We start from the raw sequence: 144,179 nt of genomic DNA, 5'->3' as shown, positions 1-144,179 counted from the left end.
TCTTGACACCTTCATACAAGTGAGCCAACAACTTTTCCAAACCATGGCTCAATCTAACCAACACATTCTACAATCCGTTAATAATTTAAACCAACAATTAGCCCAAGAGAAAGCCCAACCAAAAGCGTGTTTCGGGCCAAGCGATACCCAACCTTAGAGCAAGCAAACACAGCCTTTGAGGTAAACGGTAATACTAGTACAGAAACTACATCCGTAGGTTAGCTAAATGCCATCACCACTCTCCATTCTGGAAGAGTGGTTGATAACAAAGTAACTATGCCTATAGTTACCCCATCAAGATACTCCTACACCGGATATCGAACTAGATACCGAAATAGAAACCGAAGAACCTACCTTTGTAGAGGTACCGGTTAAACCACAACCTAAGAAAAACAGAAAGCCAAGGTTACACATCAAGTCGAGCCATACGCTAAATATAGAAGCGAAACCACCGTTCCCTCAGAAATTAGCCATGCTAACCGGGGATACTAACTTTTGAGGAGATTAGGAACGTTTTCAAAAATCTAACGGTAAACCTTCCTTTTCTCGAAGCTATAAAAGCTACCTAACCACGCTAAGTTTTTAAGGAGTTGTGCACTACTAGGCGTAAGACCAACATACCTAAAGGCGCCTTTCTAAGCTGAGCGGTTCCCAACTTTATCCGAAAATAATGGAATTGTTAAGTACAAGGACCCCGGTCGCCCCTCTTGCATACAATGCACCTTAGGAGATTCTCACACGACGATCGCATTTACTAGACACGGGGGCTAGTGTTAACTTACTCGTTTTATTTGTATAAACAAATAGGTCTAGAGGAGATGCAACCTACTAAAATGACATTGCAATTAGCTAATCGGTTTATTAAGTATCCTAAGGGTGTGGTTGAAAAACGTCTTGGTTAAAGTCCAAAATTTTACTACCCGGCCGACCCGTTATCCTCGACCACGAAGTCACTAACGACTCTGTACCTATCATTTTAGGGCGTCCCTTCTTGGCTACGCCAACGCTTCATAAACTGCCGGGATGGTTCGATGTCCTTGTCCTTTGGCCATCTTTTCGTTGAGGTAAATGTTTTCAAAATGAGGACCAAGATATCGATTCATCTACAAATGGCGAGGTTAGCATGATCAAGAGCTTAGCTCAAGATTACTTCAAAAACATGTTTAGGAGAAACAGTTAACAAATTCCTTTCCCGAAATTCGACTTTTAACAATGACTCCACGGTAGTAGGCGAAATTGAAGAAGAATTCCTACAACTCTTTTGCACCGCTTCTTTTTACCGCCGTTGAGTCCCCCTTGCCAACAACCATTCATCCCTTGATGCTATGACGGAAGATGAATTTTTCAATCTCTATCCCGGTGATCCTTTTGACCCACCTATTGAGGAATGTCTTGCATATATCAAGATTTCGATAATATGGACTTGAGAGCTCTAATGAGAATCATTCACCTTCCATCACCAATATTCCCCACCCTCCACCTTTTCAAAGGAACCTCGAGTTTGCTTTCGATCCTTTAGTTTCTCCGCGGCTTCATGATTTTTTAAATCCACCTAGTAAACAAATACTTCCCAAGGATAAACCACTTGGCACCTTCATTTTCAGACTTGAGGATGGTCCCTAACTACACCATGAATGAGTTTTGTGCTAAACCCACATCCTCATTTTTCCATGCTTTTTCTCTAAAACTTATCCCAATCCACCATATCTTCCACAACCATTCACTTTTCCACACTTATTCACTAGGACACCCCTCTCGTTCAAAGATGAAACATAAAGGTGCATGCTCGGTTATGTTATAGGTCTATCCGACTTCGCTTTCATTCCACTAGGCTGCGTCGTAGGAAATCTTGGTGCTTGATTGTGTTTGGATATGTTTTCTATGATATTTATTTATGGAACGATCCACAACTATTTCAGTTGTTGATATATAATAAACTGCATATTCATACATATATTTAGATAAAGTCTCGAGTATCTGACTATAAACGACTCAATTTTTGTGTTTGGTGCATTTCCTTTCATTTCCATATATTGGTGAATGCACCATTCAGGTAACCTTGCCCTCCCTATGGAGTGTGTGGTTGTAAGTACCGGATCCTAAGTCCACGGTTTACATAATTCACGTTTTCCACTCTTGCATGTTTTCTTGGTTTTTGAGTCATGTTTATCTATGGTGTGAATTATGTCTTTACTGCTTATTGTTTTCCTTTATATTAAACCTAATTCATAAAAAGTAAAAAAGTTTAAAGCTATAAAAATAGTAATCTAGCAAGTCTCGGGAATCTGACCTTAAAAGACCCACGTTTTAAAACAAATTTTTACAAACCTGTTTTCAAAAATTTGTTTAGGGGTGGGGTGTTGGTTTTTCCATTCTTGGTCACTCAAATTCCTATCCTTACCCCCCCCCACCTCAAAAAAAAAAAAAAAAAAAACCCCGAGGCGACTGCTTCAAGTGGGAGCTTGGCGCTGGCTACGACTTCAAGTAGACCAGAAAATTTCCAGTTTTCTGCGGGTTGTCCCCGGGTCATTTGCAGCTGTTCCAGAGCGTAGTTTCAAGATGACATCTCCTACAATAATACCGGAACAGTCTTTCGAAGATCTGTTCCCAAGCACTACTTATGGTGCTTGGACTCGCGAGGTGATCAAACACGTAGGCTGGGAACCGCTTATGGTTCTTGCTAGCATTTGTTCTTGGACTTGCCATGCCTACTGAAATACAAGACCCATGATGTTATTGGGTAGATAATATGCATGTCTGGGAGATAAGGTAAGTTTTTAATTCCATTTAGTGTCTGCTTATGTCCCAAGCAATTTAAGCCTGTTAACCCCATAATGGGTGGAATTCTTATAGAGTTGCGTCAGTTTTTATATTAGTATGTTTTAACCTTGTTTTGCAGATGTTCCAGAATTTCACGCGTTTCCATGGTACTTTTCTACCCTCTTTATTTAAATGCTTTGAGGACAAAACATGCTTCTTGTTTGGGGGTGGGCATAGAAACACGTGTAATTAAGGCATCTGTTAAGATATAGATATGTATAATATGCACTTGTTTTCTAGTTAAAATTTCATAAATTCAAAAATATAAATAAATAAGTTATGCTATACACTTAGGAATATTGGTATTGTTTTCTTTCTATGCTCTTAACAATCTAGAAGTCTCACGAAGCTTTTTGCATTAGAATAATTTTTAGAAACTTAGGTTAATATGTAGGTAATAATCTTTGCATCTATCTATAAATATATTACATGAGTATCTATGATTGTTATGATAAGTTTCTGGAAATCTAGGCTAGAGTACTTATTCTACAAATCCCGTGAGAATATAGCCTAAAGCCTTATAAGAGTGAAACATTTGAGAAAGGACACAAGGGAGAAGTAAAATCCGGATAGAGAAATCACACGTCCACTTGTTTGATCACTAAACCATATCCTAAGTGAGAATTTAGGCCCTCTTTGGATCGATATAGCCAGAAATTCAAACCTATGAATTATTTTCCGCTAGTCGCCCCTCGAGCCTTTCTTTAGCCTTTCATAAACCACAAATCCTTTACCCTGTTACAAAAAAAAAAACAAAAAAAAAAAAAAATCAACCTACCCAATTTAGAATAAGTCTGAGAATAGAATGAGGAAGAAAGAAGAAAAGAAAAACCTATGTAAACAAATATTAGTTAGTTGCTTCAGAAATAAAGAAAAGAAGTTTCCATCCAAAGAAAAGAAAAATTAAAATAGAAATAAAATAAAAACTCCAAAAAAATAGAATAAAAGGAGTCAAAAGCCAAAGAAAAAAAATATATGGCTAAGGATGGAAACAAAGTGTAGAAGCAAAAGTAAATAACAAGGTTTTCTCTAGTTACATAATATGAAGACTCTTTTATCTCAGACTTGTCCATTTTGAATATCCATTTCCTTCCTTCTTAAACCATCTCCTAATCCCCGAAACACCTAATAAAGACCTCTAGCTCAATTAGGAATAGGTTAGTGTGATAGTAAGTGGCAGATGTGTTTGATCGACTCCGGCTTCCTTGTGTGTCATTGAGATTGTAAGGTAAAGTGTGCCCATCGCAAGACTAGAGTAAATAAACTCGAGTGGAAAAATCGAGTGTTGTATCTTGACTATTATTGTGAGAACCTACTTAAGGACGCTTATTCGAAGTTTTTAAACAGACTGCTATTGCATTTCATAGTAGTACTCATTGTATATATGTTTATTGTAGATGATTGATTATTATGCATATATTAGGTTAGGTTTTTAACTTGGTTATTCTTGTTCATAGCTAGTGAGAGGAATAGTTAATTTAGAGCATGGATAAGGAAACAATAGTTTTATTTCTTAGTCATTGTAGTATAGATGAAGTTTGTGAGTACCTTCACTGGAAAACTCTCACGAGGCTATAACTCGTCCATTAGGGAATTCCTAGTGGTTTAAGGCCTTGTTGCATATGGTCAATGCAATCGCGACTCAAATAAACGAGAGTAGTTAGAACTCCATTTTTGGTCACTTATTCTAATTTCTCATCTTTGCTTGAGGACAAGCAAAATGCTGTTTGGGGGTGGTTTGATAAGAGCCCAAAACTGTAGTTTTAACCCTGTAATAGTCATACTTTTAGACCAATTATGTGAGTATTAATTAAGAGTTAACACCGACACGTGTTTTTTATGCATTTCGGGCTTCAAAGTCCATTATGTGCAGAAATGTGCCACTTTAGCGAGATAAAGGAGCAAAGGTCGGTTACTAAGGAGTTCCATGACTAAAGGCCAAGATTCAAGAAGACAAAGCCTTTCTAAAGCCCGATCAAAAGTTGAAAAGTCGACGCGGGCAGAAACAACACACAAGTTAGCAGAACTTCCGAAGGCCGTATCTTTGGACTCAGACCTCGGAATGGGGCCTACCTTATGTCAAAACGACCGGCTCAGAAAGATCTTTCCAATGGTCTAAGCCTTGATCCAATCAGAGGAGCAGAAGTGGATAAAAAGTCTGTTGAAGCCAACTGCAGCTGAAGAGGCCTTTTTAGACTGAAAGAATTGGGTTTTGGGCCTGATTCTCTGGCCCAAAACATGGCTCCAAGCCCATGCACGATTTTTGGATCTGAAAGTATAAAAACAAAAGCTTAGCTCTTTGTTAATGGTAGATATTTAGACCTAGATTATAATTAGATTAGTTAGCCTCCATTAATGAGTTTTAGAACTTAGTTTTAGAATTTCATTTTCTTGTTTTAGATTAATTTCTTGAATCATTGAATATCGTTCATTAGATAAATAAAATAGTGATTATTCTTGTAATTTCGATTTTTGTCATTTCAATTTATAGATCTAATTTTAATTCTTGTTGATTATCATTTCGTAGTTTAAGTAGATTGAAACATTGTTAGTTAAATTAGTTAAGTTAGAATTTTAATATGATGTGTAGTTATAATTCAATGGGAAATGATGGGTTGATGACTCAAGGCTAAAACCTCCATTAGAGGGGTTGATGAAGCTTTGATGAAAACTTAGTGGTATAGTGTAGAAGCATTATAGAATCTATTCCACTCTAGAAGGTCGTGATTCGCCATGAGAATGGGTGGACGACCTCACATGCTAGTTAGTATTTGGTAGAAATGCCATGAACGCTAGGAATTAGAACTCGAAATTCTTGCCGTAAGAACGTAAGAATCGAGATACAAGAACCTATGCTAGGTTATTAAGTTGGATTTGAGGTGGATTCAATTCCCCTATAATCCTTTATCTAGATTAAAAAACAATCATATTTCCATAGCATTCGTAGTTTAAATTCAACATAATCAATTTCATATTGTATCGTAGTATAACACCTTTCGTAAATCTCTCATTAGACTTAAGACCGATTAATTAGATTAGAAAACATTACATGCTAGAGAACTAGGAGTGGAACGAATTTGTTACTCCACTCTATTTCGATAGAATTGAGAGTAGAAACTTTGATAAATTAGGCTCATAAGAAAGTTTTAGTTTTACTTGCGTTTGTAAGTTTAATCGCTTTATTTCGTAGGTAAAACTATTATTTTTACGTTTATCATGTTGCTTTCTATAGAAGGAAAAATCCGTTCTATCTTGGGAGATAGTTTCCCATTCAACCTTGAAGCACCGTGAGGGGAAAAATCCGTCTTAAGGACATATGGAATCTTCACTAGGCTCGGATTGAAATTTTCGTACTTGGTACATAAGAAAGAGAGGTTTGTACTATTGTATTAATTGGTAAAGTGTAAGTATAATTGGGTTGTGGTTCCTAACAACTTAAGACATATTTCTTCTTTGAATTAATTTTGGCTATACTTATTGTTTAGTTCAAATGCACTAACAATTTTGAAGCGGGTTTCGTTCTCACTTTATTGGTAGTGTTAGCGAAAAAAGATTGTAATGTGGTAGAAAATTTTCTCACTGTAGATACTGGATTTGACGCATGTTAAAGTAACACACGGAAAGGTATTGGTCCAAAAATCAGGTATGTTTTATTGAATTGGGACCTTGTGCATATGTTTAACAAAAACACGTACATACAGTACTTCACCTTTGTGAGTTGGTTTCTTGTGTGTTTCCTTCAAAGGGTTTATTCCCTTAAGGTTATGTATGTTTGCATTAGACAGTTACATTGGCCATTGGGCTGTTTTTCTTGGATGTTAGTCAAAAGGCCACAATGAACCGTTGCAACCATTTAAAGGTTGGAAAGTTAATTTTACAAGTGGCAGTTAGGATTGCATGCACACATAAAGCCAATAGATGACATGTGATTAATATATATGAGTTTGACATGTTGACTCACACGGAGAATTGTTAGTTCTCGCAAGTTTGAGTGACTTTCAAAACAAATAGTTTCTATAGGTAAGAACCAATATTCAAAGGATTTGTACGTTCACTACATTGTCTTGTTCCTCGAATTCATATGTTCAGTAACATATATATGCATATTGAGAACGATAAATTGGTTTGAAGAGTTTTACAAGTTGGTAATAACCATTTGGAAGAGAGACGGAGCAACTTTTTAATGTGGTTATTTGGATCAGACTTGATCTTGAAATGAAACGATAGTTGGTTTAAATGACACTACTACAAGGTAGTTTCAATGCTTATCTTTTACCGAAGTTGTTCCATCCTTTCGATCTCTCTCAAACATAAACAATTCACATATTAGTTTGTGAGTGTATCTTCTTTGGCATTGTCAACCAAACGTTAGTTTTTGAACTAGAAGAACCAATAGTTTCAATGAGGAAACAAGAAGACAATATATCATGTGTCGAAGACAAAAGAGAAAGTTGTTGTGGATATTTCTCTTGCTAAACCCATTAGTTCGTTGAATACTATGATCATTTTGGTACCCAATAAAGACCTTATGTTCGTAGAAGTGAAACTCAACAACTACGGGTGTATACTAACAATGTTTGATACTGGTTCTACTCATTCGTTAATCTCAGAGTATGTACCCGAGCATATTGGATTGAAACTCGTAGAATGTAATCGCTATATGAGAGGCTTGAACCAAAAAGCCAAACCAGTGAAAGGACTCGCTTTGGAGGTTGACATTAAGATGAACAACTGGCGAGGAATGGTGAACCTTTCGGTATCTCAATTAGACATGTTTCAAATCATTTTTGGAATGAACTTCTTGACTGCAAACAAGGTGGTGGTAATGCCACACTTGTGGGCGGTTATGATTCAAGATTCCCAGAATCCTTGCTTCATTCCAGCAATTAGGAATGGCAGGTGCTAAAATGATTCTAAAGTATTATATTGTTTGTAAGATGTATGTGTTTAGTCTTGCAACATAAGAGTGTGTAAATAAAGAAGATTGCACAAGATATTGTTATGTCAGTATACTTGTAAGCAAAAATGAGGTCTCAGAAGTGTTTAAACACTATATGAATGATGTGTTACATTCTTTAACAAGACGTTTCACTTGCAAAACATACATCTAAATGGTTTTTCCAATTTATTGACTTTGTCATGAGAAATTGGAAAATGTGGGGGATTATGTATCTCCTTGAATTAATCAATTCAAAATTGGAAATTTGTTGAAGCATTACTCAAAAGATATCAAATGTGGTATTTTACTCTATGAGAGATGCATAAATTTCAAGGAAATCCTCAAAGCAAGCGTGCATAGCAAGGTCCAGTTGGACAAGGCTGGAGAAGAAGCTAAATGACTTCGAAATTTCTTCGAGGATATTCCAATCTGAGCTAAACTTGTGCTAGCAGTGTGTGTTCATTATGATATATAGCAAATCTGCTATTGGTAAAGCATATAGTAGCATGTATAACGGGAAGTCTCGACACATATGTCGTAGACATAACACCGTTAGACAATTGCTCTCAAATGGAGTTATCTCAATCGACTATGTAAGGTCTAAAGATAACATTGTGGATCCGCTTACAAAAGGTTTAATAAGATAGCAAGTGGAACGATTATCCAGGGGAATGAGCTTGAAGCCTTCGAGATAATCAACCAAGAGTCCTCATAATGGAAAAACCAACCTAGTTGACTGGAGATCCCAAGATCTAGGTTCAAAAGGCCAACTGAATTATGTATGTGACTCAGTTAGCATTGGAGAGTAATACTATACTCTAACCCATTCCAATGATAAGACAGTGCATATCTGCCACGACAACCAAGATAAGTTACACTTTTTATGATTTACTATATATTGGAAAGTTATGTTAGTTATCCAAGTGGAGTATTGTAGGATACTCTTTATAAAAATCACCTATGTAAGTGTGAAGTGGGGCCGCTTCTATGAGAATTTTAAGACAAATGTCTCAAAAACACTCTCTGAAACAAAGAAGTGTTCGAGGCCAAAATGAACACAAACGTGAGAACCAACTGTGTTCGAGAAGGTATTACGTGAAGATAATTGTCTAGGTTTATACAAATGGCTGACAGTTCAAGGACATTAATTGAAGTCTACTAATTGTCAAATTAAATCTGATCGTCTTTCACTAAGGCAAGTTCAAGGCCTCACATGCTACTTGACCTGATATGGTAACTTTTCATTTGAAATAGAACATATATCCGATGTTTATGATAGAAGACGTCAAATCTTCATTCATGTGGGGGATTGTTAGAAAAATGGATGTGCAATTGAAAGTTCAAAGTGTAGTGAACACATGGAACTTGGATTTGCACAAATCCATTGAGAAATGAATGGGTAATTTGTCTCCCAAGTTACCCCACTTGAGATGAAATAGGTTTCACTTGAAACAGTACGTAAATAGAGAAAAAACTTTTCAAAATAGTGCAATGATTCGAAATGTTGCATTATGTTGAAAAGGTGCGACCTTTGGAAAAAGGCAACGGTTCGGAACGTTGCTTTATGCCAAAAAGTTGCGTCCTTTTGAAAAGTCAATATGTTGTTTCGAAAAGACACTGTGTTGGTTGTGTTGGTTCGAACAGCATCGTTTGTCTTTGTTTCGAAAAGGCACCACTCTCATATAAATATCGAACGTTTTTGCATGAAGAGAGATCACTAGAAAAACCTCTCTTTTCCTCTCTATTCTTAGTCAAAACATACATTGGGTTCGCTGATTCTTTAGAATTAAAGTGATGCTTTCCGTAGAATAAAAAATTCGTTCTATCTTAGGAGACGGTTTCCCATTCAACCTTGAAGCACCATGAAGGGGAAAATCTGTCTTAAGGACATAGTGAATCTTCACTAGGCTCGGATTGAAATTTTCGTACTTAGTACATAAGAGAGAAATGTTTGTACTATTGTGGTAATTGGTAAAGTGTAAATGTCTTAAAAGCACTCTCTGAAACCAAGAAGTGTTCAAGGCCAAAATGAATACAAATGTGAGAACCAATTGTGTTCGAGAAGGTACTATGTGAAGATGATTGTCTAGGTTTATACAAATGGCTGACAGTTCAAGGACATTAATTGAAGTCTACTAATCATCCAATTAAATCCGATTGTCTTTCACTAAAGCAAGTTCAAGGCCTCCCATGCTACTTGACCTGATGTGGTAACTTTTCATTTGAAATAGAACATATATCTGATATTTATGATAGAAGAAGCCAAATCTTCATTCATGTGAGGGATTGTTAGAAAAATGGATGTGCAATTGAAAGTTCAAAGTATAGTGAACACATGGAACTTGGATTTGCACAAATCCATTGAGAAATGAATGAGTAATTTGTCTCCTAAGTTACCCTACTTGAGATGAAATAGGTTTCACTTAAAACAGTATGTAAAGAGAGAAAAACCTTTTCGAAATAGTGCAACAGTTCGAAACGTTGCATTATGCCGAAAAGGTGTGACCTTTGGAAATAGGTAATGGTTCGAAACGTTGTTTTATGCCAAAAAGGTGCGTCCTTTTGAAAAGTAACTATGTTGGTTCGAAAAGACACTGTGTTGGTTCGAACAGTCACTGTGTTGTTTCGAAAAGGCACCACTCTCATATAAATATCGAACATTTTTGCATGAAGAGAGATATTTGGAAAAACCTCTCTTCTCTTCTCTGTTCTTAGTCAAAACGCAACGTTGCGTTCGTTGATTCTTTGGAATTGAAGTTTTGTTTTCCATAGAAAGAAAAATTTATTCTATCTTGGGAGACAGTTTCCCATTCAACCTTGAAGCACCGTGAGGGGAAAATATGTCTTAAAGACATAGCGAATCTTCACTAGGCTCGGATTGAAATTTTCGTACTTGGTACATAAGAGATAAAGGTTTGTACTATTGTGGTAATTGGTAAAGTATAAGTATAATTGGGTTGTGGTTCCTAACACTCAGTTTTATAGGAATGGAGACCAAAGTCCATTTTATAGGAATGAAGGAGATGACCATAGGAGAAGATGAATATTTAGAAGTTACACGTGAGAAAGGTGTTGTGTTCTTATTTGGTCCTGATGTTTCGACCCCCACCTACGTGGTAAACGTCCATTAGTAGGAGTCTCCACTTTATTCGTTGAATCAATAGGGCTAAGACCCAATTTGTAATACCATGCATGGATTGATGTACAGGCCCATTAACTCATGCGTCTAGGGCTGAACCCTAGCCACATGGCTTGCTACTTATGTACATTAATTTATGACCAGATTCATTTCTTATCAAAGAGATAATTATCAGTTGAGAGTTATATTCAATTATAATTACTTGAGATACAAGAAGTCTCTACTCTACCTATATAAATACCAAACTATTTTTCATACATAACTACATTCTTGAGACTTGATCCCATTAATAATTTGGGTACGTAGGCAACCGAAAGGTATAGTCTCATCATTCTCTCGATCACCATCACTTTTCTCACTACTTATAGACGTTATTCATCTCTTTCGTCACCACTTAGTGTTTTGATCATATTTGGTCAAAACATAATTGGCGCCGTCTGCGGTTCTTATTCAAAACCCTCAATCACGTTCTGCAAAATGACTCATACTCAAAGAGCTCAAGGTCCCGATGTAATTACTGACGATCATCACGAACATGATGTTCAAGGTCAACTTGGCGATAACGGACTAACCCTCCTACTCCTTTTCCACCACAGGTTGCACGCGACCCTACTGCCGTTCCACCAATTTGCCAAATTATTCAGCGTGAGGTTATTGTCTCTGACGATTCTCCATCCTCTAATGTGGATAATGTAAGTCATATGTCTCGCGAAGCACTTCTTAAAAAGTTCAAGAGTGTCTGCAAATAGAACAACTACTACAGACGTTGTCTGAAACGACCTACTCCACCCTCAGATGATGTTGTATCTGTCACACCACAACGTAAGACACGCCAACAACATAACAGTGTGTGGGATCATTTAAGTGGTGAGGATGAGATTCACGATATTCGCAACAGCCATCAACGAGTTCCAAGTAATGGGCTCAGAATTCTCCAACCTCCACCGAGAAACAACCAACCCCCTGGTCACGTTCTCAGTAGGCAAGGTAATGCTACTAACCGTCCGACTGCACCCCAAGGTCCTATGGATTATCGGCCAGTCCCAAGGAATTTGGGTGACGAATAGAATAATGGTCGCACTCATGATCGAAACCATCAATTTCGAGAAATACCTCAGCGACACGATTCTTATCATTCCGAAGGATATTGTACTAAAGTCACACCATACCGTCCACAATCATCTCAACACAGTCACGATGAATCTTCATCATTTTCTTCTCGTTCCGTTCGTTCCCATAGGTGTTATCGCGACTATGATTACGAGCCAGCAGATGTGGATCTGATGACTCCTCAACGTGTCAAAGAAATGATTAAAAAATCTCTTTTGGATAGCGATCCTTTTGGATCGACACTAGAGAATTTGGCAGTTGAAGATGGTATTTTGGATAAATTTTCTCTCACCGTCCAATGGACTATTCATAACAAAAATTTCAAACAACCAGAGTTTGATCAATATGATGATGTTGAGGGTTGCCCTATGCTTCATGTGATTAATTTCACAAAAAAATTGGTTTTATCGGGGAGGTGATGATGAAAACATTATTTGTTGAAATGCAAACTTCCAAAAGCCCATTTTATGGATAATTAAAAGGGACTTAAACAAGTCCTTTTTCATTATGGTTTACAAAGAAAAGATATTATCTCAACTGAAAATCTATTTGTCGGTTCAAGTCGGCCAAAAACCAAAAAACCAATCATCTTCTTAAATGCCATGGTCAAACTTATCAACTATGTCGAACACATTGAAGTAAGCAAACACCCAAACGTTTTCATCATAATCTAAAAACGCCCAAATGGTGTCCGAAGTTCTTTTCAACATCAAGCAACAACGTGATGAAACTATATTTCTATCTTCGAATACATCATTAACAAATATAGTTTTGTCTTCTCAATTCCTCGAAATTTCTTAGAGATCCCAATAATGACATCAATATGGATGTAAAAGCAATGTAAATGGAACTGAGATTTCGTGAAGCAATCCGATCTAATGGTGCTCTGTTTTTAAAAAGCTATTTTGTTTGATAAAGACGGTTGTACAACTCTCTTGTTTTGGACATTCCATCTTCGACGCGTCGATTATAAAGTTCAACAATTTATCAATGTTGAGGATCTGACGTTTGCATGTCGAACTTCTCGTGATAACGATAATAAAGAAAAGGATTTCAACGATCGAGAAACAAAACGTAAAAAGAATCCGACTTTTGATCAATAGCAACCCCCTAGTTCGAAGCCTCAGATGAGAAAGAAAACTCCACGAAAAAGCAAGACCGAAAGCCTTTTATCTGATTTTTGAATTAACTCCGCTTTTAATACTAAATATAGAGAATTACCCCGACGATCGGTTTTTACGACAAAATCAAAAATAAAAGTATGCTCACTCTTACTAACCCGAGATTCGGCGAGCAACCGGGCATGGTGAAAAAGCAATTTTAAAACAACTCACGATAAATCGTTATAGTGCAAATTTCATAATGATTATGGTCATGAGACTGAGAATTGTCGGTCTTTGAGGGGAAGAATTGAAAAGCTTGTGCAGAATGGGAAACTTGATCAATATATGCAGAAAAAAGTGACAACTCAAGCTTTAACTGTAACATAACACAATATCATTATGGTTGGACATGTTGTCATTGATTCATTGTCCAATACTCAGTGGAAAAATGTTCGTCGTTCTAAAGTCAAATATCTTTCTAATTTTTACAAAGTCAACGGGATTAATTTCGTGGAAGGTTTTCGCACGGAGACTATTGAAGACGAACCATTGTGTTTCACTGACCAAAACCTAATGGGAGTGTATGTTCCTCATTATGATGCTATCGTGATAACTGTGTATATCAGCTGTATGCGTGTACAATATATAATGATCGACACTGGTAGTTCAGCTAGCATCATGTTTTCTGGGTGTTATCGTAGTATTATTTTTATTAATAACTTGGTCACCCTTGAAAATGCGCCTATCGTTGGTTTTGATGGTACCGCTACTCATTGCGTTGGAAAGGTTTCTCTCCTTGTCACTCTTATGAAGAAGGAAGTCAATATTGATTTCCTATTGATGGATTGTAAATCCCTTTACAATGTCATCCTTGGTCGCGATTGAATTCATTATATGGAAGTTGTCGCCTCAACATATCATCAAGCAATCAAGTTCCCATTCAATAGTAAAGTCTGTAAAGTGTGCAGCGATCAACTTGCATCTCTAATTTGCGATGACAATGTTCTCAATGATTAGAAGAAGTCCGAAGTTATTGGGTGAACTATTCTTAGTTCTGGTTCCAACGCTGTCAAATAGCAATTACAGCATCCGAGACCTCCAGTTTACTCTGCCAATAGAAATGTTGAAGGACCCCCGACAGTCGATCCACTTTTAGAAGTTCAAATTGACCAACTCCCTGAAGAGATTACTTTTATTTCGGCCAAACTTCCAGAAGCGGAGAGACAAGAGCTTATTTTGTTATTAAGGAAGAATAGTCATGTTTTTTCTTGGCAAATAGAGCAAATGCCCAGTATAGATCCTTCTGTGGCTTATCATAAACTCGACATTGATCCCAATGCTAGGTCGGTTAGACAAAAGTCCCGAAGGATGGCCCCCGATAGAAAGATGAAGGTGAAAGAAGAAATCGACCGTTTCTTGTCTGTTAATTTTATAAGGCCCGTGACTTTATCCAGCATGGCTGTCAAATGTAGTCACAGTGCCTAAAAAGAACGGCAAATTACGTGTTTGTATCGATTTCACAAATCTCAATAAAGCATGTCCGATTCATCCGTATCCGTTGCCTTGTATATCTGAAATGGTCGATGCCACATCTAGTTTTCAGCGTTTGTCTTTTTTGGATACTTATTCTGGTTATCATCAGATTTCATTATTCATTAAAGACCAAAAATTCACTGCATTCATTACAGACCAAGGAATTTATTGTTACCAGGTAATATCTTTCGGTCTGAAAAACACTGGAGCCACATATCAAAAGCTAGTCAACACCATTTTTTCTGATCTACTTGGAAAGACAGTCGAAGCATACATCGACGACATGGTTGTAAAGTCTACAGAAGCACCTGATCATCTTACTGATTTGCAAGCTATTTGTGACAGACTCTCCAATGTCAACATGCGTTTGAATCTGGCTAAGTGTTCTTTCAGTTTGTCGTCTGGTAAATTCTTAGGATACATGATGACTAGACGCGGAATTGAAGCAAATCCGGATCAGATTCGATCTATCCTTGAAATGCCTTCTCAGATGTCAAAGAAAGAGATTCAACGACTTACAAGATGCTTAGCTGCCCTAAATCGCTTTATCTATCAGTATTCTGATCGATGTCGTCTTTTTTTCCAAACATTGAAGGACGCATCAATTTGGACGGAGGACTGTGAACTTGCATTTCATCATTTGAAAGTGTACTTAGTCCAACCTCTAGTTCTCGCCAGTCCAGCAACAGGGTAGCCTATCGGTCTGTATTTAGCCGCTACGATCATGCCGTAAGCGCCATCTTATTTGTCGACTGTGACGATGGTCGTCCTATATTCTTACAACGACTGAAACAAGGTATACTCGAGTGGAGAAAATTGCATTGGCCTTGGTTCATGCTGCCTAACGTCTTAAACCTTATTTCCAGGGACGAGTTGTCAAAGTTTATACCGAATATCCACTACGAAAGCTTTTTCACAATGCCCATGAATGAAGTCGCCTCGCAGAATGGGAAAGTTACCTTAGTGCTTATAACATTGTTTTGGAAACTCGCCCAGCTAAGAAAGGACAAGCTTTGGCTTCGCTAATGGCCGATTTTCCTATTGATGATATTCCTATGTCTGGCGCATTACTGGACGAAGAAAATGTCGGCGACAACACACCATTACCTCTTGGGGGTGATGACTTGCGACACTTATCAGATGTATCTGTTGATTGTTGGATTGTTTAGACTAATGATTCACATAATGAGTCTAGCTCCGGTATTGGGTGTGTAATCTTGCAGCCGAATGAAGAAAAAATTGAAAAGTCAGTGCGTTTGGGTTTTGATGCTTCAAATAATGAGGCCGAGTACGAAGCTGTTATTTGCGGCTTGCGCACTGCTCTTCACCTAGCGGCGACTAAGTTACGATTATTCACAAATTTTAAGTTAGTCGTTAGCCAGTTTGGAGGATCGTATGCGGCTCGTGACAAGAGAATGACAGCTTATTTGGACTTAATTCATCGGATTGCTCGAAATTTTGAATCTATCAGTATTGTGCAGCGTCCGCATTATGATGTGCGACATGCTGATTCTTTCACATATTTATCCACGACAGTTAAATCAGATGAGCCTCACCAGATTACCATTGAATTTCAAAAGGAGCTGAGTATCAATGCTTCGGTTATGCCTCATTCTATGAGCTCGTGTGAGGTGAGTTATAGGTGAGTTATAGGAATGGGGTCCTGTAGCGGGGCGATAGGGTGCGAGATAACTTAAGCTAATTCAATGCTTCGGTACTCCTCTAGTTTGCCGCTTTTAGCTAAAACCAAATTTAGACAAAAAAACTTATCCTCTTCTTCTTCAATATACCTTCCTCTTAAGGTAAAACCCTCCACTGCTTAACAGTGAGAGTTCTGGAAGGCGGGTAAAACCAAAGCTTTTGGGTCAAATCCTTCGCTGATCACAGTGTGAGTTCCAAAAGCGTGATATTGGCACTTCTTCTCTGCTTCCTCTTTTCTTAGGTTCTATTGCCTATCAGGTGAAATCCCACATTGATATACAGTGCGTATTCTGAGAAGGCATACAACCATGGACCTATACGAATTTGAGAAAAACAATCAGATGTCGACAACCTCGATGTTGCATCATAATTTGTCAACTCTCTCGAGAAAGTCTTGTATTTGCTTCAAGCGAGAGAATACGCGAAGTTTCTTACGCGGATGCAAAAGCTCCATATTAGGCAACCGGTGGAATTTCAGGAACTACCAACCCCTATGAAAAGATGGGGGATTACCCAGAATCACTATCCCAGAGAAGGCTCATGAAAAAGGCTTGACATTTTGTAAGCATTGTTTAGTGGGAAGGATAGATTTGAAAAAAGTGTCGCTGGAGAGAGTGAGAGTCATTGCATCTCAAATTTGGAATCCATCAGGAGATTGGTTGATCACACCCATTGGGAAAGGTTTTTTGTTTATCCGATTTTCGAATGCAGAGGATCAAAACAGAGTTTGGGCGAAAGGATCGTGGGACTTTGACAAAATGCCTATGAGAATCAGCCAATGGACTACAAACTTCAATCCCGACAGCCAAAAGCAGTCTCATGGTTTGGTTTGGATTAGATTGCCTAGACTTGGTCAGGAATACTGGGAGCCGGAGACTTTGATGTCCATTGCTCGGGGAGTGGGGTATCCTATGCAAATTGATGAAAAAACCCTCAACAGAGAGTATGGATACTATGCCAATATATTGGTTGATGTGGACCTATCCGAACCGCTGCCGGATCAAATTTATGTAAGGACGAAGTTTACCAACTTCTGGCAAACTGTCGAGGTGGGCAAACTACCAAAAATGTGCACACATTGCAAAGTTGTGGGACATTTGGTAACTGAATGCCGGAGGCTTAGAAATGATATGAGGCACAATAAAAACAATGGAAACAAGGATAAGGAGGGAGTAGTGGACGTCGATCCCAATACATTGGAACCGGTGGGGGAAAAAAGACGAAGAAGACATGGAAGGAACAAGACCATCTGGAGAGCCCGCAAAGCAAGGGGAGTCGGTGGAAAGTGAAAAGCACGGACAAGCCCAAAGAAGTGCAAACGAAAAACCGGTTCGAGGGGCTTGACGTGGATGAGATACACACGGTGGAGGACAATGATCAGATTGTGGCTTCCTAGGAGGACACCACAGCGGGGAAATATACGGAGAATAACATGGGGATAGTAGTGGTGCTATCCACCGCAGAGAAGCTTTTACAGCCAGACAATATAGTTTCGTGGAGAGGCTATCGGTTGAAGCGGTGAGAAGGAGCATTTTACCTCTTGAAGAGGGCAACACCACATCGTTAGGTGATGTAGAGGAGTGAACGAAAGCAGTCCACAGCAGTGAATCTCTACCTAGAGGGGCCCCCGAAAGTACCACTCTTCTCAAGGCATGACGGGATTTCTTGTCGAGGGTGTGAAAGTGATTTCAGGCTGTGGCGATGTCAATGGATGGGAATGAACAGGCGGGATGTAGAAGCGAGATACCAGTTGAGGATGTGCTAGTTCACCTAACATCAGGTGAGAAGACCGATAAGGAAAGGACTGAAAAGAGGCTCTTCCGGGAAGAGTCCCGTGTGGTAAGAGGGTGGAAAGCATGGCAGCTATTGGGGCTAAGGTACTGCATGGCGGCTTTCGCTTTTGTCGAAAGTAGGGAGGATGCCCGCATCGCCCCAAAGATAAAGAGCCACCATCTATCTTAGCTCCCATTTTTCGCACAAATTTGGACGAGGTTCGCCGGATTACAAGTGGTGAACACCAAGGCTATGGGTGAGAGCTGGCGGCGTCGGCCGGCACATGGCCCTACCTCCAACATAGTGTCTAACTTCACCCATGAAGAGGGCGTTGAGGCAAATTCTTTTCCGGAGGATAGGGTGGTAAAATGGAGCTACCGAGCCGTCTCAAAGAGTGGCCAACTTAATGACTTTCGGCCAGGAAGAGCGAAAAGCGGATGAGGGTGCGCGAATGGCGCCGGATTTGACTTCAGAATCATCGACATCGACGGGACATGTTGAGAATACATCCTTGGGAGACGGAAACATATCCAAATTAATAGATGAGGCAAATTCACCGTTGAGATCAGTTAACTGGGCTGACCTAGTGGATGATGAGAATGAAGAGTCTGGGGAAGAGCCATGGCGCATTTACAAGAAAAAAAAAAGTATAAGCCGAAATGGATGTTGCAGGAGTACTCTCCTCCATCCACTAAGGCGAGGAAAAATAGCTCTGCATAATCAATGACTAACGCCCCTATTCGGAATGTTCATGAATGAGAAGAACTTCTCCTAAGTTATACTTAGAAGAAATTATCTAAGTATAAGCGGACTTGCTTGGTTTGGCGAGCCTCTTATAGCTCCCATCGTTACTCCTTCATGGCTGATTAACGGGGGATCTGATAATAATTTTCGCGATAACCACTTTCGGAGAGCAAAATAGGAAATATCTGGGTTTTTTGGAAGAATGACATGGCAGTGAATGTGGTAGTCATTAATGATCAGCATATAACTGTAAATATGAATCAGCACTTCATTTCCTTTGTGCATGCCAAATGCTTCTATATACAAAGACGAGCCTTATGGGAAGATCTTGGGGTTGTGGGCGCACTAAACACTCCCTGGCTTGTAATTGGCGACTTCAACTCCATTACCACAAGATCTGAGAAGAAAGGTGGAAGGTATCCGAACCAAAGAGCAATGAATGAGTTCGTGGATTTCATTAACAATAATGCCCTTTTGGACACTGCTACTCTGGGGCATAGCTTCTCCTGGTGCAATAGGCAAATAGGGAAGAAGCGGATTCTGGCAAAGCTAGACAGAGCACTTGTAAGCAACAGCTGGCTGATAGAGAATCCTAACTGGAGATGCAAGATATTGCAACGCAAGTTCTCTGACCACTCTCCAGTAATGGGCTGGTGTCACAAAAACACTAAGCCGGAAAATGTGCCTTTTCGGTTTAGAAAGATCTGGCTTGAGCACAATCAGTTTATGAATTTGGTAAAGTTAAGCTGGTGTGAGCCAATGCGTGATGGTCCAATTCGTCTTGTGATGCGCAAGCTCAAAAGACTCAAGCGGTACTCTAAAGGCCGGCATAAAGCAACATCTTGGGGCACTAGAGATAAAATTGCGCAGCAAACAAATCCCTCAAAGACATCCAAAACAGCAAGAGCAGGAGGCCTTTGATGTCCGGTGCACTTACAAGAAATGGAAACAGAGAAACTCATCTCAAACCTCATGAACACGGAAGCCACTATGTGGAAACAAAGAGCAAGCATAAAAGAGGAGCTTGAAGGGGATAGAAACTCGGCTTATTTCCGGGCTAAAGCACTAACGGCAGGCCAAATATTTTATTGAGGAGATCAAGACAAATTTTTAAGGTACTATTTTGCACCCACCAAGGTCCGATCAAGGAATACATGGTGCAAGCCTACAAAGCCAAGTTTGAGGCCATTCCAAAGACAAATGAAACCAAGAGCTTCAACCTCATTCCACAGTGATTCTGAGACACCGGCAAAGTAAAAATGAAATGCTAATAGCCATACCGAGAAGGTTAGAAATAACAGACACAGTCATGGGTATGGATCCACAAAGCTCCCCAGGGCCGGATGGCTTTCAAGGCATGTTCTTCCAGAATTGTTGGAGCATAATGAGCACTGACGTTTGTCGAGACATTATGTCTTTCTTCACTGACCACATCATCCCGCAAGGAATGAACGCAAATTTTCTGGTGCTGATTCCGAAGTGCCCAAACGCCCGGGAGATTGGTCAGTATAGGCCTCTCTGTTTATGTAACTTCCTTTTTAAGATTGTTACTAAAATTTTGGCTAACCGACTAACCTCTTTTGTCACGAACATCATCTGTTGTGAGCAACATGGTTTTTTGAAGGGGAGAACAGGAAGTACGGCAATTGCGATGGCCTCAGAACTCATTAATGATATGCATATAAAAAGAAGGGGTGGGAACGCAGTCATCAAATTGGACATATCCCAAGCATTTGATTCTCTAAGCTGGGATTTCCTGCTTATGGTGCTGGAGAGTTTTGGATTCTGGCCGAAGTTCCGCGAAATGATCAAGGCCATTCTCAGCAGCGCAAAGATCTCTATTTTGATAAACGGTGGACCATGTGGATATTTTGGCACTGGCAGAGGCCTTCGGCAAGGAGACCCACTATCCCCGATTCTATTTGCTATTGGAGGAGGATGCTCTGAGCCGAAGCGTAGTGAGACTGCAATCTTCAGGCAAAACCATCCCTATGGCTTTTGTAGGGAATACATTTTCTCCATCACATCTTCTGTTTGCGAACGACATCATCCTATTTGCAAATGGAAGTCTAAAAGGACTCAGATTCTTGAGAAATTGCCTAAATGACTACCAACTAGCGGCTGGATAGCTCATAAACAAAGAAAAAAGTAAGTTGTTCCTCGGAAGCATGACAGGCACCAAAAGAAGAAAGGTGGAAGCAATTTTTGACATGAAGGAAGGCTCCTTGCCTGAAGTATACCTGGGGGTACCGTTATTCAAAGGTCGTGTCACACAATCTAGCATGCAAATTCTAGTTGACAAGATCAAAAAGAGAGCAAGTGGATGGGCATGAAAGTTACTTTCATTTCAGGGGAGAGTGGTCCTTGCACAATCTATCTTGAAACAAAGATACCAGTGTACAACATGGGGATCTACAAATGGCCGAGACAAAGCATAAAGGAAGGGGAAAAAGCCATCAGAAACTTCATCTGGTCTGGAAACCTAGCAGTAAGAAAGACTATCACGCTAAAATGGGCGAAAGTGTGTAAGCCAAAGGCAGAAGGGGGACTAGGCTTAAGACCCCTGAAGGAGTTGAACCTTGCATTGCTCATGAAACTGGCATGGCATATGATCACGACGGACAACCGCTGGTCGCAGATATGGTGCGTAAATACAAACCGGCGGACGGAAGGTGGCTGGCTAGCCACAAATGCTCCTCCATTTGGAAAGGGCTGAAATGGGCGTTGGAAGAAATGAAAGGGCATATGGGCTGGTCTATTGGATCGGGTAGCTCTCTAGACGTCTGGAGAGATGATTGGGCTAGTCCAAACTCGACAATAGCCCTGCATCCACAATTCGACTGGAGCAATCATTCCTCAAAAGTTCGAGATTTGATAGTGAACAATCAATGGAGCTTTCCAGATAGTTTGATCAATGTGTTCGCACTGCTAGGGATAGATCTCAACTCGCTGCTGCCACCAAGTACTGGGATGGAGGATAGTAGAATTTGGAAACCGGATAAGGAAGGCATATTCTCGGTGACCTCAGCCTTCGACACCATCGAGAGAAAGGGCACCGTTGTTTGGTGGGGTACTATCATTTGGAGCAGATTATGTGCATCCCGGGACAAATTTGGAATAGCTTGGAAAATACTGTAAAGAATCATCCCGACTGATGATAAGGTGAAGAGTAAATGCATTCCGCTGGTCTCCAGGTGTGAGGGATGCAAAGAAGAGGAAGAGAGTTACGACCATTTGTTATGGAGTCGCCCCATCACTCAAGCACTCGGGAATGGATTCTTCGTTATTCCATTTGAATCCGATAATAGCAAAGCAGGAGAGATAGACATAAAGGGTCTTTTTAAAGCAAAAAGACTTGCAAGTCCATTGATCAGAGAGTTGTGGACTGCGGCAGTTCTAAGCATGTTAGTAGCCATTTAGAAGATGAGAAATTGCCAAAGATACAATGATGCAGATTCATTTCGGGACACATAAAGAACAGGTTAGGAAGGGCATTCAAGTCATCAAGGCCTGCTCGTTCTATGAGCTACATGTACAACATCTGCCGAACTTGCTATTCTACACTCATTAGACATCGAATGCAAGCCAAAGCCATTCAGTGCAGTTTAACAGGTCAGTTGGTACCCGCCGGAACAACCGGAACAAGGAGAAATTAAAATCAATTGTGATGGATGTTCACCGGAAATCCGGGAAGAGGAGGCTACCTGGTTTAACATTCGTGAGATTACCAATCCAACTTTCGGGCATTCAGCACAAGGTCTCGGGTGGTCACCAATTATGAAGCGTAAAGCATTGCGATTGTATTAGCAGCAGAGATAGCCATCAAGCATGGGCGGAGGGTAATATGGATAGAAACCGACTCCCAATCGGTTGCCCAATCTTTTGCAAATGATCACATTCCATGGAAACCGAAGACTAGATGGGAAAGAGCCACTCATAACTTGATATCCTACAGAGGATAACACATAGTTGGAGAGAAGCTAACTTTAGTGTCTTTTCGGCAAACAAAGCATGGGGTGACTTTGGATTTTGATGCATCGGAATGGAGTGCATCACGTCCATCTTTTGTGCCCAAAATCGAGAGCCCTGATCAGGTGTACTTTAGATTTAGCTAGAGTATGTTCACTCTTTTTGCAATATGGTGGGATCCTTTTCTGTAACTGGTTAATGTTGACTCATCATGTAACCTTATATTAATATTAATATATTCACATTTTGCCCAAAAAAAAAGCTGAGTATCAATCTATCCATCGGGGACTTGCAAGATATGTACATCACTCAGAGTTGTTTTTTCGTTCAGACATTTTCTGACGAATCACATCATGCCAATTTGATATCTCCTATGTTGACTCGGAAGCGCAAGCATGATCTTGATAATCAAGCTGTCGTTGCAAAGAAAACACTTGATCTACAACCTAGGGGTGGGAATTTGGCCCTAACGACCCTAACCCGGCCCTGACCGACCCGACCCTAATCCCTATAAAGCCCTTACAACTAAAGCCCTCATAGAGTTTAGGGCAGGGCCAACCCGGCCCTAATGCCTTCTAAGGCAGGGTCAGGGCTAAGGTTCTGAAACATAGGCCCGACCCTAACTAAGCCCTAGTTATAATTTTACTATAAAATACACAACTAAAACTATCCAACTCCTTTGTTACATATTTTCAATTAAAATAACACTGTCCTTTGTAATTTATCACTTACCGTATGGGTGCTTCTAATAACTTGTCTTATATCATAAAAACTTGTAAACCTAATTGTTTCTATCTCACAACTCACGCATACACCTCACAACTCCCCGCCTAACCTAGTCGCCAAGAACAATAATGAGCACCGGGCACTAGCCTTTAATGAAAAATAGGTTGACGTCCAAGAAAACTCATTCCATACTCTTATTTGTCTTTTTGTGTTCTTCAATGTTAAATGTAATTTTGGTGAGATTTGAGTACAAGAAATAACGGATTTATGTCAGTGAAAGCTCATTCCAAAATGTGTCTTGTGCATTTTAACTGTAATTTTGAAATATAAATATGAGTCTCTATGTAATTCAGTTTATTAGATTGTGGATATGCATTTTAAATTGTTGGACTTATCAAGAATTATTACTAGATTGGTTGTTATTCAAATTTCAAAGTGGTGGGACTTTGAGTTTGCAAATGGTTTAAATACAGAAATATGCAACGTACTTAGGTCCTATTAATACTTGTATCAACATAGAATTTTTTTTCACAAACGATACAATGTACTATGCCCGATTTCACAAAAATAGCAATCTGTTAGGTTCCGTCAGTTAAGTGATGATGTGTCATTGTTTTTTCATTTTCGTTTTATTTGTATTTTCCACTTGGCATGCCACATCAGCATTTTCTACCAACTCAGCATTGCCAACTCAGCACTGCCAACTCAGCATTTTTTGTTTTTTTTAAGTGACTGAAAAATAAATTAATAATTTTTTTTGAATTAATAAATATATAAAAAAGAATAAAATAATATTTATATAATAATAATAATAAAATAATTATATAAAAAATAAAGAAATATATAAATAAAATATTATTTTATTTATTATATATATTTGAAAATTATCAAAAAACTATAAATAATAATAAAAAAAGATTATAATATAAAAATATATATATAAATAAAGAAATATATATAAATAATATATAATTTTATTTATTATATATATTTGAAAATTAAAAAAAAACTATAAATTATAAAAAAAAAAAAAATATTATAATATAAAATTATATATAAATAAAGAAATATATAAATATTAATTTATATATTTCTTTATTTTTATAATTTAAAAAAATTATATAATATATAAAAAGATTATAATATAAAAAAAAATATTAATATATAATAAAAAATATTATTTATATATTTCTTTATTTATATTATAATATTTTTTATAATTTATAGTTTTTTATAATTTTCAAATATATATAATAAATAAAATTATATATTATTTATATATATTTTTTATATATATTTTTTTATATTTTTTTTATTATTATTTATAGTTTTTTGATAATTTTCAAATATATATATTTATATATTTCTTTATTTTTTATATAATTATTTTATTATTATTATATATTTATTAATTTATTCTTTTTTATATATTTATTAATTCAAAAAATTATTAATTAATTTTTTTTAGTCACTAAAAAAAAAAAAAAATTTTGGTGCGGAAGTTGGTAGAAAATGCTGATGTGGCATGCCAAGTGGAAAATACAAATAAAACAAAAATGAAAAAACAATGACACATCATCACTTAACTGACGGAACCTAACAGATTGCTATTTTTGTGAAATCGGGCATAGTACATTGTATCGTTTGTGAAAAAAAATTCTATGTTGATACAAGTGTTAATAGGACCTAAGTACGTTGCATATTTCTGTATTTATACCTTTGCAAATCTTTGAATTTTTTTTGTAATATAAATGAGTTTTAAAACTGATGCAGTAAAAAGAAGAAAATATATAGGCCCGGCCCGACCCGGCCCTAAACTATTAAAGAGGGCTTAGGGTAGGGTTAGGGCTTGAAATTTAGACTTATGACCCGGCCCTAATAATTGAAAGGCTTTAAATATTTAGGGCCGGGCTAGCCCGACCCGCCCCATTGCCCACCCCTACTACAACCTATGCTATCAGATGACCCCACTGATCTTGTCAATGATATTGTCTCGGTCCATACCGACGATGATCATGAAGTTGACAATGCTCCAGAAGTTCCTGATGTAGAGCTAAGTTTTCCGCTTACGCCTTGTGACGAGGATGATTGGCGTCTTCCTTATATCACATATATATTTACATGATCACATCTTGCCTCTCGATCATAAAGTGGATGATCGTGTCAAACGCGAGCTTGGAAATATTGTCTCATCTCGACTTCGTACGGTCTTTTGCAACTTTATCGCAAAGGCACAAGTCTTAACCCAATGCTTCATTGTCTCAGCAGAGCAGAAGGTTTACTCGTCCTCACAAAAATTCATTTAGGCCTATGTGGGAACCACTCCCAGGGGCAAAGTCTCGCTCATAGAGTAATGACACAAGGGTACTGGTGGCCATACATGCAGAAAGATGCTAAGCGTTTGTCTGAGACGTGTGTTCCTTGTCAGAAATATGCTAATATGGGAACACTTCCAGCGATGGAACTTCATCCAATCTTGAGCCCTTGGCCATTTGCAAAATGGTGTCTTGACATTGTCAGTCCACTTCTGAAAGCTCCTAGCAGTGTTCATTTCTTACTTGTCGCAACTGATTATTTTACCAAGTGGGCTGAAGCTGTGCCCTTAGCCCAGATCCATGCTTCAGATGTTAAAAAGTTCTTATGGCGTGACATTGTTTGTTGCTTCGATATTCCAATATCATTGACTTTCGACAATGGCAAATAATTTGACGCTGACGAAATTCGACAATTTTATTCTGACTTGAAGATTAGTCATAATTTCTCGGCACCGTACCATCCGCAAGCTAATGGACAAGCTGAAGCTACTAACAAATCCATTCTTGCAATGCTCAAGTGGCGACTTCAACAGGCCAAAGGAAATTGGGTTAAGGAACTTCTCGCGGTTATGTGGGCTTATCGAACCACGCCTGAGCATTCAACAGGATTTTCTCCATTTAATCTTGCTTATGGTACGGAAGTGGTCTTGCCTACAGAGTTGATGACTCCAACCACACGAACTTTTGCCATGGAATTGGAGTCGAATGATCAAGCATTTGCTCAAGCCAAAGCTTTGATAGATGAGACGAGAGATGTCGGTTTGCAACAATTAATTTGTTATCAGGCTGATATGAAATGAAAATATGATCAGAAATTTTGACTTAAAATGTTTGAAAAAGATAACTGGGTGCTCTGTCGAAAGACGAGGTTGATAGATTCCGATAAATATGGAGAAAACTGGACGGGTCCATACATCATTGATCGCCCCGCCACCAAAGGATCTTATTTTCTCCGAGATTTAGATGGGACTGTTCTCGATAAGCCGTGGAATGCGTTTCATCTGCGCAAGTTCTATAAGTAGATTTTAGTTGTTGTTTTCCCGTTATCTATATATATATATATATATATATATATATATATATAACTATATATATATGTAGTTTGTTTATAGTTCAGTCGTTTATTTTCCGTTATTATCTTTGCACTTTTTAAGACTCAGTCATCAATAAAGATTTAGTTCTTTCACTTCAGTTCCAATGGTATTATTATGGTTCTAGCGAACCTTGTTATCGCTACAACAAAATCTGATGAAGTTACCATGTTTAGCTTCGTCAGTCTAAGTTTGAACGCTTTTACGCTCGCTTAGTTCGTTACTATCGCTACGACAAATCTGACGAAGTTACCGTGTTTAGCTTCGTTAGTCTAAGTTTGAACGCTTTTACGCTCACTTAGTTTGTTATTATCACTACGACAAACTCTGACGACGTTACCACGTTTAGCTTCGTCTGTCTAAGTTTGAACGATTTTACGCTCGCTTAGTTCGTTACTATCGCTACCACAAAATCTGACGAAGTTACCACGTTTAGCTTCATCAGTCTAAGTTTGAATGCTTTTATGCTCACTTAGTTCGTTACTATCACTACGACAAATCTGAAGAAGTTATCACGTTTAACTTCGCCAGTCTAAGTTTGAACGTTTTTACGCTCGCTTAGTTCGTTACTATCGCTACGACAAGCTCTGACGACGTTACCACGTTTAGCTTCGTCAGTCTAAGTTTGAACGCTTTTTTGCTCGCTTAGTCCGTTACTATCACTAAGACAAACTCTGACTAAGTTACCACGTATAGTTTCGTCAGTATAAGTTTGAACATTTTTACGCTCGCTTAGTCTAATTTTGCCAAGTTAAGTTAGCATTAGGGGCATTTTCTATTTCGTTTCATCTATATAACTCAACAACATTGTCAATTTTCCACAGGTATGTTATCTGACATTACAACGATATTCAATTGCCAACACATACTTTATTTTTATTTTCATCAAACGACGTTTTAGCTTGATGGTATTACATTCACACAATTACATAGTCATTGGTACTTCATTATTTTTTCTAAGGCATTGTGCCGATCTTTCTACGAGAAATTTTTCGAGCGAAAATTATTGACAGCTTCATTATTTTTTCTAAGGCATTGTGCCGATCTGTCTCCGAGAAATTTTCCAAGTGATTTTTTTTGACATTTTCATTATTTTTTCTAAGGCATTGAGGCGATTTTTCCAAGCGAATCTTTCTGAGCGAATTGAAACTTTCCTCCAGTTTCATTATTTTTTCTAAGGCATTGAGCTGATCTTTCTCAACGAAACTTCTGTCGGCTTCTTTAATTCTTCTACGACATTAATTGACACATTTCTACACGAAACTTATCTCCGTCGACTCTCTGTGAATTTATTTTTCTCGTAAAACCGTCGTTTCTCCGTGCGGTAAAAATTCGCATTACGTCAAATTTCTGAGCGAAAATTATCTTCACTTTCTTTATTTCTTCTAAGGCATTGAGATTATGTGGAGCGAAACTTTTCTTCGCAGCCTTTTCGTGAATTTCTTTCATTCATCATACCGTCGTTTCTACCTGCGACAATATGAATAAACTTTTCGTCAGTCTTTCAGACTTAACCAAAATTTTAAGATAACTGCTAAAAAATATTAACATACCTGTTTCATACTGTCAAAATTCATTAACACTGCTCTATCATATTCTCCGTGTTTTTGTCACACTTTCGATATTTTTCAAGCCCCTCCATTGTGCACTGCACATTATCTTTATCCCATTTTCTTTGGATAGTCGGCCCCACATTCTCCCAAAATGTCTCGCTCGTTTCATTGTTCTTTCTTTCTTAACGCGATTCTAGATTTTCTTTTTGCTCGGACAAATTCTTTTCGTCATTTTTTTCTTTTTCTAAGTTTCTGCCAATATCCTTGGTACTTGGCTTGGTCCCTGGCGATACATTCGCTTTGTCTTCCATACTTGCGCATCTCTACTTCATCTACCAATTTCTTTGGATTAATGTTGGGAACAAGCTTAATTACCATACAAACACAAAAATAAAATTCAACAGTCAACTTACCATTAACAAACTTTGTGGTTTTCCTCCGTGAGTGGTATTACCCCTGACAGTATTTGTCAATGGTTATTGGATTCTTTGCTCTTGCACTTTTCTTTGCCGTTTGTTTTCTCTCACCACAAGTGTGTTTTTCGTCATGTCATCTTCTGCAAGCATCAATGTTTCATCCGCATTCCAGTTATTCTTTTCCTATAGATATCGCATATCAATGGCAATACAGTCAGCTCCAATTCTATAGACTTTTTGTTTTCTTACAGATTCCTTTAACTTCACTTTGTTTTCTGTTATAACGGTTATTGACCTTATTCAATGACTTTAGCTTTTCTTGTTTTGTTTTTATTCTCTTTGATCCGTAGTTTACACTTTGGTCAGCAGTACTTTTTTCTAGTGTGTTGTTCCATCGTTGAATGGCCTTATTAACTTCTTATAATTAAATAGCGCCAACACCAATTACTTTTTCTGTGTTCACGTCGATTTTGATTCCCACTATACTATCAATCTAACAAAACAGAGCTGTTTTCTGACTCGCGGCTGGGATTCATTTTGAGGGGTATAAATCGAGGGTCGATAATGCGCCACAGTATGAGAGTGGTTAGACACAGAATGAGAGAGGTTAGAAATTAATTAATTAGCTGTCTTAATTGTGAAAAGGGAAAAGAATCGGCAAACCCTTCGTTCTCACTCTCAGAGGTTTTAGACTAAAATTAAATGAGAAAAAAAAAATAGAAACCTCAAAACCATTCGTTTCTCCAAAGTTATTCCCGTCTCTTTTACTCTACCCTCACACTTCTTCTTCATGTGATTTTTGAGAGATCCTTGACAGTCCATCTATTGCCTACAAATGTCAGGATTCACTGTTGCGTGACACCAAATCCACTATGCTCAAAGGCAAAAGCGAAGCAACAATACAGCAAGGGATTCCACCTGCTTTTAGTCTCTATACAAATAGAGTTACAACATGTGAGTGCAAAGAGATGTGTATAATTAAAAAGGTTGGTTGCTATTATTTTTCCCCGCAAATTACTTAGGTGTTTTCTTTTGCCATAGATTGATTGGAGTCATCTCAAAGCATCGTCCTCTAATCTGTGTGTCACTTTTGGAAATCACCGATTTTGATTGGAGTCAAAAGAAGATCAGGAAAAGCAGAAACAAGGTAGGCATAAATCAAACCCAAATCGTGAATAAATTCATAATTGCAAGAACACAACTGCTTATTATATTTGTGATATATATGATTTTCTCGATTTTGTTATCAATAAATATGTCTACTAAAAAAGTAATGGCAGTTATCTTTTCTTCCATTTACACTTTTAGGGATACGTACATATACTTCTAAAAACGATTTCAGAGTTGGAATAAATGATTTACTGGTGGCAAAGGATACTTCTAAAAACGTATACTTCTAAATGGTTTACTGGTGGCAAAGGATAAATGGTATAGTTAGTTGGATACACCCCTTTCTAAATTTGTTCATTTTTTTTTATGAAGTTGATGATTGACTGAGGTTATTGTGTATTTATATGTGAAGTGTTGAGAAGGAATGGTAAAGTAGGATGCATTTTTTTTTTTTTTTAAGCATTTTGTTAGTTGGTCAAGTATCGAACTTCCTCGAGTTGGAATAAGCTAAGATAAATGATTAATACATTCACAAAATATTTAACGTATCATTTTTAGTCGTCTTTTCTTTTCTTTTTTCTTCAAGATTGTTCTTCATTACCTCTCTTTTAAAAACTCTGTGCAGTTTTTTGGAGTTAACCACCGTTGAAAGTGGCATTTTTTGGTAACATTTGGGTTCTTCTTTTTTGGTCAAACTCATGTGTGCATATGATGTTGTCGTTTATACAAATGAAAATTAATTGGAAAGTATTTCTCAGCCCAATAGACTCAATGTAATTTAATTGTTATATTTCTTTGAACTGTGTTTCCAAGGTTTCCCAAGAAGGAAGAAGATAGGTTGATTTTATGAGCAAATAATTCACTGTGGAGGGGTGCTGCTGGTGTGTATGTTCTTTACGCGATACTATGACTAATGTTATTCATTGCCAACATATTTGTTATAGTTTTAGTACTCATAGTGATGCATATTTTAACTAATATTTTGAGTGTGTATTGCCACTAGAAATATATCACACCAGTCTAGACACACCTTTTGATAACAACTTAAGGTCAATGTTGCCGCTCTTCTTTGATAGATTAATTTTATTGATTAAGGATTTAAGGTTAAATGCTAAAATTAAGTTTACTGTTTTCTAATATGTGAAGCTTAGACGTTCAATCTTAATGTTGTTCATATACTTATTAACATGACTTAGTACCATATATTTGAAGTATTAAATCCGTATGCACATTAAAGAAAGAGTTCCTTGATTAAGAGTTGAACCTTGAAGACCTTTCCTTGATTAAGAGTTGAACCTTCAAGACCTACCTAATCTGCCAGATTTTGAAAATGTCCAAATCCTACAGAGGCAATAGCTAGACGCTATTATCCTGACTAACTGGACTTTGAATATGTGCTTTAAGCTAATTCAATTTAGAATGTTAATTTACAATTAACCTAGGTGCCTAGCTTATGATACATTTCCCGGTATAGGTTTCAAAGTAGATCCTCTAAATAGCATTCAGGTGAACTTTTGTGACCTAACACTATAGGTCACATCAATTAGTATTTTATATCAACGTAACAAAACAGCTCGGTTTATGACTCGCGTCTAGGATTCAATTTGAGGGGGTATTGATAAATGTAAAATGAATAGTTTACCTACGAAATGAACGATGAATTCTCAACGTAAGTAAACTAAACTATTTTGATGCTATCTTGTTTATCAAAGAATTCTACTCTCAGGTCTATCGAAATAGAATGGAGTACGAAGTTCGTTCCACTCCTAGTGCTCTAGCATGGATGTTTTCTAATCTAACTAGTCGTTTTTAAGTCTATGAGAGTTTTACGAAGGGAATTATACTACGATGCAACTACCCACAAGATGCAACTAGTCGGTTATCAGAATACTAAGGGAATGCTACTTTGATTCTATGATAAGGAGTTAGAGGGGGATTGATTCCACCTTAACTCAACTTAATCCACTAACCACGAATCGTCAGAATCCGAATGAATCGCTTCAAGAGAACAATTGGTTATTCCTAATCCCTAATTATACATGGAATTTCTACCAATCATAACTAGCATGTGAACAATTAAACCCATTCTCATGGTGAACTAATCATTTCTAGAGTGGAATAGAAAATAATTAATTTAATTCTACGATAATCGGACTCAAGCTTTCATCAAGGCTTCACAACCCCTCTAATGGAGGTTTAGCCTTGAATCATTCCAAGAATCATTTCCATTTATATTAAAACTAAACATAATATAAAGCATTGAAATTTATTTAATTAAACAATAATGAAATCTAATTTAATGACTAAATTGAACTAAGGACATGAATTGAAATTAGATCTAGAATTGGAATTGACAAAATCAAAATGGATAAAGAATACTACTTTATTGATCTAATCAAATGAAGAACAAGATTCAAAGGTTTAATCTAATAAGGAATTTGAAACTAATTAAAGAAAACAATTAAATCTAGATCTAGAAGCTATTTTAATGGATACTTTCTATTCTAAGCTATCTACCCTAATTCTCTACTATTTAATCTACCATTAACAAAGACTTAAGCTTTTGTTCTTATACATTCAGATCCAAAATTCGTGCATGGGCTTGGAGTTGTGGTTTGGGGAGAATCGGGCCCAAAACCCAATTTTTCAAATCCAAAAGGCCTCTTCAGTGTAGTTGACTTCCACAGACTTTTCGTCCACTTCTGCTCCTCTGATTGGGTCAAGGCTTGGACCATTACAAAGCTCTTTCCGAGCCGGTCGTTTTGACATAAGGTATGCCCAATTCGGAGGTCCGAGTCCAAAGATACGGTTTTCGAAGTTTCTTTGACTTTTGCTCCTCGTATCTCGCTAAAGTGGTACATTTCTCGCGCACATAATGGACTTTGAAGCTGAAATGCATAAAACGCTGCGTAATCAGTGTTAACTCTTACGTATTATTCACATAATTGGTCTAACAAGATGATTATTAAGGGGTTAAAACTACAGTTTTGGGCTCTTATCAAACCACCCCCAAACAAACATTTTGCTTGTCCTCAAGCAAATATGAGAAATTAGAATAAGTGACCAAAAATGGAGTTCTAACTACTCGTTTTATTTGAGCGCGATTGCATTGACCATATGCAACAAGGCCTTAAACCACTAGGAATTCCCTAGTGGACGAAGTTATAGCCTCGTGAGAGTTTTCCGTTGAAGGTACTCACAAACTTCATCTATACTACAACGACTAAGAAAATAAAACTATTGTTTCCTTATTCATGCTCAACTATCTATACATCTCTCTAGCAATTACATAAGAATAACCAGTCAAAACCCTAAGTTAATATATGCATAATAATCAATCATCTACAATACACATATATACAATGAGTAGTACTATCAAATGTTTAGCGGTGGTTGTTTCGAGAACTCTCGAATAAGCGTCCTTAAGTAGGTTCTCACAATAATAGTCAAGAAACAACACTCTGATTTTTCACTCAAGTTTCGTTACTCCAGAGTACAGTGGGCACACTTTACCTTACAATCTCCATGACAACAAGGAAGCCGGGGTCAATCAAACACATCTGCCACTTACTATCACACTAACCTATTCCTAATCGAGCTAGAGGTCTTTATTAGGTGTTACGGGATTAGGAGATGGTTTAAGAAGGAAGGAAATGGATATTCAAAAGGACAAGTCCGAGATAATAGAGTCTTCAGATATGTAACTTAGAGAAAACCTTGTTATTTTCTTTTTGCTTCTACACTTTGTTTCCATCCCATTATTATTATTATTATTATTTTTTTTTTTTTTTTCTTTCCTTGGCTTTTGACTCCTTTTTATTCTATTTTTTTTTTTGGAGTTTTTATTTTATTTCTATTTTTCTTTTTTTTGGATGGAAACTTCTTTTCTTTATTTTTCAAGCAAGTAACAATTTTTGTTTACACTGTGTTTTTCTCTTCTTCTTTCTTCACTTATTCTATTCTCGGACTTATTCTAAATTGGGTAGGTTGATTTATTCTTTTTTTTTTTTTTTTTTTTTGTTTTTGTTTTGTAACAGGGTAAAGGAATTGTGGTGTATGGAAGGAAAAAGAAAAGGCTCGTGAGTGGTGACTAGCGGAAAATAATTCATAGGTTTGAATTTTCGGCTATATCGATCCAAAGAAATGCCTAAATTCTCACTTAGGATATGGTTTAGTGATCAAGCAAGTGGACGGTGATTTTCTATCCGGATTTTACTTCTCCCTTGTGTCATTTCTCAAAAGCTTCATATAAGGCTTTAGGCTATATTCTCACAGGATTTGTAGAATAAGTACTCTAGCCTAGATTTCGTAAACTTATTGCTAACAATCATAGATACTCATGTAATATATTTATAGATAGATGCAAAGATTATTACCTACGATTAACCTAAGTTTCTAACAATTATTACGATGCAACAACTATGTGAGACTTCTAGATTGTTAAGAGCATGGAGAAAGAAAACAATACCAATATTCCTAAGTGTATAGCATAAACTTATTTATTTATATTTTTAAATTTTTGAAATTTTAACTAGAAAACAAATGCATATTATATATATCTATATCCTAACAGATGTCTTAATTACACGCGGATTCTATGCCCCCAAACAAGAAGCATGCTTTGTCCTCAAAGCATTGTAAATAAAGAGGGTAGGAAAAATACCATTGAAGCGTGGAAATTCGGAAACATCTGAAAAAAACAATGTTAGAACGTACTAATATAGGAAATAAAACCGACCTTAACTCTATAAGAGTTCCACCCATTATGGGGTTAACTTAATTAAATTGCTTGGGACATAAGCAGACACTAACAGAAACTAAAACTTACCTCCACTCCCGTTGTTATTCGTCATCTTCGTCATCCTCTACTTCTATAAAGAAGTGAGGTTCCTTCGCGTCTTGCCATGCTATGATAATTTGCCAGGCTTCACGCCATTTATCATCTATGGTTGCTAACCTATTAAGTGCCACTTGGTCTGATGGGGTGTAGGGTGCAACCTGGTGAGGTTGTATCCGCCACCCATGCCAAGTCATTGCACGGAAAGATCGAATAATACTATTGGTGGGTCGCACCGTGTCTACCTTAATCCAATCCGTGAAAGCGTGTACAAAAACAGAAAGAAACATAGCATAATATTGAAATTAAAACAGGCATAAGAAGGTACTTATGCCTCATGGTATAGGCTCGTGCTAAACTAGACATCAAAGTTCGGGAAGGTCATAGAATCGCGCCCATTGGCTAAAGCAAGGAAAACGCCTGCAAGTGGCGCCATTCACGTAAGAAAACGCCATTCCCCTAAAATGTTTAGCATAATCCAAAACATAACAGTTCCTATGTTCATGGGAGGCTACCGCGGCAACGTTATAGTCCCCTTGGTCCTCAATACGAAAAATGCCCCGCCCCATAAGCCTCGTGCAAAGACTCATAAGTGTAGACATGCATATTATCGACCTAATAGCACCATGGGTCTTGTATCTCGGCGGGCATAGCAAGTCCAAGAACAAATGCTAGCAAGAACCCGTAATCTCCATTGGTTCATCGTCAATGTTGATGGAGAACACTTGTTCTCCGTCCGGTCTCTCAAAGAAAATGCAGTTATTATAAAAATAAGATGCAAGTCTTTGGAGAATAAAGTTCACCCGGTCTTACCATAAGAGGTTCCAGCCAACATATGTGATCACCTCACAAAACCAAGCACCGTAAGTAGTGCTTTGGAACAAATCTTCGAAAGACTGTTCGGTATCAATATGGAGATGTCATCTCAAAATTACGCTTTGGAATAGCTGCGAATGATCCGGATACTACTAAAACTGGAAAATTTCTGGTCCAGGAGAAGTCGGCTGGCGGGCAACTTTAGCTCTTTGTATTTTTGATTTCCAGTAACTTAGCTGGTCGCTGATTGACTTGAAGGCGCCGGGCTCGACCAAATTTTTCCGACAGAATTTTAGGCGCTTGGCCGCTTCAACTAGAAGCGCCGCCCGAAGGATGCGATTTTGTGAAAATGGAGGCGAAAACGGGAATCGCGGGTGTGAAGGGTGAGTGATGGAGTTTAGGTGTAGTGTGAGTTGTGAGGATAGATTGTATCAAGTTTATATAGGTTTAAAGTTGCTAGAATGGATCGGAAAGTTGCCAAAACTAATTACGGCAGGTTCCGAAATCCTAAAATTTCCAAACTCGAAAAAACGGAAACAACTCATCTCCCCGGATTCTAATTCAAACCCAAGATCTCTTATTTGGATTTTATGACTGAATGTACCTATTTAATCTAGATTTCATCCTACAATGATTCTCAATCACAGATATGCCTAAACTACCATATTTTCACCTTACTCCATGAGAAATTCTAACAATGTAGGGTTTTTTATAAAAATACAAACTTTGACATAATCAAACCACCCCCAAACAAGTTGGGAAGGTGGGGTCAATATGAAACAAGCACACAAACTGAAAATAACCCCTTATATTAAAAAAAAAATTCATTCGAGGTCCTTTCACTTTACAAAATTCAAATTACGAGAATAAAAATTACATTACAATAAAAACAACAAAAATAAATAAAACAACAACTTATAAAACAAAAATAACTACCACTATCACTCCTCATCCTCTCTAAACACCTCGCCCGGTGGCGGAGGGAGCCTGAACTCGATTGGTGGCTCCTGGGCTCCAGAAGGTCCAGCAGCAGTCGTCCTTCGTCGACGACGCTCATGTCTCGTAGCTGTGTCCTCGGAGGGAGAGTCTGTATGAGGTGGGAAGCGTGCTAGCATATCTACTCTAAACTGGCTACTCGGGCTTCCAGCGCCATTGCTCCCATCTCTCATCCTCTCTCTCAACCGGACTTGTTGGACACACTCCCTATAGATACGCGGGTTCTTTGTGGGGTAATGTAAATCCTCCGAGGCCGGAGTTGCCTTCATCTTCAACATGATCTTAGTAATAAGCGAGGGAGAGGTGCCAAAGACCTTCCCCCCGATCATGCTTTCAAGAAAACTCCGGGATACAGAAATCGCATTTCGCTCCCCGAGTACCCATAACATCGCGATGGAGGCAGGTCGGACCGATGTCACCGACCTTGACCTTCCCTAGGACATTCCGACCAATCCACCGGGTCAGAATTTGGTTGGTCCTCGTGGGACGGGCGCACACAATGGGAGTTTGGATTGTAACTCCCATTGATGACAGTAACGCCCATCAACGGCTCTACCCCGTCAAACTGGGGCTCCTGTAGAGTGGCCTCCAGATGGATTCTAGGCGGAATGCCTAGAATCTCAGCCAACAGTCCCGTAGTCAACTCCCTTCTCTTCTTCCTTACCATCACAAAAATCCTACTCTCCTCCAACTCCCTGGTGTTGTAGAACCGTCGGACCAAGTCTTCGTGGTAGAAGTCTTCGGTCGAGTACCACAGACTACTCCAGTCTCTACTAGCCATTTCGTCACCGTAAAATGGCTTGAAATGGTCCGGAGTGAAAAACCCGCCTCCGGTATGATTCGTTGAGCCATTTAGAGTTTGATTACGGTTTGGGGTTTTAGAGGGGTGTGGTAGTTGTGGGTTTAACTTGACCGACCCTAAAAGAAAAGTGGTGGTGGTGGAGTGGTGGCGGCGCAGCAACAAATTTTGAAATTTTGGTCGGTTTTTGTTGGGTTAAATTGGTGGAGTTTGTTTTGATTGGTGTTTGAAGTCGATTTGGGGTTGGGATTTGATTTTTGGCGTGGGTTTATGGTATTTCTTTTTAATTTTGATTTTTCTAGGTTTGGAGGTGGTTTGATGGCGGTGGAAGATGGAAAAGATGAACTGTTGCGTGAGAATGTAAGAGCTTGGCCGCTCTCCATGGGGGCTGGTATGAAGTTGGGCTCAAGCCCAAAATCGAAATTTTCGATTTTTCGATTTTTCGCTTAATTTCAAATCAAAATTCCCGCCGTTACATGTCCGATTTTTTTGCGAATGATATATGGAAATGATCAGGAGAGAATTTCCTATCCAATGATCCATAAAACACTCTATTCCGACTTCGGATGACATACGAGATAGTGGAAAACGCCTCGAAGTCGTGCATGGCGTAAGTTATGCGAACTAATGAAATCTAAATGAATAGATCATGTCAATCCGAATCGTAATACAATAAAACGGCCTAAGCAACTCTAATGGGACATAAAACATTTTAGTATTTGAAACACAACACCCCACCCCCAAACAAATTTTTACTTGAAGCTTAGAAAATTTGTTTTTAGCAAATGGGTCTTTTAAAGTCGATTTCGAGACTTCATAGATTACTATGTTTATTTTATTTTTTTATTTTTTATTTTAGTTTTAGAAGGAAAAACAATAAGCAATAAAGATATAATTCACACCATAGAGAAACATGACTCAAAAATCCGAGAAAACATGCAAGAGTGGAAAAACGTGAACTATGTGAACCGTGGACTTAGGATCCGGTACTTACAGCCACACACTCCATAGGGAGGGCCCGGTTACCTTAATGGTGCACTCACCAATATATTGGAATGAAAGGAATTGCACCAACACAGAAATTTGAGTCGTTTATAGTCAGATACTCAAGACTTTATCTAAAACATATGTATGAACATGCAGTTGATCATATATCAACAACCGAAATAGTTGTGGATCATTCCATAAATAAATATCAGAGGAAACATATCCAAACACAATGAAACACCAAGATTTCCTACGACACAGCCTAGTGGAATCCAAACGAAGTCGGATAACCCTATTGTGTAACCTATCATGCACCTTCTTTTTCATTTTTGAATGAGTGGGTGTACTAGTAAATAAGTGTGGAAAAGTGAATGGTTGTGAAGGATATGGTGGATATGGATAAGTTTTAGAAAGGCAGCTTGTACACAATGAGGATGTGGTTTTAGCATCGAACTCATTCATTGTGTGTGTAGGGACTGTCTCAATTCTGAAAATGAAGGTGTCAAATAGGTTGTCCTTCTGAAGTATCCGTTTGCTAGGAGGATTTAAAAAATTATGAAGCACAGAAGAAACAAAGGATAGCGAGTGCAAACTCGAGATTCCTTTGAAAGGGTGGAAGGAGGGGAATCGAGGTGGATGTTGTGCAAGTTAGTTCTTGATAGGGTGAAATTTCACCTACTCAAAAAAACTCATCAACTTCCTCATCTAGATTGGTCATATCCACATTACTATGGTAGTCCTCTACATCTTTGAGAAAGTCATCTATCCCGTCCTCATCAATAATATGTGTATCGACTAGTGTAGGAATGGAAATATTGGAGTCCGACTTTCCAAAGGAAAGAATTTTGGGCATATGACTATCGGGAACGCGTGTTGTTGAAATAATCTCGAGCAAAGCTCGATCATGCTAACCTGTCCATCCATAGGCGAATCGGTAATCGTGTCCTTGTTTTAAAAACATTGACTTCAACAAACAAGATGGCCAAAAGACATGGACATTGAACCATCATGGCAATTAATGAGCGCATTGGCGGTTGCAAGAAAGGGCGCCCTAAAATAATCGGATGAGTCGTTAGCGACTTCGTATCGAGGACTACAAAATCAGTAGGATAGTAGAAATCGAACTTTTACCAACACATTTTCGACTACACCCTTAGGATACTTAATAGACCCGATCGACTAATTGCAACGCCATTTTAGTGGGTTGCATCTTGTCTAGACCTATTTGTCTATACAAATAAAATGGGAGTAAGTTAACACTAGCCCCCGTGTCTAATAACGCCGGTGGTCGATAGGAATCTCCTAAGGTGCATCAATGATAGGGATCGACCGAGGTGGTCCTTGTACTTAACAATTCCATTATGTTAGGATAAGGTTGGGAATTGTTTCGTTAAAAAGCGTCTTTTGGTATATTTGTCTTACGCCTAGTAGTACACAATTCCTTAAGAAACTTAGCATGGTGTGGTAGCTTTTTATAGCTTCGAGGAAAGGAAGGTTTATAGTTAGATTCTTGAAAACGCCCCTAATCTCCTCGTAAGTTGTATCTCTAGTTAACATGGCTAATTTTTGTGGAAACGGTGGTTTTATGTCTATATTTAGCAATGGTATCACCGGATGTTTAACCGTGGCTTTATGTTTCTTAGGTTGGTGTTGAATGGCTGGTACCTCTACGGTGGTAGGCTCTTCAGTTTCTATTTCGGGTATCTAGTAAAAAGAGCAGGTGTAGGGGACTCTTGGTGGGGTAACTATAGGCATAGTTACCTTGTTATCAACCACTCTGCCCGAGCGGAGAGTGGTGATGGCATTTATCTCACCTACATTTTCATATTCATTACTAGTATTATCGGTTACCTCAAAGGCTGTGTTTGTTGTTTTAGGATTAGGTATTGCGTTACTGAAACACACCTTTGGGTTGGGCTTTATCTTGAGCCAACTGTTGGGTTAAATTATTAACGGATTGTAGAAAGCCGTTGGTTAGATTGAGCCATAGTTTGGAAAAGTTTTGGCTCACTTGTATGAAGGTGTCAAGCCCGATCCGGTTGTGTGGGTGTAGTAGTCACAGGTGGTGGACCGAACTATTTCCCGTGAATTATTTATGGGTGGATTTTGATAGTTATTATTTACCAAGGAACGATACCTCTATTAGCATTATAATTATTATAATTACCTTGACCTTGTGCTTGACCTTGTCGAGGTTGCACTTGGTTGTTATAATTATTAAAATTACCCTGACCCTGTCCTTGTCGTAGTGGGGCTTGGTTAAAGCTTTGCGTAGGCCTAACATATTGATTATTGTACCCTTGAGGTGTGACGTTTTGGTTATTCCGCCCACCGAAGTTGGGATTTTGTCTCCAAGGGGCGTTAGGTTCACTATTAATGGAACAAGCCTGTTCATAGGCTATAGGACAGTGGGAATCGGGATGCTCAGGACTCCAACAGAAACTACATGGACTTGAATTTACATTCATAACGGGGATTGGCTTTTGTTGTACAGATATGGCATCTACCTTTTTAGTGAGGGATTCAATTAGAGTTTTAAGCCTCGGGATCTGATTTAACCTCAAACATACTTGGTAGTCTTAAGCGTGGAAGAAGAACTAGCGAGCGGGGATATCATCACTACCCCCAGTTGTTATTTCGCTTTAGTTTGATCCTCTAAAAATTTATAAGCCTCAGAGGCTCCTTTACTTAAGAAACTACCCCATTCATTATGTCAAGGACTTCCTTATGGTGATGTTGAAGTCCTTTGAAAAGGCAACTAACTAACGCGTGTCTTTTGCTAAGTTATGGTGTGGACACTCTATAAGCAGATCGGTGAAACGATTCCAAGCCTCACGAAAATGATTCATGAGGATTTTTTGTCGAAAGAAATGAATCTTGGAAAGCATCTCATCCGTCTTTTAGGGGTGGGTAAAATGTTTCATAAAAAATTTGAACAAGTTTAGCCCACGAGTCCACGTAATTAGCGCTTTGGGCAGTTAACCAAGACGCCGCCTTTATCGGCTAAGGTGAAAGGGAATACCCTTAATTTAATTTGTTCGAACCAACCGTAGGATGGTGGAATGTTGTTAGGACTTGTTCAATCCTACGACGATGTGTTGGTAAGGTTTTTCATGGTCTAAACCATGAAACACGTAACAAATTAAAAATATTTGGAGGATTCTGAAAATCCCGGTCCGCTAGAACGATGCAAGATTTGGGGCTATCGCCAAGGCTTTGTAGAAGTCCGAGAGAGGAGTCTCTCTTTCTTCCCCCATTATATCAGGTGGTATGTGTGATATAGTAGCTAGAGGTGTAGTTTGTGGTATACTAGATAGACTTGTTTGTTGATGTTGTTGTGTATTTACGTTAGGTGTTTTGTTCGCCGGACCTTAATCTCATGCAAGGCTAAGTCGAGCTTAACTAAACATGCAACACTCCAAACAATTCGATGTACTAGTATAAACCTCTAACGAGGAGATGCGAGGTGTGGAAGAAAGGAATACCGATTGCGTCCTTGCTTCGCTTATGAATAGCGTCTTGTGTACGCGTGTTCAGTGTATATAAGGCTGAGTCCAATGGCTCTCTATCCCTTTAAAAGTAGTGTTAAAGTCAATAAAGTAGAGCTAAAGTCAATAAAGTAGAGCTAAAATAGAGCTAAAGTAGAGCTAAAGTCAATAAAGTAGAGCTAAAGTCAACATATTTCACTCTCTATCTCTATTTTACTCTCTATTAAGTCGAGCTTAACTAAACATGCAACACTCCAAACAATTCTGATGTACTAGTATAAACCTCTAACAGGAGATGCGAGGTGTGGAAGAAAGGAATACCTGATTGCGTCCTTGCTTCGCTTATGAATAGCGTCTTGTGTACGCGTGTTCAGTGTATATAAGGCTGAGTCCAATGGCTCTCTATCCCTTTAAAAGTAGTGTTAAAGTCAATAAAGTAGAGCTAAAGTCAATAAAGTAGAGCTAAAATAGAGCTAAAAGTAGAGGCTAAAAGTCAATAAATAGAGCTAAAGTCTAGCATATTTTACTCTCATCTATTTTTTGCTCTAAAAATAGATATGAGAGTAAAATATGTTGACTTTAGAAGGAACTTTATTGACTTTAGCCTACTTTTTATTGACTTTAACACTACTTTTAAAGGGATAGAGAGCCATTGGACTCAGCCTAAGAGAATAAAACTCAAAAAAACTTGTTCAAGTTCAAGCAAACTGTGGAACCGGAAATTTAAGCTGGCGCTTATCTTATCTTAGCGCTCTATGTAAATTTGAAAGTCCAAGTAACTTAGCGGGTGGTCTCTTTTGCGCTGGCGCTTCGATTGTATTGATCAAATTCCAAGAACATAGCGCTGGTCGGGTTGATTGATTATTTTTCTCAATGAATTTTTCCAAAACTCAAGCGGCAACCACAAAAGTATGAATCAAACAAGGGTGGGTGGGTGAAATGGGACTTAAAAATTACTAATTCTATTATGAAAACAATGCTAAAGTGCAACTAAGATGGCAGCGGCGCCATTTGATAAATGTAAAATGACGTAGTTTACCTACGAAATGAACGATGAATTCAATCCGTAAGTAAACTAAACTTATACTTTTACGTGCTTGAATTATCAAAGATTTCTACTCTCAATCCTATGAGATATAGTGGAGTAGATAAGTTCGTTCCACTCCTAGTGCTCTAGCATGGATGTTTTCTAATCTAACTAGTCGTTTCTAATCCGTAATCTAACAAGATAACTATAAAATGAGTAGTTTACCTACGAAATGAACTATTAATTCACAACGTAAGTAAACTAAACTTGTCCTTTTACGAGTCTATTATCAAAGCTTCTACTCTCAATGCGAATTGCACTAAATGGAGTCTGAAGTTCGTTTCCACTCCTAGTTCCCTAGCATGGATTGTTTTCTAAGTCTAACTAGTCGGCTTAAGTCAATGAGAGCTTTTACGAAATATTATACTACGATACTTAATTAAGATGATTACTAGAAATGAACTACAAATGCTATGGAAATACTATTGTTTGACTCTAGATAAGGAATTAGAGGGGAATTGAATCCACCTCGAATCTAACTTAATGACCTAGCATAGATTGTGGTATCTCGATTCTTACGTTTTCACGGCAAGAATTCCGAGTCTAATCCCTAGTGTTCATGGCATTTCTACCAAGTACTAACTAGCATGTGAGAGGTCGCCCACCCATTTCATCATAAACGCCGACCTTCTAGAGTGGAATAGATGCTACAACGCGTTTCTATACTAAACAACTAAGGTTTCATCAAGGCTTCATCAACCCCTCTAATGGAGGTTTAGCCTTGAGTCATCAATCTAACATTTACCATTGAATCTAAACTAGACATAATGTGAGAAATTGAGAATTACTTAATTTAGCAATAATGAATCTAATTTAATGGCTGGAATAAAACAATGACAAGAATTGTAATGCTTTGATACCCGGCAGCGGGGAGTTTGATAAATGTAAAATGAATAGTTTACCTACGAAATGAACGATGAATTCTCAACGTAAGTAAACTAAACTATTTTGATGCTATCTTGTTTATCAAAGAATTCTACTCTCAGGTCTATCGAAATAGAATGGAGTACGAAGTTCGTTCCACTCCTAGTGCTCTAGCATGGATGTTTTCTAATCTAACTAGTCGTTTTTAAGTCTATGAGAGTTTTACGAAGGGAATTATACTACGATGCAACTACCCACAAGATGCAACTAGTCGGTTATCAGAATACTAAGGGAATGCTACTTTGATTCTATGATAAGGAGTTAGAGGGGGATTGATTCCACCTTAACTCAACTTAATCCACTAACGATTTAATCGTCAGTAATCCGAATTGAAGCTCTTGAGAAACAATTGGTTATTCCTAATCCCTAATTATACATGGAATTTCTACCAATCATAACTAGCATGTGAACAATTAAACCCATTCTCATGGTGAACTAATCATTTCTAGAGTGGAATAAAAAATACGGCGACTCTACGATAATCGGACTCAAGCTTTCATCAAGGCTTCACAACCCCTCTAATGGAGGTTTAGCCTTGAATCATTCATAATCATTTCCATTTATATTAAAACTAAACATAATATAAAGCATTGAAATTTATTTAATTAAACAATAATGAAATCTAATTTAATGACTAAATTGAACTAAGGACATGAATTGAAATTAGATCTAGAATGGAATTGACAAAATCGAAATGGATAAAGAATACTACTTTATTGATCTAATCAAATGAAGAACAAGATTCAAAGGTTTAATCTAATAAAGGGATTTGAAACTAATTAAAGAAAACAATTAAATCTAGATCTAGAAGCTATTTTAATGGATACTTTCTATTCTAAGCTATCTACCCTAATTCTCTACTATTTAATCTACCATTAACAAAGACTTAAGCTTTTGTTCTTATACATTCAGATCCAAAATTCGTGCATGGGCTTGGAGCCAGGGTTTGGGCGAGAGAATGGGGCCCAAAACCCAATTCTTCGATCCAAAAGGCCTCTTCAGCTGCAGTTGACTTCCACAGACTTTTCGTCCACTTCTCCTCCTCTGATTGGGTCAAGGCTTGGACCATTACAAAGCTCTTTCGAGGCCGGTCGTTTTGACATAAGGTATGCCCAATTCAGGTCCGAGTCCAAAGATACGGTTTTGGAAGTTCTCACGACTTTTTGCTCCTCTGTATCTCGCTAAAGTGGTACATTTACGCACATAATGGACTTTGAAGCCCTGAAATGCATAAAACGCAGAATCAGTGTTAACTCTTACTTATTATTCACATAATTGGTCTAACAGTATGATTATTAAGGGGTTAAAACTACAGTTTTGGGCTCTTATCAGGTATAAATTGAGGGTTACCATGCTGCCACGTTGGATTATGAATTAATTAAATGTCTTAATTGTGAAAACCCTTTGTGTGCAAACCCTTGGTTATTTCCCAGTCTTAATTATGGAAACCGAACAAAGATAAATCTTTTGGTCTTCACAATCAATGAATTGGAAATAAAATAAACCCCCGTTCCCTTCAAACCCTTTAAGAGTAAAGTTAGGGTTATAAGCAGTCATTTGTCTTTTTCTTCTTCTTCTTCACCAATGGCTTCTGAAGAAGAAGCTGCCGCAGCTACTTCACTTCCTGCTAAGAATACTCCCACAGTGTAAGCTTTTTTCTTTTTCTTTTTCTTATACTGTGATGTTCAATGTTATTGCTAACGTTAGATGTATCTAATAATTGTAGCAAGAATAACATTTTACCATAACTCTAGCATATACGATAAAGTAAAATGATTCTCATACATTATATGCAGATTTGACAAAATTATGAGGAAAGAGTTTCCTGCTAATGTGGTATCGTTTCAATTTTCTTCTCGACACACTTTCTTACTAAAGATTTCTGCCTGTGTATGGTAATTGTGCATAACGCTTTCATAAGAGCACTGTGGTTTCGACTTCTCCCATGCTTCAAATATTTTTCACGGCTCTCATTTGCAATGAACATGCCACTGTAGATATAAGATAACTGTGAATAAAGTTTTATCCTCATAAGACCACCGGACGTTACAAGTTAACAAGACTTAAGGGGAATTTGAGTTTATCTGAATAATGTTGTTCTTTTTAAATTGTTGATTTCTTAATGAAATTCCTCATAACATATTCTTACATGTTTCTTTTTCAGTATTAGAGTTTGAAAAATGTTATTATCCATGATAGATGATTTGTGTATGACGCACCCTTTACTATATTATATATTCCTCCTATGCTTAATGACCCGACTTAAGTTGTATATATATATTCCTTTGATAATTTTGGTGGAACTAATATATGTGTAAAATGCCCACCCTCTTTCTTTATGGTATAACTAGCATTTTTATTGTCATTTGCTTTCTTGATCGATTTTCTTCCAACAGATCTTTGCATTCAATAATATAAATCCCCAAGCTCCCACTCATATCCTAATTATTCCGAAAGTTAGGGATGCCGACTTAACAAAACAACTCACTTTCCTGACTCGCGTCTGGGATTCAATTTCAGGGGGTATAAATCAAGGGTTACAATAGTGCCACCAAAGCGTGTGAGTTGGATTAGAAATTAAATGGGATATTAATCACGGAATATTAATCGTGAAAACCTTTATTAGAAGAAACCCTTTCGTTTGCTCTCCCAACCCATCAGTTCTCAATTTCTCATCGAAACGAAGAAGAAACCAATATGTTCTTCTTTCGCCTCTTACTTCTTCTTCCTTCATTACAGCGTGACTGCGATTAGAAATGAAAAACCATTTAACAAAAAATGTTCTCTTTTCTTCTCTCTCACGCCTCCAAGATAACCCAATTCTTCACCAAATTGAACACCGGTATCTTTAGTTTTTCTTCCAAAATAAACAGAAAAAGCTTGCGCGCCCCAAATTCATACAGATAAGTTATCTTCAAAATGTTTTTTGCGTTTACAAATCATTGTTGTTTATAACACAAACTTCAATTTTGACTATACATTTTTCTGTTTTTTCAGTTCTTCATTCATTTTTTTGTTTTTTCAGTTCCTTTGGCTTTTCCTTGCTGTCCAGACGCACGCTACCTCAATTAGTCGCAGGAAGGGTTTTGGCTGACATTTATCTCTTCAAGGTGTGTGTTATACATAAGTTAATAATCTCTTTAAATGTGTTTTGATTATTTTTCACCTAAAAGTCTATTTTGTCATATATTTTAATACCAAAAGTCTAAATTGATTGAGATATTCTTAATCTAATCGAATGTGATAAATGTTTTGTTGAAAGAATTCTTGAAGAAAGTAAAAAATTCCAAGTCTGCCAAAGGCCTCACTAAAATTTGTGTTCTCACCTGTTTTTCCCTGACAAAAATATATCTGTCTTAAGAGGATTGTGACGAGTGCCACGATGACAGCCGTGGGTTGGATTAGAAATTAATTAGATTCTTAATTGTTAAAAAACCCTTTGTGTCTCCAAACTTGGTTTTTAAAAGCTTCTCCTTTCCACCTTTACAGGTCTTACTCCACTTCCACAACTCCTAATCTAATATAACAAGGGAGCTCAGTTTTGCACTCAACAACTGGGATTCCATCCTGCGGTGGGCTGAGTGGTGGCTAGGATTGCCTCGAATGCGGTGTGAGCTAGATTAGGGATTAATTTGAGAAATCAATTGTCGCATTACAGTCTCTCTTTCTTTCATCTTCCATTCTTAAATGTTAAACCCTTCGTGTCCAAACCTTTCGTTTTCTCCAATGCGCCACACAGTGTGAGAGAGATTATAAATTAATTAAATTCTTAATTGTGAAAATACATGAGCAAACCCGGTTGTTCTGACTCTCTCCCTATTAGAAATTAATCATTTTTATTTTCTTTTTTGTTGTTGGAATATATAAACAATGGCAACTAGACACTGATTTTAATAGAAGGCCGGTTTGCAAGCTCACTATTAAGGTTAGTTCATCTGTTATATTTGGAGAAATTACACAGTTTTTTTTTGTTTCTGACTCAAATAGAGGTTCCACTTCGAATGCAATTTTAGATATTTGAGTTGACCGATCGAGTGGAGAGTAACTGCAGTTTTCAATTTTCATTTTCAGATTAAATGCATACACTGGAAACCCAATGCTATCACACTCTCCGATTCGATGGGATCCATTTATAAAGGTACAAATATATATCTTCCAGTTTCTCCTTGCTCTTCTTTGTGCTGGAATATCAATTCTGACTTATCTTGGTTGTTGTACTCAATAGAATATCAAACCATGCATATTTTTTGTTTTAAGAGATGCCAGAGAAGAGTAAGTGCCTTCATATATTTACCCAATAGTTTTCTTTTTATTCTTCAATATTAACCATGTAATTGTCTTTGTAATATGTGTTTGTGGTTAGAATAATTCATTGACTTCGAGGAAAGGTTATCTACTGCTTTCACCGCAATGTGTGGTGTTTGTGTGGTAGTGTGATAGGTCTAATTTCATATATACTTTTTTCTAATAAATGCAGGTTCCGATGGAAGCGACAATAAAAAGTTTTGATGTACAAGTCAGTCCTAAAATGATTGGTGAGATACTCATTGAGTGCATACATGCATTGTATTTGTCAAGTATTGTTAGATTTTTGAAATCTTTAGTACTTACTAATACAAATGATGTGAACTACAAATGATGTGAACTGGATAAGTAGAAATAACGTTAGAATGTTTAGCTCATACGATATCAGATTTCTTTTGATACTTTATTCATCAATTTTTTTTTCGTTTGCAAATTTGCGTATTGTGTGAACATGATATATTATGGGTAAGCTTAAGTTTGTGGCAACTTCTTCTTTTGTCCTGAAATGTTAGAACTAAAAGATTTATTAGGGTATGCTCAACAAGGATTATAGAGTCCCATGGCATAACAGTTTTCATCCAGGAGATTGAGCTTTATTTGAACCAAAAAAGGGTTGATATAGGATTTCCCATTGTTCTAACTTTAGGGAGTTGCCACAATAGTTAAATGGAAATAAGGAAAAAAACATAAAAGAGCAAAAGGATGTAGTAATTCATTGCGCTAGAGTGCGAGGACAAGTTCGAGTTTAAAGGGTGAATGAATCTCAGGTTTGCTATTATGTTCTATTATTGGTGATCAAATACAGTTTTCTTAATGCATCCTCACTACGTCGATTTTTCCTTCTTACAGGTGGGTAGGAGACTCTGCAAGCAAAGAAGCGACAACAAGTTCGAGTTGAGATTGTTATTGGACATGAAGTATGTGTACATAATCTTTTCCAAGATTGTGCCTAAAAACTAAAAGATACATTTTCTCCCCTCATAAAAACTCATTTACGTGTTGTCAAGCTATCATTGAGTATTTATTATCTACTTCTCTCATTTGCAGTCGAATGTAGGAATTCATGGGGTCAAGAATGCGCAAGAAAATTTAAACTCAAATGGTGGATAAAATTGAGGTACACACTTATTTTTATGGGGAATGTTTGTGTATTGCAATGCTATCACATCTTAATATTTATATTGAGCTAAACAAAGATAAAATTGGAAGTAGTAGGGTGTAAACTGTGACAGACTTTTTTGGCCTTAATATAGAGTACTAAAATATTTACTAGGAATTGTTCAATTCGGTTTTGGAAAGGCGATGGCTAATTGTATTGAATTCAGATATTTGAAAAGATGAATGGTCATTATGTTAATTTCCGGGAATTGCGTGTTTTGTGATTCAAGTATCTGTATAAATTGGATGATATAGTCTTTAGGGAGTCAGCCTGTAGAAACAGCTTGAAACTGTTGTTACTTGCTATAGTTAGTGTTATTTTCTTTGTAAGGTGAGATCAGAGTTTGCCCACCATTCAGTTGTATTTCAGGGTATTTTCTTCCTAAATGATATTTGTAAACCTCAAATGTGTTCATATTGGAGCTTTTGGATCTTGATGTGTATTTGTCCATTTTCAAGGGGATGGTTGCAGTGGAATCTTAGTTACCACATTGTAGGTAATGTGATCATTTATTTGTAGGTTGGGTAATTTTTCTGATAGAGTTTGGTCCTTGGACGACCTTTCTGAACCTTCGATGTTTTTAGCTATAAAAGAATAGGCTTCCCTGTTGCACGTTGAATGTGAGGTCATGAAGATGAATCTGTAGGTTGCATCTCTTCTTAAAGTGTTTCTCTATACACCTTTGGTTTGACTTTGGTCTAAACTGATGAATGACGTCCTTACTATTTATCGAAATGGACCTGATGCAGCTAATAGCGTGGAAGGTTGAATTATAGGAATGGTTATATATAGTCAGATGTGGTGGCTAACGTGTTAAGTTCTGAGTAGTGCTATTGGATTAGATTAACATAAGACATGTTTGTTATATAAATTTACTAGCTTCACAGCACTAGAAGCATGATTTCCTTCATTTTGTTTCTTTCATCATTATTGAATTTAAAAGATTACTCACTTCATTGTACAAATACTTCATGCAAATATAGTTGTTCAATATATTTACCATTTTTATACATGTACATGAAAATAACGCTTTGCCGCCATTTCATCCTACTGCCACTAAACCTTTACTTATCGCTTTCTCAGCAGATGCTACTTTGCCAAAACACCATAATATGGCACGATTTCAAGCATCGAGTCTTACCACATCACTTTGGGAGAGGCAGCCAGCGTCCATGCATGTATTTATATGTAATTATTTGTGTTTTTAGACCGACCAATTCATAACATGCTATGTGCGTCGAGCAACAAATTCTAGAGATTGAGGAGGTATTGAGCATAAGTGATCAGTTTAGATGAAATTAGTAGGGTGAGATGTTAGTAAAAGTGACGATGATTTCCCTTGAATGTCAGAGAGATCAACTTAAACATCCAAAATATTGACAAGGAAATGGTGGTAAAAGAGATTTTGAGACATTGGAACCATAGTTTGTTGTTGTGGTTGTTTTGGCTCTACACTACTACACGCATACAAGAATTGTAAAGGATCTGGAAGTGGCTGTAAACTAATGGCTGCGGCAAAGTCAAAAGGTCGGTTGGGCTTTGTGAGCGAGATGTCTTAATGTAAATAAGAAGATGACTTATATTTATTTGTTTAGTTCACTGAAAGTTAACCATTAAAAGTACCCTAAAAAAAAAATTGTAGATGAGTTTTTATTTTTCTTTGGAACTCAAACAACGTGGAAGTGTTTTCAATATACTGAAGTGTGTTGATAGTTCCATTTTGAGACCTATCGTAATTTGATAGATGTGTTTGCATTCTTCAAAGCCTAACAAGACGTATGGAAGCAGTCACTGCAAGTACTTTAGAGTCCCATAGCAAGAAACACGTCTTTTTCTATCACCTAGAAGAAACTGGAATAGCTAAATTTGATTGTTATTCTTGCTTCAATTTTGGGTTGTTTGTAATAATCAGAGTGCATATATCTAAACTTTGACTATACATTTGATGGATCAATGGCAATAAATTTTTTACGCTTTTATAACTGACCGTATGTGATAAGTGGAAACGTGGTACCTAGCAAAAAAAAAGTGCCAAGGTGGCGTGGCGACTTCTAATTACTTTGTGCTGCAAAAAAAAAAAAACACACACACACACACACACACAACATATACAACTTTCCCTATTTGAAATATTGAAATGTTATACATTATTTACCTACTTCCAAATGCTTTCGCTGAATTATTGATAAATTTTGTAAAAGTAAATTAATCTATATTATGGAGTAAGTGTTGTTTTTTAGTGCATTACATTTTCCAAATTGCCTACATTATAAATTTTATTTTCCATTACAAATATTGCATGTGTAATTTCAAGTTACACGCAAAAAAAAATGAGCGTATTAACACCAACATAGTCAACCCTTTAACTAATCACCATACGTACGCTAACCTTACTCGAAATGCACATTTACAATTATATTATATATAACACATATCACAACATCTATATTATTGCAAATTATAATATAACATCACATTAACTACATGAAATCCAGGCACTAGGTAGTCAACTTAACAAAACAGCTCGCTTTCCTGGGATTTGATTTCAGCAAGTATAAATCGAGGGTTGCCATTCTGCCACGTGGATTAGGAATAATTAAAAGTATTAATTGTTAAAACCCTTCGGAATGCAAACCCCTTGGTTTTCACTTTCGGGCTCTCTCTCTCGAATCTAAACTCTTCATCTCCTGAGATGATCTAAACTCAACCCTCTCTAAGCCCATTATGTTCCCACCGCTCTCAACCCAAGTGCAGTCTCCCTCTCATCTCTCATGCTCTCTAAACTCTCTGACGCAGCTCTCAAACTTCTCATGTTTCTCTCTAGCTTCGCGGTTGGTCTAATTTCACAGGTATTAATGCTTCTTAAGTTTCTTCTTCTTCTTCCTCAAATTGTCTTTTATCATATTTAAACTAGGGATTTCTCAATTTTTCTAATCTTTTCACAATTCAAGTGGTGCAAAACAGATAACATATATTCTTTCAAATTACCAATCAACAAAAGTGAAGGTATGATTCTCCAATATTCGATAAGAACTTCATTGCTTCTATGTCCATTGCATTCATTGATTCAGTTCAACTATTTGGTGTTTGGCACAATGTTAATAAGGTTAGCAGAAGAAAAAATAAATAAACTACTTTGAAAACGAATTGGCTAGATTTTTTTATTTTTATTCGACTACTTGATTATATTACTTGAGATTGTGCGACCACTGATTAGTTTGTTTTTATAGCTCAACTTGCGGTTGCACTATTTTTGTTGGATGGGCTATTGCTTCATAGTTTTCAACTCTTCTAATGGAGTGCTTTTGAAGTTAGTATTTCTCTTTAATCTTCTCATTCTTTGACAGTAGAATGTTGGATTGGTGTTTCTCTGTATTCTGTATGTGTAACTTAGTTGGTCAAGAACTAATTAGACACTCAACCCTATTGAATTGTCTTAGAAGCTGAAATTTGATGGATGGAATCAAAGTGTAGTATTATATGTATATTATTTTCTTTTTGGTCATTTTTCAGATTTTTTTTTCCTGCTTGACTGCTTTATTTTGTGCAAAAAATAGCTTTATGGTTATTTGTGGGATTATAAAGCTTTGCATACGTTCACATACTGAAACATTGAAACTTTTGCTAGCATAATGCTTGGTGCAATGATGTTGTGTGTAGAAAATGCTCTATATGACTTCTTGATTGAGTATATTTCTTACTGTTTAGTGGATATAATGCCCTTATTTGATTCTTGAAGTTTAATTCCAGCTCCCCTTTCGCTCATGAAATAATTTACATTGCTTGGTGAATCATTTCTATTACAGCGAATTACCAAACGCCTATAGCTCAATCAAATATCAGACACCCACTTCGGCCTTTCTTCTTTTCCATATATTGTTTCTAATAGTTCAATTAAACAAAAAAAAGCCTTTTCGTTTCTAATTGCCGTCTCACAATTAGAAAAATAACTCTTTGCTTCTCCGCCTTCTCCAAACTGTTTCTTCCACTGTATATTCTTTCTCATGCCTCAAAGATTCAAGTTGTTGTCTTATTCACTTAAGCCTGCGCCACGATAGTTCCTCACTTTCTGATCTTATATTTGTTTTTTCCTATCTCAGATCGGTTAGATTACCCTACTCCAACTAAGAAGCTTTCACGAAATCAAAGATTTGTACACTCTTTTTTAAGTCTGTAGGAAATTGATTAACCACCTTCTTAACTATGAACTATGGTAAACTCATTGATTTATTCTATTTGTAGCTATAGTTTCTCCCTATAGATTTTATGAGGATTCATTTATACCAATACCATCAATTACTATTTCAAAAAAAAAAAAATGGAAGCAATTCGTGTCACAGCACACATACGTAGTGATTCATTTTTTTTATTCTTTCAGTTTGTTGATCATGTCGCTTCCTTCAACGTGCTTCTCTATTTCAAATTTGGGTTAACCTCAAGTACTTTTAATTAAACAAAAAAAAACCTTTTCGTTTCTAATTGCCGTCTCACGATTAGAAAAATAACTCTTCGCTTCTTCGCCTTCTCCAAACTGCTTCTTCCACTGTATATTCTTTCTCATGCCTCAAAGATTCAAGTTGTTGTCTTCTTCACTTAAGCCTACGCCACGATAGTTCTTCATAAATAGTGCCGCCTGGTAAGCAATCTCCACTTTCTGATCTTATATTTGTTTTTTCCTATCTCAGACCGGTTAGACTACCCTACAGTACTCCAACTGAGAAGCTTTCGCAAAATCAAAGGTTTGTACACTCTTTCTTTAGTCTGTAGGAAATCGATTAACCACCTTCTTAACTATGAACTATGGTAAACTCATTGATTTATTCTATTTGTAGCTATCATTCTCCCTACAGATTTTATAAGGATTCATTTATACCAATACCATCAATTACTATTTCAGAAAAAAAAAAAAAAAAAATTGGAAGCAATTCGTGTCACAGCACACATACGTAGTGATAATATGCCTACAATTGATTCTTTCAATTTGTTGATCATGTTGCTTCTTTCAGCGTGCTTCTCCATTTATAGTCATTCTACAACATTTGATAAGAGATGTAAAGGCTTTGTGGTTGGACGTCTTATCTTTCTTTCTTTCTTTTATTATTATTATTATTTTTATAATTAAATTTTATTTGACAATGAACACAACTCCTGACTTGCGGCAAGGATTCGTTTTCAGGGGTATAAATCGAGGGTCACAATTGCCTCCACGTGAGATTAGGGCTATAAATCAAATTCTTAAATGTGAAAACCCTTCGTATCCAAATCTTTTGTTCTCCGAGATTAGAATTTAATTGTGAAAAGCTTCACAACCTTTTGGGTTCTCCTTCCACCTCTCAGTGCTTCGACCATCTCAGGTATATACCATAACTCCTCTCTCCGATCCCCATATCGCTACTTCTTTCTCAGGTAATCTCCATCTCTCTCTGCGCTTTCAATTATATTCTCATGGCATCATTTTTTTTTACCATAATCTAAAGATTGAGATATTGAGATGTTTTTAACTGTTTAAATTAATATATTTTCATTCATCATTTCAGTGCAAATGATGTTTTCAAATAGGAATTTTTTCAGGAGTTTCTCTATTTTGTATTGTTTTCTATGAGTTTTATTGCATATTGTTATTAAACAGGTCATTGGCGCACTCTCTACCTTTCTTTCTCACATTGCACTCAGGTACTCTCTCTCTCTCTCTCTATTTCACTATACTTTTTGTACTTCAAGCATGGCTTCTACGTATTGCAAGCAGATCTTACCAATGCTTTATTAAGTATTTCAAATTTTGTCCTATAGACCTAGATCCTTGAACAACTCACTTGCTCTTTGGCCAGAAAGGTCAATTAGACGCGTTAACAATCCAATGTCCTCGGTGAGGTTTTGCTCAGAGTCTCATTTGCTCTTGCAGGAACTCCAAAGGGTAGAGAATGAAAATCCCTTGGGCAACAATGGTGAGCTTCTGTTTTGCCATAAATATGTAAAATTCTACACGTTCTATGCTAATGTTTTGTAACAATGAGTCTCTATGTAAAACGTAGTTTTTGCTATATCAGGTCAACCATCAACAGAGCGACCGACACCTCAGATGCCAGAGAAAAGCGTTTTGGCGTTGTTCTTGAGATACTGCAGAGGTTAGTATTTATGAACATAAATCCTTGATTAATGAAACTCAAGGTAATACTTGGGCATAGCTCGCTCATGAGAGTATTATTCGCTTCTTGGATTCTTTTTGGGAAAGACACGTGAGATCTTCATTTGCACCAGTTGATCCTGTAGAGGTTTGTACTTGATTTATTTTCCCCCAATGTCAAAGTTCAATAATATTTATAGCGGACTTCTTGCTTTGGAAGGTTGAGGGATACTATGAGATTATTAAAGAGCCAATGGATTTCATGACTATGAAAGAAAAAAACAGAGCAAGGAGCTTACAAATCTCTTAGAATCAGTGTCTTAGTAGTCCACTCGGTGTGGTTAACATAAATTCCAAGATCTTTACCCTATGCCTCGATTATTAGTCGAATCCTGTGATATCTAATTAGTGAAACATGACTCAGTTTCCATATTTGAGTTTATGGGAGCATAGTTGGACTGTGATTGATTAATTATTTGAATACTTATAGCATGACGTTTTCTTGATATTTGAGAATGCGATGCTTTTCAATGCTCAAAACACCATCTTTTCTTCAAATCATCAGTGCTTGCTTTACTATTTAGTCTCAACAGTTCTTAGTCATTTTTGACAGAGAATGTTGCCTAAAATACCTGCTTACCTTTATTACGAAAACATGTGATGAGTTTTTCAGGCTCAAGCTATAGACGAACTGGTTAAGCAGGTGGTTCGAACCCTCAGAACGAAGCCTGGAAACCTTGAGCACGAATTCTTGATGAAAAAAAGACATGGCAGAAAGCCCAAATTTGAAACCAGAAGTTTAAATTCTACATTGCAACCTGAGCTTAATACAGTAGGTAGACTGAGTAGAATGACTTCCAATGTCGCATCAAACGGTAAGCCACATTCTTGATATGGTGATTCAAATTTCATCCATGCATATGCTTAAAATTTATCCACGCAACACTTCAAGTACGTCTTATATACTGTTTACTAACTCAAAGTTATATTTGTATAGAAGACTTGCTGCTAAAATTTTGGCACAACGTACTTTTTTTTGTCACTCTATGACTATCAACATCTGCCCTTAGTAGACTCCTAGAGAAAAAGTATGCATAGTAATTAGTATGTAGGGTGCAAGTTGAACCATCCAACTGATATTATATCAAATGTAAAAATACCTTTTTTGTTTTTATGTAATCAATATAATATACTAAAATGCCGTTAGATTTGTTATATAAATTTGACCATGGGATTTTCTATTCTCTATTCTTTTCCTTTACTTTTTTCCAGGAACTAGAGAAGGACAACCGCTTCAAGGCTGTGCCTTTTAAATCTTTCCTAAATGAAACCGAGTCATTAAATTCAAAGGAAGCCACTTGCTCCAAATCTATTGTGCATGTAAGTCTTCTTTATCACTGTGAAAAAAATTTAGTTCCTAAAAGTTTATGGTGATTACATTCTTGAGACTCTACAGATTGACAGAGGAAGGATGGGCGGCTATGGATACAAGGAGAGCCTGCTACAGTTTGTGGAAAGTCTGGGTCTGACAGCTAACAAGGTTGCTCAGCAGAAAATTCAGGAATGTATAATTCCACCCCCTAACACTGACTTTCAAGCAACACATCACAAGGTCATACACCCTCAACCTACAACAGATTTGAACTTTCTGGGTGATGATGGGCAGTTGGAATCTGACGACGGATGCCAACAAGCCCGATGCTCAGGTATCGCATGCAAAGTTAGCTTCTTAGGCAAGGCCTCTGGAATTGAGTGCTTCCTCCGCGAGAGAAGATCACATCTCTGGATCAACTTCGCCTTTTCTAGCTACAAGAACATCGAAGTTCCAGCCAAGGTCTCAAGCTCTTCTATTCAGGGCCAAGAGCTATGGAGTCGCTTTTGGCTCGCGGGCAAGTAGCTCTATTCAAGAAAGGAGACCAACCAGCTCTATCCAGGTACCCTGACCCCTTTGGTTGCTTATAGGTTGAGAGTGGTCCCTCTATTTGAAACCGTCAAGGACTTGAGAGGAGCTGGTTCATGATCGAAAGTTGTTAGCAATTGATTGTTATCGGGGAGCACATCATAAAAACCACAATGGACAACAAGAGGTAACGCGATCATAAATAAATGGGATAATTTTGTCTAGGCCATATGAAACTTCAGAAACTCCACCGGGTTATTGTGGGACAGGTAATGGTTGGGTACTCGGATTGGAAAAGATGTTGACCACTTCACTGCAGCGTGGGAACTGTACAAAGCCCAAGAGAACGTTGTGGCTACCTGCAATGAGTATGGCATCAAAGTAACACTATTCCATGGGCGGGGAGGAAGTATTAGACGTGGTGGTGGACCCACGTATCTTGCCATTCAGTCCCAACCACCTGGTTCTGTAATGGTAGGTCCATCATGCGGTTCGTTTAACTTGGATACTACTAGATAATTCTTTTGCTAGCTAACGTTCAGTAATAATTCTTTTGCTAGCTAGATAATCCTCCCTAGAGAAGAAAATTGGTGTAACCTTATGGAAGAAATTTCCAAATTCAGTTGCAACAATTATCGGAGTATTGTATATGACAACCCAGACTTTCTTACCTACTTTAACTAGGGTTACGCCACAAGCCGAGCTTGGTTTCCTCAACATAGGAAGCGCATCAAAGACGAAGCAAGAATTCAACAGAATCGACATCTTCGTGCAATACCATGGGTATTTGCATGGACACGACAAGATTTGTTCTCCCCCGCTTGGTTTGGTGTTGGGCCGGCCTAAAGGGTGCATGCGAGCAGGGATATACCGAAGATTTGCAAGCAATGTACAAAGAATGGCCATTCTTCCAGTCCACTATAGATCTCATAGAGATGGTACTTGGAAAAAGTGACATCCCTATATCCAGGCATTACGATGAAGTGCAAGTTGTACACGATTTCTACTGCTGTCAAACTTTACACGATTTGTAGATAAAACTGCTTGACCAAGTAACTTATATTTTGTTGCATTTGTTCCCGATCCTTGATGGCTATGCTACTAGCAATATAGGCATAGTTAATAAATTGATATGTGTTACACCTTTGACTACTACTTAGTGCATATATTGTTTTCATCTAACAGTCTAAAATGATGCATTTATTGCGTATGTTTAGGAGTCGTCTATTTTTATTTTGGTGGTTGCTGGTTGCTGGTTCTGACTTCGGTACTTTGGTACTTTGGCATACTATTATCAAATATATTCACTGGATTGTTACACCTCTCACTTTGCCGTTGACAATGGAGGTATTGGAATCGGCATTGGAAGTAGTGTTGTTGGTCATTGGTAATCTTGCCGTTGCTACTACTGAAAATCTGCTTCCTCTTTGAAATTGATTTATAGAATAAAAGTACGATTGACAATGTGAGAAAAAGTGTAATATATATAGATACTGCTAGCACAATCTTAATAGTAAAAATGTGTGTTAGTGAGTGAGATCAAGTGTGATTTGTGCTCAGCGCAATCTGTATTTTGTGGGGTTTTTTTTTTTTTTGCTTTGGTAAGATTTGAATGTATCTGTAGTATGTGAAAAGTTGTCGAGCAATTGAATTGTTACATGCTAGTGTATTTTACCATTACACAGACCAACTGTTGGAACAATGGAGAGTATTTACACTTCTCCAGTACCAGCATCTAGCAACCACTAATGATATTCACTGTAGCTGTTGGGGCCTTCTGCACAAATTCATCACTATACAATATTTAGCTAGATTTTACCATTTAGACATAAATAAACATAACTTACAAGTATATAGAATCAAAGAATTACTTGGAAAATCACCAAGAGTTACTGATTAAGATGCAAACAAGTAACGAAACTAAAGAAGATAATGGTCTTTCACATACTGCTATACAACATATTATTTTGTGAAGAGTACAGAGTTCTCAATGATGTTCAAGTATTTGCTGATTCAATTTTTTAAATTATTTCCAATAGTTAATTACTATCATGTTCGGAGGAAGAGGTGTAGCTCTTAAATGTTGTTGCAAAGTTGAAGTCTATCCATAGGCAAGTAATTAAGTGTAAAAGCCAATAAAAAGAGTTTTCTTCCTTTGCCTAATTATTGTACTTTGAGATCAATGATTGTTAGGGGGCTACAATATATAATAACTTTATGGAATCCGTGCCGAAAGCACGGGCATTAACTAGTGTACTAAACAAAACATAACTTTTAACCAAGTCTTATAGTGAAAATCTAAATTTATTTATCACATTGTTTGTATTCACACCATACTATGTTATACATTCCGCTCATTCTTTTCTTATTGCATTTTTTCATTGATTTTCTTCTCTTCTTTGCCATATGAACTTTGTTCACATGTCAAAGAGGGGGCGGTTTTTCGACCCCCACCTACGTGGCAAACGTCAATTAGTAGGGGTCTCTATTTTATTCGTTGAATCGACAGGGCTAAGGCCCAATTTATAATACCATGGATTGATGTGTAGGCCCATTAACTTATGCGTCTAGGGTTGAACCCTAACCACATGGCTTGCCACTTACCTAAATTAATTTATGACCAGATTCATTTCTTATCAAAGAGATAATTACCAAGTTTTTCTTTTGTATCTCCAAATAGTTTCTGTATCTCCTTAATTGACAATCGCCGCGGCCTCATGTCTTTGCTATATCTGTCACCTTTTTTCCACCTCACAAAGTTTAATATCCTCATAGTGCCCCAATTAGATTCTCACTACTCGATTATTTTTGCGAAACTTCACGCTATCCCTTCACTTTTTACTATTTTTTTATTCAGATATTTTTGTTCGTTATTAGCTAGTCACCATCACGTTCCATCTCTTTATATATTCGTTCCCTTTTATCGATCTTGCGTTGGTCCAGTATCCCAATCCTTATACAATTCTATTATCCAAACCAATTTAATGTGGGAGACTCGCTTAAGCCTTATCCAATCCGGATTTAAATTTGGAGTCCTCGTTTTCTATGGTATTTGATCCCATCACATGCAATAATTTATTCGTTGCATGCATGTACTTATCACTTCCTCAATTCTTTTTCGTACCGACCAGCATATATTTTTAGGTATTTGTTACTGCTGGACCCCAATTTGTGTTGGGCGGACTCCCAAAAAAAACGATTATTACAAGTGTGCCATTGGTTTCAAAAAATCCAAAAAAAACAATTATTACAAGTATGCCATTGATTCCCAAAAAATTGAATTCGAAACCCCAAACTTAAACGATTCGCTAGGTCGTTTTGGACTAAGTCCCAAACGACTTGGCCACACCGTTTGGGACTTAGTCCAAACGACCCGGCCAGGTCGTTTGGACTAAGTCCCAAATGACTTGGCCACACCGTTTGGGACTTAGTCCAAACGACCCGGCCACACCGATTAAGAGCCCAAAAAACAGAACTTTGAATTTTTTTTCAAAGTTCAAATCCCAAACGACATGGCCAAACCGTCTGGACTGAGTCCAAAACGATGTGGCCATGTCGTTTGGGATTTGGACTTATAAAAAAATGGCCACACCGTTTGGACTTAGAAAAATCCCCAACGATATGGCCACACCATTTGGACTAAGTCTCCAACGATATGGTCACACCGTTTGGACTTAGTTCAAAACGATGTGGCCATGTCGTTTGGGATTTGAACTTTGAAAAAAAATTCAAAGTTCTGTTTTTTGGGCTCTTGACCGTGTGGCGGGTCGTTTGGACTAAGTCCTTAAACGGTGTGGCCAAGTCGTTTGGGATTTAGTCCAAACGACCTAGCCGGTCGCGTTTAAGTTTAGGGTTTCGAATTCAATTTTTTGGGAATCAATGGCATACTTGTAATAATTGTTTTTTTTTGGATTTTTTGAAACCAATGGCATACTTGTAATAATTGTTTTTTTTTTGTGGGAGTCCATCCAACACAAATTGGGGTCCGGCAGTAATAGGACCCTATTTTATTAGATTATCTATTTGTTCCATCGGTACAATTATTGCATGTGTGCTCCAAGTCAATTTTGCTATTAAGTGCGTACACTTCTCTAGTTCTTTATGTCCATTTCTCACTCTACTACTCTACTCTTGTTCAATATTTTGATACACTTCGTTGGTCCTATTTTATCCCACCTACTCTTGTATATTTTTCAAATCCCTTCTACTATTTCTAGATTACATTTTTTACACCAAAATTTTCAAATCCCCAATTATGTTGTTCACAATAATTCACGCATTTTTCTCAACATTCCATTTTCACATCGTTTGTATTCACACCATACTATGTTATACATTCTGCTCATTTTTTTCTTATTGCATTTTTTCATTGATTTTCTTTTCTTCTTTGCCATATGAACTTCGTTCACATGTCAAAGAGGGGGCGGTGTTTCGACCCCCACCTACGTGGCAAACGTCCATTAGTAGGGGTCTCCACTTTATTCGTTGAATCGACAGGGCTAAAGCCCAATTTGTAATACCATGAATTGATGTACAGGCCCATTAACTCATGCGTCTAGGGTTGAACCCTAGCCACATGACTTGCCACTTACGTATATTAATTTATAACCAGATTCGTTTATTATCAAAGAGATAATAATTATGAGTTGAGAGTTATATTAAATTACAATTACTTGAGCTACAAGAAGTCTCTACTCTACCTATATAAATATCAAACTATTTTTCATACAGAACTACATTCTTGAGACTTTATTCTATTGATAATTTGGGTACGTAGGCAACCGAAAGGTATAGTCTTATCATTCTCTCGATCACCATCACTTTTCTCACTACTTCTATACGTTATTCATCTCTTTCATCACCACTTAGTGTTTTGATTATATTTGGTCAAAACAGCTGACTTTGACAGATTATTACACATCAGGGAGAAATACTTGATGTGGAATGGTTACTACACGTTAGTGAACATGGATTTTACACATGTGAAAATGTTAGTTGCCACATATGAAATAATTTGACATGTCGACTTTGAGATGCTGAAATTTTATATAACAAATAGAGGTGCTTACGTTTTCCAAGTCCAGGGTTTGAAGTGCTTGAAACAGACTTAGGGTTAATCGGGAATAGACAAATTGAGGAGTAATTCAACACTAACACAGGAACTTGACACAGTCAACCAACACACTGAGGTGGACACTGACGTGTCATGTCCCTCGTCTCTCAATCTCAACCCTTCTTTTTCAAACTCAAAAAACGCACCAAATACTTCTCAAACCCTCATTCTCTCTCATCCCTTCTTTCTCCTATAAACCCAATCCGAACCAGATCGAGTTGTTCTTCTCCATTAGCTGCACCATTACTTTCACACCATTATACCAAGGTTTTTATTTATAAAAATTTCAAATGTAAGGTAACACAATATTTTCGCTCCCTTTTTGTTTTCCCATGTATCATTTAAATTTATATTTCTTTTTTAAAGTTTGTTGTTAAAAATATGTTTTGTTAACAAACAAACAAATTTTTTTTTGAAGTACTGGTCAAAATAGGTTGCACAACAAGGATCTTAAAATATAATTTGTTGCTCAACACCTAAGTTATTTTTTAGGGTTAACTAGTATTAAGCTCCACTAGATGGGAATTAGGGTCTCTAAAACACACAAAAAAAAAAAAGTCAAAGTGGGTTGACCGAATTTTTTTTGTGTGTATTTAGGGGGGAGACCCTAATTTCCCATCTAGTGGGGGGGAAATCCTAATTGGCTCATCTAGTGGGGGGGTAATACTAGTTCACCCTATTTTTTATTATAATATACCCAAGTTTTAATTATATTATTTGTAATTGTTTACTTCTTTCCTTCAGGAATGGAGCCAGAAATTTCTGAATTTGACGATATAAGTATAGAAATGCATGAAAATAAGGACATCATATCAATGATAAAGAATTGGAAGATACAATTGGTGTTGATGTGGATATAGAGAATGAATTTGTTCGAGAAGAAAAAGTGGCCTGGGAGATCCATAAATAGGAATGGTGTTTGATACTGCCGAAGGATTGTTTGAATATTACGGCTAATACGGCTATGAGAATGGGATTCTAATAAAGAAAAGGTCTTCGTTGAAGGGAGATGATGGGGTGGTTCGATGGATGCTTTTTGCATGTTCTTGATCAGGGCAAGACAGAGAGCACTTCAAGAAATGCTTTCAAATTGCATTTAGTTACCAAAACCCAATGTAATGCGAAGCTTAGAGCTGTTTTAGATTCTTATGGAAAGTGGCAGATGACATTTGTAGTACTTTATCATAATCATGGTTTGAGTCCAAGAAAGTCATGATATTTCATAAGAAATCGTAAATTGAACTGATGTGTCAAAAGAAAACTTTAGATAAATGATCAAGCGTGTATTCGACCAAACAAAAGCTATTCTTCTTTGGCGGTGGAAGCGGGCGGACTTGATAAACTGCCATATTTAGGTAAAGATTGTCGTAATTATGTTGACAAATCCAGAGGGTTAAGGCTTGGCAATGGGGATGTTGCAGCTGTTCAAAACTACTTCGCAAAAATGCAAGCAAATAATTCTAACTTCTAATTCCTAATGGATTTAGATGACAATGGTAGAATAAGGAATTTATTTTGGGCAGACGCAAGGAGCAGAGTAGCATATGAGGAGTTCGGTGATGTGATCATGTTCGACACAACTTACTTAACTAGTAAGTATGACATGCTGTTTGCTGCTTTTGTGGGTGCAAATCATCACGGTCAGTTAATCTTGTTGGGTTGTGCTTGAATATCGCATGAAGACACCAAGACTTTTTCTTGGGTTTTTCAGACTTGGCTTGGTTGTATGGGTGGTTGTGCTCCTAATGCAATAATTACGTACATACTAGGCAAAAAATGTTATAGAAATTGTGTTTTCGAATGCACGCCATAGGTGGTGTAATTGGCACATCATGAAAAAGTTACCTAAAAAATTACGGGCTCATAAGAAGTACGAGTCAATTAAGTTTACGATGCAACAAACTGTTTATAGTTCCTTAACAACCACCGAATTCGAAGGAAGATATAACAAGTTTATTGAGAAATGTGATCTTAAGGAAAATAGATGGTTAGATATGATGGTTTGTATAAAGAGAGTCATCGTTGGGTTCCTGTGTTTGTAAAAGATATTTTTTGGGCGGGAATGTGAAGTACTCAAAGAAGTGAGAGCATGAATGCAATTTTTGACGGGTACATCAATTCGAAGACTACATTGAAACAATTTATCGAGTACTATGAGAATGCATTACGGAGTAAGGCAGAGAAAGAAAACCAAGAAGATTTTAAACTTTGTTGTACCAGTGCACCTTAGGCCTTTATTTCCTTCTTACCTCCTCAAAAGCTGAATAAATAGTGAATCTTCGTTGTAACTCAATTGTCCGGACCCTGTAATCATCTTCAATGACGTAGATCTGAGGCATTTGAGTAGTCCTGCTTCATTGAAAATTGATTGAACTTGAGAGGGGGGTCAATGTAATAGTGCTAGCTACCTTGGCTAAGCAACCCCTTGTGCTCTCTATCTTTGCGGTTCAAAGCTTGATTGATTGACATAGGCCCTAACCACGCATCCTTCCAAAGATATACTTTTGAGCCATTGCACAAAACCCATTTCAAACCTAAATCTAGTTCTTCTATATCCCATTTTATGCCTGGCCAAATGGAAGTCGGGACGTTGCACTTAATAACTTTGTTGTCTATGGTGAAGTACTTACTTCTCATAAAGTTAGCAAAATCATCATTTTTATTTAATACATGCCATCCAAGTTTCATTAGGAAGGTTAAGTTGAGTTCTCTTAGCCTCCTTATACAAAGCCCACCCTCCTCATATGGTTTGCAGACCTTGTCACATGTCATTGTAGTCTTCTTGGTTTCAGTAGGACTGCCAATAGTCCCTAGGAAATTTCTCATAAAAGTTTCCCATTCCTTTATTAAGCTGGTACGTAGGCCATATGTGTATGCTCATGTTGTAAACATGTATGCTATTAAGCACCGACTTGATGAGTATGCTTCTACCTTGTAGAGATAACAACTTACACCTCCAGCTAGTAATTCTACCTTTGATCTTGTCCACTAGGCTAGCAACATGAGCTCTAGTTACCCTGTCTTGGACTAGTGGAAACCCCAAGTACATGTCTAGAAGAGTTCCAGTCTGAGTGTCTGATCAGCTCCTAAATATACGTTTTATTACTCATATATTGCTGCATTACAGTCTTTCTTACGCTTAACGAAAAGAAAACTCATAGCTTTTGCTGTCTTTTTCAGGTTAAGGAGTATTTCATACCAGTTATCATAAAAGCTGCGTCTTAACACCAAAAGGAGCCTTAATCACGCTTATTATGAAGACTAGAAGCTGCTATGGAAAAGTGCTGAAAAAGTCAAAGTCAACGATCAAAGTCAAGTCAAAGGTCAAGGTCAAAGCCCTCAAATAAGAAGACCAGATATGGAGGCCCTTATCTCAAAATATGATGACTTTCTTCCTAAACCTACTTTGGTCAAGAAGAAACCAAAAAGCAAAAGCAAAAGTGAAGTGTGAGGTGTCTAATTTGTAATGGAGAAGGGCAAATCTGTAAAAGGCAAAAGTAGGGGTATATAAGCTAAAAGCAATGGAAAGAGAAACCATATATCCATTGTCTTAAGATCCAAACCATTTGGTTTGTTTAATTTCTTGTCTAGTTTTTCAATTCAAGTTTTTACTTTATTGTTTGTTTTATTTCATTTTAATCAAACTTGTTATTTACTTGTTCTTATTTCCATCTTCCTTTCATCTTGTTGTTCTTATTTCAAGTTTGTTTCAATCTTCATTTCAATGTTTTCAAGCCATTTCAATACTAACAATTAAAACTTTCAAGTTTTCATTAGCTTAGAACCATTCTAATCTATACAAGAGTCTACCTTTCTTCTTCACATCTCCCTCACTCAAACTCTAAACAATTTAGGATGAATCTCACTTCTAAAAACAAACTCTTTTGAAGTTACTACCATTATCTAAAAGCATTCAAATGACGCCGCCGTCATGGATTGAAGGAGTGAGAGTGATTGGTTGAGAGTATAAAAAGGGAGCATCATTCTCATATCTCCATTTCTAAAAAAATTAATTTTTTTGTCATTTTATTTTATTGTTTTTCAGTACTAATCCACTTTCTTGCAAATTAGGGTGCGGAACCAACAACCTGGAGAGGAGCTGAAGACACAGACAAAAATCAACGAAAGTTGTTGGAACCGGATGGGCGACCGCCCAGCCACGTCAGCATACCAGTACCTGATTTTTTTCCAGCATCAGTTGTTTAGAAGTGTGTACCTGTACTCCGAGCCCAGATTTTGTGATAAAGTAAGAGAAGTCAGTGGAACTTGTTTATAATTGTTAGAGATAAAAAGAAAAAGAAAAATAATTATGAAAAATTGGTTTTTGATTGATTCCTTATAATGAACATGAGTTAAACTTGGCTTTAGTTATATATACCAAGGGATTAGAGTTTTAATTGCCTTGGAAAGTTCAAGTGTGTGAGGCAAGTTGTGGATCATAGCTCACATACTTTGAATCAACTTGTTAATCAACACTCTAAGTCCATTTGACTCTAGTTAATATAGGTTATTAATATAAAACTAGTTAATTAGATTAGTATAATATTAGTTTAGTTTTAAGTTTGGGCCCTTAAAGGCAAAGTTGTATAAATTATCAAAAACCCAACTTGTGAGATTTTTAAGTGGACCTTTATTGTAACTTAAAACAGGGTAAAGCTCGAAAGGTTGGGCCTGATTCTCAAATCATGCGCCAACCGACGTCGCCTACTCCTTAAGCATCGTGTAAGCACTGCTTGAGAGGTAAATTCTACACCTCCTCGAAGCCCAATTAAGAGGATGCCTTGTGTGTTCAAGCATGCTTACGTGATTGTTTGAAATTTACTTTCCACACTGCAATTTACATTCGCGCATAAGGCTGAACCCGAGTCACATAACAACCATTGGGAAGTCATTACCCAATGTAGATAAACTAGACGTTGTTTGATTCTTGAAAGCCCTAGACAAAAAAAAAAAAAAAATTAAAATCAATCAATTAGAGCCCAAAGTAGTGACGCTCCTCCAGAAAAGGACAAAAATATAGCCACGATGATTGATAAGAGCCCAAAACTGTAGTTTTAACCCTTTAATAATATTACATTTAGACTAATTATGTGTATAATAAATAAGAGTTAGTACTGTTTACGTGCTTCTGTGTATTTCAGGTATTGGAGTCAAATATGTGAAGAAACATGTCACTTTTGCAATAAAAATGAGCAAAGGTTGGTTGTTAAGAAATTCTATGACTAAAGGCCCAGATTCAAGGAGAAAAAACCTTTTTAAATCCCAGACAAAGCTGAAAAGTCAAAGTCAATGCTGGCATATCGAAATAAAGCATAAAAGTTAACATAACTTCTACAGGTCGTATCTTTGGACTCAGACTTTGGAATTGGGCCTATTATATGTCAAAACAACCAGCTCGGAAAGAGCTTTCTAATGGTTCAAGACTTGATCCAATCAGAGGAGTAAAAGTGGACGAAAAGGCTATTGAAGTAATTTCGAGTAGAGAAACCCTTTTTGGACTTAAGTAATTAGGTTTTGGGCTTGATTTAAGGGCCCAAAACATGGCTCCAAAGCCCATGCACGAAATTGTAAACCTAGCCCTCTCTTATATAAAGAGGACTAAGGCATAACTCTTAACTACCTAGGATTTAATTCATATAACTCTTTCATTAGTTTTAAGTTAGTTAATTATTCAATACTTAGGGGCCATTTGTTTTTGCCTCTTATAAGACATAAGATGTGGCCCAGTGATTTTGGACATTTTTTTGGTTTGTTTTTTGCCTCTTAAAAGAGGCATTCTACTAGAAATGTCTTATAAGAGGCTCCAATTCTATAAGTACCAAAATTAGATCTACTTCAATTCTATAAGTCTTATAACTTGAAAAATGATTCAAACACCCCCGTCCATATACTCCTAGCCTCATTTCTCTCTTCTTCCCTTTTTCATTATCTTATTTTTCAAATAACTCCATTACCCTAGCCACCACCGACTACCATCACCACTGCCGCCACTGCCACCACCACCATCACCACCACCACTACCACCACCATCACCACCACCACCACCACCATCATTACCTCCACCACCACTACCATCGTACTATTAAGACTATCACCACCACCACTGTGCTATTAAAATCACCACCACCACCACTACCACCGTACTATTAAGACCAATATCATCACCTCCACTACCACCACCACCGTACTATTAAGACTATCACCACCACCGCCACCGTGCTATTAAGACATCCACCACTTCTACTACTACTACCATCACCATGCTATTAAAACCAATATCATCACCTCCACTACCACCACAACCGTGCTATTAAGACCACTACCACTACCACCGCCAATTAAGGTAGTTTCCTAAAATCGATATTCTAATTATCAAAATTGATTTGAAACCGAAAATCAAACTATACGTTTATTTCAAATTAATATATTCAAGTTAAATGTGATGTAAAGTAGGGTTATATTTGTCAAATAACCATCTATAAGATGTCATGTATTTATTTTTTCTATTTTTAAAAGTGCTTATAAGAGGAACTTAAAATTAAAAACAAACCACTTTATAAGACCATCTTATAAGACCCTCTTATAACACATGGTCTTATAAGACCCTCTTATAACTTAACCCAAAAAAAAAACAAATAGCCCCTTAGTCTTTAATATAGTTTTAAGTCTTAGACTCTCTTCCATTATATTAATAAAAGCCAAGTTATTGTTTTTCATTATGTCTTCTTCTTATTCTTCTATTAATGATAGTCTAATAACTTCTAGCTAAACCTCCATTAAAGGGGTTTGATGAAGCTTGATAAAGACTTGTTGTGTTAGTTAGGATTATTGTTTTTTAAGAGTTTCACTTTAGTAGGTTAGTTGATTCACTATAAGAATGGGTTGAACTTCCTCACATGCTAATTATTAGTTGGTAGAGATTGCCATGAATAATTAGGGATAAATTACTTAATCTTTATTGGTTAGGATTGCGATAATCTACAATAGCACATTAGGAATAAATCAAAGTGGAATCGAATCCCCCTAATTACTTCTCCATATTCACATCTTAGTATTTAATTGCCTTAGTATAAGTTAGAACAATTAAATTAGTTCAATTCCCATATTAGTATAATCATATTTTATTACTCTCATTATGTTTTGTTAGAATCGATTGAACTAGGAAAACTTACGTCTAAGAAACTAAGAGTGGAACGAATTCTCTACTCCACATATTGCATGATAGACGAGAGTAGATAACTTTGATCATATAGTGTAAATTAGCTTTAGTTTTACTTATTCATAGCATAATTAGTTAAGAGTAGGTAAAACTATTGTTTTACATTATATCAAGGATTTAGAGTAATCAGTTACTAGATTCTGGTGGACCAACTACCTTCCTCACTCCCCTCCCCCAGATTCAACGTGAGTGAGATTTTTGGTAGCACACCACTTGGTGAAGTGACTGCCTACTCTTCTGAGACGTGTAGTATAGTCATCCTAGTCTCGCACCCAATTGTTTATCTGAACAGGGCATAGTAAATTATAGACCAAAGAAAAAATTTCAAAAATCCAAAAAAAATGAATTTCTACTGCTTGTGCATCATCATTGTTTGAGCATTCATGTCTTATCAATATGCATCATAACCATCATGGAATTACAATGCAAACTCAAAACCTTGTTTTTTTTGCGGTAGTCCTTATCACTGGTTATCCCATTGTCCATCATATATACCGAATTCGAGTCTACTACGGGAATTCCTTACGATTACGAACCTCAATTTTCTAATCATGTCGACAATTCATGGAGTTCCACGACAAATAGTCAACCACCATTCATATATCAACTTGGCCAGTCAGAGTACGGTTTCAACCAAAACCAATTACCATTTACATCACCATCTATATCAAATTCATATTCCACTACACCATCCATCACATACCAACTCTACTAGGAAATGGCCAAGCAAACAACACTAACTCAGCAAATAGCAACTACCTTATGTTTTCTCCAATTTGATTCAAATAATGCCACATCTGAGACTAATATTCTTCCCACTAGTCTAGAACCCATCCAACAAGAGAAACAAGGTGTTACTATAACAAAGCCCATTGCTAAAGCCCATCCTGATACTCTTGCCCAATTAAATCCCCATGAACCTCCACCTGACTGTCGTGTGAATTCCAAATCTTATGATGATAACTATATGCCTGAAATCACAATTTTTCTCATATGCCCTAATGCATCATCACCCATAAATGAGAAAACTCCGACAGAAAAAACTCAATAGTGTATTGTTCTTGGCACACTTGGAAATTGGCATCAAGAAAATTTATGAAGATCTAGGCAGAGAGGACAAATAAAATGAAGTGCTTGGAAAAGAGGGAGTAAAATCTATGGTGGAAAGTAGATTTCAATTTAGTTTGGTCGTTAAAGACTTATCGATGGAACAAATTTGTGACATCCTTACTATTGTAGATATGAACCACAATCTTGTGGAAACGCCAAAACTAAATGAAGAATTCCCTAAGTCCTTGAGATCATGTGAAGAACCACCACCCAACCATCACCACCCCAATTCAACACCTCTTGAAATCCATCATCCATTCATAAAAAAATCTACCAATTTCTTAGGACAGCACCATGAAACCATTTCAAATAAACCTCAAATTCGCACTAAAGCCAATTGCCTTTGATATCATTCATAATTTTTTAAACCTTCCCAATAAAGAGACTTTGCCCAATAAACAAATACAAGCTAGAGTCCATCATTTCAGTAGTTGAGAAACCTGGTATGTCCTATTCCACATCATTTGAGCCTCATAAAGTACATCTATTACCAACCTCTCACTTTTTTGGACAATTCAAACATGACGGGTTATTGCATAAGTTCCATGATGAGTTACACAAACATCCTCTTATCATTCTGCATATTACACTCCACATACATCATTTCATTCTGTTTGGGGGTTTATGCTTTCATATGTTTTTCTATAAAGATCCCCAACTGTTTAGATTATTAGTATATAGTTAACATCATATCATTCATCATATGCATAGTCTTGGGGATCTGACTTAAAATGACCGCATATATAGTCTTGAATATCTGACTATAAAATATTCATGTTATGTTTTCTTGATACATTCCATGGGAGTGCATCTTTAAGGTAATCGGACCACTCCACTTGGAGTGTGTGGATGTAAGTGCTGGAGCCTTAGTCCACAGTATATCTCGCATATTCTTTGTAAAACATTTTTTACTCGTCGTTTAAGTAAGTGTGAACCTGTGGAGCGAGTATACAATTTTTCGTTTCTTTATTTTATATTTCTTTGTCAAAATAGTTGTTTTTCTCCATTCTCACTATGAAAGACTCTCGATACATCAATAGTTATGTGATTTTTTCAAAAACAAAACGGGCAATGGATTTTACACATACCAACCCCTAGAACAACACAATCTAGGGGCGGTTTGAGTCTAGCTTTGCTTACTAAGGCTCGCCTATATCACCGAGTTATTCTCCCGGGTCAGGACATTCCATGTCTTGCGCAATAAATCCCCCAACTCGCGTAGCTGAAGCTCTATCTAGAATGGGTTCGCCACAAAGCCGACACGAAAGTTGCCTAAGATCAACTATTTTGTTTTCAAAAACTAGTATTAAGAATCACAGCTTTTGAGTACGAGTTTCTTCAAACATCTCTCCATAGTTTTCAAAACTAGAGGATATAAAAATGAAAATTATACACCCCGAAGTAACTAAAATGATACCGGATTCACATATAATTTTATCTTCTTGTCAAAAACCTCTATATGGTTAGAGATATCTTTTGATTGAGAAAACCAACTAAAAAAAAACCCCACACACACACATTCCATATGTGTCTGTAAAAATAGTTGTTTACATTTTACGTTTTGAACTTTTTAAGGTAATAATAATCATGCATGTATGTTAGATTTTCTACATTTCATATATGTTTTCAAAAATACAAAAACCCAAAAAGATTTCATAGTAGAATAATTATCCCTAGTATAATAAATCATGTATTTATCGTTCTATATCAAACAATCCATGCCCCAAACTTAGTTGGAGGTGGCGTATTTTCATCATGAAGAACAGAATACAGGTGTATCGCCGTTTTTGCTCATGTTTCTATGGTAATCTCTTTCCTTATCTTTTCATACTTTGAGGACAAAACATAGTTCTATTTGGAGGTAGTATAGTAACATTTTGCAAAAAAATAGACATTTTCTATATAGTAGATATAATAGTATATTTCTTCTTTTCTATATATTTTTTTTTTTGAAAAAGACCAAAAATATTTTTCTGTTTAGTATTAAAAAGTCTTGTTTCCTTTTTGTATGATAAATAAAAAGTTTAGAAATCTCATTATAGCAATAAAGTTAGGACTTGTTCTTCGTACTTAGACTAATATACGTACAATAGTTTATGCATATTTTCATGAATGACATGCATTAACATTTGTTTGTATATAGCAGTGAATTTCGGAAGCCAAGGTTAGAACAATATAATTAAGTTCCATATCCTGTGAGAATCTAGCCAAAAGTCTCATCTGAATGATTATTAAGTGATGACACAAAGGATGTCCAGATAGAAATACCACACATCCACTTGCTTGATCACCACGCAATATCCTAAGAGAGAATTTATGCTATTTTTGGATTGATATAGCCAAATAAATGTTAAAAACCCAAAAAAAATAGTTTTCCTTTAGTTATCCCTCTTGAGCCTTCACCCTTTCTAAAAGCCTTTTTATTCTTCACCAAAAATTCCTAACCCGTTATAACACACAATAAAAAGCTTACCCAGCTGACAAGTTAAGAACTAGATGGATATAAAAAAAAAAAAAAAAAAAAGATAATAGGAGACCTTGTACAAAAATAGAACAGTTATTTGCTTCAGAAAGAAAATAAAATAAAGAAAAGAAAAGAAATACCCATCAAAAACCAAAACTCCAAAAATAAATAAAAATCAAAGGAGCCAAAACAATCAAATCTCCCAAAAGTTAAAAAAAAAAAAAAAAAAAACGATATTAGAAACAAAAACAAGATTAGAACTTCCAAAATTTAAAATCATATGGAGTCACAAAGCCAAAGGGCTAAAAGAATGTATCATAATTCGGAAGCGAAAGAACAAAATGAGGTTCTTCTATGATTACAAGTATCTTGAAAACCCAGTTTATTGACTTATCAGATTTTGTTTTCCCTTTATTTTTCTTTATAAACCATCACCCTAGCCCCTGTAACTCATAATAAAAGACATCTAGCTCGATTAGGAATAGGATGGTGTGATAGTAAGTGGCAAACGTGATCAACACACCCCTGTGGGTATGCGAGGAATATAAGTGCCTGCTGCACTTGAGAGAACGAACCTTGAGTGAATCTATCAGAGAGTTGTGATTGCAACACACCCCTGTGAGAACCCACCTTAAGGAAGCTCTCCAAAAGCCTCGAAAACAACTCTGCTTTTGTATTTCATTGCTCATGTTTTGTACATTTATCTTTAGATGATTTAATTACCGTACATATGTTATTCTAAGTTCAAAGGATCGGAGCTTGTCCTTATTCACCGCTAATGAGATGTATGAACTTTTGAGAATAAATAAGGAAATAAGGCCCTTTGTACTAAATAGAAGAAGTTTGTGAGTACCTTCACTAGAAAACTCTCACGACGTTTAAAGCTCATCCACTAGGGAACTCCTAGTGGTTTAAGGCCTTGTTGCATATGGTCAATGCAATCGCACTCTGCGAAATGAGATTAGTATAACTTATAATAAATCACTCATTTGTGATCTTAGTTTTTTCTCTCATCCTTGCTTGAGGACAAGCAAGATGCTATTTGGGGGTGGTGATCAGCTCCCAAATGTGTGTTTTATTACCCGTATATTGCTGCATTATAGTATTTCTTAAGCTTAACGAAAAGACAACTCATAGCTTTTACTACTTTTTTCAGGTTATGGAGTATTTCAAACCACTTATCATAAAAGCTGCGTCTTAGCACCAAAAGGAGCCTTAATCACGCTTATTTTGAAGACCATAAGCTGTTATGGAAAAGTGTTGAAAAAATCAAAGTCAACGGTGAAAGTCAAAGGTCAAAACCCTCAAATCAGAAGACCATAGATGGAGGCCCTTATCTCAAAATATGATGACTTTCTCCCTAAACCTACCTTGGTAAAGAATAAACCAAAAAGCAAAAGCAAAAGTAAAGTGTGAGGTGTCTAATTTGGAATAAAGAAGGGCAAATCTGTAAAAGACAAAAGTAGGAGTATATAAGCTAAAAGCAAGGGAAAGAGAAACCATCCACTGTCTTAGGATCTAAACCATTTGGTTTGTTTAATTTCTTGTCTAGTTTTTTAATTCAAGTTTTTACTTTATTGTTTGTTTTATTTCCTTTCAATCAAACTTGTTATTTACTTGTTCTTATTTCCATCTTCCTTTCATCTTGTTGTTCTTATTTTAAGTTTGTTTCAATTTTCATTTCAATGTTTTCAAGTCATTTCAATACCAACAATTAAAGCTTTCAAGTTTTCATTAGCTTAGAACCATTTTAATCCATACAAGAGTCTACCTTTCTTCTTCACATCTCCCTCATTCAAACTCTAAATAATTTAGGATGAACCTCACTTCTAAAAACAAACTCTTTTGAAGTTACTACCACTATCTAAAAGATTCAGTGTCTAGTATCTCTTTCACTCTCTGCATTTTGGTGTCATTGAAGCAACCAAAAAATATTATGTTTTTCTGTTTGTTCATGACTTGACCAAAAGAAATTTGGCAAGCTTCAAGAAGTTTAGCAACATTTTTAAGCTCCTTAAGTCACCTTTTAGAAAGATGAAGATATCATCCACAAAAAAGAGGTGTGAGGGACGACTTGCACACCCTTTTACAATAGACAAGGCTCCATAAGGCCATTGTTTTTCAAAGAATTCTCTCTTTTTCCCTCTAATCTGGCTCATGCACTCTAGATATGAAAATTTCGTTCTTTGGATGAACTAACTGTAGGAACCGTTATGGTTGCATGTCACTGTTTACAATACGTGAAAACCCATGCGCAGCAGAATAAGGGTATTCACGATTTGTTTAGGAATCATACCTTTGAACAACTGTGATATCTCTGAGAATCCAAGCTCTACGAATTAACCACCTCTTGATCTTCTGTTACATTCCTATCCTTAAAATGGACGTTGTGTGGGCAACGATCTACTAGCCCTTTCTTTCTCTCTTTGCCTCTCTTACTCACAAGGTCAGAACCGAATTTTTGGAACTAATCTTGCTTGAGCAATCACTAAATATTTCGGCCAAGAAAAAAAGGGTTTCTTTATATAGGCTACAACAGGGACCATGAGGAGAAATTAGGGTTAGGTCTCCTGACGGGCTTGGGCTTCCCATGTTCGCCCAGAACACACGGCCCAAGTTCGTCAACAAATGGCTTATTCCACTAAAGGTCATTGTTGCACTACCACCCTAATCCCAAATTACGTGAATTACGGTTATGGGCTCCATATTATATGCTCGTTGATCTCCCCGTGTTAAGATATCGAATGCCCGTTGATTAAGTCAAGTTACTGACAACTATATTAATCAACTTCTTATGTTCTTGAGTAGTACCACTCAACCTCATTGTCATATTGGATTAAATCCACATGCAGGGTTTACATGACAATCCTTATGAGCTCTTCAAGGGGACATCATCAACCCGACTTCTTGCGGGTCATGGATTCCTTCTATAATCAACCAACACACCTTACATACAATGTCATTACCTAATCCATCGAGTTTGTTGATTCACAAATGAATCTCACTCATTGATGATTTAAAGCAATGTACAATGCACGTACGTGCCCGTTATTATATCTGGATTAAGAGGACAAGCATACATAATAACAGAGGTGTTTGTTATCTTATATAGTCAGTATAAAGAGAAACAACCTCACTTGGCCCTGTTCAATATACACAAAGTGTACTAGTGTAATCATGTAGTCAAGATAGACTAATACCAGATTATACTACAACCATACCAATGGTTTGTCCAAATCCATCTAGGTTGTGAACGTTTACTTATACTTTATAAGGATCGATGATATGATCTTCTGTGTGTCACCACACACCATATCATCTACAACATAAAGTATTAGACGCATGCATATAACTAATAACATATATAATATGCATAACATTTGCCCATATGATTCTCATTCAAAATATAAAAAATTAGAGTTAGTATAAAAGTAATGTTTTTAGTATATAACTCTATCACTAACAACGTAGTTTTGCAATCTAGATGAACTATATGGGGATTTATGTTATTACAAAAGCAAAATTTAAGATTGTGTGTGTCTAATAATCATCCTCGAAGAAACAAAACAGAGGAACGAGTACACAACAGATTTAGGCCCAAACATATAAATTGACCAATAATTTTGGTTTTAGTCCTGGTTGACCAATAATTACAGTTTTAGGACAAATCAACTGGGTTAGTGTAAGCAATTACGGTTCTAAGACAAATTTTTCTATTTTTATTTTATTTAATTCCAATAATAACCTTCTCCCCCTATACATAATAGAATTAGAAAATTTCCAGAGTAAACCCAACTTTCATACGCAAACTTTTGTTTATTTTATGTCATTCCACTTCTCTCTATCAATCCTTGCTCATCTAGGTTCGTTTTTGTTTTCCTCATTTTTCCATTTCATTTCATCTCATCTTCTTTTTATTTTTATTTTATTGTTTTGAATTGTTAATTTTTCATATGTAGGTATTAATGTATTCTTCAATTTGAGACATGTGATACAAATTGTGTTCTTCAATTATTTGTAATACATTTTTATTAAGGTTTAGTGTTATTCATAGTTAATTCATTGTTTGTTTTGATTTTTTATGGTGTTATGCCATTTGTTGTTGATTGCTTATGGCATACAAAATATGTCTTTGTATGAAATATTTTGAGTTTTTTTTAATGAATATAAGTTTTTTTTTCTTGCAGTGATATGGATTTTTCAGTACGAGCAGTGTTTTGCTATAACCGTGATAGTTTTACTTTTCGTATTCGAATAGATTCAACAGTTTCTAAAATTAAGAAAGAGATCCAAAATAAGTGGAATGAATTGTGTACAATGGATTTTAATGTATGGATTTCTCATGATGGTAAGCATTCTGTCCTTGACGAAACTGATGACGAGCTCTAAGCCATTGCTTGTTATAGTTCCGCAAAGCATATAAACATGTTTGATTTTAATGTAGTGTTGGGTTTGTCTTCTTCAATTATTGTTGGGAATTGTGAGGGTGAAGGGAGTACTAACTCAGGTGGTTCTATTTTTCTTGATCATGATATTGAGTTTACTTGTGAAAACAAGACGAAAACTTGGGCTAAGGTGTTTACGTGATAAGTGCTCAAAAAGTGCATTTTAACCCTCGATTATGCCTCTTGTTTAGTCATCTTAGTGGACTAATAGTGTTTGTAAGTTATGTTTTATGATTCTACAGGTGAAAAAGAGAGTTTTATAGAATATTAGAGAAAAAAGGGTAAAATGGAGCAATTCGGAGCATTAAGGATCACATGGGAAGCCCATGGACAAACATAGAGAAGGCTAAGGAATTGAAGCCATTAAATATGCGACTTGGACCTATTTTAAAGCCTATTTGGAAGCCCAAGGCAAAAAGATTTGTTGCTTTGACCAAAGCCCGCAAAAAATGAAAGAAGGATGGAGTAAAAAAGGAAAAATGGAGTCTCGCATCTAAGACACGACTATCGATCGTAAGGCCCAGACGTTAACTCTTTGCGTCACGAGAGACGCATGGATCGATAAGGCCCGCATTAACACATGAAACGACACTGTAGCCAATTCCTTCTCAGTTTTGGAGATGAAGTTGGACTTTGAAATAAGTTTATTTGTATTAGGAAACAAATGGCGGTTTGGAATGCTTCTAGAACTCATTGTAACCCTTATAAATAGAGGACCTAAGTGCCTCATGTAATTTGCCAATTCACTTATACTCTTGTCTCCATAACTTGAGGCAGAAAGAAATTAATAATAAAAGATTCGGTTTTAACTAGTCGAGTCTTAAAAAGTTAGTCTTTCTAGTCTTATGTTCTTCGACTTTTCTTCTTCTCGTTCTTCGTGTTCTTCCTTCTTTATGGAAGGCTAATCTTCTCCTTCAAGGGAGGAGATGAAGCCGGTGCTTAGGGTTTGTTGATTCTTTTGGTTTATGGTGTTCTTCAATCAGGTTAGTTCTTTATGTTTTTAGTTATTAGTTCCATTACCTAGACCATGGGATGGAAGTATAAATTAAGGTTTTTATTTATTGCAATCGAATGTCATGCTAGTTTAGGGTTTTATTTATTGCAATTGAATATTTGCTAGTGACATGCTTTTATTTATTGTAATTGAATATAATGCTAGAATAGGGTTTTATTTATTGTAATTGAATATTATACTATTATTCTCTACTTTTCTTCTAGTTATGTATTGTTTTAGAGTAAGAAAAGTATTCCTTGTGTTTGCCTTAGATGGTGATTCATTGAATAGTTGCTCAAGCTCACATAAAAGGAAAGAAAATACTAATAACATGAACATAGGAACAACCTTAAGTAGAATTAATTGTTAACGATGTTTCATCCAAGAAGGCATCGGCACTCGCTCGATTGCCTAATTGCAGTCTACTTGTGAGAACAACCATGAAGCAAAAGGTCACAGATCAAAGGTATCGGTGAATTCTAATATCTTGAATTCCCTCTCTTATAAATTCTCAATAGTTTAGTTAGTTTAGTTTAGTTTAGTTTAGCATTAGAATCTACAATATCTATAATCATAGTTTTTAATCTCTCAAACTCCATTTCCAGTACTGTCCTTTATATAAACATACACTTAAAAGTGGAACGATACCCTACTCATTCTTTACTCATTGAGGGATAATTAGGTTTTGATACGCTTCTATTTTGTTCAACGACCATCATCTATCTACATCATCCATATACCATCTCACACACAAAAAGGAGCGCGTGTCATTACGCATGTTGGACAAAAATTTAAAGGACCATGTGATTTCCATGTAAAGCTAACCATATACTCGATTGAGACGGGATATAAATACTTGTATAAGAAGAATGATTTGCAACGAATACATGCTATTTGTAAAAAGAAATGGGAAACTGGTTGCCTTTGGGTTGTCCATGGTGCTTTGAAGTTTGGTTCTTTCGAGATGAAGAAGTTTAACCTTGAACATAATTGTGGTTTTGCATGTAAAAATGTTAGTAATTGTGAAGTTTTGAGTTAACTTGTGAAAATCCTAATTCTTGAGATAATTCGTGATAATCCTTCTACGAAGCCGAGAGAAATTATGCGCTTGATTCATAGCGAGTATCACCTTGATATATCATACTATTATGCTTATATTGATAGGGAGTTGACTTTGAAAGACATATATGGCGAGGATGGTCTTTCATATTATCATATGTGTTAGTTTGAAGATGCTTTGAAGGCTTCGAATCCCAGTAGTCATGTTGTGCTTGAAATTGACGAGGGACTCCATAAGTCCATAAGTTTCATAGGATTTTTATCAGCTTTGAAGCGTGTATCCATGGGCTTAAGTATTGTCGCCCAATGATCTATTTGGATGGGACTTTCTTGAAGGCCAAATTTAAAGGTTGTTTGTTAGCGACGACAACTAAAAATGGAAATCAAGGTTTTATTTTAAAACATATATCTTTTTGTTGAACGTATGTATGTTATTTTGACACTATTTTAATAATGCTTTATCGTGCTTATTTGTTTTCACATATGTCTTGTTTACGTTGTTTGTACATGCATTCTTCAGTTTGCATGTGAATGTTGGTGAGCTTTCCCAGTGTGAAGTTATATATATATATATATATATATATATATATATATATATATATATATATATATATATATATATGATATATATATTATTCTATTTGTTTTTTCTTCTTTAGGTTTGTTTCAAATGGACATGGCTGTTGTGGCTAATGAAACAGATGACAATTGGAGTTGGTTCTAGGAGAATTTGAAGTTGGTTGTCCCTTGTGATAAGAGGTACACAATTCTGAGTGACAGACATGCTGGCTTAGTTAAAAACATTCTCATTGTTTTCCCCACTTCATTCCATAGTTATTATTTGTGGCACCTAAAGAACAATGTGTCTATGGCTATGTGTGGGAGGAGTGCAAGTATACCACAGGTTGTGAATTTGTTCTCGGAGTGTGCTAATGCTCCTACGATGGCTGAGTTTCGGGACAAGCTTGCTGAGTTAAAGAGAATTGGAGGGTAAAAAATTAAGGAGTTCTTAGTGAAGATCCTATTTGAGCATTGGGATAATGTGTGCTTTCAGGGATGTAGGTATGGTGAGATGTGTTCTACCCTTGCCGAGTACTTCAATGCGTAGATTAAAGAAGAACATTTTATGCATGTCGCTGCTATGTTGTATCATATCCGTCGAAAGATGACGAAGATGTTTGATGACCGCTGTCGTGAGTGTTTGTCTTGGCGTTCGGAGTTGTGCCCTTGAATGGAAAGTATTTATCGTGCTAAAGTTGATGTTGCAAGATCTTTCAAGGTTGTTAGATCAAATGAGGTTGAGTTTGAGGTTGAGAATGTCATAGTTCATTATGTCAACATGGAACGCAGGTCTTGTAGTTTTCGTTACTGGCAGATTGACGGTTTCCCCTGCGTACATGCAGTGGCGTCTATTATTAGTTTTGGTGGTTCAGTATACTCATTCATTGATCCAGCTTTCGTTGTCTCTTATTTCTCCCAGTCGTACTCCCACTCAATTCATCCTATTGCAAATATTGAGATGCTTATGGAGATGTCTGAAGATTGTGATATAATGTCACCTAATGTTAGAAGAGGTCCTGGAAGGCCGAAGAAAAAGAGGATTGAAAACATAGGAGCAAGCCGGAAATGTATTCATTAGAAGCTATTGCAATTGATTGAACTTATTGTTTTTTGTTATAAATATTCTTCTTTTGAAATTATTTTTTTCATTGATGGATGATATTAGTAGTGAAGATATACATATAACAAATAATACTAAATATTATACTGGAGTTGTTTAATTCATGACCACTCTCGTACCAATATATATGCAGTCTTTATTTTCATAGCGGGAAGTTTGTTTTTACAGGTATACGATAAAAACCAAGTTTATGTACTGAAGTTACACATGTATATTACCAATATGCATGTGTATATTGCACATGCATACACCAGTTTGCATGTGTTGTTCTTTCTACTGTGCATACGTATAATATTACTTCTCCCACTTTACTTATTCCTAGTATGTAATTATTTGTTTTTTAATTTATACTTTAAGACTCCAAAATTTTATTGGCTTTTATTAAGCATTTGGCTGCACGCATATATACACAACAAAGACCAAATTTATGTACTAAAATTTAGAATATCTAATTGGTGTGACAGGTATGACAACATTGGACTAATAGAACAACCATAGAAATGATGGACAATACTTTACGAGATAAATGACTAACGAGTGAAGCTTTAAAATGCATACAATTTATAATACATTCTCTTGTTAGCAGTTTTTTTTTTTGTTTTTGCTATTTAATTTGCAAGTCTCTTTGGTTCAATATCCCCCGCTCATCGTTGTTACCAAATTTATGTACTAAACATTTATATGCATATATTTGTAATGCACATGCATATACCAATTTGCATGTACTTTTCTTTCTACCGTAAACCTGTAAATAAACATATGCATATACATGTATGCATGTGTATAATGCACATGCATATACCAATTTGCATGTATTTTTCTTTCTACCGTAGATCGACATATAAATAAACACATACATACAGATGTATGCATGTGTTTATTTATAAGTCGATGTACGACATGTGTATAACACACATGCATATACCAGTTTGTATGTACTTTTCTTAATTTCTACCGTGGATCGACCTATAAATAAACACATGCATATACATGTATACACGTGTATAATGCACATGCCTATGCTAATTTGCATGTACTTTTCTTTTTACCGTAGATCGACCTGTAAATAAACACATGCATATACTTGTATGCATGTAAAATCAATTTGCAAAAATAGACATGCATGCATGTACAACCAATTCGCAAAAATAGTTTCACTATTAAGTGGAAAAAGTATTTACCGTTTGAAAATAAACAACATTCTAAAAATTGAAACATTGGCTCAAACATTGTATCAGATATTGCCTAAACCATTTACTATTACTAACAGCAGATACTCAAGCTAAGGATCTATCTTGACCAATTCAATCTTTGTCCAATGCTTCATTCATGACTTTTTTGTTCAGCTTCTTTTGCTTGTCTTTCTCTTGAATTGATTCTTGACTATCATTGATCTTCAACTTCCAACTTTTGTATCGTCACACAATAATTGGTATGTCATTTCTGCTCTCAAGAAGTCCACACCATGTTTCTTCAACTTTGATGTTAGAAACTTACTGACCCCTATGATTATTGTTCCCATGAAAAAGCACGTGTATATAACACAATAATTTCTGAATGGTGAAAAAGTATTAACATAAATGTCAAAGTAAAATCATTTCTTAAAAGATTATATATTCATCCAATTCTTAAAAGATTGAATGGTACTTACGTGATTTCTTGCTAGTTGCAGGGCATGATTTTCTATCCAGTATCAACTTTTTTGTTGGGTTATCTATAGCCAGATGTTTGTTGATTGCAACAAGGACCATCGTTGTCTTCTTCTTCAAGCTCACCATCAATTTCATAATTCATAACTTCTCTTGACGTGTCCTCATTATTCAAAACACTATGCCCATCATTTGGAGCAGTACATTTCAACTCTTTATAGTGAGTTGCTTCTCTACTATTATAGTAACATTGTAGGTTTGGATCTATGTCTTATTCATTTTGTTATCTATAATTAAACTTTGAGTTTCAATTTCCTATGACGATTTTTCTACACCAACAAACAATAATACGATACAAATGATTGAAAATTTATAAAAAAATAATCAAATTTTTTAATGTAATAACCCTTAAAAATTCACGATACTTCACGCAATTACAACACACATGCAAATAAGATTATGCATGTGTGTTAGAACATGCAGACAACTTTATGCATGTAAATTCGTTGCTCAAATTAGTTGTAAATAAAAGTAAAAATTGAATAACGACATGCTAATTACAAATTATTATTCTAATTATTTTCAGACAACTAACTCACAAATAAGATAAATCACAAAAGCTAGGGTTTTACTTTTAATGGTAGTTCATCTTTTTTATTGTATGAATCTTCATCACTATGTTGATCAAAACTTCTCATTCTCAAATTGTTATAAATTAGGGCTTTCAAATTCCATAGATTAGAGTTTAAATTGGGTATTGAAAGAAATTTAAAGTTGTGTGTGTTTAAAAATATTATAGTTTTAGTAAATTAATAAAGATAGATGGTGAGATGAGGTTGTATGCAAAACTAACAATGGTGATTTTTTAGTTTTCATTCGGTGTGACTTAACATAAATGAAGAATTGGGTTCAAAAGCAATAAAGAACAATACTGTCTTTGTAACCCGGTTTGTCCTGGAGCCTTAATTATTTGCCCAACGAAACTATAGAAGCGAAATTAATCCCCAATTTTGTTCTGGGCTATGTTAGACTTATACCAAAAGCTCAAACCCATCTCACTAAGCCCAATTAGGTTTAAAGCCCAATACCAACACAAGCGCGCGAAATTTCTCTCTTTCTTTATTTCTCCCGCTCTCTCTCTCTCTCTCTCAGAGTCTCGCGCCTCACTTCCCTCATTTCACTGTCTCACTCGAGATTTTCAAATGGAACAAGAAATTAAAGCTGAATTTGAAAACAGTGGGTTTACTCTTGATCAAGAAGAAGACATATTAAAGAAATGTAAGTCGTCCCCCTATATTTTTTTTACTTGCCATTAATAATTTATTTATTACTGTTACTTTTTTTTTTGTTTAGGTCTAACTTTTTGTATAAATTACAAACTGAGTGCTTCTGATCTCGTTTCAAGTTGGGAAGTTTACTGCCTCAACAGGTAATCATCAAACCTTAGGGCTTTGCTTCATATTTTTTCATTATATAGACATATTTGCCCTTGTGAATGTGTTTTTTTTTCCCCTTTTTTGGGCAGGCAGTTAAATGGGTCGGTTGTACAGAATGGTCACATGGATGGTTTCTTGTTGCGTCTTCAGAATGAGCAGAAGGAAAGTTTAATTAAAGAGGAAGCACATCCACATATCTACTCTAGCAATGATGTCGATATGTGAGTATATGTATTATCTTGATTCCATTTTTTTTTTTTTTTTTTTTTGTATACTTATATATGGCGAAAAACATGATTATCCATAATGGGCGATGGATATCCATTATTTCATTCTTTTTTATAGTGAAATGGGATTTTATTAATTAATTAATAGCGATCTGTCTATGTAGGATTCTAAGTGAAGAACACGAGGAAAACAAAGAGGGGACTATTGGAACTCCAGTAGACCGGAAAGAAAGATTGTACACTGAGACAATTGATTCAACGCCTGGAACGAATGTCATTGTGCCCTCTTCTGGTAAATCATCAAGATTGTCGACCAGCCATGTTACCCCTTTTGGGCAACGAATAAACAAGTTTGTTGTGCAATTCACATTGAACGAGTTTGCAAAGAAAGAGAATGATAGTAGAGAACAGGAAATTGTGGGCCATGAAGATGACATCATTAGAAGAGTTCAGCCCAGTGAAAGATGCTCTTTAGAAGTTCAAAGGCCGTGGCCAGAATCTGGTTGCAGGTTCATGTATGACAGGATTGAAGACAAGGTGGTTTAAGCTTACTACGAGAATTGTAGTTATTTCAAAGTTACTTATCGTGTTAGTTTTTGAATTATATTATTGTCGATGTAGTTTAATTCACTTGAGAACCGTATAAGAAGGCTTACTACTGCTTTTGTTGCTTCTGGACTCTATGAGGAATCAGTGGACCCTACTATGGCTTCACAGGTAATCTACATGTATAATAGTAATTCTCTAGTTATTTCAGTTATCTTTTTGCTTAGGATTATATCATCGTTTGCATCATCTTTCTCATATTATATTGAAGTTAGTTTGCATTAAATGAACAAACAGAAATTTACCACTCAAAATGCCATACTTGCAGAAGACGAGTATATGGAAAGCCAAAAAGACGAGAATGTCAAAAAATGAATTCGTAATCTTGGGGTTAGCCCAAAAAGTTTGAAATAGAAATCATTTAAAGATCTGCTAACATTTTGGGCGAAGTCATGAGCAAATAAAATCGATATTCTGTATACACATACAGATGTATACATGTATATGTATACAAACACGAACAAAAAGATCATTACATCTAAGGCTGTACTACAGGCGTCCCAATCAATTATAATGTCATCAACCTTGACCGTGGGATCATGAAACACCCGGGAACAAAGTATTGCTTTACAAGAGCAAACAACCCTCTAGTATCGTTTGGTTCCTGTCAAACCTAATAGTCCATGTGATTGCGTGAGCAATAATCTGGCTGAGCAGACGCCACATAGGAGATAGACGCTGCTGTGGTTGCTTGAAGAACATATCCCTCACAACACATTTGAGACATCAGGTCGACAATGAAGAGAGGCAAGAAAGACTCCCCAAAGATCTTTGGCATCCTGCAATCTAAATATAAATGCTGACTAGATTCTTCATCTTGTGTGTACATAACACAGTGGTTAATCAAATTCACCCCACTTTCTCTCAAGTTTTCTGTATTTTGAAGTCTCCCCTAAAGAAGAAGAATGTCCCACTTACTGTTTGAACATGCACTTCATAGATACTTCCCAACGGGGTTTTAATGACTAACCAATTTGCTTCTGTCAATTAATTGTTGGTTCACTTAGAAAAATTGTGTTCTGATAGTATTATTTACCACAGAAAAGTGCATTTTCGGTTGGAATGATTTCTTGTGATGGGGAAGGTCGTTTAAACGAGAAATCTATTTTGTTACAAGGCAGGTAGACAACTATTTCTTTCGCCCATCTCTTTCTATGTTCATGTTTTATTATTTATTATTATTTTTTTTTGGTCTGAAAGCGAGGTTTTTATAGAGGTCCCCTACCCCTTTTATTAAAATAAAATCATAGCTTGTTACATTCTCTCACATATTGCTTTCCACTAGCATCATCATAAACAATTTTCTTTACATCTTCTGTAAACGAACTTGGGACTAACTCTATGTAGCTAACAGTTGGTATGTTCTTAGCTAATGCATCAGCTAGTTTATTAGCTTCCCTAAATACATGGATAATACTAAAATGCTCAAATACTGCCTTCATCCTTCCAATGCCTCTGATCATCCTCTCTGCTTGCCATGGGTGCTTTGTTGCCTTTGTGAGGAAGGCAAGAACATTCTTCGAATCTGTTTGTACTCTTATCCCCTTTATGTCCTGTCTTATTGCCATGCTTATCCCATACTCAACTGCTTGTAATTCGATCATCTCGATACTGTGCTTGCTGGATCTGCCCTTACTTGCTGCAATAACTTCTCCCCTTTCATTCCTTATCACTGCTGCCCATCCTCCATTAAGTCCTTGTAAGGTGCCATCGGTATTAAGGTTATAAATCCCATCCTCTGCCTTCTCCCACGAACATAATTTCTGCTGCCTCACCTGAAAGTTCACATCAATGTTCCAAGTATCCATAAATTGTTGCATTTCTGGTCCTTGCTGCATCCTTAGATTCATCGCCATTAATTTTATGCGTGCATCTGTTATAACTGCTTGGACCACCTGAGTTGCATACATCTGTTTATTGTCGAAGATCCTCGCATTCCTAGCTTTCCATATCCAATACATGAATCCATTCCATACCAGCCGAACTGCATCCTGTTGATGCCCCTTCCCTTTCTTTTCAGTTTCTATCCACTGTATCTCTCCTTGCCAGGTTGAAGCTAATGGTTTGTTGAACCCCATCAGTCGAAGCAGCTTACCCCAAACTGTTTGCGAGAAGGTGCATGCATAAAAAAGATGCTCCTCTGTATCCATTTCCCGCCAACATAGCACACAGTCATCGGTATCGACCACCTTCCATTCTTTCATTTTTCGCAAAGCTTTTATGCCTCCATTCATCGCCATCCAGCTGATAAAAGAGTGGCGCTGTATTTTGTTCGAAAACCACACCATACTACTCCACTGTACTGATTTTCGAATGCCCCTCAAGCTGTCATAGGTATCTCTCATATTATACTCTCCATTAATCGAGGCAGTCCACACTATTATCTTCACCACCCATTATTTCCACCTCCTCAATCTGCTGTATAACCTCTGTTGGATGGACCCTCATGTTCTGGGGGAAGTTCCATTCTCCATTCTCTATGAAATCGGAGACTTTAGAGCTCAACTTACATGCAGATATATATAGTGAGTCTTGGGGGAACTTATCTCTCGGTATTCCGCTGGGGTGCCAAGGTTCATACCAAAAACTAGTATCAGTACCATTGCCAATCTGATGAGAGACTATCGTTGATGCTTCTTTTCTTGCTTTGAGAACATTTCTCCAACTCCATGAACAGTCATGTGGTATGTTCAAATTCCAGAAGCTTCTGCCTTTGATCAAGTTTTGATGCACCCATTGCACCCATAGGTTGTCTTCTTTGGTGATGATTTTCCATGTGTTTCATAGTAGCCGCTTGATTTGCCTTTTTCAAGTCCCTTATGCCCAAACCTCCTTCATACGGATAACATAGATCTTCCCATCCAATTAATGCATGTATCTGTAAGCAATCTGGTCTTGTCCACAAGAAATTTCTGCAAAGTCTATTTATATCATCAATAGTCTTTTGAGGAATTGAAAAGCTGCAATCCAATAGACACTCAGATTATTCAACACTGCTTTGATCAATTGTAACCTTCCTGCATAGGATAGTAACTTCCCTTTCCAGCTTTGGATTCTTCCGGTGACCTTCTGTATTAATGGACAACAATCCACTGAGCTCAATCTTGTGGTGATTAACGACAATCCTAGGTACTCAACTGGCAGCACTCCTCTTTGGAATTGCAAAGCTGTCTCAATATCAGTACTGGTTGTGTCATCCACACCTACAAAGAACACATTGCTTTTCTGAAAGTTCACTTCCAAGCTCGAGGCCATTTTGAACACTTCTAAATTCTCCTTGAGTTTGGTAGATGTTTGCACATCACCATGCAAGAATACCATTAAATCATCTGCAAAAGATGAGTGATAACAGGTTCACTACATTTATAATGTAACTTATATTGCTCCCTTCTCACACTATGCAACATGATCTCTGAGAATAAGTCCATGACTAGCACAAACATATAGGGGGACATGGGGTCACCCTGTCTAATACCTTGGCTTCCTTTGAAATACCCGTATGAGGACCCATTGATCATGATAGAGTAGGTGATTGTTTCCACACAAGCTTTAACCCAAGTAATAAATCTTTCCGGCATGCCAACTTTTCTCATAGCAAATTCTATAGCTTCCCATCTCACAGAATCATAAGCTTTCCTCAAATCAACTTTGGCAGCACATCTAGGTAGGTATGCATCTCTGTGATAATCATGCATGATCTCTTGTGACAATAAAATGTTTTCCTGTATACTCCTCCCAGTTATGAAAGCTGATTGGTTGGAATTAATAACTTTGGGCATCAAGTCCTTCATCCTTCTTGTCATGACTTTAGTTATACATTTATACATCATACCACAGCCAGCTATAGGCCTATAATCTCCAAGAGATATGGAAACTTGTACTTTTGAAATTAGTGTAATACAAGTTGTGTTTACCTCATTAAGCAACTGATTTGAGTGAAAGAAATTCCTTGTTGCCCTAATGAAGTCATCTCCAATGATTCTCCATGTCCATTTGAAGAAGAAAGATGAGAACCCATCACTTCCCGGAGCTTTCTCATTACCAATGTTAGCAAGTGCTTCTATTATCTCATCCCTAGTCACCTCTCTCTGTGGCTACTCATAATCTGCCATACAAATCTGCTCTCTCGGTCCAATTTCTTGAAAAATTGACAAGTCCACTTGCTGCATGTTATTGGGGTTGTATAGTGCCTTATAGAACTCCACACATTTAGTCCCAATCTCATTAAAGTCTTGTATCACATTCCCAGCATTATCTTTCAAACAAGTGATTTTGTTAACTACTCTTCTTGCCTGCATGGACTTAAAGAAGTAGTTTGTGTTGTTATCCCCCACTGCTACCACTTGATCCCTTGATTTCTGCTTGTACATACCCTCCTCTGAAATTGCAGCTTGTACAGACGTTTTAATAACTTCCCTTTCTTTCGTAATGGGTACTTGGTTCAGTGGCTGTGCTTGTAACTCTGTTTGGATCGTATCCATTTCTCTTGTGGCTTCTTTAACTCTATTCACCACATTTCCTACTCTCTCTCGGTTCCATTGGATGAGTGCAGCCTTTGTAAGTTTTAGTTTCTTCATAAACACATACATCGGATTTCCAACTGCTGCACTTCTCCACGCCTCCTCCACTGTGTGCATGAAGTCTTTCTCTTTGTACCAGAAATTATAGAACTTGAAAGCTTTCTTTTTCTGATTCATTTGCGTCATTGATGTAACAATCATTGCCGAATGATCTAATGTTGCACTTGGGTTCAAGAAATCAGCCTCGTGATCTTCATGTTCTCCTACCAATTCTGCATTGCCCATCACCCAATCCAGTTTGCAACTCACTCTGTCTACTTGCTTATTAGTCCATGTGAGTAGATTGCCTTTGTTGGAGATATTGTTAGGGTGCACGAGGGCAATTTTGTATTTACACATATTTATTATGATATTAATAATATAAGAGAGAACCGACCAGAGAGAGAGAACACTCGACTCTTTCTATTCCTTTTTCTCTCTTCAACTCCTGTATTTTGGTACCTTAATTCTCAACTTGGTATCAGAGCAGGTGATTATCTTCTTTGTTCTTTTTTTCTTTTTCATCTTCTATCAGTTTGGGACATAAATCAGTTGGTTGTTTTGGTTAGGGTTTAGGCAAACCAGTTTTTTTTTATTTGTTGTTGCTGGTTTTGTGGTGTGTGATTAAACCCTTCATGGTTTAAGGATTTGATATCTAGGGTTTGCTTTTGTTTTTGATCGGTGTGGATTTGTCATCGTAAGGAGTTAGTTTTGTTAAAGCACGTTCTGTATTTGTGGTTGTGCTCACGATTCTACATCGATCTCAAGAAGGCATGTTCTTGTTGGTTTCCAGTTCGTGAAATCTGCTGCCAACCCCTGTCTCTGTTTTTTTTTCGCAATGGGTGACCCTGCATTGCAAACAGCTGTGAAGTCACCTTTGTATTACGTCAATGATGATCTGGGTAAGCCTATTACTAACACCCGTTTGAATGGGCATAATTATCTGTCATGGAGTTATGTTGTTGAACATTTTATTCGTGCAAAGAAAAAATCTAAGATTCTCACTGGTGATCCTCCCGATTCCACTGATCCCACTTATGAAAATTTGATGGCATCTAATTCCATGGTTTTGACTTGGTTGTGGAATAGTATGGAACCGAAGGTACTTACTAATGTACAATTTTTGCCCACTGCAAAACGAGTTTGGTCCTCCTTAAAGGAGATGTATTCGCAGGAGAATGATATATCTCGTATTTATGATTTGTTTGAATCTTTGTTTAAAACAAAACAAGGTGACCAACCGATTGATGGGTAGTATAGTACAATGAAGGGATTGTGGGAAGAACTTTTACTTTATCAGCCCTTTACCAATGACTTGGAAAAACAAAAACAACAACGTGAGCAATTACAGGTTGCCTTGCTTCTGCATGGATTAAATTCCGAGTACAGTGTTTACAAAGACCAAATTTTAGCAAGTGAGACGGTTCCTTCTGCAGCTCAGGCTTTTTTCGCCTTCTTAAAGCGCCCGGGGAGCATGGTGAGTCTCTTTCCGTTGCTAAGGAGTCATCAGCCTTACTTTCTATTCCTAGCAATCGTGGTGGACATGGTAATTATACTAGTGGTCGTGGTTCCTATGGTTGTGGAGGTCGTGGTAACTAGGGTAATGGTAGAGGTAATCGTGGTCATGGTCGTGGTTGTGGCGACAGGTATGACGGTTCTTATGAAAGGAAGTGTACTCACTGTGGTAAGGATGGGCATACTGAGCCTTTTTGCTGGAACAAATTATGGATGACCTTTTGCTTATGCAAATCAAGTTTCTGATCACACTTTTGGTCCTTCCGCTGCTGCCACCCCATCTGCTCAGTCTGACCCTTCTACTGTTGACATTTTGGGTCAAATTCTTCACTGTTTGAACTCTATTTCGGATCCTTCTACCACACCCACTTCTACTATGGCTAGTTCTGGTAAGTCTGCCAGTTTGGTGATACCCTATACATCTTGGATCATTGATTCAGGAGCTAGTTCTCATATGACCAGTAATCCCTCTTTTCTTTCAAAGTTTGTGCCCACTAAGACTAGTATGACTTTAGTTGATGGTTCCTCGCGTCCTGTTCTTGGTACTGGTGTTCTTCATCCTTCTAAGTCCTTAGATTTGCAGTCGGGTCTGTGTTCCTAATCTTTCATTTAATCTTGTCTCCGTTAGTGCACTTACTAAATCTCTACATTGTTTTGTAACTTTCACTCCTACTGGCTGTGTTTTTCAGGACCTCAAGACGAAGATGATGATTGGTTCGGGGTATGAGTGTGATGGGTTATATGTCTTGAATGTTGAAAAGTCAAGTTTTGTTTCTGCTTTGAGCGCTTCTGTGTCTCTACTTCAATGGCATTGTCGTCTTGGCCATCCGTCCTTGGTTAAGTTGCGTCAGTTACTTCCTAATTTGAGTCCAGTATCTGTTTTAGATTGTGAAGCATGTCAACTGGGAAAACACCATCGTAGTACGTTTCCCAGTAGGGTTGACAAGAGGTCTTTGAGTCCTTTTGATGTAGTCCATACGGATATTTGGGGTCCTTCTAGAAATAAAAGTTTATCTGGATTCCTTTATTTTGTGGTGTTTGTTGATGATTTTTCTCGAATTACATAGCTATATATGTTAAAAGACCGCATTGAACTACCTCGCATTTTGTCCATTTTCTACAATGAAATTTTAACACAGTTTGACAAGAAAATTAAAATTATTCGTTCTGATAATGCCTTAGGGTATGTTCAAACTTGTGTGAGACTTTTTTGTGAGGATCGAGGTATTATTCATCAAACCACTTGTCGCAGATACCTCTCAATGAGCGGAGTTATCGAACGAGCATGAAACCGTCACTTACTAGATGTTACTTGTACTATGATGTTTTCCATGAGTGTACCTAAACCATATTGGAGTGATCCTGTTCTTATTGCCAATTATCTAATCAATCGTATGCCGACATCAGTTCTAGATAATCAGTCTCCTTTTGTGTTGATGTATCCTAAGCAATCGACTTATGGTTTGCCACCACGAGTGTTTGGCTGTGTTGCATTTGTTCATGTGATGGGTCTTGGTCATGACAAGTTGGACCCTCGTTCTATAAAGTGTGTTTTTGTGGGTTATTCACGTATTCAAAAAGGGTATCGATGTTCTGATCCTCTTACTTTCGCGTCGGTATTATTATGTCGTCTTGATGTTGTTACTTTCTTTGAGTCTACATCATATTTCTCCACATCAGGACAGTTGTTTGATCCCGATTTAGTGGCTTGTTGTGAGGGGGAGTTGCTTAATCCTCGTCTTCAACCGGTTGTTCCCTTTCCGGTGGTTCCTTGTGAGGAGGTGCCTCCCTTACCAGTTCCATGTGAGGAGGTGCCTAGTTGTGTTCCTATTACGATGAAAGGCACCATGCCTATTTATGCTCAGTATCATCGTACTTTTCCTCGAAAGCAGTTTGCGATTGTTGAATCTGCTACTGTTACTACTATTGCACCAGCCCCAAACCACTCATCATTTTCTACAGAGGCTCTTTCGATTCCTGTTAAACGGATCCGGTCTCAAGTTGAACCCGTTGCTAAACGGACCAGGTCTCAAGTTGAAACCGTTGCTCAACGGACCAGGTCTCAGACTTCTCATCCTATCTCTCATTTTGTTTCTTTCCACCGTACTGCTCCTGCTTTTCGTATTTTTGCCTTGTCTATGTCTTCTATTTCCATTCCATCTTTGGTTTCCCAAGCACTAGCTTCTCCTGGTTGGAAATTAGCCATGAAAGAGGAAATTTTAGCCCTTCATGAAAACAAAACTTGGGAACTTACACTTCTTCCACAAGGGAAAAAAACAGTTGGATGCAGATGGGTTTTTACAGTTAAATACTTACCAGATGGTTCTGTTGAGCGTTTGAAAGCGCGTTTAGTTGCTAAAGGGTATATCCAAACTTATGGAGTTGATTATATGGAGACGTTTTCTCCTGTTGCTCGGCTTAATTCTGTTAGGATATTGCTTTCGGTTGCTGTGTGTAAAGGTTGGCCCCTTCATCAGTTGGACATTAAAAATGCATTCTTGCATGGCGTGTTAATGGAGGAGGTGTATATGGATCAACCACCTAGGTTTGTTAGTCCTGGTAAGGAAAATATGGTGTGTAAGTTAAAAAAGGCTATTTATGGTTTGAAGCAATCACCGCGTGCTTGGTTTGATCGGTTTAGTTCGGTGGTTATCCAATCTGGTTTTCATCGATCTGTTTCTGATCATTCTGTATTTGTTCGGCATTCCGCTTCTGGCACTATTGTTCTTATTGTGTATGTGGATGATAATATTATTTCTGGTTGTGATGCAGCTGGTATTTCTGATTTGAAACGGTATTTGGGACAGCGTTTTCATACGAAGGACTTAGGTCTCCTTCGATACTTTCTCGGGATTGAGGTTGCTCGTTCCAGTGAAGGTATTTCTTTGTCTCAGCGAAAGTATTTTCTCGACCTTCTTAGTGAGATAGGGCTTCTTGGTTCGAAACCCGTTGATACTCCAATGAATCCTACTATGAAGCTCACTGCCGAACAGGGGGAGGTATTCTCTGATTATGGTCGGTATCGTCGCCTTGTGGGCCGTCTAATTTACCTTACAGTGACTCGTCCAGATATTACTTATGCAGTTGGTGTTGTTAGTAAGTTTATACATGCTCCATGTACTTCTCATTGGGATGCTGTCATTCGAATTTTGAGGTATTTGAAGGGTTCTCCGGGTAATGGCCTTCTTTATCGCCCTTCACAGACACTAGATATTTGTGGGTTTTCTGATGCTGATTGGGCAGGTGATCCTATAGACCGTCGGTCTACTTCGGGGTATTGTACTTTTGTTGGTGGCAACTTAGTCACTTGGCGTAGTAAGAAGCAGAACGTTGTGGCTCGGTCTAGTGCTGAGGTTGAGTCTCGTGCTATGGCTCACACAGCTTCTGAGATGTTGTGGGTTCAATCTCTTTTGTCAGAAATGGGTTTTCATGCTCCTCCTATGTCTATGTTTTGTGACAATCAAGCTGCGATCTATATAGCTAGTAACCCAGTGTTTCATGAGCGTACTAAACACATCGAGGTTGATTGTCACTTCATTCGTGATTTAATGATGTCCAAGAAGATTGTTACTCCTTATGTGCAGTCTGGAGATCAGCTGGGTGATATTCTTATCAAACCGTTAGCTCGTAGTAGTTTTTCATCTATGTGTTCCAAGCTGGGCATGTTTGATTTGTATGCTCTAGCTTAAGGGGGAGTGTTGGAGATATTATTAGGGTGTACGAGGGCAATTTTGTATTTACACATATCTATTATGATATTAATAATATAAGAGAGAACCAACGACGAGAGAGAGAACACTCAACTCTTTCTATTCCTTTTTCTCTCCTCAACTCCTGTATTTTGGTACCTTAATTCTCAACTGTCTTTATATCTGATGTCTACTAATCCTGCTGAATTTACATAGTTTAAGGGGTCCTCAAAATGAATCGGTCTTACCTCCACTCCCCCTGCTTTCTCTTGAGAATTTAAGATCGAGTTCAAATCCCCTAATAGTACCCATGGCTTGTGTTTGTACATGAGAGGTCTGTGATGGTCCTCCATAGATGTCGTCTAGTGCTCATATCTGTACTGGCATATATAACTGTCACTATGAATTCTTCTCCTGCTATTGTAGCCACTTCCATCGTTAACTGCTGTGGATCTTTTTTCAGTACTGTAGCAATGCATACTCTCGGATTCCAGCAGACCCATATATTCCCCATCTCATTGTCAGAGAAGTTTCCCTCCATCTGCCATCGTGTAAAGGTTTTATTAAACACTATCTATGTTCTTTTGTTTCACTCTCGTGTCTACGATTCCCATAATACTTATATCAAACTTTCTGATCAGCTCTTTCACTTCTACTTGCTTAAAAGCCTTATTGAATCCCCTTATATTCCAGCATGCTAAATTTATCATTTACGTGATTTTGTGTGTGTGTGTGGGGGGGGGGTGGGGTTGTAAAGAGACTGGGTTTTGTCCCGTCTTTGTTCTTACTCGCAGTCACAGCTTGCTTTCGGGTCTGCACTCTATCTTTTGTACCTTCTTTCCCTCTTCCTTCTTCTGGTCCTTTTGCACAATGTTGGATCCTACCCCCTTGTAGTAGGTTCAGTTCCTTTGTGGAGCCCTCACCAGTAATACTTACTTGCTCAGTGTCTCCTTGACCCATCCCTTTCTGCTGTACTTGTCTCTTATCAGTGCCCTTGTTACCTTCCCCTTGGTCTGCATTAGGTGGGTTACTGCCATCATTTTGGTTCTTCTTTAGTACATTGCCCTGGTCTGTTTTACCCCCCTCCTCCACATTTTGCTGCAGCATTGGTTCTGCCCCTTCTTGCACTTGAGAACAACCTTCCCCTTCCAAACTTCGAGCTTTGCATCTATGCTTCTTACTTGGTGATTCCCATCCATCCTCCTCTATGTTGTGTATTTCCCTCACTTCTGGAATTACATACTATCGCAATCTCTTCATTTTCATCCCCCCTTGCTGTTGAACTGATTGCTTCTGGCCTCCTTCATTACTTTCAGTTTGAGGCTTTTGTACCCACACTTTATTCTTCTCATCTCCACCAATTTGCTTTTTCTTCGGGCAACTTTGGTTTGTATGTCCAAACACTTCGCAGTTCAAACATCTCGATGGTTTCCAATTGTATTCAAAAGAGACTTTATACACCCTCCTTTGATCAAGTATAATTGGGATGTCTTCGGGGTATGAACACTTTGCCTCAATCTCAACACAAACTCGTGCATATGAGGTTCTTGTCATGTTCTCAGTTAATCTATCTGTGAACATAGGTTCTCCAACAGCACTTCCTACTTGGCTGAAGCCATCTTTGTTCCACATCTCCATTGGCAGGCCTTTGATAACCACCCAGATTGGAATGGTTCGAAGTTCTCTAGTCTCAGCCTCCACAAACAGCTTCCAAGGCCTCAGAACAAACAATTGGCTGGCAATATGAAATGATCCAATGTTCGGTACTGTTTTTCTGTCCTCCTCTTTCTCAAACTTAAAGGTGAACATAGTATCTCCATATGGTTTCATGAGAAACTCTTTATTCCCCCACGTTCGACTTACTATCTCTTTCACATAGTTGTAATTCATCCTCTTCCCAACAAAAGATCCAACAACCAGATTTTCAAACTTTTTGTTATAATTTGAGAATTGCGAGGTTGCGACATGTATTACTGGCTTACCATTCACTACGGTAGGAGGTACAAACGAAAGAGGTGCACTTCCTACTGCCTTATTCCCTAAAACCTCAGCCCATGTGCTCTTACTTTCTGCTGGCTTTTCTACCGTTTCAGCATCTTTGCCTTGTGTTTCAGATGATTGCGTCTCTTTAAGTTGCTCATTCTGTTCTGCCTCAGTACTACCTCTTTCCCCAGTCAGAGCCAAAGAGTCCTTTCTGTTGTTATCCTCTTTCCCCGAGTAGCTTTTGAGTGCCTCATCCAGTGCCACATCCATAAGCCTTTTCTCTTCACTCTGCAGCACGATTCTGCCATCAGAGTTTTGTCCAGTTCATCTTTTGTTCTGAGTTCAGCTTTTTCCTAAACCTTTCCAGTGATCCGTCCCCATACTTCTTCAAAATGACAGAAAGTAGGTGTTTCTGGGTTTGCGGCTTCTAACCCCTCGATCTCTTGTATTTTTTTGCATGTATTTTCTGTTTTTTGGTAAAAGGTCTCAAATGCCCCTAATGTTAATATCACCCCCTAAGAGGTCCCCATTAACAATTAAATTGCACCAATTGATCCTGTTCATGTTTTATTATTGCAAATTAGTCATGAATATTAATGTTTGGGATGAGTGCAAAGTGGCAGGCTGAACTGTTGTTTTGGCTTACGAATTACTAGCAGTGTGTGGAAGTAGGACTCATTGTTAGATGGGTTTATTATGGATTTAATACTAATTGTCTAATTTTGATATAGTTCAGTCAGGTGATCAGCTGTTCTTTAACTCTTTAACAGGAAAATTTGGTGTAAACGAACACTATCAACGCAATGATATCTTTATATAAGTAAAATCTCTCATCAGTGTGATTTCTGACTAATTAGATTCTTGTCTGAGAATTTCAAAAATAGATACTTGTAAGACACCAAACCATGAGTCCAACTTCCTACGTGCCCACTAAAATAGAGGGATTTCATGATGCACATATTCATTGTAAAGTTTTTTTTTCCAGCGTTGAGCAATCGGGAGGTCAGCGTGTGCGTCTTGACTTACAGAAACTAACCCAGTATTCCTTTTTCCCAGGCCAGGTTAATTTTAGTTAATTATTAATCATAACTTATCTGTGTGATTCTTGTTTAGGGTTAATGAAATCAATAATGCTACTTGGACAGGTGGTAGGAGTTGAGGGACACAATCCAAGTGGTCACTGCTTGGTCGCATCGAAGGTGTTTGATTCCTTTCCATTCTCAGTCTCCCCTGATGTGGAATTCCCTCCCGCAAAGAAGCAAGCTATGGACCACGAATTTCAACCAGATTCTCCTTCCAGTACACCTGAAAAGCTAAGTTTGGTATGGAAAATTGCACCCACTTCCTTCAGATTGTGGGGTTCACAAAACAACTTAGTTTTTGTATGATAGCATCTGGCAACCTTTACGTGCCTTTGTATCATTAGATAAATATAATGTCAAATCTATAAGAAATTCCCAGTGATTTTAATTAACTGATATAGGGATCTTTTGTATTTTCGATGCATGGTAATTGGTCTTGACATGTTGTTGCCTGTACTTAAGCTGATAATATAGTACATTGCTACTAACATAAAAGACAACCGGACTACCAAATGTGCTTTTTATCTTCGATTCATCTATGGAAAGTGATTTGATTTTTTCGACAGGTTATAGCCGCAGGTCCTTTCACCACGACTGATAACTTGTTGTTCGAACCTCTTGTGGAACTGCTTGCATATGCTACAAGAAAGCAGCCTCAGTTACTTATGCTGGTAAGAAACAAACTCTTTCCAATTTGCTAAAATTTGAATCTTCCTGTGGGATTTATAGACACTTCAACTCTTAGGCTCTCATACTTTTGGCAGCTGGGGCCCTTTATTGATTCTGAACATCCCGAGATTAGGAAAGGAACGATTGATAGAAGCTTTGATGATATTTTTCACTCAGATATTCTAAGAAGGGTACAAAGTCTTGCAATTTTTTAGACTCTCGAATGGAAGACGTTTTGCACTCTTTCACATTATTTCTTTTGCCTGATCCAGTTACAAGATTATGCCGAATATATGGGTTCTGCTGCTCGAGTGGTTCTTGTACCATCTTTACGAGATGCTTTCCATGATTTTGTTTTTCCTCAGGTGCTGTCATTGCCAAATTCTATAAACAATCCTTTTCTCCTGACATTAGAGTGATGCTTTAATTTTGAAACATTTAGATTTGAAGACTAATATTTTTGTTCATCTTCATTTTGCAGCCTGCATTTGATATCCATTCAGATCTCAAAAATCAGGTATATTCTTATGTTGGCTTCATTCATACTAAGTCTGTTTTCTATTTTTTCTGCACTGGCCCTTATTGATTATTACTATTCATATTCATTGTTCTTTCTTCTCTCTTGACCCAGATTACCTGTCTTCCAAATCCAGGGCTTTTCGATGCAAATAAGGTAAAACGGCTGATCTCTGCCCACTTATACAGAATTGGAGAAAGTGTCTATCTATATCATCTATGCTGTTTCGTGCTTTTCCCAACCAAACAAAATAGACTCGTCCATGCTTGTGATGTACAATAAGGACTTTGAGTTTCATTTAGGATCTATATAACATTGACACTTTACATTTTCGAAAAATAAATAAATTGTGCCGGTCATGCTCACCCACCGACATTTGTCAAATACACGGATTGCGCTGATGCAGAAGTTTCCATGTTACATTTTCTAACCCTAAAACAAGAAGTGACAAACAAGGAGTGAGATGGAAAGATTTTGTTCGTTTGTGTAGAAAGAGAGACAGTAAAAGTTAGGTCTTAAAGTGAGACCCATCATTTATTTATAATAACAGAGTTACAGTGTACATAGGTTGGGCCCAAGTATAGGCCCAATAGGACTAATATTACAATACTCCCCCTCAAGCTGGTGCGAAGATATCCAATAAACTCAGCTTGCCAATGGAAGAGCGAAGATCAGCAGGTCCCACTGGTTTGGTAAGAGTATTAGCAATCTGTGCCTTAGTCCTAACAAAGGACGGGGAGACAATCCCAGAACGAATTTTCTCCCGTAGAAAATGCACATCAATCTCTATGTGCTTAATCCGCTCATGTAGATGAATCGAAGCTAAATAGATGGCGACTTGTTTTGTCACAATGAAGTACGGATGATCCGTGATCGCGGCAAAACCAAGCTCTCCCAAAATAGATCATGAACCACATAATCTCACAAGTGCCCAAAGCTAGGGAACGATACCGAAACGGAGATGATCCGGAGACAAAGATCGCTTCCTCGGCTTTTCCATGAGATAAGGTGATTCCCACGAAAAAGCATAATGCGGTAGTGGGGCGCTGTCGATAGAACCTCCATAATCGAAGCGGTGTAAAGATTAGGGACCCCGTGAACCGGCCGCATAAAAGAGACCTAAGCCAGGGCAAGACTTTAGGTACTTCAGAATATGCTCCACTGCATCCATATGAGATTGACGTAGAGCATGCATGAACTGACTAACTCTGCTCACAACATAGGCAATGTCTGGTCTAGAATTAACTAGATAAATAAGGTTTCAACAAAACCGATAAGCTGGTGGATCTGACAATAATGGTCCCTCGTCTGCAACTAATTGGCTGTTAGGCACTATAGGAGTAGAAACTGGTCGACAACCCAGCATCCTTGTATCAATCAGAAGATCTAGAACATACTTTCGATGAGATAAGGAGATTCCCTTGGGACTACGTGCAATCTCAATGCCAAGAAAGTAATGTAGAGGACCCAAGTTTTTAACCTCAAAAGACTTCCCAAGGGATTCCTTAATTTGTACAATGCTTGATGTATCGTCTCCTGTAATAATAATGTCGTCCACATATACAAGCAGATAAGTCGCCCCCGTGAGTTCGTAACAAACAAACAATGTATGGTCCGAAGTGGCACTCGGTAAATCCATCTTGTAACAACCTTTTGAATCCATCTTGAACCGTGCTCATGGTGACTGCTTAAGCCCATATAAAGATTTACGGAGTCTACAAACTTTCCCAGCATACTCCCCCTCACCACAAAAGCCTGGTGGGGGATCCATGTAAATCGTCTCAGCTAGATCTCCGTGAAGGAAGGCATTCTTCACATCCAACTGATGAAGATGCTAATCATAAGAGGTAGCCAGGGAAATAAGAAGTCGAACAGATTTTAACTTGGCTACCAGAGCAAAGGTCGCACCAAAGTCACGTCCAGGTACCTATGTAAATCCTTTAGCAACCAAACGGGCCTTATATCGTTCAACTGTACCATCTGCCAAGTACTTCACTGTAAAAACCCATTTGCATCCAATAGGGCGAGTCTTGGGAGGTAAAGCAACCATTTCCCAAGTCCGATTCGCTTTCATGGTCATCATCTCACCGCGATATGGCCTATAATGTGGATCCGACAGAGCCTCGAACCGATCACGGTATCCGAATGGAGGAAACCGAAGTCGATATGTCCGATAGAAGAAGATATACCTCGATAAGAGACAAACTGTGCAATAGGATGGTTAGTGGGAAAACCGTATTTGTCTGGGGGATGCCTAGTCCTGGAAGGAAATCAAGGGGGCTCAACAACAGGAGAATCAACATGAGCAATCATAGGGGAGTCAACAGTAGGAGCAATCACAGTAGGTAGATCACTAGAAGGTGAAGGAATGTTACCTGAGGCAGTGGGCAGAGCATGAGCATGAGTAGAAGTGTGACGAGTATACACCTGTAATGGTTTAGTAGGAGGGACCACCAGAGGAGTATCAAAGACAGGAACAAGATAAACATCGGAAGACGCCTCCTCTGGGGAAGACAAAGGTTCCTGCACAGATGTATAAGGACCAAAATATGCACTATGCTCAACAAATGTGACATCCAAGGTATGATAGAGGCGACGACTAGGTGGATGATAACAACGATACCCGCGGACATAGGGGATACCCTGAAAAGACACCGAATGGATTTATCATTCAATTTGGTCCGGTAAGACTCTTTATCATGAACATAGCAAAACTGTACCAAACACACGGGGAATAATGGGAAACGTAAACCGACTTGGGTATACAAACCTTACCATTAAGAACTCTATTGGGGGTAAGAACCGCGATAAATGGGATGTTATCAAAGTCGACGATTCTCGACTTGAATATGCGACTCAAGTTGAATCAAAAAGATCAAAAGGGCGTAAATCGTTACAAAATACCAAAAATCGTAGGAATCGGAAATAATAACGATTCAACGATTCAAAAACAAAGAATAAAGATTAAATCAAGAACGAAGAAAAAAAGAGAAAAAGATAAAAAAATCAAAGAACTAACGGGTAAGAAAAAAGATAAATGCTACTTCTTCTTCTTCTTCTAATTCTACTTCTGCCAAGAAGTTTTTTTTTTTTAAACTCTCCTCTCCTACCGATCTTTTTTTTTGTTTTAACAAACAAAAGTCCAGTCTAATTTTATAAAAGAGGTCCATCCATATAATTTTATAATTTTAGAAAAAGATAATATTTTATTCTAGTAAGTCAAAATTAGACCCAATTTCAACAAAATAATTTTTCGGGTCATGGTCAGTCTTATAAGCTTTTTCCATATAATTTCATAATTTTATATTTCCATGTTTTCAGAAATTTCAAATTTATCTCCATACATCCATTTGTGGAATGGAGATTTGGGGATTTTTTGGGATTTGGGGATTAGTAATTTTCTTATGGTATATTTATATATATAAAAATTTACAACCCCTATATATAAAATGGCTTGAATCTTACGATTTACGATTCGACACGATTCACGATTCGGTAAAATGGAAAAGCGATTCCGTTTCGATTCAAGAGTTGACAAATGGGGATCGGGAACATGCGCGGCTAACACCGAACTACATCCATAAGACTCGATTTTTCGTTTGGCAACACCACGGTGTATAAGGACAGTCGATTCTTTGAAGGATACCCTGTTGGTTAAGACGGGCGACAAATTCGTTGGAAACATACTCCTTCGCATTATCAGACCGAAGTCCGCGAACCACGATATTGAATTGAGTTTTAATGAGCTGGAGAAACTGAGTGAAAACAGGGAGAACCTCAGATTTCTTGCGAAGTAAATAGATCCAAGTACACCAAGTATGGTCATCTATAAAGGCCACGTAGTACTTATGGCCAGAGAGGGTAGTCATAGGAGAAGGGCCCCAAACATCCGTATGAATCACATCAAACATACAAGGAGATCTAGAAATGCGAGGAATATAAGAATTACGCACATGTTTAGACAAAGAACAAGTATCACAATGAAAAAGAGTATTTTTGCATGCTTTTATTAATTCAGAAATAAAATACATAGATACTTGAAGTTGACATGGCCCAACCGAAAGCATGCCAACTTTTCAAAGACTCGCCAGAAAACAAATAATGGCGACCACGAGCAGCAACACACTAGCATGCAAACTTCGATATTGGTGGAAGCAGTCTTTGGGGGACAAGGGGGTCTCCAAAGTAGTATAGTCCGCGATGCTCATAGCCCCGCCAAAAATCTACCCATCACTTTCGGGTTCAAGATAACAAGAATGGGGTAAGAAAACAACGAAACATTGATAATCTTTAGCAAGGCGACTAACGGGATAATAAGCTAAGTGCTAAGTGAGGAACATGTAAAGGCCCGACTCTAAAAGAGATAGCGGGGATAATCGAACAAGACTTTACGGGTAATAGTGGTGTATGAGCCATCCCAAGGCGGATGTGATGTGAAAAGGGTGTGCTATCGACAATAATCTAGACTCGCGGTCATATGATCATTTGCCCGGAATCAAGGACCCAACCGGATGGAGGGGGAACGAACATGGAACGCGATGAGGTGTACACGTGGCGGCATCATGGCAAAAGTACTAGATGTCCCTCACGTAGAGACATAGCATGCATAAGCCGATCAATCTGTCTTTGGGTAAAAGTCCCGAATCCTCGAAACTCCCCCGAATGATGACTACCGAAATATCGCCAATAGTCGCAATACTGAGGCTTCTTTGCCTCCTAAGCCCCTCGACCCCTCTTGGGACGAAGCTCGGATGCAACTGATAGCAACTATCAATAAGGTGGCCACTGCCCTTGCAATGATCACAAAAGCGTCCACGAATGTTCTCGGATGGAACAGTAGAACGAAAGCCAACAGAAGACCCCTAGGGTTGAGTAGTAGCAACAAACGCCATCTGATCAGCAGAAGACGGTGCATCAGAAACCACTGGAGAAGAAGTAATCCAAACACGACGCTCATGTTTCTCAATAACGGCATACGCCTCACCAAGAGATGGAAGAGGTGCAGTATTGAGAACTTGAGTGCGAATGGCTTCAAATTCAGAGTGAAGACCCATAAGGAACTGATGAACTCTCTGTTTCTCCTCACGCTTCTAAAGAGCAGCCATAATAGTTGGTGTCATACTAGTAATACTGGATAGGGAAGTGTAAGCAGAAAGCTCCTCCTATCGCTTCTTCAAGTACCCAAAGTAAGCTAAGACAGAAAGAGCCCCCTGTGTAGCCTGACCCAACTCACGGTAGAGCTCATAAATTCGAACCTCATTGTTCGTAGTAGCATACATTTCGGAGAGAGCAGCCTACAAACCATCAACAGTCTCATAAAAGGTAAACATCTCATAGACATCAGGCTCCATAGAGTTGAACAACCAACTTAGAATCATACAATTGGTCATGGACCAACTATTGTAGGTAGGGTTTGTATTAATTGGACAAATCATTTTGTTGGGAACAAGCCAATCCATCTTCCCTTTGGCCCCAAAAATAAGCGAACAAAACGAGCCCAAGAGTGGAAATTCCGCCCATTAAGAAGAGCGGTAGTAATTTTCTTCGAAGAAGAGAAATTATTCAACAAGGAGACATTATCCGTACCTTTAGAGTCTTTATCTGTCATGATAAGGGATATAGTGCAAAGAATAGTACCTTGATGTGAGAAAAAAGTTATAATCGCCGGGAACCTACCGGAAAAATGTGATAAACGCCGGAAACCTACTGGAAAACTGTGATAAGCGCCGGAAACCTACCGGAAAATAGTAGGAGGCAGCCAAGTTAAATTTCGGATCGCCGACTCAATGGCACAAGTCGGCTAATGCAACATGCGTCATTTGTCCGAACCATGAAGAAGAAGGAAGGGGGTGGCGGCTAGGGTGGTGGCTAGGGTTTGATCTCCTTACTTCTCTTTTTCTGTTTATTCTGATACCATGTAGAAAGAGAGACAGTAAAAGTTGGGTCTCAAAGTGAGACCCATCCTCTATTTATAATAACAGAGTTACAGTGTACATAGGTTGGGCCCAAGTATAGGCCCAATAAGACTAATATTACAATAGTTTGTTCATTGACAATCGGAATAAGAGAGAAAAAGGAACAAAGGGAAAAACGTGGGTGTGGAGCAATTGCATTTTGTGCTTTAAGAAAGACTTTCGGAAAAATATAGGACATATACATGACATACCCTTAAACAGAAGATTTTTTTTTTTTTGTTTCAACACCTGCAACCCCTCGACACAGTCCTTCCACCAGACCACCACTAGCATCAGGATTCTTTTTTCTTCCTATAGTTATTTATTATCATCAGAGGAGTGGATCTCTTTATAATTATGAGCAACTGTTCCTAGGAGATCCCCATCAAAACACAGGTTCTCTATTGGAAGCTCTACCTTATAAAGGAAATTCCTTGAAGTACACTTCAAAGCATGTATTTTGAAGTAAAGAAAGGATCTGGCATTGTTGAAGTAAAGAAAACAAGTCATTCAGTTGGGTGAACGGATTAAGTCAGGTCACAGTGGAGTAAACATGGCTGGTACCCGTCTATTGAATTTTTATGTTTTTGGGTAAGTGGGTGAGAATCTGTAAGAACTTGACTTTTTCACTGAAGGATGTCATCTTAATCAGCAGGTCTGCCTAACAAAAAAATAAAAATAAAAAAATCAGCAGGTCCATCTTCTTTCGAGGTTCAAAACCTGAAGGAGATTTTGCTGTTCAGCCATTTGTTGCAATGTGTATCTTGATTTTCTAAATTCATTATAGAAGACCTGTCTTGGGTTTCCTTTTCCAGAGGTCTCATGTCGGCTATCTGAGCAGTGAGCAACACCAAACATCGATTAATTATGTTGTAATTATAGAAAGCCCATTGTGCAGACCTATTTATCCACAACTTCAGGGTTTTTATTTAATTATTTATCAGATTCCACATTTTTTAACAAGTCGAAAATTTTAAGTAATTCGGTTAAATTGCTGCTTACCTAAGGATTTTTGCAAGTTCCTCGCTTGCTCAACTTTATAGATCTTACATGGTACTATTGTAGTATGTGGACGAAACCTGGCACCTGCTGTATTTGTGATACGAAGTTCTGTGTTTCAGATAAAAATAGGTTGCTGCAATGTGGATATCCTGAAACAGCTTAGTGGGGAAGAAATCTCAAGAATTCCGGCTGATGTATCTAGGGATCGCATGGCGCGACTTGCTACGCATGTTCTCAGCCAGCGCAGGCACGTGCCAGGCCCTTTATTTTGGGGGATATAATGAAGTTAAATGTAAATTATATGTTAGGCCTAACAAATTCTTTGTCTAAACAGTTTTTATCCTCTGTATCCACCATCTGAGGATGTTCCGTTGGATCTTTCACTTGCTCCAGAAGCTCTCCAGATTCCTTCTATTCCGGATATTATCATCTTGCCTTCGGACCTGTCTCCCTTTGTGAAGGTAAGCGAAGTTCATGTGCTGAATAAGAATTTCACCAATGCTCTATCCAGACTCTACGTCTATCTATCATTTAAAAAAACTACTGTACTACCATCCCTTGCAGTAGTTACTTTTGTCCTGTTTTTAATACAATTTATAATTACCCAGCAAAAAAAAACAAAAACTTGCAGTAGTGGCATACATTATCAGTTTGTGCTTGAAACCAACATCATAAACTGGCAAAACTGTAAACTGATTCTTAGGTTCAAATCATGATTGTCATTATAACAGGTTCTTGCCCTTGGCGAAAAGACTAGTACAGGAGAGCAAACCAGGTGCATCACTGTGAATCCTGGAAGATTGGCCAAGGGGGTTGGAGGAGGCACCTTTGTAGAGATGAACTATCACGAGAACCCTGACAGAACACATGCTTTAATTTTCCATATGTAGTTTTTTTTACCGGAAATCAAATTTGAGCGTATCATTGTAATCCAAGAAGTGGCAAACATTAACCCACTCAATCCAACATCTTCGGCACAACTCCATTTCTATATTGAGTATCCATATTACATTCAGCTCATTGAAAGTATATATTGGATTATTGGTTCATGAAATCTGTCGGTGGGATGTTGTACATTTACTGGATTTGATGATGGTGCATGTATGTGTCCCCCCTATGCTTGTTTTAATACCAATTATATGTTTATACAAAGAGGGAAATGGAGAACATGGAGAAGACGAAGGGAGCCTTTTAATGTTTGTAGATTTAGCCTAATTTTTCTAACTGATTTTGGGTTTAATCTCCCTGGTTCATACGCATCTTGAATAAAAACCACTCTACTACGTACTAACCCATAAAAACCCTTTCTTTTTCTAAAACACCCGAATTGACTAAAATATCTCCACATAAAAACCTAGATCTCAAATTTCTCTTTTCTCTTTCTTCTCGCCGTATTCTCTCTTCTTGCAAATCTTAGATGTTCTGCAAAATTAAATTCACATAGAAGGAGATGACAAAACAACCCAAAAAGAGGAGAGAAATACCCAACAAAACAAAAAAATCAAAAGTTTCAAAAGAAGATGCTCCTGTGAGAATGAAGCGAGTAGTTCAATCACAAACAAAAATGAAGAAAGCAACAACCGATAAAAAGACGAAATCTAAGGTGAAAATCATATTTATTTTTTATTTTTATTTGTAAATATACGAAATCTAAGGTGAAAATGCTTAATTTATTATATAAATCTGCATTTTCATATATAAAAATACAAATACATATATATGTGTATGAATTAGTAAATTACATACATAGCTTCATATGTAAATTCATATTTAAGCATATTCTAAATGTGAATTCATATTTCACAAGTGAATTTGTATTTACATTTTGTAAATTTGTATTGCAACATGATGTAAAATCTATTGGTTTTAACAAGGTATTCCGTTCTTCTGCATTGCTAATGCTAAAACTTGTGCAAGATTTGAAGGGAAAAATCAGGGATGTTCATATCACCAAGATGGAAGAAACTCCTTTTGGCAATCTTTTTATAGTTTTTGTCGATGGAAATGTAAATAATAGAATGTTATAGAAACCAAGCCACATCATTATAAAGTTGTTAAGCAGTAGGTGCAAGGAGAGACATAAGTTTAAGATAGGAAATCAGTTTGTGTTTTTATGTCCATCTGATGTGGTTGTAATCTTTGGGTTTTCCATGATGGGAAAATTATTGTTTTCCAGTTAGGAACGAGAATAGACAAAGTTATTTATGGATCACCATTATTCTGTTGAGACGTTTCTCCGGAGTTAACAAGATAACAACAACGGTTGTAAAAGAAATCTTGAACCAGATTGTAGACTCAACGGACCCTACGGATATTGAAGATGTGGTAAGATTACTAGTCGTTTTTCTGGTGATGACAATATTTGTAAGTAGTAGTGCGAGTGGAATAGCTTGGTCCACTCACACCACTACTTAGTACTTACAAATACTGTCATCATCAGAAAAATGACAAGTAGTCTCACCAATTTGGTTCAAGATTTCTTTTACAACCGTTGTTGTTATCTTGTTAATTCCGAAGAAACGTCTCAACAGGAATGGTGATCCAGAAATAACTTCGTCTATTCCCGTTTTTGACTGAAAAACAACAACTTTCTCCATCATGGGAAGTCCAAAAGTTACAGCCACATCAAATGGACATAAAGACACAAACTGATTTATTATCTTAAACTTATGTCTCTTCTTGCACCAACTGCTTAACAATTTTATAATGATGTGATTTGGTTTCTTTAACATTCTATTATCTATCTTTCCATCGACAAAAACCATAAAAAGATTGCCAAAAAAAGTTTATTTCATCTTGGTGATATGAATATCCCTAATTCTTTCCTTCAAATTTTACACAAGTTTTAGCATTATCAATGTAGAAGAACGTAATACTTTGTTAAAACCAATAGATTTTACATCCTGTTGCAATACAAATTTACAATATGTAAATACAAATTCACTTGTGAAAATACGAATTCACATTTAGAATATGCTTAAATACGAATTTACATATGAAGCTATATATGTAATTTACTAATTAACACACACACATATGTAATTGTATTTTTATATATGAAAATATATTTTTATATAATAAATTAAGCATTTTCACCTTAGATTTCGTATATTTACAAATAAAATTAAAAAATAAATATGATTTTCACTTTAGATTTCGTCTTTTTATCGATTGTTGTTTTCTTCATTTTTGTTTGTAATTGAACTACTCGTTTCATTCTCACAGGAGTATCTTTTTTTGAAACTTTTGATTTTTTTGTTTTGTTGGGTGTTTATCTCTTTCAGTTGTTTTGTTATCTTTTTCTAGGTGAATTTAGTTTTGTAAGATATCTAGGGTTTGCAAGAAAAGAGAATGAGATTAGAAGAAAGAGATAAAAGAGAAATTTGAGATCTAGGTTTGTATGTGGGGATATTTTAATTAGTTTGGGTGTTTTAGAAAAAGAGGGTTTCGTTAGTACGTAATGAAGGGGGTTTTTATACATCCGGATGTGCATGGACGATGTAGATTAAACCCAAAATCTGGACAGTCGGCGAACACAAGTAATGTCCCGCCACGTATTCAATTTTCATTTTTAAAACCCTCAAAAACCGACAAATTATTGTCATATTATATTTCAGATAACCAAACTAGTAGTAGGGTTTTAGACTTGGTAAAAAAGGTGAACTCAAAACAATTATTAACCACACCAACTATCTCCAACACTTGTTATTTGATTCCAAACAAGAAATAGACTTAACCATTCTCTTTCGATACTTGAAATGGTCACAAAAAGAGTTCCTCGAAACTAATTCTAGGTCCCACATCTATGCATTTGTTATGAAATCAAATCACTCAATTTCATCCATTTTTCATACAATTTCAGTGTCGTCTGGTGTTTCCATTATTATTCATATGTTTATTCTTGCGTATACAAAGAATGGGAAGATTAGTTTAGCTTTCGAACGGGCGGGGGATTATAGATATAGGTTATCGGTTGTTTCGTGTAATCCTTTACTTAGCGCATTGGTGAAGAAGAATGAGATTGAGAATGCGGAAGGTGTGTATAAGGAGATGAATAGGAGGCGAGTTCAGCTGGATTTGTTTAGTTTTAATACTATGATTAATGGTTATTGTAAGGTTGGGAAGTTGAGTAAGGCTGGGGATTTAGTTGAAGATATCAAGGTCTGGGGGGTTTTTCCGAATGTTGTTACTTATAATACTCTTATTGATGGATATTGTAAGATGGGAAAAGCTGGGAAAATGTATAAGGCGGATGTGTTGCTTAAAGAAATGGTGTCGAGTAATATTGTTGCTAATGAGGTTACTTTTAATATCCTCATTGACGGGTATTGTAAAGACGAGAATGTTGGTGCTGCTATGAAGTTGTTTGAGGAGTTGAAGAATCGGAAGGATTCCAGACCTAATGTGATTACTTATAATTATATTTTAAATGGACTTTGTTGCCAAGGGAAGCTTGATGAGGCACTTGAGTTGCAGAAAGATATGTTAGTTTCAGATGTAAAGCCAAATGTTGTTACATATAATGCACTGATTAAGGGGTTTTGCAAGAAGGGGATGTTGAAAGAAGCTCACAAGCTGTTTCATAGTATGGCAGGACAAGGTATTACTCCAACAATTGTTACGTATAATACCTTGATTGATGCATACTGCAAGGATGGGAAAATGGAGGAAGCGGTTCTGTTGCATACTGCAAGTCATTAGCAAGAGATGTTTTCAATGATGATGTTTCAACTTATAATTGTTTGATTTCCGGCTTATGTAGGGAAGGAAACAGGGAGGGTGCTAGTAAGCTTCTGGACAAGATGAAGGACAAGGGTGTGAGACCTGATCTCATTACTTATAACATTCTAATTGGTGCATTGTGCAGGAAAGGTGAGTCAAGAAAGGCAGTTAAGCTCTTGAATGAAATGCTTGAGATGGGCTTGAGTCCAAGTCATTTGACCTACAATACATTGATAGATGGGTACTGTGGGGGAGGAAACCTGGCAGCAGCTTTGAATACAAGAACACAAATGGAGAGAGAAGGTAAACGGGCAAATGTTGTAACTTATAATGTCTTGATCAAGGGTCTGTGTCAGAAGGGGAAGATGGAAGAAGCAAATGGACTTCTTAATGAGATGTTGGAGAAAGGGTTAGTTCCGAATCGGATAACTTATGACGTAATAAGAGATGAAATGGTGGAAAGAGGGTTTGTCCCAGACATAGATGGGCATCTTTATGGTGGTGTATGAGAAATTGAGAAGACTGTTTCCCTTCATTTTTTTTGTCTTGCCCAAAGGATGCTTCACATATTTGATTCAGGTGTGTGCTCTATTTGTATATTAAGTCTTTTTAAGAGGACTTGCCTTTCTTCAGTTTGGTAATATGTACTGATTACAACTTAAATCAATAGCACTCTAATGCATAAATGATCAAGGTAGACAAAGCCGCTTATAGGGCATTGTTATCTATGTTACATGGGGTAATTTTAGAAAATAAAAGAGTTTATGGTGAAACCTAGTTGTTGAGATTTTTTTTGCAGAAGACATCACAGGATAATATGGAATCATTTCTTGTTGGCTTAGAAATTAGGACAGGACACCTTCAACCCCCCACCCCCAGAGCATTTCAAGATAGAATGATAAATTCTGTGAGGGCGGAGTTGGCGACTGCTAGGCTGCATATGACACTACTCAACTTGGAATAATGTATAAATTGCAGTTCAATAAGTTAGCAGGATAAGATGACTTCCAATCCTTTGCTTCTTGTTTGCAATTCTCGAAATTATAAGCATTTAATTCACACTTTTTTTCCCTCTTCCTTCCTCAATGAATTCTTCCATTATTTTTTTATGTCCAGGTTGGTAACTTATTTATATTTTTAAACTACTGTAGAAAACCAAGAGAAGGGCTTATACCAGAACGCTTCTGCATGTATTCCAAGTTCATGGTAATTGGTATGTACCCAACTTTTACTTCAATTTTTGTGATTGTAAATGTTTCTCGGTCGTTGACCTATTCTTTTTGGTCCAGACCTCGGATCTATTCTGGAAAGACTGATCAAATCTTCATGGGAAGCTTTACTGTGAGGTTCCACCTCTCTCTCTCTCTCTGTTGACCTTTTGTCTATAATATTCGGTCACTGAAAAATCTCTCTCCCTCACACACGCGCACACTATGAAGATGCTAATAAGTTTTGTATTATACCTTGTAGGCCTTCCCAAATTTTCAACTTCACTTTTAAGGAAACTAAACCATATGGTATAATTACGTAGTATGATCTTTTAAAATGATCTTTTCGACCGTTCTGTGAATTTTGAAATAGTGTAGCTTTCTATGAATTTTTGTTAAAATTTACTGTATTCTTCAGCTATACTCGAGAATTGTTTCCAATACTTATAGCTTCCTTAACCTGGAAAATTGACTTTGTAACAAAATGATATTTGAATGTACAAACTGTTATCATCACTTTGGATCAATAAACATTCATTTTCCTTCTTATTACTGAGGTTCCCGTGGTTCGGCAGGCCCTGATAATATGGGGGCTAAGTATTACAAGTGGATTGATGGTCACTGACGTTCTATCAATGAACATTCATCCTTGTATTTTTCCTTCTCTTTTCTGGTTGATAAGTAAGATGCTGCTGTAAGACTGTAAGTTACCACATTACCTACATTTTAGATGATCATAACAAAGTAATTAGAAGCTCGGCCATCAGTTAAGAAACATAGGCGGTTCCACTCACCCCACTTTTATTAGCCATGGCAATCAATAAGCCTTTTTGATACCAATGTGTGCCTGAGATAAATCTTCCCTGAGGTCTTCCGTTTATCAATCTCCCCTCCAATGTTTGAGTGGTAGTGATATTCAATGGGTTTTTTGGGTCCAAAACAGTTGGGTCCTTTGGATCAGCAAGTATCTCAATGATCATCAAAGTTTTTGACTTACTAGGAGTACTGCATGCTACAGGTATAAGTTGGTTGGTTGGTTGACTTTTGTAAAGGACCTAATAGTTTATCAATGTCAACAGCAATTTAAGTCAACAGGAATATTGAACAGTATGATCAACCTGGTAGTGTTGTTAATTAGTAGGCTGTTCGTTTTTTGATACCAATGTTGCTTTAATATTCTAAACGATTATCATACCCTTGAAGATTCCCTCCTAACCAAGTCGCATGTAAAACGGGTATATGCATCACAGTCATTTCTAATTCATCAGGGATGATAGATCTTAGAACTATAGAAGACGGGACAAATTTAACAAAACATTTTTAGTATCAGACGTATAAAATATTTTGATCCTGGTACCGTGGTACATCAGTACATGGCTATGTGCTGGATTTATTGAAAATTTCAGTAACACTTATTGAGGAAAAAAGTTCAGCCCTTCAAGCCTTTTTTGAAGTGAACTAAACGTGGTCTGCTATCTTTTGAATAAACCAATTGAAGTTTTAGATAAGGAACTGAGGAGGATCACTTTGTAGTTTGTACTTTCGTAGTGAAGCTGAAGACTAGTTGCATGCTTCCGAAATAATCCACATTCCATAGTCCCTATGTCCCACCAAGTACGCAGCTTGAGCGGATGACAAAGCAACTACCATTGACTTGTGGTAAAGAGAGATTAGTTATCGAAAATGTCCACGTTGACTTAGTTATGTTCGTTCCCCTCGTTTAAACAGAAATGAAATTTCCTCGGAAGAGCAACACGACGTGGTGTGTGTTTCAAGAAATAAAAAAACGAGAGAAGTCAATGCCCGATTCGAGGGGTCAACCAATTGGATGACCATTAAAATTTTATTTTTGTGATTTTTAACTTTTAATATATTATATCACAGTTATAGCTGTTTTTCATTCCAAGTTATACCTATTTTAAGAGATGTTCATTTGTGTTCATGTGATTTGTTTTCAGAAATGGTAAATGTGTGTAAGAAATATGGAATTTGTAGAAGACAATAAATCCCTATCTTCTGCCTATATAACTTTTCTTAGAAGGTTTATAAGAAAAAAAATTGTACATATTTTGAGAACACCTTGTACAGTTGTATATCTCCGCCATATTTTCTTCTAAACTGACGGAGAAGATCTGGACTCAAAAAGGTTAAAAGTTAAAACTCCACTTGTCACACTTACATAATATATCTATCCTTTTATATTGTACTTGACAATAAGGAACCAACTACTTAAACAAAAGGAAAACCCTCCAGTTATGAGCTTACATAGTTAAATTCCAAAATGAATGAAAAGGTAATGGGGAATGAAACATCAGCTTCTTACAGAAACCTCTGTGGTTAGTGACATGGTGGCAGTTGATTACAAAGAAAGGTGATAAATCTAGGCAGAATATATATATTTTTTATATCTCAATTAGAATCATAGCCCTAATCAGCATTTGTTTTTTTCTATATGGTGAGAAGCTGATGTCTGCTTCTGAACTTATTCTGAAAAAATTCTGAACTTATTCTACTGCTTGTGTGGTTATCTCTAATTCTCAAATCTCAACCCTATAATTCTATAAATACAGCACAAGTACAGTGGAAGGAGAGAGAAAGAAAAGTGAGAGAAGAGAGGCAGTGTGCTGTTTAGTACAAACAGACCACATCTAACAGAGATTGTGAAGTAGGGGGCTCACATGGGTGCCTTTTTTATGTGACATCTTCTCTTTTTGGACTATTATTTCTCACTCTTTTCTCTCATTAATTGCAGAAAGCGTTCAGTGGGTTTTCTTCTCTGTTTCTCTTTTTTCTTTAAATGCTCTTAAAATTGCACCTACTATAGTTTGTCTTGCCTTTTTACCTGTCTCTCAGATTTTCACAATTACTTGTTTCTGCATTTTTGCTTTCTTCATTTCTGTATGTACTGTTTTTTTTTTTGAACTTTGCCTCCATTACCTACCCCCACCCCTCCCTCTCTTCTTACCTCAGCACTGGTTATGCAAACATCTTTGCTAGTGTGTTTTTAAGCTCCTGAAGAGAATCCAATATTTTTGTGTGTTCTTGATGTGATATTGTTACTTAATATATCTGGGAGTTTTCTTGGTGGGAACTGTGGAAGAGTAATTGGTGATTTTCAACTTCATTGGCACATTTTACCTTCTTTCCTTGTTTTTTCTTGATTCTATCCTCTCCATATAATATATAAACCTCAGAAACAGCCAAAACCCAATCTTTGATATTTTCCATATATTTTTTTGGGAGAAAATATATTCATCATTATATGGAATTTGCCTTGTTCTGCACCAGAGTCAATTTCCTTGCATTTCTTTTAGCACTTTCATCACCTTGTAAATTCATCCAAAGCCCAATGGACTTTGGTCCCTTGAAACTTCTTCAAACCACAAACACAGCATCTTTAGACTTCGGAAGGATTTACTTCAATACCCCTTCTGCAGTACCTAGGCCTCAATCTCCTGAAGAGATTTCTCTCCTTCTCAGCCTTCTATCTGCCTCTTCTTTCTGTGAAGCCACTGTGGCAGCAAGGGGTGCTGGGCATTCAATCAATGGTCAAGCACAGGCACTCAATGGCATTGTTGTGGAGATGGACTCACTCCCTTCTTCCATCAAAATACACAAGAGTGCTGATATGACGTTTGGTCCTTCTTATGCTGATGTTAGTGGAGGAACTCTGTGGGTAGAACTATTGAAAGAGACCTTGAGAGTTGGTCTTGCACCAAGGTCATGGACTGATTATCTGTACCTTAGCATTGGTGGGACTCTTTCTAATGGTGGAATCAGTGGCCAGACCTTTAAGTATGGCCCTCAGATCAGTAATGTCATCCAATTAGATGTTGTAATGGGTAAATAAATATCTTTCCCTCTGTCTCATTCTTGCTTGTTTGTGTGTCTTTTCACTCTTTTGTGATAACTTATTGGATTGGGAATCAGGCAGAGCTTTTGATGGGTTTTTTATTTACTTTTTCTCTCTGCAGGGTCAGGAGAGCTTGTGATCTGCTTGCCTTCAAAAAGTTCTGATCTCTTCTTTGCAATTTTAGGAGGTCTTGGCCAATTTGGTATCATAACAAGTGCAAGAATATGATAAATATAAGCTAATTCTTCCATATTAATCACTTGCATCTTCCATATTACTACTAGATCAATCCATAGCAGTTAAATAAATTCATTTTCTTATGTAAATATAAGTATTTATGCTTCAAATGAATGGTAATGAAACTTACAACATTTGTTTCTTATTCTTGATTTTTTTTTTTGCGCTATTTTACTAACTTTTGTTCATTTGCTTATATTTCAGAACAAACCCTAGAAACTCAAATGAATAATAAAGATGAACCTACGATCAAGGGTATGTGTTTTCTTTCATTTTTAATCAATTTGAAGAATTTCGTTATTCCTATCGAAATAAGGGTTTTAAATTTTGTTTCAGATGAAATGCAAGAAAATACTAGTTTAGAGAAGACTGATGATGGAACAGTTTGGGTACTAGGTAATGTACATTGAGTTATATTGCATTATTGTTGGTTACTTTTATTTGAGTTGATTTTAGATGAATGGGTGAAAATGTAGGTAATGTATTGTTGCATTATTGGGTGAATGGGTGAAAATGTACGAACCATGAATGGGTGAAAACATTGAAGAAGAAATATGTCAAGGAGTGTTTAGAGCGAAAGAGACTTTTTAATGAAGAGATTGAGCTTAAAGGAAATATGAGGGTTTTCTGCAGATGTAGGCTATTGAATCATGGTGAAATTGCAAGTGGTTGTTCGTCTGTCATTGAGTTTAATTCGTTTAAAGATAATGAACTACATATTTTAAGTGGTGATTCTTCTAGGAAGCTGTTTAAGTTCGATCATGTGTTCGGACCTCAGGATGATCAAGGCAATTTTAATGTAGTGAAATGTAGTTTGCAGTGTTTGTGATTGAAGTTCTTTACGTTGCAAATAATAAATCTTTCGTGTTATGAAGAGTGTATGATTGAAGCTTTTTATGTTGTAAACATGAACCTTGCTTTCACTAACAAACAAACAGTTGTTCACTTTGGAGTTAGAATGACAACATAACAGACATATATATACTTGATGTTTGAGCGCGCTAAGCATAGCTAATAAATTAATATTGATATACGAATGATGAATCGATGATTGGAGCATGGTCGCATGGAGATGCACACCCCCATTGGAGTTGTGCAGAGCTCCTAGAACAATATATGACTATAAATTATAACAATGTAGAGAGATGAGAAGAAGTTGTACTATGAACTAGAACAATGTAGAGAGATGAGAAGAAGTTGTATTGATTTATTTGATATTGAAGTTGGAGTACGCGTCCATGACAAGACAAGGACTATATTTATAGTGCACTATGGAATTACCTAGAACACTTAAGGGGTCTAAGGGGCTATTTGTTTTTGCCTCTGGTCTTATAACCTCTTATAAGATGTGGCCTAGTGATTTTGGACATTTTTTTTATTTATTTTTTGCCTCTTATAAGAGGCATTCTACTAGAAATGTCTTATAAGAGGCTCCAATTCTATAAGTACTAAAATTGGATCTACTTAAATTCTATGAGTTTTATAACTTGAAAAATGACTCAAACACCCCCGTCCATATACCCCTAGCCTCATTTATCTTTTCTTCCTTTTTCATTATCTTATTTATCAAATAACTCTATTACCCTAGCCACCACCGGCTACCACTGCCGCCACTACCACCACCACCATCACCACCACCATCATTACCTCCACTACCACTACCACCGTACTATTAAGACTATCACTACCACCACCATCACCACTGCTGTGCTATTAAAACCACCACTACTATCACCACCATCATTACCACCGTACTATTAAGACCAATATCATCACCTCCACTACCACCACCACCGTACTATTAAGACTCACTACTACCACCACCGTGCTATTAAGACATCCACCATTTCTACTACCACCACCATCACCGTGCTATTAAAACCAATATCATCACTTCCACTACCACCACCACCGTGCTATTAAGACCATTACCATCACCACCGCCAATTAAGGTAGTTTCCTAAAATCGATATTTTAATTATCAAAATTGATTTGAAACCGAAAATCAAACTATACGTTTGTTTCAAATTAATATATTCAAGTTAAATGTGATGTAAAGTAGGGTTATATTTGTCAAATAACCATCTATAAGATGTTATATATTTGGTCTTATAAGAGAAACTTAAAATAAAAAACAAACCACTTTATAAGACCATCTTATAAGACCTTCTTATAACACATGGTCTTATAAGACCCTCTTGTAACTTAACCCAAAAAAACAAATAGCCCCTAAACTTGTCAACCAAAGAACTCATAATAGAAATCATGACTGACTTACTATTCTAGGGAGAACCATTGACTATGAAAGTTGCTAATTACAAATTACGTACTTCAACACTTGCGGCATACATCTTAACTATTTTAAAAATCCTGACTCCCACCTACAGTACTGCCAATAGTACTATAATAATTTTTATGTGTGACTCTTGGACCACTTTTTGTAACAATTTTGCCCCTAATTTGTTTTATTTAATGACTATTTTGCCCTTATCTTTTTGTATGACTGTTTTGCTTTTCTATTCATCATTAAATATCAGTGATTTAAGATGGCGTGTGTTTAAGCCAAGGTGCGTAGTACCTGCATCAGACTAGTTTCCTTAATGCTTCAAATTTTCCTCTGCAAACTATTGATTTATACTAAGCACACTTAAAGCATTACTTTTGAGTTGACAAAAAGCAAAATATAAAGATGGAAATGATCTTAGTTGGTGGAGATTGTTTCATCATGAGCATGAATCTATACAATTTGTAGCACACCTGAACAGTAGAATCACAACCAAAACGGTGCAGAAACCTCCATTCTTAGACTAGCATGTCAGCTCTGGCAATACTATTGAATTCTACATATGAACAATTTTTTATTAGGATTGACATGGTGGACATACGTGATGGTTGCTTCGTGTTTTTGAAGTGACTTTCTTGCTTTAGAAAAAGGATCAAGGATCCATTTATGTGCCTAAGCCCTTGGACCCACCTGAAAACACTTGGGTACTTACAATTATGGATGTGGCTGACATGGTAAAATGCATGCTGATTTTCGAAGTGTAAAAGGCCATCTGTTGAGTACTTTGGATAAGATTAAAAAAAAATTACTAATGATCTTACCAAGTGGAATAAGATTTCACAAATATAGTTTGTATGTTGCAGGTTTAAGTGGAAAAAGGAGGAAGAGAAAGAGAATGGACACGTGGCGCAAACTGATTGGACAAAGCTATACTTGCAACACTATATAAGGACTGGAAAAGGAAGAAATGAGTCATTCCAAAATCATTATACCAAATCTGTAAAACTAGAACACGAGAGAGAGAGAGAGAAAGAATACTGTAACCGATACGGTTCTTCAATATAAACTCATTTTTAGTTTGATTCATTCGTTAATCCTTCATTCTTATTAGTATTGGTTTCTTCTGATCACTACATTGGCGCCGTCTGTGTTCAAAGACAAAGATCAATTGTTTTGTCTTTCGTTTCTTTTTTCTTTGTTCGAATCCATTGATTGAAATCTTGGTGATTAAGAGAAACTGTTGGTAAGGTCAATAAAGGATTAAGGATCAAGGATCAAGAAAGAACATTCTTTTATTGGTTTCTTTGAAGTTTTCGAATCTATTGTGAAAGAGTTGGAAAGAGTTTGATAGGATCAGTAGAGAATAAGAATTTGGTTAAATAGTTTTATCAAGATGCCTCCTAAACGAGCGACATCAAGTAAAATATTAATGGTTGAAGAAGCAAGTACGTCTCAAGTAGCATCAAAGAATGCAGATCGAAGATCGAGAAGATCAGCAAGTAGACTGGTGGAAGAGGTGGATGAGATACGAGAGGAAGAAGTATCTTTGAGAGACTTGTTGAGAAGGATGAATGAGTTAGAATAGCAAAATCAGATGTTAATGGCTGAGAATAGAGAAATAAGAGAAGAGAAGGAGAAGCGTGCTGAAGACGCTATGTATGAGAAGGATGGCGAGGAGTCGAGTTCTGGAACTCCAATAGTACGAAAGAGTCACCTCGAAGAGAGGAGAAAGAGTCATCTTGAAGAAGTGCAATCTGTAGCGAGAACGACATCGAAAATGGTGCAAGAAGAAGAAGGTAAATCACTAGTCACAAATGAGATGGTTCAGGAAATGATGTAGAAGCAATTAGGAGACCAACTGTTGGAAAAGGTCTCGGCATCGATAAGAAAGCTGGCAGATGATGTCGGTAGAAATCCATTAAAAAGGGAGATAGAGAAGGCCTCGTTACCTCTGAAGTTCAAAAATCCAAAATTGAGCCAATATGAAGAAGCTATCGAGATCAGTTCTCGATATATCAGGGCACCGAATATTGGGATACTATGTCAATCATTTTCGTCAAGCTTGAAAGGGAAAGCATTAAAGTGGATTTGCACAATTCCATAGGGATCCATTTCATACTTCAGAGAGATTGAAGAAATGTTTCTCACTAATTACAGTCATCAGAGGGTGAAGCCAAAGCAGGTGTCAACCTTATTCCAATTGAAACAAGCGAAGAAGGAGTCATTAAAAGATTTCTTAACAAGGTTCAAGGCTGAAACGCAGGCAGTAGAAAGATTGGGTGAATCGAAAATGACAACTGTCATAGCTTTTCAAGCTGGGGTAATACCAGGATCTTATATGCATAAATATTTGTTAAGAAAAGAAGTGAAAACATTGCAAGAGTTGTATGATAAAATGGATAGAGTTATCATAGTAGAGGAGGGGTTGAGAGCCGCCACTATGCAAACAGTATTACAAGTCCCGATGCGGGGAAGAAAGATAATAATGATCAATATGAAAGTCGAGACTCCTCGAGGTCAGATAAACTGCTTTGTCCATCTTCACCAGGAACTCTAAGCTCACCCATTTGCTGCCAAGCTCACTAGATAAATTTCTGTTTTTATTTGATGTTTTGTTTCTATTCGACAGTTTTAATATGCTAGGGTGTGCTTTAATTCTGGGAAACATTTTGCAGAAAATACATTCAATTCAAAACTCACAATATTGCTTTCAATATTTCAATAAAATAGATTTTCTAGCTGTATTTTTTGTCAGTCAAGTGTATAAAGTCTAACATCAGTTGAGGCTCCTTGAGAATATCTTTTCCCTTGAATGTGGTAATTAAAACTGCTTTGTGAAATACAGGGGGAAATTGCAAGACCGTTATGTTTGTTCAAATCAGCCCAAGTTCCGCGGACTCAGTAGAGACCCTCTGTTCGCTGAACTTTGCAAGTCGAGTTTGAGGGGTTGAGCATGACCTGCACAAAAACAAGCAGATCCTCAGGAGTTGTTCAAGTACAAGCAGATGGTACGCTTCTCATATTCTCTCTACACTAAGAATATCAAAAGGGCAGTTCATATCAATGGTACTTATACTTGATGGTTGTTTAAATTCTTCCCTTTCTTTCATTCTGAACAGGCTGAGAAGCAACGGCAGGATGAGAAGGGAATAATGAAATTACAGAACAGCTTGCAATCATTGCAGCTGAGGTTTGCTTCCCGTGAACAACTCTGCAGAAATCTTCAAGAGAAGGTAAAGATAACGACTTGAGAACATTGATTAAATTGTTTTTTATTTGTGAATAACTCAAAAGTTTAAATTTCTGTTATTGCATGTTTGACAGAGACACGGGATCTCGAGAGTCAATTGGCAGAGGAGAGGAAAGCCAGACTCCAACAGGAAAATAGAGTCACTGCAGCTTCAGCTAAACCATCTTCTTCGTTAGCATTTTCATACCAAAATCAGAAAGTCTGGACACAGGAAAAGCCGCCAGTTGGACCCTCCAAGTCGAGGCCTCCAATGAGAGGCATCACTAACCTTCCTTCAATGCCCAAGATTCCATGTAAAACAGGCACTGCCAATCATACCTCATCGTCAACAGATGAAAAGGAGAATATTTCTGGGACGGTGAGAACAACCAACACCAAAACTCTGATTCGAGCAAGGCGAGTCTCAATGGCAGTGCGGCCTCCTCAAACTTCAACTCAGTTTCATCATCCCGTAAGGCGGGTCTCAATTGCTACCCTTCACCCAGACTCACAAATGAGGCAATTTACAGAAGCTGTTCAGAAGCCCTCTCTAGCTCATATATTTTATAAAAGCTATTCGTATAATTTTCAGAGGTCGTTCGTAAGCCCTCTCTAGCTCATATATTTTATTAAGGCTATTCGTATAATTTTCAGAGGCCATTCGTAAGCCCTCTCTAGCTCGTATTTTATCAAGGTCATTCGCAAGCCCTCTCAAGCTCATACTTTATTCAGACAATTGGTAAGACCTTTACATTTATTGAGGCAGTTCGTAAGACCTCCAACTTAGTATCACACAAAGGTAAGAAATCAACCCACTACTAGGCAATTCGTAAGTCCTATCTATTTATAGAGGCAATTCATAAGCCCTCTCGATCACTACATATCATCAAGCAACCTCATTTTCCAGAGACAATTCATAAGCCCTCTCCAACTCATATTTTACTAGTAGCAATTCGTATGCCCTCTCCCGCTCATTATTTAATACAACAATTGATAAGCCCTTAACGCAATTTCTACAAGCCACAAGTGCTTCCATTTCATTTACTCAATAACACTGATTAAAGCGCCCAACAGTTACTGGGTTCACAAAGCATACGGGTTCGACACTCCCCTAAACTGTTATACATACGGGTTCAACATTTCCACAGTAAACTGTCATACCCTAAACTCTCCAGGTTCAACATTCCCACAGTAAAATGTCATACGGGTTCGACACTCCCCTAAATTGTTATACATACGGGTTCGACACTCTCCTAAACTGTCATACCTACAGGTTTGACACTCCCATAAATTGTCATACATACGGGTTCGACACTCCCCTAAACTATCATACATACGGGTTCAACATTTCCACAGTAAACTGTCATACGGGTTCAACACTCCCCTAAACTGTCATACCTACGGGTCCAACACTCTCCTAAACTGTTATACATACAGGTTCGATACTCCCCTAAACTGTCATATCTACAGGTTCGACACTCCTAAACTGTCATACGTGTTCGACACTCTCCTAAATTGTCATACATACGGGTTTGACATTCCCATAGTAAACTGTCATACATACGGATTCGACACTGTCCTAAACACTCCCCTAAACTATCATACATACAGGTTCGACACTCCCCTAAACTGTCATACGGGTTCGACACTCTCCTAAACTGTCATATATACGGATAGAGTAGGGAATGGGTCAGGTTCGAGTCGGATATGACCAAACCCAAACCCGAATAGTTTTATCATATTCGAACCCAAACCAAACCGCAATGTTCAACCTGGACGGCCAAACCCGATAGACCCGATCGGATAACACTAAAAATTTTAAGAAAAAAAACAAAAAGTATATCCGAACACAACATACCCGAATCCGAACCCGACCCAAATAGAAAAACGGATATGAAAATCAATCCAAACCCAACCCGATTCCCTGCCTTACATATGGGTTCGACATTCCCACAGTAAACTGTCATACATAACGGGTTCGACATTCCCACAATAAATTGTCATACGGGTTCGACATTCCCACAGTAAACTGTCATACAGGTTCGACATCCTCATCATAAACTGTCATACAGGTTTGACACTCCCCTAAACTGTCATACGGATATCTCATTATACTTTAATTAATCGACTTTAGATTCTTCTCGTCATATGCAAGTTCAAACCAACCGAGGGCTTCATATACATACAATTACACCGAGGGATACATTCTCTATTTCCTCAACAATTCAGTATAACAAACTCCACTTCATCCAACTAAGGATTTGCCAGCTTCATCAATCACTAGACCATATCTCTACTAAAACGACGAAAAATTATTTCACGCCATGTATCATGTTTTTCCGAATTTCTTGTCAACACATCCTTTCCAATAACGTCCTAACGAGAGAGGGCTATGTAAGGGACTTCTTACCCCAAGTCGATCATATCGACTCCACCACTCTAGGTCAACCATATCGACTACACCAAATGACTCCAACGAACTACGACTTATCCTCATACTACATGACGACAACACATGCTCAGTCCATCATTGACGACACGGGGCGTACCAAATTTGACTAATCTCGCACAAGACTTGTCACTATCACCACTAGCTCATTGTAACACTCAAATCACTGCCATCATTACACCCTTAACCACACTCTTACCATCATTATACCTATGCTAGCTCAAACACCATAACACCTAGAGCTACTACCCACGTGTCCGCTCATCCACTCATCCTTATGGCATACCTGTCCATACCACCACACGTGTCATACCATCTGCTTGTTCACACCATCTATAAAAGCCAACCCCAAAACTACGTTCGCTTGATTCCAACTCCATTCAAGCAGTGCTGGATACGTATGCATCTTCTTACTCATGAAGAGCAGTCATTTCCATCCACCAAAACCATCCCCTTTCTTCATTTAAATCAAGAGTTAAGTCATAAATCTTTGGTGTAATGTCTTGTTAATCCTCCAGCATAAAAATAGACATTTACAGGGAGCAAATTTATCGACATTTAGGCATGTGTCTTTTGGATAATTTAGAGATTTAAAAAGCAAGATGGTAGACTTTTGAATTGTTGCGTAACGATTTTCATCAATTAAAAAGGGAATTGAGCTTCTTAACCCATTTGCCTGAAAAAATCTTTAGTCCTACCTGATTCACTATCAACGATCTAACTTATCTTATAATCACAACATTTAAAAACAAAATCCCTCCAAAATGGAAACAAAAGTCTTATAAGTAGCCGTTGAATACGTTTAATATAAAAAAACATATGACCGTTGGAGCAAAAATATACGTTGCAACCTAAACTTACCCTTTCTTGAAACTCTTCTGTTTCAACAACACAAAACACCTTTACTTCAAACTAAAGTGAATCAAAGAGATTCTAACAAATCCCAACCTCCTTTTAGAGACAGTGGCCAAAACCCCCACCAAAACTTAGAACCAAGGTCATGGCACTTCCACTTAATCCAAATCTATTAAGAGAAACAGTAAAGAAGGTAAAGTACAATTATTAAGTTTTCTTTCTGTTCATTTTGTCTTGCATGGTGATTTTGAGTTTCTTCTTTTTTGTTTTTTGAAGGTGGATCAATGTATGGCTAGATTGCAAGAACTTCAGTATACAGTTTCAGGTGGGAGTAAAGTAATTGGTGGAAAGAATTTAAGTCCTAGAAGTACTAGAGGTTATTTAAGGACTAGTATGAAATACAAGCAAGAATCTTTAAGGTAAGAGAGAAATGGGGATTTTTTTTGGGAATGGGCTTGTTGTAATTGAAATGTTTTGATTTTGTGTTTTTTGTTTGTATCAAGGATGAAGAACAACACTGCTCGGAAATCTCCAGTTGGGAAGTTTCCAGGAAGTTCTGATCTTTAGTTGAAACCTTTATTTGTACTTTTTAAGATTGGATTGATGTATTAATGATGAACTGTTTGAGATGTTCACATTTCGAATGGATTTTCGATGAGTAGTTCTTTCATTTGACTCATTTTTTAAATGTATTGTCACTTTAATAGGGAAATGGCGTCGCATGTCATTACCAGCCATGCTTGTTGGAGAAGCACTAGGAGAGATTATGCAAGCTAGTCAGTTTGCAAAGGAGATCGTCGCAGTGGTTGAGGCTTAGACAAACAAAATTTCTCGTGATGACCCCAAGACACCAATGAGTCAGAGGAGAAAACCACAAGGTGAATCCTGAAAATACAGAATTGAGAGCAAGAAGAAAGAAGGAGAAGCAAGTAGTCCTACAAAAGATACGCTTGGAAGCTGATTCCCCAGGCGTTCGCATAGCTAGATCACGTATAACTTTCAAGGTTTCACCTAGTAAAAGAGAAGTTGGAAAAGAGAATTGGCATAATTCTGCCAACCAGATATTGCCAAGGAACAAACCTTGGGCTAAGAAAACAGTCCCCTTTCGCAACCCTTTGTTTCATTCATCACCAACATCACAACAACATAAATTCTGCAAGACAAGGTCTCCTGTAATTGCAAGAACCCGACAGCGGACACCTCATAAGTTCTTGATCAAGTCACGTCCATCCAATTCCAAATTTCAAGTCAAGATTAAGAGTCCACCTATTTCTTCAACATTTTGAATAAAAAGTCCCCAAAGCTTTCTACAGTTACAAAGCTGCGGCGGTCTTTCTCACCCAAACCATTGTCACCCACAAGAGTCAACATTGTAAATAAGAAATCCTAGAAGGTTTCTACAGCCACAAAGCTGCGAAGATCCCTTTCGCCAGCGAAGTTGGCAAGCCGATTTGTATCTCCATTGAAGAACAGAATGTCAGCTCAAATGGGAAGTGGACTAGAGAGCTTAAAGAGTTTTGTTTGTGTTCTTCGAGTGTTGAGGGATCTCTTGACATATTTTCTCAATGTCTATATTTTATTTATTTTTTATATAAAAAAACAATTCGACATACAAGTTTGTGAGGTATTTTATAAAGCAAGAATCCCTTCCTCCAAATTAAATTATAGTATTGGAAAACTCGATCCACATAAACTTATATCTTGATTCTTTCAGGTGAAAGGAATTTAAGATAGTATTCATTCAATATATATATATATATATATATATATATATATATATATATATATATATATATATATATATATATATAGTGGGGCTCTTAAGCGGACGTCCGTGAGACGGACTTGTCAAAAAAACCGGAATCTCTCATATATCCTCTCTTTCTTCTCTCTCCAAGGAGTTCATCCCTCTCACCATAAACACAAAGGAGATGTTTTTCTTCCAAATTAACAAAGTCGTTCTTTTTTCTTTTTGTTATTACTAATTTGATATTGGAATTCGAACACATATATATATAGAGTGTTTTTTTTTTTTTTTTGGTAACTGAGTGTTCCTTTTTTTCTTTTAACGAATTGGAAGAAACTTGACTTTGGTTGATCTTCTTACTTTTAGTTTTGAACATATTCTACTAAAACCAGAAGAAGTAATGTTGTTAGAAGAGCATAAGAAACATTCTCTTGATTAAAAATAGATCTTGACTCCACGATACACAACAAGAAGCTTTCACAATCCATTCAGACCCATTTTGCATATGGTTTTGTAGTTATTCTTCAAAATAATTAATAAGCAATTGAATGTTTACTCATGCTTATGTTTAAGTTCACTTTAATAGAACCTAGCTGGAGAGAGAAAGAAAATGAGGAAAGGTGGAGGAAGAAAGTGGGAAACCATACGAGTGTTTCCTTATTATTAAGGAGATTCTTATTGGTTTAAGATCCAAGTCATCTGGGGGAGCTATCCATGTGCTACGATTCAGTGACATTAAAAGGTCTTCACTATCATTCGATCAGATCCAACTGTATGAAATTCAATACAAAGTGTACTCAGAATTCTGAATCTCTGTCAAAATTGAGATCATGCACACTGGTCCCTGGACTAGTCAATTTCTCACTATCAGTGATGACCACAATGAGGAATTCTGTACAGCCCCGCTCTTCGTTAAACCGTTCAGAACTCGGCTTATGAGGTCAAAAGCATGTAGACCTAATGCAGGTTGAAATTAATCAGTAATTTTGGCCATTTACTAACAAGCCTATGATGTGGGGGCAAATTCCCATTAATTAGAGCACGTGATATGTTTTCTTTTGTTTTTTCATTTTTTTTATCAATAGCTTAGAATTTCGACGTCCTATGTTTTCTATAGAGTAGAATTCCAAACCCTGGTTTTGGTCTTCAAATTTCTACTTCGATTGGTGGAAGGTTTACTTGATAGCATACCAAAATTTCAGCAGTCAATAGTTTGGAAAAAAATCAGTACTATAAAGAATAACTACGGTATGACACTATGGCATCAGCAATCTAGCAGGTCCATGTGTTTGCCTCTCTACTTTGTTCAAAGACACAGGTTGTGTGCCATTCTTTTTTTTTTTCTCTCTCTCGTCTTGTGGAAGTAACTCATCATTAACAAGAATGAGGGGAAAGGGCAAGCTATTTAGTGTGGGAAGGGTGCATCTGTTGTATCCTCATAGTACAAAATCAGATAGCAAATGGTAGTCAAGATTTCTATCCAACTTAGCAAAGGAAGCAAAGTTTGGATGGAAGTTAGCACTATGACATTCCTAATTGGTAAGGGCACCTAAACACTTGAAAATACTTGTCCAGCCTAAAATTTGCTAGGTAAACTTTTTGTCAAGCGAACAGCCAAAACGTTCTGAGTATATGCAGAAGCTTATCCGTTTAGGCTCTCTGATTGTACCATTTAAAAAGTAAATATCATCACAGTTTTCCTCAGAAATCTAAATCACAACCCAGATGAGGGTAAACCTAATCAAATATCATATAGCTACACTGTAAAGCCATTATATGGATTCTTAGTGGACATCCTACCACGACATACACCGGATCTAGTTTGATAAATAAACCTGACCAAATCAGAACCTACTTACCAACCAACATTCATGTAGCAAGACCTTTACTACTACCATTGATCTATATTGGCAAAAGGGAATTTGGAAGAGAGCAAAACCACAAAAAGATGCATTCGGTCACAACATTACATTACTAATAATTCAAGAGCATATGCATGTAAATGCCTAAACCAGGAAAAAAAATAAGGCACCAAATCACGTCACGTGGGGCAAACAAGCCTAAGTAGCATACAATTGCTAAAGTGGTTTCACTGGTTTGGCATAGCAAAGACATCCAAAATCACTACCTTTTGCATTCAAAAACATTACTAAATGTGAGAACTATGAGCAGTGGCGGAGCCAGGGGGGCCCAGGGTACGCCCTGGCTCATCCTCAACTTCCCGGAAAAAAAATATATATGGTATCAGTCGAACCAAAAAAAAAAAAAAAACAAACAAAAAAGAAAAGAAAAAGAAAAAACTCTAGAAATCCAAACAAAAGAAACCCCTCACTCACTCCACTTCTCCCTAACTTTCTCATTATTTTTCTACTAAAAGATTTCTACTCTTCTTGATTTCTTGTGGAGTAACTAGGTAAGACTCACATTATTTAATTTCTTGTCTTCTTTTTTATCTTTTTGTACTGATTTCTAGACCATATTATTTAATGGCAACTCTTACTTAATTCTTGTTGTGAATTCACTAAATACTTAGGTTTGCAACTGTAAGGACAATTTGTTGGTTGTCTATTCTGGTTAATTAGGTTCATTTCTGGTTGTATTTAGGAGTTTTTTTAGGGGAGTCAATGTGTTCTAGTGTTACTTATGGTTGTCATTATTGCGACTGCTGACTGAGACCTGAGATGTGTTTAATTAAATGGTGGATTTTACTTTTTTTAGTCAATAGAGGTTGTGTTAGGGACTTGGGGATGAGTTTGTTATGACAGATGCAAGATCCCATATTGGTATTCCTTATGAAGATTGAAGATGTTCCAACCCATGCTAGAGTGTTGGAAAATAATGACTGCAAATAGGTCCTTATGTGGATATGATGACTTTTGGTCAAAGGTTGTGGAAATGAACTCGTTACTCATTAGTGAAGCTGGTAAACTCCGTATGTGATCTTGGTTAATGGGATGTTTGGTAGTTGTTTCTGTAGGTGTTCAAGAAGGAATTTGCACCGTGATCTTGTTCTACTAGTGCTTTCATTATATATTTGTTCAGTGGTGGGTTTTAAAATGTTAAAATGCTCCTATTGAAATCTTTTACTCTCGGAACAATGCTCTGTTTGCCAGTCTCCGCCTCAAGTTTCTGTAGAGGGTTGCATACCTTAGCGTCGGCATTTACCCGTTCACTTCAATATTCCACGTTGTCTAGTTGTCTATTGCTTTCTACCGGCTCTTGCCCTCTTCTCTGGACATTGCATTTTAGAGACTCTTGATCCAATGTTCTTATTGTATCGTTTTATAAGATATTTGATGTTCAAAATATATTTGTTTTGTGGTTGGGTTAAGTTTGAATTATTAGTTAAAAGAAATTAGTTATTATTATTTTTTTTTTTTTTTGTATGTTTGGTTGTTTGGGTGGCTCACCCTCACTCAAATTCCTGGCTCCGCCACTGACTATGAGATCCTAACGTGCTGATTATTAAGACTCAAGGAACATAGATTATTTTGAGCAAGGAACAAAAATAACCAGTATCATAACTAGTCCTCATAATGAAAGATAACATGATCAAGCATAAGCTAGATATCGATTTGATTACCATTCTTCTCTGTTTCGCCCTCCTCCTTATATTCCTCATAATCATCAGAGTCATCATCATCAATGTCATCATCACCATCATATAGGTTTCTCCCACTGAAGTTGGTAAAATCAAACTTTCCAGCATCCTCATTCATCATGTCCATTCCATATTGTGTGTTTCTGTGTTTAACTAGAAGCCAACGCAGCAGCCGATCTTCCTTGTTTAAGTAATGCAATTCCTTGTTGATGTTGGGAGTAGCCATCATAGTCATCTGCATCAATTGACCCTGTACAAAGGACAGCAGTTTAAGAAAATTATTTTTCTTTCATTAATATTTTCTGAGGAATGCTATAAGTTGTCCCTTCCCACAAAACTGTTACAAATCATTAACTCTAATATATCCTATAAGAACAAAGAATTTTTTCTGTATCAGGCACGCAAAGAATGTTGTTATCATCTATAACTGTCTTTTGATCTTGTCTGACATGATAGAAGGTATAGTGAGTCATACTGTTCTGAATAGCATAAATCATCAAACACGCAGGTAGCTCTATATAAAAGAGTAAAGTCAACTAAAGAAGTCACAATATTTCATATCCGGGTAAGCATCTCATTTTTCATTAAAAAATATAAACTAAAACTAATTCCCTTGTGCACGAGTATTTACCATACAAGCATTGCCCATCACCAGTCCAAAAGACGGTGTGACATATTGTAAAATTGGTCAATGCCTACTTGTCATGTTGTCATCATTATCTACTAATTAAATGATTCCTCAATCCAACGGTGGAAGTGTTGTTCAAAGCTCAACACAAATTATGTACAACAACATCGTCAAGTATACATGCGCATGTCTTGAAATCCCTAGTACTGTACTATCATTGAGATATACAACATACCATGCACAAAACTCAGATACTGCAGATTTAACAATGCTAACCTAATTCTTATTTTCATTGTTAACATGTAACTGGACTCATTCAAATTGAAGAATCAGTTCAATTTGAAACATCAGAAAAAATGCAAAAAAACATTAGGTCACTAGCGATCTGTTTTCTATACGTTGTTCAAGTGGAAAAAGTATCTGATACAACCTTGTAGAGTGCATATATATACAATTTGGGTTGATTTATTAACCCACGACCTCCAAATATTTAACTTAGAGGAGAACCGGACCTCCAAAGTTGAAACAAAGGCAAACTTCAAAATAACAAAATTTAACACCTTGATTACAAGTTATTTATTAAAGAGCCAGGTTCCTCAATAAACGGGGACAAAGTTCAAACTCTGAAACCGTTCATTACCTTAGGGAAAGTTATAACACATTGGCCACCAGAGAGGTAACTATCTCGATAAGCTTGTCAAACAATCAAATTTATGCGGTTCAACCCAATAGCCCAGTTCAACCCACTGGTGACCCAGTCCCCTCGCTGAGTTGACGTCTGGGCCAGGTCTAATAACACTGCCTAGAAGTATCATATAATTATAACCAAACCTTCAACTAAAAGTTCTCACTCTACTAACTATATTATTGCCAAAATTTCAGGGTGTGCAGCTGAAGACCCTTGCACACCATTGGCTCCACCCTTCCAGATGTGCCTGTGTTCACAATGTGCTGTTACATATACTAGATTATGTTTAATATAAGTGGTAAACGTAATTCTATTGTGGACGAGTGATTCTTGTAAGTCGGTGATTGGATGTTAGTGTTATAAGATAACTTAGTAGGTGGTTATTTAAGTATGTGTGTCTTATAAATAGTTTGAAACCAAGGATATTAGTTTCCGGGATTAGTCGAGGTGAGCGCTAGCAAAAAAACCAATGATACAAATTATGAATGAAAATTGTTAATTGTTTGTCGGTTCCTCATTTAACCTAAATTGTATATATAAGTATGAATTCTTCATTGTTATGGTTAAAAATCATTAGGAGATCAAATCTGCAAAAATTAGCCTAATTTATAACTTGGAAATGCCCAAACGATTATGAGTTTGTTTATGTTGGCAAAAATGATATTGAAAGTAAAAAAGAATGTATACCTTAAAAAATCTTCCATCAAGCTTCTTAATACCATAACCCAAGTACACTTTATCAAATGACTTAACATTAGTAACCACACCATTTCTCATGTGAACATGTTTACCAATTCGAGCTACCAAGTCCATTAGCAGTTCTCTGCTAACATGGGGCTTCAATAACAGCATACAATCATACAGCGGCATTTTTCCTGATTCAACAAAAAAGAAAATCGATACTTGAAATATTGAATGAAAGAATGGGAAGAGAGTTGGAAGCTGGGCCCTTAGTGGACTATCAAAACAGCCCAATACTTCCATCACTGTTTCGTGTTCAGTGCAATGCTCTAAAAATAGTGTACTACTTGATATATGTAAATTTACTACCTAACTTAAGTCTATTCCGTCCAAATTTTAAGCAATAGCCATGTAATATATTCTTGGAGTGATACTTTATTTACTTTCCTGTACAGAAGAAGAATAAGAAGAAGAAATGGAAGATTTAAGAAAGTAGAAAAAAAAATTTACCTAAGCCGAGAGATATAGAGAGCAACAGCAGCAGAGATGGGAGAGAGACGAAGAAGAAGACCTATTGGGCCATTTTATGTTTTTGTGTTGGGCTTGTAATACATATAACTTCCTTTGTATTTTAATCTATCGGACTTCATAAATTTTACATAACAAAACAAAGCCCAAACACACTTATCCAGTCCTTGCATAGTGTTTATATTTTACTAGCAAAAATGCGCGTGCCTTTACACTGGATGACAAATATAACTTGTGTATTAAAGAGTATGAACATAATTACATCCGAAATTTGTAAGATATGATCAATTGTTTAGAAAGTGACAACTGAAATAATCTAAGTGAATCAGTCATGTGGTTCTACAGGTACTGGAACCATGGAGATCTATTAAAAGAAGAAAGTGAGAAAAAAAATTGCAATTGTTTATTATAAATTTGAGTCGAAGGCCCTTCTCAACATAGCAAACATAAGAATCGGAATTAGATTCGAAAAAAGAAAGTACAATAATTACTCCGAGCATTGTCGTAAGGGAATGAGAAAAAATAATCACTACGTGGTAGCCTTATCCCTAACTGTAACTACATTACTTTGAAGGACCTGCAAAACACGCAAATGTTGGATTAGAAACCATCTTTGTGTAGTATTCTATTATTTCAATAGTTTCTTCCAAAATAGAACTGTCCACTTGCATTAACCTGCGCATAAAAACGACTGCATCAAAAAGTTTAATAAGAAAGCATGCAGGTGCAAATATATCAGCAAAAAATGAAAAATGTTTAAGGTACAAAAGAATACAGGTACCACTTTTGGATTTTTCTTCATATTGTCAATTAGAAAATCAAAGGAAAAGCTTGTCCAACTTGAAGAACATTGTAAAGGAACGTTTTGGTCTTTCCTTTACATACAAAAAGAGAGAAGGAGAACGGATTAGAATATGGTTAAGACCGAGTTCGTCGAGGAACGAACTGCCTACGTATCTTCTCTTGATTCTGGGGGGAGAGAAGAATCAGGTCTGGCGTAGTTCATATAGAGAGTATTTATAGGTGATCAAAGTGAATCCCCACCCAACACGTGTAAAGAACAACACAAATGTAGGGTCAAGATTGTGGAGGCGTGTGGGAACTGTGTTTATAGGTCTGTTGTAATGATGGGGATTAGTAGCCTGGCTTAGTAGCTTGCGGCAGTGGTCAGTAGCTGGCGGCAGTGATTTGCGTACGTGTAGATTCCCTCATGATTGCTTCTAAAAGGTAAGATGAGTCATGCTATAGAGCGATGCATGATGATGATCTAACCATTGCGGGAGGCGATCTCGTAGCTTGCCGCTGCGAGCTAGTGACATAGATTGGCGAAGTACGTTAAAGATTGGTGTGGTATTTCTACCATGCTAAGCACGTGCTTGATATTCCTGAAGGAGAATATTACTCCCTCACACAGCCCCCTCTCAGTAGGTCACGCGGGTCGTTGAAGCGATCTGTTGAGAGAACACATTAGCGCATGGGGAGCATGGCTAAAGAGTGGAACTGGCGACAGTGGAAATACCCAACGGACTGTGGAGATCGATCCGTGCTATCTGGTGACCTGATGGGCGAAAACATTTGACATGTGTACAGCACGTGAGCGGATCTGAGCAGTTGCAGAGAAAATGTGCCACCCCATTTTTTGGGATTTGAAAAGACAAGACAGCTTGTTGGAAGTCGTGTGCGGCTAGGGCTAGGGTGCAATCATAACGCTTTGGGAACTGGTGGGGCGGTTATACAAAAACTACGCTGGTTCACTGAAACGCCATTTTGTTGCTTCTCTTTGCAGAAAAACCTCACTACACCAAGAGTTTTCAGGTTAGTTTTCTGCCATTGTTGATCTTCTACTGTGTGCTTCGTTTTTGCGCTTTGTTAGTAAGTTGTTAGGTCGCTCGCTTAGTTGCTTGCGGTTAGAGTTGTGAGATACATGAGATGTCTAACTCAGACGATATGCGATCTAATGAGGTTCGCGAGGTTTCCCTTGGTTGGGATGACACGAAGAAAGAGAAGGAAGAGTCGGTTTGTGGGGTGAGTGATGGTGGCGACGAAGATGATGAGGTTGATGAGGCAACAAGTGGGGAAGATGATGCCCAATCTGTGTCTGTGGTTGCTGAAACTAGCACTTCAGGTCGCGGTGAGAGGTCGTCTTTTAGTGGGCTGCCTCCTAGAGCTGTAGACAGACACGCTTTGAGGGCGTTCCCCTATTTGAGGGAAACGTAAGGGATAACCGTAAGCGGTCTGGAGATCCATGAGCCCGACCAGGATGCTCGGGTCTTTAGTGATAGGTACAACCCACCGAACTATGGGGTTATAATCTGTGAGGGGCAGCTGAGGGCGCACATGACAATACCGTTCTCGAAGCTGGTTTGTGAGTTCTTGAACCATTGTGGCAAAGCGCCTGTTCAGTTTGTGGGTAACACGTGGCGGTTGTTCAAGGTGTTTGACCTGCTGAACGCTAGCGGTGAATACCAGATAGAGGTCGCTGATATTATTGAGCATTTCTCAAGAATAAAAGCGATCTCGGTATTTGAACTTTAGCTTGCAAACTCGAGCTAAGCTGTCGAGCGTTATGGATGGTGTGAGTAACGAGTCTTGGGATAAAAGACCGTTGCTGCTTGTTAGAAACTACTGCGCTAGGGGGTTCAGTGTGGAAAATAAAATATGTGAATTTACTGGTAGGTACCAGTACACTATCTGAGAATTCTGATCTTGCGTTGGTTGATTTTGTACTGACATTACTATTTTGTTGTCTGTGCAGAGCTCGCTCTTGAGAAGGAGACGAATCGAGAGGTGATTGAGAAGTTTGCTAGGTTGACGCGAGCTGAGAAACGGGTGAAGCTTCCTGAGGTTGTGCATTTCTTTAAGGAACGGGGAGGGCCCACGATTAGGGAGGAGAGGGAAGTGCAAAAGAAGAGGGCGCGGGGTAAGGTGAGTGGTAAAGCATCGAGGAATCCTGTGATGGAAAAGCGTAAGAGTGATTTGGTGACGAGGGAAGATAAGAACCGAGGCCGTGCTGGGTCGAAGCGACCCACTAGAGGTGCTGGTACGTCTGGGTCTAGAATTGGGAGGGGGAAAGAGGACGCTTCGTTCGACTTGGATGACATCCTCTTTGAAATCCCTGAGTGAAGCCGCTTGCCCAAGAGGAAGGGTAGCGACCAAGAGTCTCGACCTGCCAAGGTCGCAAGGGTAGTTGAAACCGCGCTTGGAGGTGGTTCTAGAACTGGTGGTGAAGGGGGAACCGGGGGGAGGGCGGCTCGTAGTTCGAGGGCGAGGCCGATGCCCGACTTCAGCGTGCTGGGTGAGGAGACCACGGAGGTTGCTCCGGCCAAGGTCACTGGAGATACTTCCGGAAAGATGAAGGGGAAGGCTATTGTGAAAGAGACTGACAAAGGTCCCTCTAGTGGTGGGAAAGATGAGCTAGAGCGCAATCTGATGTATGTGGATGACGTGTCTTGCAAAAAGCGTTATGTGAAGAGGTCGGATTGTAGCTATAAATCCGCACCTATAGCTGCTTGTTTGCTGGAGGGAATGACGCTGGATGGTGATAGGAAGGACTTGGATGCCAAGGATTTTGGAGTCAATTTGGGGGGATGGATAAAGGCGTTTGTGTCCGGTGAGTAGCTCATGTATTTCGACTTGTGCGTTTTATTGTGCTTTGTGTTATTACTTGATGCTAACGTGATATCTTGTCGCGAGTTGTCGCCTTGGTGATTGCCGGGTACCGAAATTAAAAAGCCTTTGCCAGTTGGAGCTAGAAAACCGAGGTCGAAGTCGTTGAGGATGAGCTCGACTCTTGGGGAAGTGGAGCGATCGAGAAGAAAGAATGGATGCTTTGAGGATGGAATGGGCCAGCGTCGTACGACCGGAGAAGACGCGTCGGTATCAATGAGTCGGTCGGGCTGAGGCATGAAATGAACGACCTGAAGAACGAGGTAGCTACCGCGAATGCTTATGCTGAAAGGTGCAAAACTACCACCCTGCAGGCAAAGGATGCCTATCTTACGATTCGTGTTGAGATAGAAGAGCTGGAGAAAAAATATTATGATCTGCAAGAGGAACACGAACGTGGGGCTCTGGGTGATCGTAGGGGCAAGCCACTCGAAGATGCTAGTATTGTTCTCAAAGTCGTGCTTCCTTCGTCTACTAGTGTGGTGGTTGAGCAGCCTACGGTTTCGAGCGACCTGGACATGACCGTGATTGATGCAGCTGCAGAGACTTCTGGTGACTCGAGCTCTTCTCAAGTTTTGGATGTCATTTTCACTGAAAGTTTTGACCACGTTGTTTAAAGATGGTCATTTGAATTTGTGTTTGTTTGTGGCCTTTGGCTTGAAACAGTAGAGCTGGTTTCCTGGGGTAACCTGGGCAGTTCGTCTTGCTTTATGTTTGTGTTAATGATGAACTACTTGGTTTCCTTGAATGTATTGGGGGGTTCAAGTAGTGATGACTGGTGGCTAACTTAGCTGGATTTCTTGAGTAGACTCAGCAGCTCGGTTAGTCTGCGAACTGCGGCTTAACTGTGGTCGTCAGTTCGCTCATGTGCTTGTATGGAAAGCATGCTGCTTCACTTTGTTTAATTAGCTTTGCGTATTATATATTTGATTGCATTTTGTAAGCGTGTGACTGCTGTTGCGACTTGTTGTAAGAGTGATATAGTCTAAACGACCTGTGAATTTGTTGATCTGTCTTGCTTGTTATTCGATTTAAGCGTTGTAGGTTGCACATATCTTGAGGACGCTTGGAGCGTTCTATATTCCGAAGTTATCTGGGCTACAGTACGTGAATGGCACATGTAGGAATATGAGCGGTCGAGAGATATGAAATGATGGCTGCCAGGTGGCCTGCCGTTTGGGATCTCGATGCTATTATTACTTGCCTTGGGAAGAGACGTTACTTGGGCATAAATAGGACTGTTTTGAGAATCTGAAGAGTATTTGCTCGTCTCTTTCTTCAAGTTACTCTACTCTCTTAGATAGTGTTGGCCTTCTTTCCTCTACTGATCATCTCAGGTACGTGTTTTTGTTCCTCTTTTCTTTGTTTGTCCTAGTAAACTTTGTTCGTGTAGCAGCTCGCTGATCATTGGTTGTGTTTGTAGACTTTAAAATGGCTAGACGTCGAGAAAAGACTGCTGGTGGTAGTGAGGGGTCGAGGGAAACTTCTCCCCTGGTGATGGAAGAGATGGAATTTAGACCTCATCCTCTTGGTAACCATGGTAAGCGTAAAGCTGACGATTCTGATGCTACTACTAAAAGAAGGGCTTTTTGTGTCACTTATTTTTTTTGGCTCATGTCACTTACTAGAAAAAGGTGACACAGAGAGTTTTGATGTGTCACTTTTTTATGGAACGAGGGCTGATGTGTTGCTTCTAGGAAAAGTGACACAAGTAATTTTATTTTTTGTGTCCCATTATGTGAACGTGACACTAGTGATTTGCCTTGTTGTGTCACTTCTGGGTGTAAAAAAATTGAAAACAAAATTAACAAATTATTGAAATACATAAGCGACACTAGTAAATGAAACTCAAATTTGTGATTTGGGCGCGCGGCTATATTTTTAGGATCCCTCCCAAAAGAATTAAAACTTAACTAAACCTAAAAGCAAAAGAACACTTCGGATTAAAAAAGAAAAAAAAACATAAGAAAAAAAAACAGAAAAGAAAAACCTCTCGCAAAAACACTGAAGAGACCTCACTGTTCTTTCTCCCTACTAATTCTCACCAGCGTTCTAACACCACGCGCTCTCCCACCCAGCAGTCTCTCGTCCATCCCTCGTTCTCCGTCCCAGTTCCCTTTCCAGCTGTCTCTCTCTCTCTCGCGAGCAAGAAAATAAAGGTAATATTTTTTTTTCATTTTTATTTAATTTCATTGAGCAAGTTCTACCTTAATGTTGAGCTCTGCTCCTAACTAAAGGAGTAGCTAGTCGCTGTTGCTATGCCATGTTTTACGATTGTAGCTGGGTTGGCTTTAGAATGAATATCAAAGGGAAGTCCAGAGAGAGATGAAGTTTATAGTCAACCTCTGCCTCTCAGATAGCCTTCTTTTCCAACACTTCTATGTGGAGATGGATGTAATATTAATATGATTGATAGTTACAGTTTACTATTATATTTGCAGTTTTCAAAAGTCTCAAATTTAGGGCTTGGTTCCGGCCTTGTTTCGTAGTGAATTTATGGATTTGAATACTTCTCACACTGAATTCTAATTTGTAAATTCAACTTGACTTGTACCTAGAACAAAGAATAAGGGTATCCAATTGAAATACAGGCACTATTTTCTATTTGCGGTTAGATGTGCTCGGCAGATGCTAAAACTAGAGTGTGATGATAGGCAGCATTAGTGTGGTATTTTCTGGTGAAAATGATGGTATCAAACCCGCTTTAGTACAAAATGTTGCTCCGTGGAGCCTGTGCATTATTGCTTCACCAATTGATCAGATATTTCCAACTTTACTGGTGGTTGACAGCAACATGACAATCATGGTAAGACTTTTCTACTACTCTCTGATGATAAGCCGACTGCACATGTTTTCGTTGATTTTGACCCTGAAAGAATTAGTCTAACTTTGAGTATAAACTATAAAAATATCTTTCTCAGCACCCACTCTGATTGCACAGGGACCTGGCGGTCAATGGTTGGGAACCCTTCCATGCATGGTGCATAAACAAAAAGTACTAGTTGTAGTGTTGTACACTTGTACTAAACAGTAACACTAAATAAAGAAAAATATAACCCATAAGCGTTAGGGCTTAGCTGCAGGTTAATCCGATCCCATAAGCTGTTTAAGATATGTTTGAGTAGTGTTTGACAAGTTTTAGCTCACTCTCTTTGACTTTTTGTTCAATTATCGAACTACTAAAGTTTTCTAATTAAAAAACTTGTTATTGCAAACACAATAAATTCACTCTTAATCTTAAATAATAATTGAATTAAAAATCTTTCGATTGTACAAAAAAAAAAAAAAAAAAAAAAAAAAACCAAACATACTTCACTTGTAAAACATCAACAAACAGCAATACGTCTATGCTTTATGTAGAATTTCCTATGGTTGATATATTGTGATATGCGTCGTTCTGCACTACAATTCGTACAGCCCACCTTGAAAAAAATTAGGGTTAGTTAGACTTACCCCCCATTAATAGTTGCAATTAGTGTTACCCTCCCATTTTCAAAAATATTAGTGATACCCCCATTCAAGATCCAAATTTCTGAGATGATTTTTTTTTTTCAGATGAAGAAATCTGACCGTTGGATCTTACAAATGGGAGGGTATCACTAATATTTTTGAAAATAGGGGGTAACATTAATTGGCAACTAGTAATGGGGTAAGTCTATCTAACCCAAAAAATTATGGATCCGCCCCTGAGCGCCCTATGACGTTGGTGTGGTGGTAACGATTTCGTGTCTGCTTTCTCTAGACCCAGTTATGTCTCTATAGTCATCAGTTATCCTTCGAGCCTCTCCTGGTGAAAAATAGTAGAAACCGTGATTACAAACTATGTGGCCCAATTAAAATGTCTAAGATTTCAATTTGAAGCACTTTTCAACATGACCCATTTTTTTTCTGTCTTCAAAATACAAGGGAGAGGGTTTCAATGTGAAAAAGATGACAACAAGATTGGTATACGGGAGGAGATATTTTAGTGGAGGGATTTGTAGTATTGATACATGGAATAAAAGAGATGCTTCTGGGAGACTGATTCTATGTTTCTCTACTGTTGGATAAGTATTGAGAAGCGAAGCAGCAATAACAGCATTTACTGCCAATGCATCTGGTTTGATCTTTGTTGAGCCAATGACAAAACAAATCCCAGATGTTGATATCATCCCACGTAAGTCCTTGATTGCTAGCTAATTTTTCTTCTTTACTACTCCATGCAAAACATTTTTTTGCAGGTTGTAGTTGTGCATGATCGAACTTGTCTATTTCTTCATCTTTGTAGTATACTGGAAACAATTTTGTAGAGTTGGAAATTACATGTTGTTATCTACATTATTTTAATCTGTCCTGCACATCTTGAACCAATGTTCCTTGCATAGTGGTTGCATTAGATGGGAAGGCTTCACTGCAGACAATGTCCTTGAACTCTAACTATATTTGCACCCTAACAGTATATGCATTCCCAATCTCACTATTTGTAATTGCTTTTAGCTTTCTTAATGTAACATTGTCAAATTTTTCGTCTGTGATTTTCAAGAGATCCAATGGTGGTGGTACAAACAAGTAAAACAACAATTGGGCAATCATCAACACCTACTGTTGCATACTTCTCTTCTAGAGGACCAAGCTCACTTGGACCCGATATTCTCAAGGTATTGTTGAACATCCAAATTTATTTAACTGAAAAAAGGAAAGACATAATGTTAGTTGTAAGTTTTATGTTACTTTTCTGGTGTAGCTAGATATAAGTGCACCTGGAATCAACATTTTAGCAGCATGGCCTCCAAAAACGCCTCCAGCCTTGTTACCAATCGATCGTCGCTTTGTGAATTGGAATTTTCAGTCGGGGACATCAATGTCATGCCCCCATGTATTTGGAGTAGTTGCTCTTCTCAAATCAGCTCACCCTGATTGGTCACCAGCTGCAATTAAATCTGCTCTAATGACTACAGGTAACAACTTTGATTGTATAGTAGCAGATTTAAAGTTTGCCTCTCATGAGCGTAGACATACATGGCAGGATTAAAGGTTTACTTTTTTATACTGCAAGTGAATGCTCATGAGAGAATCTTGCCAACACTAATAAAGCCAAGGAAATTCTAATTATTAGTAAACGTTGATTTAATTTTTCAGCTGACACTAAAGACACAAGTCATGACAACATTCTTGCCGGAGGGTCAATGAAGCTGGCTGACATATGCTACACAACTTAGGTTCTATATATTGACTCTTTCTTAAACTCTGAATGAACTAGAAATGCTAGTATGCAGAATGTTCTTTCACTGATAGAAAATCTAGTAGCATTATTTTTCATATAGTCTTAGCTAGCTTATAAATTGGTGCATGTGTAAATATGGCCGGTAGGCAATGCATTGTCTGTATTATTCATTTTCATAATATTTATAATATATTTTTCGTCGAACAGGTATTGGAGTTCTCTAGCAAGAAGAGTTACACCACTGAAATAGATGAATTTTGTCTTGAATTCATCGACTTTATCTAACAATTTATTTGAGTAGTTAATTTGGGTAAGTGGGCTTCCATATTTTCCCTTTCTTTATGTATATTTACTTTTCTTATCATTTTTTTTTCTTACATGTGCAATATACCCTTCTTGATTCACTTGCTTTTTAATTTTATATACTAGTCATAGTGGAATGATGACTTCATGATATGATGCAGGTGCATGGATCGATTAACAGATGAATAGATGATAGCTAGGTTTTTTGGTGTTGGAAGTGCGCACAACAAGTTAAGATATTGCTAGGATAGCATTGGCGTCTTGTAGTTTTTTGTTTTGTTTTTTGTTTTAATTTTTTGTGATTATTTTGGTATTAGAATGACTTATTTTGTTGGGAGTCAAATTGGATAATAGATACTAGGTTTGATCCATGAAATCAATAGAAGTTAATTGTTGTGAATGTTGTTTCTTTTTTCCCAAGTGGATGTTGTTTCCATATCATAAAGCAAGTTAAAGTGATTTTGGTTGTGATGTTTTGATAAATGTATGTGGATGTTGTTTCTGTCACAAAGCAGGTTAATGGGATTTTGGTTATGACGTATAGGATGTAGGTTGAAAAATGAATACGATCGAATACAAAAATGAGAAAATATTTAAAAAACAAATTATTTTCATTTGTCTCACTTTTGGAAGAAGTGACATAATATCTAATAAAAGTGACACAACTGACCACTCTTATGTGTCGCTTTTGACGTACTTGTGTCATGCTCTGGTCTAAAAGTAACACAACTAGTATACTTAATGTGTCACTTTTGACGTACTTATGTCTCGTTCGATCTGGTCCAAAAGTGACACAACTAGTATATTTAATGTGTCACTTTTGACGTACTTATGTCTCACTCTGGCCCAAAAGTGACACTTTTGACGTACTTATGTCTCGCTCTGGCCCAAAAGTGACACAACTAGTATACTTAATGTGTCACTTTTGACATACTTATGTTCATTCACGGGTCCAAAAGTGACACAACCAAGTATAATTTAATGTGTCACTTTTGACGCACTTATGTCTCGCTCGGTCCAAAAGTGACACAACTAGTATAATTTAATGTATCACTTTTGACATACTTATGTCTCGCTCTCGGTCCAAAAGTGACACAACTAGTATACTTAATGTGTCACTTTTGACGTACTTATGTCTCACTCTGGTCCAAAAGTGCACAACTAGAATACTTAATATGTCAATTTTGATGTACTTATGTCTCGCTCTGGTCCAAAGTGACACAACTAGTGTACTTAATGTGTTACTTTTGACGTACTTATGTCTCGCTCTGGTCCAAAAGTGACACAACTAGTGTACTTAATGTTCATTTTTTAGTTACTTATGTCTCACTCTGGTTCAAAATTGAGACAACTAGTATACTTAATGTGTCACTTTTGACGAAATTATGTCCCACTCTGGTCCAAAACTGATACAACTAGTGTCACTTTTGACAAGCACTGTGACACAAGAGGTTATTTTTAAGTGTCACTTTTATTAACAAAAAGTGACACATTTAGTAAGGCTTTTGTGTCACTTTTGGTAGAACTTTATATGTTAGGGGCTTATAGGTCACTTCAGAATTAGTTTCAAAAGTGACACAAGTGACTTCTTGTGTCATTTAAAAAGTGACACAAAAGCCCTTATTTTAGTAGTTCAGGTCTCCGAGTCGTGGAGGGGGCGACGATCTGGGGCAAGATCACCATGCTGCGTCTGGCAGCTGGTCCCCGCATCTTGGTGATGTGGGGCGCGACTTCTTCTACATTGGGAAGAAGCGGATGGTGAAGTGTTCTGATTGTAGTTTCCATTCAACCTCTATATCAAGCTATCTTTTGGAGGGGATAGTACTAGACGGTGATAAAGACGAGCTAGAGAGTGAAAGT

At 37.4% G+C, this 144,179-nt stretch overlaps 5 protein-coding genes, 3 long non-coding RNA genes and 3 pseudogenes across 11 annotated transcripts; 10 read left to right on the top strand and 1 right to left on the bottom strand.

Moving 5' to 3' along the window:
* The first annotated feature begins 52,120 nt into the window (after window positions 1-52,120).
* Window positions 52,121-53,736, top strand: LOC147496400 (uncharacterized). Its single transcript, XR_015196709.1, has 3 exons — window positions 52,121-52,289; window positions 52,671-52,750; window positions 53,541-53,736. It is a non-coding gene; the product is annotated as an uncharacterized LOC147496400 (long non-coding RNA).
* Window positions 53,737-54,649: 913 nt separating this feature from the next.
* On the top strand, window positions 54,650-55,387 carry LOC147496399 (uncharacterized). The gene is made up of 3 exons (XR_015197130.1): window positions 54,650-54,846; window positions 55,070-55,113; window positions 55,343-55,387. It is a non-coding gene; the product is annotated as an uncharacterized LOC147496399 (long non-coding RNA).
* A 1,648-nt stretch (window positions 55,388-57,035) lies between these two features.
* Window positions 57,036-58,498, top strand: LOC147496398 (phosphoenolpyruvate carboxylase 4 pseudogene; annotated as a pseudogene).
* A 22,601-nt stretch (window positions 58,499-81,099) lies between these two features.
* On the top strand, window positions 81,100-81,507 carry LOC147496397 (uncharacterized). Its single transcript, XM_086562570.1, has one exon. It carries the CDS (start codon window positions 81,100-81,102, stop codon window positions 81,505-81,507), a length of 408 nt encoding a protein of 135 aa, XP_086418696.1.
* A 2,790-nt stretch (window positions 81,508-84,297) lies between these two features.
* Window positions 84,298-107,486, top strand: LOC147496396 (uncharacterized). Its single transcript, XM_086559412.1, has 16 exons — window positions 84,298-84,476; window positions 84,552-84,627; window positions 84,724-84,855; window positions 85,026-85,398; window positions 85,483-85,578; window positions 86,509-86,588; window positions 98,199-98,274; window positions 98,359-98,535; window positions 98,862-98,966; window positions 99,060-99,155; window positions 99,237-99,329; window positions 99,446-99,481; window positions 99,596-99,637; window positions 106,557-106,684; window positions 106,772-106,898; window positions 107,169-107,486. Exons 1-16 carry the CDS (start codon window positions 84,401-84,403, stop codon window positions 107,325-107,327), a joined length of 1,872 nt encoding a protein of 623 aa, XP_086415538.1. The 5' UTR covers window positions 84,298-84,400; the 3' UTR covers window positions 107,328-107,486.
* Window positions 107,487-110,112: 2,626 nt separating this feature from the next.
* On the top strand, window positions 110,113-115,208 carry LOC147496395 (uncharacterized; annotated as a pseudogene). Its single transcript, XR_015194744.1, has 4 exons — window positions 110,113-111,738; window positions 112,311-112,372; window positions 112,449-112,505; window positions 115,120-115,208. The product of XR_015194744.1 is annotated as an uncharacterized LOC147496395 (transcript).
* Window positions 115,209-115,447: 239 nt separating this feature from the next.
* Window positions 115,448-117,363, top strand: LOC147496394 (cytokinin dehydrogenase 3-like). Its single transcript, XM_086559413.1, has 5 exons — window positions 115,448-116,209; window positions 116,342-116,407; window positions 116,662-116,712; window positions 116,794-116,853; window positions 116,934-117,363. Exons 1-5 carry the CDS (start codon window positions 115,630-115,632, stop codon window positions 116,966-116,968), a joined length of 792 nt encoding a protein of 263 aa, XP_086415539.1. The 5' UTR covers window positions 115,448-115,629; the 3' UTR covers window positions 116,969-117,363.
* Window positions 117,364-121,445: 4,082 nt separating this feature from the next.
* Window positions 121,446-133,315, bottom strand: LOC147496391 (uncharacterized). The gene is made up of 4 exons (XM_086559411.1): window positions 133,130-133,315; window positions 132,626-132,813; window positions 130,605-130,872; window positions 121,446-121,699 (listed from the first exon to the last, which is right to left on the bottom strand). Exons 2-4 carry the CDS (start codon window positions 132,806-132,808, stop codon window positions 121,620-121,622), a joined length of 531 nt encoding a protein of 176 aa, XP_086415537.1. The 5' UTR covers window positions 132,809-132,813; window positions 133,130-133,315; the 3' UTR covers window positions 121,446-121,619.
* Window positions 121,706-123,380, top strand: LOC147496393 (uncharacterized). The gene is made up of 2 exons (XR_015194740.1): window positions 121,706-121,974; window positions 122,066-123,380. It is a non-coding gene; the product is annotated as an uncharacterized LOC147496393 (long non-coding RNA).
* Window positions 123,656-130,495, top strand: LOC147496392 (putative microtubule-binding protein TANGLED; annotated as a pseudogene). The gene is made up of 6 exons (XR_015195648.1): window positions 123,656-123,664; window positions 125,378-125,467; window positions 125,551-125,693; window positions 125,778-125,831; window positions 125,980-126,557; window positions 126,668-130,495. The product of XR_015195648.1 is annotated as a putative microtubule-binding protein TANGLED (transcript).
* A 7,179-nt stretch (window positions 133,316-140,494) lies between the features above and the next one.
* On the top strand, window positions 140,495-142,580 carry LOC147496390 (subtilisin-like protease SBT3.18). 2 transcript variants are annotated; one of them, XM_086562453.1, is made up of 5 exons: window positions 140,495-141,450; window positions 141,537-141,750; window positions 141,932-142,011; window positions 142,224-142,326; window positions 142,481-142,580. In XM_086562453.1, the coding sequence occupies exons 1-3, from the start codon at window positions 141,343-141,345 to the stop codon at window positions 142,009-142,011; spliced, it is 402 nt and encodes a 133-aa protein (XP_086418579.1). In that variant the 5' UTR covers window positions 140,495-141,342; the 3' UTR covers window positions 142,224-142,326; window positions 142,481-142,580. The 2 variants fall into 2 exon arrangements, with proteins under 2 accessions (XP_086418579.1, XP_086418580.1); XM_086562454.1 differs by lacking the exon at window positions 141,932-142,011.
* Window positions 142,581-144,179: the final 1,599 nt, after the last annotated feature.

The sequence above is a fragment of the Coptis chinensis genome, chromosome 5 (assembly GCF_015680905.1).
Source record: "Coptis chinensis isolate HL-2020 chromosome 5, ASM1568090v1, whole genome shotgun sequence".
In the NCBI taxonomy this organism is placed as follows: domain Eukaryota; kingdom Viridiplantae; phylum Streptophyta; class Magnoliopsida; order Ranunculales; family Ranunculaceae; genus Coptis; species Coptis chinensis.
Note: the sequence above shows the minus strand (reverse complement) of the source record. Positions and strands in the feature narration are given on the sequence as shown.

Bases quoted from the DNA above. Each gene is read 5' to 3' on its own strand.
- LOC147496396 (XM_086559412.1), top strand. From the start codon at position 84,401: ATGGAACAAGAAATTAAAGCTGAATTTGAAAACAGTGGGTTTACTCTT. The intron at 99,330-99,445 runs GTGCTGTCATTG...TTCATTTTGCAG, and splicing joins ATGATTTTGTTTTTCCTCAG to CCTGCATTTGATATCCATTC. The intron at 106,899-107,168 runs GTAAGCGAAGTT...TCATTATAACAG, and splicing joins ACCTGTCTCCCTTTGTGAAG to GTTCTTGCCCTTGGCGAAAA.
- LOC147496394 (XM_086559413.1), top strand. From the start codon at position 115,630: ATGGAATTTGCCTTGTTCTGCACCAGAGTCAATTTCCTTGCATTTCTT. The intron at 116,408-116,661 runs GTCTTGGCCAAT...CTTATATTTCAG, and splicing joins CTTCTTTGCAATTTTAGGAG to AACAAACCCTAGAAACTCAA. The intron at 116,713-116,793 runs GTATGTGTTTTC...ATTTTGTTTCAG, and splicing joins AGATGAACCTACGATCAAGG to ATGAAATGCAAGAAAATACT.
- LOC147496390 (XM_086562453.1), top strand. From the start codon at position 141,343: ATGGTGGTGGTACAAACAAGTAAAACAACAATTGGGCAATCATCAACA. The intron at 141,451-141,536 runs GTATTGTTGAAC...TTTCTGGTGTAG, and splicing joins TTGGACCCGATATTCTCAAG to CTAGATATAAGTGCACCTGG. The intron at 141,751-141,931 runs GTAACAACTTTG...TTAATTTTTCAG, and splicing joins ATCTGCTCTAATGACTACAG to CTGACACTAAAGACACAAGT.
- LOC147496391 (XM_086559411.1), bottom strand. From the start codon at position 132,808: ATGCCGCTGTATGATTGTATGCTGTTATTGAAGCCCCATGTTAGCAGA. The intron at 130,873-132,625 runs GTATACATTCTT...TCCTTTGTACAG, and splicing joins TTGATGGAAGATTTTTTAAG to GGTCAATTGATGCAGATGAC. The intron at 121,700-130,604 runs GTAATCAAATCG...GTTTTTGTGCAG, and splicing joins GGGCGAAACAGAGAAGAATG to GTCATGCTCAACCCCTCAAA.
- LOC147496397 (XM_086562570.1), top strand. From the start codon at position 81,100: ATGGAAAGTATTTATCGTGCTAAAGTTGATGTTGCAAGATCTTTCAAG.